Below are 104814 nucleotides of genomic sequence, written 5' to 3'. Positions count from 1 at the left end.
CGGCCGAGGCACGCGCCAGTAGATAAGATCACACAATAAACAGAGGGGTCCTGCGGGGAAGGGTGACACTTTCAAATGCAAACAGGGCCCGCCCTGGCAGGGTCCCCCTAACACCACCCTGTAGCCCACTGCACTCAAGATTCACCCCAGCAGCCCCCCCCCTCCCCCTTTCCACAGCCTACTGCTCACAGGGCCTTCATTGTCCTGTCGGAAAGAACCGGAGCTCTGGGCTCTGCCCCGTACCCCTACGGCCTCTTCTTCTCGCTGCCTCTGTGCTTGATCTCCTTTTGCTCCTCATCCTCACATTTATCCAAAGAGCCTCTGTGTAAAGAAGTTGCTATTTTATGCCCCTAAACAGGGTTTAAATCAATTTTGCTGTAACTATTTTCAACTTCAAATGAAAAGATGTCTGTCCTGCATTTGGGTTGCCTGCCCGGTCTAATCGGGGTAAAAACCAAATTGCTCTAGGGGGAGTAGCTCATTCTTCTCACGCACACACTCAGTGCCCAAATCCACAGCAGCACGTTTGGATCGATAATAGCTGCACGCGGTCCACCGGCTGGATCAATGGTGCCCCGTAATGTCAGGAGCGGGACCCAAAGATTGCCGTACCGTGCTGCGGACACCGATTGCGGAGCGGTGAGAAGGAAATGAGCACTCCACATCAAACGGGCCTCATTAGACGGTATCAAGCCACTGCTAATCCCCAGCGTTCACACGAGGTTATGAGGGGGCAGGTGCTTGTTATGGGGGGGTTGTATAACTCAGCACATCAAGGAGCCTCTTCATCTCCCCGCTCTTCCTGAACTAGGTCAGGAGGTTCAGACCTCCGCAGCAGTTACGTCTCCAGCAATTTGCCTGCGTGTGTGTGTGGCGCTGGGGATGAGTCAATGAGGGAGGATGGTTACGACAACTTCTAAGAGCCTAACGGAAGTCCCAATGATGGCGTCCTTCGTCGAGCGACTCTCGGATGTCGGTGTGGAAGCTACTCCCCATGCAGTGGCCTCTTAGTCCTAGCGGGTGTTTTTTCCTTCACCTGGGGAACAAAAGAGAGCGAGTCGAGAAGAATGTGGCCATGTTTTGCAGCAGACTTAGGTGCACAAACGGGGTGCGGTCCTGCTCATCCCAGACCAGGAGCCAGAATGCACTGACAACAGGCTCTTCCAGCTTAATACGAACCTCGAAACATACTCTTTCCCCAGTACTTGAGAAAAACACGAGCATTTGCAATGCTTACACCGTGCAAATGGAAATGTAGAAGATGAGGGGAGATATGTCGGGAAGCGGAGGAGCCTCTTTCCTTCTGACCATTACGGATCTTCGTCTGGCAACGACGGCGTGTCAGAGGACGGATGGGAGAACAAGCTCTCCATTCTGCGCCCTGCTACTTTCCCAAGTCTTCCCATGTATGAGAGGAAGACAGTTCAGACCCTCAGCACTTTCATCGCTTCTCATCGCTACTCTGCCTCCTTCCCAAATTCCCCACCAATCCGGTTCCAAATCTTCTGGACAAACCGGCCTTTATTCCAGCCCTTTGCAAAACGGGACTCCTCTGGAGCTCGGGGGCCTCCTTTTCTGCCCCTGACAGCAGCGAGGAACAGGCCTTAATTACCAGGAAGTGACAATGTCAGCAGGGCGCGGGCAGGGTTCGGGGCGGGGTTTCTGTCATGCTGATCTCTGTATTTACTTCCTCGCCATGCTGCCATCCGGAGATGAAGATCAGAGCTGCGGCGCTTCCTCCCAGCACAGCGTGCTTCCTCTCGCGGTGGTGCTCGCGGCTGCTGCTCCGCAACCTGGAACGCAGGGCCTGTGGAGGCCTGTGGAGGCCTGTGCCGTGGGGTAGCTTAATTGGCAATTTGAGCCTCCGAACTCTGACGCTACTAGGTTTCACATGGCTTTCGGGTGAAAATAATGTACCCTCCAGGCTTTCATAGTCAAGCCCCCGTTTACCCCCCTTTGTCAGTATGCGCCCCCTCCTTCTTGTCTCTGGTCTCCTAACCCAAATGTGCCGTCACAGGGGGGTCTGGGTGGTCTGTGTCGGGATTGATTTATCTTCTCGGTTGGATTATAAGTGTCGCGATCGTTACCCCCGGTTCCTTTTATACCATGCCATGCAGAACATTTATTTAAGGAAGTTCTGAAAAGGGAGAGGAAGTGGCCCCGCCACTTGGCATGAGCAGGGTCCTTGCGGGCCAGGCGAACCATGGTCCCAAAGCCCTCGCGAAGGAGACTGATGAACCGGATAGTCTCCCCCTACTCCTTCCCTTCACATTGCCTTCAAACCTCATTTGGACTTGGACGCTGTGCAGGACTGTAAGGGGTTGACAGCGCTGGGCTCTGCTGTGGTTTCAGCTCAGCAGATCTTCTCCAAACAGCTTAACCTAACGAATGAATGATCGGGAATCAACCGCAGTGTGGGGAACCTGCTAATTAAACACAGTTATATAAACCAAATAGTGCAGATACTGTATGATGACAACTACGAGGAAAAAAAATCACGGTACACGTTCGTCGTTAGTTTGCTTTTTAGAAGCGTGTGTTTTTTTGCCGGTCACAATGACTTTGGTGAATTTTATGGCAGCAGGGATGCTTGTTGGGAGAAGGAAGAGTTAACAGTAGAGTGCAGCCTCCGTCTACCCCCCCATCGTCGTTCGACACTCCAGCCAGTGCCAAGGGCGGAACCGGCCCCCCTTCCCCGGCCGTGTGCCCTGACTGCCTGTCTGACCTGCCGGCTGCGGGCTGCGGAATGCGCTAGAGCCATGTGTCAAATCCCCAGACTGTGGGAAAGTTCTGCTCTCTGCTGAACTTGCCTCCACCGCCCCCCTCCCTCCCCAAGCCCCTCCGGCAACAGCACCACCCGCTGCGTGCCGTCCGCGCGCGCTCCAGTTCCTGCCGGCAGCCACCCTGCCCCGCCGTTCAGGGGGTTACAGGCACGACTTCCGTGGCTCGTGTTCCGTGCCGGCCCTTCTGGCGAGAGGAGGGAGCGAGCGTTTATCTCTCCAAGGAGGGCAGCCGCGTGCCTCCTTCCCTTTCCCGCTATCCGTCTTTGCGCCCTCCCCCATCCCCCGAGGTGATCCCGTGCTCATATTCATACGTTACAGTCCCACAGATCGTAAGACCACCCCTGAGAACAATTACGGCCCAGAAACGCTGAGCGGCCCCAGAGCAGTTTTTTACTCAGGGTTAAACCAGAAGGGATTGGAATCGACTCCCGCTGATGTTTGGTGTCACCCCATGAGCTGCACGCGCTCTCTCGGAGTTAGCCCTGTGTGCCCGCGTGTGACTGCGTGCCGCTTCCTCCCTTCGCCACAACGCTGGCGGGACCGGCTCCAGAAGCCTGCGATTCGAACCCGAGTCCGGGGCACGCAAGCAGTCAAGGAATGCCTCCCAACAGCCCACCTGCCGCTTCACGTGAGCTAAAAATATCCCTCGCACACCTGCTCAGCACCAACGGCCCCCTCCCACCACATGCCAGGCCGACACTCCCCAGCTCCCAGTGACAACAACAACTTGCGTCTGGATTTGGTGAGGGGCCCGCAGTGGCCGAGGTTGCGGGGCAGGAGGGACATTCCCAGATGATTTCTCCATCTGCACATTTAAGCTTTATATTTAGCAGCTTAGCTGACTTGTTTATCGTGAGCGTCTCGCATACCTTGCAATTTAACACAACCGCCCATCCCAGCGAGTGCGTATTTTTTGCTGCAGTCATTTATGCCGAATGCCCATCTGTCCACTGGTCACTGCTGCGGTTGGACTACTTTGCATTTAAACTGTCCGCCGGGGCGGGTCGGGATATGAGGACTGGCCAGGGGTGCGTATGACATGGAAGACCATCGGGTCATTTGGAACGAACGCTCATCCAGTGCTACGACAAGCCAGCGATCGGAAAGCGCTTCTCTCGAAGGACATGCGTGATGTATAAATGTACCAGTTTTAGCAGTTCTCCCAACGCAGGCAGCCTATGACTTGTAATCAAACTAATACCATTTATTGAATTCCTGGGGCTCGTTCATCTCAGATATAGAGTTCAGCTGCCCATGACCAGACTAATGGAATGGAGGCCGGGAACCGGACGTCCGATTGACCGCTCATCCCAACATATCGAAGGTGTGATTTTTTAAATCAATTGAAATGTTTCCTTTTAACAAAACACAGCGCAATATATGAAAAAAGCAAGCAAGTTTCAGTTTCGTTTTGCCAATTTATCAGCCGCTCAAAAGAAAAATTAATAATGATCATGATGCCGTGTTGGAAGACGGTTCTTAGCAAATCTATTTTTAGAAAAACTGAAATAAAGTGATTATAATAATATTGCGGTGCATTGGAATGTCCTGAGGTCCCCTGAATTACAAGAAAAGTTCTGCACTTTCTTGGATTCAGACTGCCAAGAGCTCCCCACCTTGCTTATTGAGGCACATCATTCTGCCCTGGTGGCTCCTCTGCAGCGCTCGCTGTCACAGCGCAATGGCACACAAATAAGCACTTCTTCATATCACACAGAATCACCGTTCCTGTTTCCGCACCCACTGCCTCCAAGCATCACCTCCGCCAAGCGCCCACCACATACCCACAATCCAGCCACCCACACACCAGTTCCCACGCTCGTGTTCCAAGGACCGCCGGGCAGATTGTGGCACCGATCAACCAATGCCATCCGTGGAAAATGCCGGCAGATGTCAGACCCGATGCTAGAAGAGACTCGCAGAGAGAGATTTATGCAGGAAACCAGAAAAGATAAAAAATGTGGCCAACGGTGGATGGATTTGCTCCTGGGCAGTTTTAAACTAATAGTTTTTCTATTGGCAGATACTTTTCTTAAGTGACATACGGCTCAGAGTAACAGCAGATGAAGAGACAGACACAGGATTATCAACACACAGCTTGTTTGTCTGATACCACCAAGTTGTTGGTTCATATCCCTCCAGTAGCTGCCCATTGAAGTGACAATCAAATAGCCAATACATAGATAATCACATCAGATGGTGTTGAGCTCATTGATGTAGCTGTCAGGAGATCAGGAGAGAAGCGACTCTGAAAAGATAAAGGATGAGAGAGATTCAGCAGCTCTGAGGGATGGAGGGAGTATGTTCCAGCACATTGGAGAAGAACTGAGAACTGGTTGAGTTTTGATTTCGGACCTTCCCTGACTAGGAGTGCCAAGAGGTCAGAGGTGGAGGAGCACAGTGCCCTTGCTGGCGTGCGTTGACCTTCAATAAGCAGCGAAGCTTCGTGTCCAGCAGGAGAATCTGAGCTCAAACACACGATGCTCAGCCCTCATCCGAGGACCATGTGAAATAAATTACTGAAAAGCGCCCTTGTTTGTATCGCTGAACCGCAGAATTTTGAGCCAACCCACCACATGAGGAAAGCCTCTTCTACACGGAAAGAGAAGAACAGAAGCTATTCGGTGTCTCACAGAGTCTACCGGACCGGCGCCCAGCTGAAAACGTCAAACTGTTTTCACAACTGGTGCTTTGTACTTCTAGACATCTTATGACTTCTTGTACAAATAGAGAATGCTCAGATGCACATCTAAATATATATATATAGAGAGAGAGAGAGGGACACGGGTGTAAATACTATGAATATGAATATATGTGACAGTGATTAATGTCATTAATTAGAATTCTTGCAGAACTCGTAAGTAACTGTGGGAAATGGGATTGTCATTACGTTCAAAAAGCCAGAACGAATGTATTTTGGACTTTTGTGCTCGACGGCAGTTTGTAAAGGCTCTGTGTTAATTTGGAACCTCAGGCCATCTAAGGAGAAGTGGCAGAGCAACAGAAACAAGATGCTGCCTGATATGGTTCAGGGACACTGACGACCGTGCCTGACTGGTTTGATCTCGTGGTGGCGGGGTGGAAAGGTTGCACTTTTCCAGCGAAGCGTCAAACCGAGAGTCAGTGTGACAGGGCTGGCTGCCAAAGGAAGGTTGACTTGACCTGAGAAGGAAGTCGGGGGTAACCGTGACCCATGTTTTCAGTGTGACGGACATAAGTGAGGTGCGGAGACATAAAAAACATATACTTAGTTACGCATTCATCTGGAACCTTTGTCCAAGGAAACCTAAAATACTGCGTTTGTACCGAAAGCTACTTAGATTCATTCATGCAATAAGTATTGTGAGAATTTTCAGCCAGCGTCTTGCTTTCCTTTCAACAGGTGTTTAGAGCCATTGCAATACCAGTGTAAGCAAGGTAAGTCCATTTAACTGACCCCTGTCTCCAAGGAGACTTACAGTCTGAGCTACTTACAATGATTTATCCATTTATACAGTAGGGTAACTTTTACTACATTACTCTTAGTTTATTAAAAGGTATTAGAGCAGGAGATGGGTTTCAAACCTGTGTCTTGACACTGCAGAACAGTGACTCCTTCCAACAGGAATTGGACCACCCTTAATGTATAGGGCTCCACTCTCTCGAACTGAGCATCACTCGAGTGAGTAAAATCCATGGTTGGAGACAACCAGGCGAACGCATAAACTGAGATGTACTGCTTCTCCCGGTCAGTGGTGAAACAAGGAATTCTGGGCACACTGAAAGGGTCCGAATATTGCTTGGGTTTGGGAAAAAACCAACGTGCCAGGGGCTCTCCCTTGGAAGACATAGTGATTGTTTAATTTTATATTTGTTATAATATAAAGTAGCACATAGATTATATATACATTTATTCATTCAGATTATATATACCCAGCCCTGCTCCTGGAGTTTAACGTTGGGGGTCCTGCAGATCGAAACCTGCGGTGACGGAAAACCGCCGCATCCCGTCTTTCTTTGTCCAGCAGGCCTCTCATGGGCCACTTCCAAACCGGGATCAGTTATGTGTCGCAGAGTTACGCAACGGTAAAACCCCGATTAAAGGGTTCATTTAGCATGCGCCACGGCGAGAGCAGGATCCAGCTCGTCTCCAGATTGAAATAATTTCAGTGACTGCCTGGTGCCCATTAGCCCCTCCGAGTCGCAGCTCCAGCACTCGCTGTCCGCAGCGCATTCCAAACAAGATTTGAAAGCCTTACACACGCTGCCCGGTGAAGAGCGGTGAAGATGAAGAGCTTCACAGCAGGAGGGATTTGCTCTCCAGAGCCGGGACACGGCTTGACGCGTTAGCGCCCACTTCAAAGGGGCCCCGTGTGACCCGAGCCGAGGCGGGGTGCCTCATGGCTCATTACTCGGTCCTGGTTGGAACTTGCAGGGAAGGAGGAACCGCAAACTCGAGCGCCCCTCCTTTGGTTCATCAAGGTGCTCTGTCCTTCAACCGTCTGACAGAGCAGTGATGTGGGACTGACACTGCGAATGCAGGGGTTCAGGACCTGGTCCCAAAAGTCTTGACCACACCTGACTCTCCCTCTGCTTTATTGCCATTCGGTGGCTTCAGCCACTTCTGCTGTACTCCTTTTAGACAGAAAGGAGCTTACCAGGTGCCTTCTGAACCCTCTCACGTCCAAGGAGCAAGTGCTTCTTGGAGGTGTGTAGAAGGTCTCTGCCGGGGAGGGGGGGCTCCCCGGGGTGACTCACACTGGAGGAGCTGCCCTTGCAAGGCACTTCCTGGCAGCGTTTGGAACCCGGTCGGCTCCCACTGACACCCCCCGTCGATTTCTCGGTACCGCGTCCATTGACTCAGCCCATCCGGGAAGTCGGAATGGCGCTGTTCCGGCCAACGGACAACCCCCGCGTAACGACGAAATGCTTGCACTTTAGCGACTTTCTGGCTTTCATCTACCCCCTTGGGGTGAGCCGTTCCCTGGAGGGATTAGAGAGGGATCCCGGGTCCCTCCACCGGGCGACTAAGAAACTGTGCGGAACACAGCACGGGGGGGTTATGCATTTTGCATATATACACATTCATACAGAAAGTAAAACATAACACAGGTCTGAAACTACACTAAACCTCTGGATTCTGCGCTAAACCAGCAAAGATTAAGTGGATTATGCAAGAATTATAATTCAGCAGGAGAGGGCCTGGAGGAAGCTCACGCAAACACAGGGACGGCATGCCGACTGTGCACGCACAGCTGAAGTCACGTTCGAACCTGCAACGCTAGGGCCAGTAAACATGCCAGTTCATTGATTATACCGTATGCTCCACAGCTTGGCGTTACGGTAGGGTCAAGGATGACTCCAAGACCTTTCATCCAATTTATGATTTTTTTAAAAATGGCACTGTAGTTACAGAGAGTGTCTTTTGATCTTTTCCAGGGTCACGAAGGGGAAACTATTTATGCCTTGAGTGTGTTTTTGTACCGTACAGCAGCAGTAGCTCAAACGGAGGCACATCTTATATGTTCTACCTCGCTGAAACGACCCATTAACTGCTCAGTAGGGCATGACATCATAAATAGGTGAGATTTTAAGTCTTGGGCATAAGGGGGAGAGATGTATTCATGGTGTAGAAAACCGAGGGGAGACGTATTTTTAATGGCGCAACAAGCTGAGCTCACCGATTTCTTGTTTTAATAGAGGCAACACCCATGCAAATGGGGAGGAGGATGAAAAATGTAAAACTAAGAAATTCATGTGTTTCGCGTAACAGACCAAAAGACAGCGAGCGGGATTTTCCCCTGATGGTTTCCACGCAGAAAGGATCCCAAAGTCACGACGCAGCTAGAGCAGGAGGTGAGATTCAAACCCAGGTCCTTCACTTGCAGGGTGTCAGCTCCAACCACTGCGCCACCTGCTGCCCCAACAAAGTGTTTGCAATATGGTGGAAGTTTCTTAAAGGGATCAAAAGCTTGAACAGGTTGCAGCAGGAAACTTACAGGCCACAGCAGCAGGAGGTCAAAAGTCGAAGAAGATGCCCGTCTGTGTGTGCGCACGTGTGTGTGTGTGTGTGTTTGTGTGCAGAAGGGGCGTTGGTGCTGTCTGCAATAATGAGGCGGCGGTCCCATGACCCAGTAGGAGGCTAGGAGTGTTGTGGAAGAGGTGGGTGTGGGGGTGAGAGGAGGGGCGTCTGAGGGATGGCGACGGATGGTGCGGGGTGGGGTGGATTGGGGGGTGTCGGTCCTTATCGGGAAGTCGTGCCGAGCCGAACCCAGCGCCCTGGGAAAAGGCTCCCTTTATGGCACGCGGTGATGTACGGCCACCGCCTTTACGGCACACTCCAGATCCTTATCAGCGTGGGAAAGGCGAGACGTGGGGGGGGTGGGGGCTGCCGTCGCGTGGCCTGCAGGACCCGACAAGCACCATAAACAAGGGAAGGCCCACAACTCCCAGGCAGCCGTCGAACTTTGACCCCCGTGGGCGGTATTCTCCGAGGGGCACGAACACGCACGCACACGCATGCACGCTCATGGAGAATGCTAATTCAAGAATTTTACATTTCTTTTATTGCTTAATTATAAGAGTAAGTTGAAAATAACATGCAATATGAACCCACTATGCAATATATCTATATACAGTATATACTGTATAAAATGTTAAACATATTATGTGAGAATGGAACAGAATGGAGTTTTAGGTTGCTCTTTCCGAAGAATAAAGGGCGTTTGGCGGTGCGAGAAAGGACTCTGCCCCAGCGGCTGAGGAGCGCCTCTGTTATCGCTGCCGGGACGTTTGAGACACTGCCAATATGGAAAATCATTGTTTTTCTCTCGTTCACCTACAGCTCATCGAGGCTGCAGTCAAGGGGGCCGTAAGTTAAAACAACTCAAGAAAAGGGCAATTGGAGAGCATGGGTTCGAGGGCCATGACCTCTGGCGGGTGGTCCGGGAAACACCTGGGGGGGCGGTGTTCTCGGTGACACACATGGTCACACACGGGTGCAGATGGGAACGGTTAAACCCAGCAGGAGCTGAGGGCGGCAGTGCGGCTCATGACAGAACATCCCGACCGCTGCTACGCTGGCCCATAAACTGGAGCCCTTGATGAGATCCAGGTGAAGCCCATCTTGCTGCAGGTTATGCTACGCTTTTACTGAGGGTTTTACTGAGCCACCGTGCACACAAACACACGCCGTAACGGTCCGAGAAGCTCCTCCGCGCTCCACTCCGGTTAATGTGAAACATCTAAATTGCTCCAACGGTGAGGAGAGCTAAATTTCCAGTACGTGTCAGATGACACGCTGAGCCAGACGACACAGCTCGCCGTTGCACTGCGACCCCATTCGCGCGCAGTCGTGAACGCGCCCGTGCGGTCATGTGCACCGACCGTCGGGCCCTTCCCCAAACACCCCTGCGATGGGCACCGGCTGCCCATGATGGATGAGCCATTTTGCTGCGTGGCATTAATAAGAGTTCTGGGCAGCGGTCGGAGGCAGCAAAGGCAAAACGAGACAGTTTTTTTCTCTTTTTTTACGGCGCGGTTTTGCTGTTCATAAAGCAGGGCGCATGATGTCACCGGCTAATCGGTCACAGGTTAGACCATTAGCTGAGTCACTGATGAGTTCATGGAGCTCTCGCTGGCGGCGGCCGCTCTAATTTACCTGGAGTCTGCACTGCCACCTCCCACACACACACACACACACACACACACACACACACACACACACACACACACACACACACACCCTGCACCACTCCACCCTCCCCCAGCTGGGAAATGAGTCTTTCGCCTCGCTCCAGCACCCTCCGCACCCGTACCGATGGCTCTGTGCGCTGACACCCCTCCCCCATCCCTTCCTACTGGCAGAGGTGTAACAAGCAGCAGGCCGAGCTCGAACCCGTCTTCACTCCCACCCATCACAGCTCCTGACTGCACACTGCGGAGAGGAAGAGGAATTTACCGCACCAGTAGGCAGGGCAACAGGGCTACGAGGGGGGAGGTGGGGACGTGCCCTGTTGCTGCTGCGTCCAGGATGGTTTTGACCGCTGGGTCTAGATGGCACCCATTTGGAAGACAGAGCTAGTTGGGACCCCACTGAGGGGACAGTATACTCAGGACCCCCTGACATTGACCCTGCTGGGGGCAGGATATACCCAGGACCGCAGTGGAACAGGATCTGCCCAGGACCCCACTGCCAGGACAATTTGCCTAGTACCCCAGCGGAGGGCAAATGTAACTGGGATCCCACTGACAGGGTGTACGGGAGACTGGGGACCCCAGCGGAGAGGATGTGCAATGGCCCTCAGAGGGCCGAAAGCTGATTTGTGGGTTGTGCACAGTAAATCACTGTGACCACCTGCACCTGCAGAGACCAGAGCATCTGTGACTCCCCCCCCCCAAGGTATAAAAAAATTAACTTTTCACTTACAGTCACCTCACATGCTTGTCACTAAACTGGCAAAAGCAAAGTAAAAAAAAAAAAAATCATCATTCCATGTAAAAGGACCCCTTTTGAGGCCAGGAGCAGGAAAGTGCTCATACAAGGAAACACTTGACAATTTATGCATTGAAATGTCAAGAGCTCCTCCATGGCGGCGGCGGCGGCGGCTGTCACGCCACGCCCATCCAAAGTGTTTCATTATGTCCTTTTACATTAACTTCACGCTGCTCGTAAACAGAGATTTTCTCATTGTTCGTGGGACTGACTCACGGCCAATTTGCAAAATGCTACTCTTACTCCGCTGATTTTTTTTTTCTTTTTTTTTTACAGAAACATTTTTAATAATTACCGGTTAAGTTCAATTAGCCAAAGCGGCACAAACAAACCATTAGAGATGTCGGCGCGGTGTGGGCCGGGCTCGCGGTCGGGGAGCCGTCGAGGACCCCCGGCCGTGTCAAAACGCTCCTTCCCACGAGTGGCGCGTTCGTCAGCGGCCACATTGCGGTAAATCAACGTTAAATTGGACATAATGAGGCAGGAACTGCCACGGGGGTCTCATAAAGCCATTAAGTATAGGCCGGGTGGTGGGGCTGGGGGTGGGAGTCGGGAGGTGGGAGTGGACTGAGGAGGCGATAATGAGTTTCACACCTTGAGGCCCCAACACCATATGAATGCCACACCCCCCACATCCCCCACACCCCAGACCAGCCCTCCTCGGCCCTGTAGAGTCGTGCAGCGGATGCTTTTACGCAAAGCAGCTAGGAAAGTTTGCTGTTCAACGCTCTCATCAATATTGTAAGAGCCGATATAAATTCTGGACGGTTTTCTTGATCTCCTTATATGAATCAGCAATTTGGAATTTTTTTGTGTTCATTTGCTTCCAAACTTGGATGAGAACTTTGGATGTAAGGGAGGAAAAAGTAAATTATTTAAACGCTGTAAATTAGTAAGCTTGTAAATTTTGTGCAGAACTTCCCGCGGGAGGCGCATCGTAGTGTTTTGGAGGAGGAGCTGCTGAAACGAACCCGAGGTCGAGGCCTGGCGGGGGCTGGGAGACGAAACGTCCCACAACAGCGGCTCTGACCTCTGCGCCTAATATTAATAACTGTTAGAGGGAAGCGACGCTCCCACATCCGCAAACCGTGACCGTTTGAGCAGCCACTTGTCTACATATAGCACAGATGATGACCACTGTGAGACCCGCATGGACCGCCTTCCCACCGCCTTCTCAGAAGAGGAAACGGTCTTTATTCCTCTGCACCATCCGATCACTCTGACTGCGATCATAACAAATGTGCATTTCCTGCGCAAGCAAAGTTAATATTTACTTACCCTGTACTCAACCTGAATTCATACAGTACAAGTTACCATTCAGTGTAAATGGGTAAATCACTTAATGTACAAAGCTAATGCTATAAATGGCAGAAAAAGTGTCAGATCGTTAATAATATTGTGCGTACACAATATTAAAAGCTGTCGATACTTGTCGACAAGCAGAAAGGAAGGAAAACGTTGGCAGAATATTTACTGAAGCTATTTAAAGTCTTTAGAAGTCATTTGTAGTTTGTTGTGGACTATAATGTGCATATATTTTCAAGCTTGAGGGGTTTTTTTGTTTTAATTTTCTAACAGTGTGAAATGTGCAGTAAGTTACATATGAGTTTCTGGTCTTATTTAGTCTTATTTATTGCTGCAGTGATTATTTTATTCATTTCACTTTTTAAATCTGAGCAATTTTTGCAGGAGTCCAACCAATTTCACTGAGCAAAACACAGTATTGTGCAGTTCTGTAAAGTGATCTGTTTCAAACTCACTGTATCCTAGTAACAGGTGTTGGGTTCATTATGGAAATTAATGCACTTTAGAATTGCAAATTTGTCGTCCGAACAACAAACAAGTGTTTGAAGTGCTGTCCAGATGAACCCGGAGCGCGCTCGCGGAGTGCGTGGACTTAGCGGCGGCCCATTGTGTCCTGCGGACAGTTGCCGGTTCATTGTGGAATTGATAGAGTAAGAGGGATCCTTCTGTGCAGGGCGGGGGGGACAGCAAACAACAAGCAACCAGCGGGGTCACGCAGCACATCTGTCCTTCATGCTTTTACCACTAGGCCGGCAGATTGCAGGGCAGATTTTGGGAATCGACCACTCTCAAGTGGGATGAAGTCTTGATCTGGCAACGCTGAGACAAAGCGACAAAGGGGAGAACCGTAACGAGAGGAGAGGCAAACAGGAGCCAAGCACTCAAACCCATCTCTGTGGGGATCACAGGCAGTGATTTGGTGCGTCCCTGGCGCCCATCGCATCCCGCTAATCCCAAACGCAAAGCAACGCCCCCACCACAACCCTTTCGCAAACCCAGTCTGTCTCCAGACCCAATGCTGGTCCTTGTGTACAACCACGTCGTTAGCGTGCTAATGCTTGCTCTTCACAGGCCAAACCAGGTTGAGATAGAAGAATTGGAAGAAGAGCTAAATGTCTCCAAACAGTTGCCGAAGCCATGTCCGAGAATACTTCACCATGGGTTCTTCTCGCCCGGGCAGTCGGGTTGCAACCTTCCTGGCCCCTTTCACGACCTCCCGAAGCCCTTCAGAAACAGGCACCACCATCTGATGTAGTAAATGAGTCGTGTTAAACTTTACGGGAGTCCATTGCCCTCACTTCTGCACTCTTCTCGCATTCCATCTTCCAGCGTAGACTTGGCTGTGCCCTGTTTAATTGACAAGGGCATAAATTGCACCCATTGCCGGCATCCCCACGAAGCACAAAAGCCTCTCCTTTTAATCAACATAATTACAGGCATATAAAACTCAAAAAGGGGTTTAAAAATGTGCTTGAAAAGGTACTGGTGAGGCCTTTCACATCAACTGTGGAGATCGGAACAAAGAAGGAGTAGAAACATCTCTTGATTCTAAAAATGGAAATGGATGGAACTGAAATGAAACATTAGATTGACTTCCAGAACTTTTTCGTGGTCAGTATGTATGATCGGTATGCCAGGGCCTCGTCCACTCTCGGCCGTGATCTCGGCATCTGCCTGACATAGAGGTAGAGGTCAAATTGTGCGAGTCATCTAGAAGGGTCTGTATGAAGTCGGTGTGTGACGGGGAGATGTTCAACCTCTTCCAGCGTAGACTAATGCCATCACAAGAAGACGGTGCTAATCAAAAGGGATCTGCCTCTTGTCCTTCCTAACCTATCGACTTGGGAGCCAGATTGCCCATTCGTATGGCTTGGGCCTCAATTTGGGAATGTGACCCCCCTCTTCTCAAACACAAGAGTGTATCAGGCCAAACCTGAGGGATTATCTCCCTTCCTGAAGACCCCTCCTTCCCCTCTCTAGCAAGAGTCTCATTAGCAGAGCACAATCTCCTCTTTTCTCTCAACAGTTCATCTTCTTGTGCTTCGTTGGCTCCATCTCTTTTGAACGCCACCCAACAAGCTCTGTGCGGCATCTCCAGACCCACAGAGTCATTAATGACCTGTAAACCTGAAGCCCTGCATCACCTGAAAACAAAAAGTTGCCCAATGAGCTGCATTTGTGGCATCTCAAACAGACAGGCACAAGAATTTTGTCTGCAGCCACTCTCTGTAAACCTCAACTTTGGTCAAGAATTCCACACCAGATCCCATGTCTATGTAAATCTGCGCTGCGCTACAGGGAGAGCAAAGGCGTCAAAGAATCAAGGGTACATTAATATTACATTGAGGCGAAGAGCCTTTGGGGAGCCTGAAAGACGCTTTGAAGTTTTACGGGATCCATGCGTTCCAGTGGCGTGTCGGACAATGCAGAAGCCCGGTGTCCATTTGATCTAACGTTGTACGAGTGATTGTCTGCCAAAATACCAGGGTGACTGGGGGGGCTCAGGATGCCCTGTAAACTGTTGGAGCTTGAAGAACGGGGTGGAGGGTGTAGGGGGGTTGAATGAATTGTACCAATTAAGGGTGCAGCTGTGTACTTGCATGAAAAAGGACAATGGAAGCAAATCTCCTTTGGCAGCAGACGAAACCAGGGATCCCCAGCGAACAAGACAAAGGGAGAGAAAGAGAAAGAGAAAGAAAGTCAAAGCACATTATGGAACAGCAACAAGTTCTCTTTACATAACAACACTGTCACACAACAAGGTAGAAAGGTGAGCCCCCACAGCGAGGAGCCGGACTGGAGGAGGGGAGGCCCCGTGGAGCCAGGCATGGTGCGGTTAACCTGCAAACAGTTAGCTTGCCTCGGGCCACAGGGAGATGCTTCCCAGAACTTTGATACCGCTTCTTGTCATCTCGAGTCCAGGAATGAATGCCGGAGGTACGAGAACGAGAGATGACCATCGGCCGCCACCGGACAAGGAGCGGAATTGTCCCGGAACAGGGAGAAAGACTTCACGTACTCGGGCGGCTCCTAGCAGAACTCGCACCGGGTTTGTATCCATCCGTCTTGGAGAAAAGGGAGCCTTTCGGCTACGCTTCGTGTCAGTGCAGCTATTTGGGTTTCCGAGTGAGAAAATCTCTGCAACAAAGACTCATCGTTTCCAGCTGGAAAACAATAAAATTAGCAAAACTGCCGGTCCAGCCCACAACGCGCCTCCTGCTGACTTTCACACTGGAGGCAATGTGGCGGCAACTAATGCTCTTACTGACTTAAACGGTAACAAAAGTAGCCCAGCTACACACCAGCAAGGACTTTGTTCCGGGACCATTGGCCCCATGCAGTGCACCTGGCAGATCCCAGTCACCCGGGAAATTGGGCAGCCAGCACGATCCCCGACAAAAGTGTGTATAGTTGCACTCCAACCCACGTACAGGGTTTTCCAGGGTTTGCATACATTGCGCTACGTATCAGGTTCTTAGTAGATCACCGGGCCAAGTAGACCCAAGCCCTAACCCACAGCCGAGGAGCTGCGAGATGCCAGGGTGCTTGCTGCACCGCTGCACTGCCCGTTCTTCCTCCCATTTCCACACATGTTGTCAAATTAATATCTTTGATGGATAAAGATACTATAGCAAAAGTTTTGCAAGGACATCACTTGAACTTGCACTGGATTCACTTTTCAGCAGCATGTAAAGTTCACCCAGGGATGCAATTCATGTCTCACCGTAACCTGTTTGTTAACTTGTCAGTCCATCAGCGTGAATGGATACATGCGTGTAGGTCTCGAGCGCACCGAGCGGGTGTGGGGAGGTGACGAAAACCTGAGGTCAACCACAGGCGACGAGTAACGGTCCCTGGCAAATCGATCGGCCGCTGAGGTTTAGCGATAAGGTGCTGGAGTTTCGTTACAGAAGGACCAGGCGATCCTCCATCTGTCTCACTCATCCTTCTCCTTCTGAAGGTTCACCAGCAGGCTCCTCCATCACAGTCCTCTTCGGACAACATGTATCCGTAGCCGTTTAGCGGGTTGCGGGGAAAATGTCTTCAAACCATCTTTTCTGCCCCTTTCCGTTTGGTTGTACAAACACGCAGGGATTGTGTGTCTCATGAGCACTTCATCAGTTTCCGTACGTTTGCAGAGCGAAAGGGTGATCAAAAGGACAACTCCAACTTGTGGTCGGAATGGCACTCACAAGTGGCGTTGCGGGATCGTCTAAGTCCTGCTCCTTGCCGACACCTCAAGCCGTCTACAGCCCGGCTTTACTCTTATTGACAGACTACAAATGTTTGTTTTTCCAGTTTGTGATTTTCCCACATCACGTGTTTTAAAGACTGTGTGGTCCAGACTCACCTACTCGGTCACCTAATCCCCCTGTGGGTACACCTGCATTTCAGGGTGTGTGAAGAGTGGCCGCCTAACTACGTGTGTGAATCCTGGTGATCTCAGCTGGAGGCCCTTCCCACTGAGAGGACTCGCACCCTGGGGGCTGCTCGTTGTACGATATGTATCCATGGTAACGCGGGTCCCCTGGACGGGGGATCCGTTCGCAGGTGTCAGGTGAGCGTTCCAGATGCTGGGCTTACCTCACTCATCCCTGATCCGGGTAGCAGCCTGAGCCTCGGGGACCGTGTTTACCGCAGAACTGATGAACTCAGATAACAAAGAGGAAGCTGGTGTTTACGACTTCATGGGAACTGCAACCTTTGCCAATACAGAGGATAAAAAGCGTCATTATCAGGCCCAGCAGCGGCGTTTACCAAAAAACTACATTTATCTGACCCCTTCTCCCAAAGTGACCCGCAATGTGAACTTCGAAAACTAAAACACCCATTGATACAGCTGGGAAATTTTTAAATTTTAAAAGCCCAAAGATTGTTGGTTGTGGCTCGAATGTGGTGGTATGATCACCCTCTCTCATTCAGAGCTGCTGAATCCCTTTCAGCATTCAAGAAGCGTCTCAAAACACATCTTTTCCAGACCTGCTTTACTCGTGATCTCCTGTCTGTTCCACGAACTTCATTTCTGCTGCTCCTCTCCATGTGGTGAGGTTGGGACAGTGTGGATGACCAAGGTACTGCTTCTCACTGGTCACCATGACCCAACAGGTCCCCTCCAAAATCCTGAGACCTGCGTCCAGTCGCATTTTCCACAGTGGCAGGTTGTCCAGGGCCGGGGTCACCACGCTGACGGCCCACCCCATTGACCAGTCCGCTCCAGCTCGGTCAGGGGTCAAGGCCCAGTTTGGACACAGGCCAGAGGACTGGTTAATAGAGGTTACAGAAGCTGAGAAGATGATTCATGGTCTGAGAAACCCGGTACAACCCCATAGTTTTCTCCTGAGTGACATGACTGTATCCCAGATGTAAAAGCTCTTGAAAAGTGTGTGTTTCACCAAAGTGTTTGTCACATACACGTGTGGCACGGAGGCATTTCTGACAGCAGTAAATGAAATCTAATGTTCCGATTCTCAAAGCCTCTCATTTCAAGTGGTTGGTTGGAAACAGCCATTTGTTCCCCGGGCCTGTAGAGGAGCAACCCCCTCCCAGGCCTCCTGCTGCCAATTACTTTTCCTTCCCCAATGACTTAAGAGAATCATTCCAATGGCAGAGCCATAGAAGTCAGTTTAGAGCCTAAAAAAAAAAAAAAAAAATTTTAATTGTTCAAGCGTTGACTGTTGAAGCGACATTCTGCTCTCGTTATTACGATCAGTTGGGGCGCATTCCTGAAGTCAGCGATGGCGTCCGGTTTCGTCCTCGGCTCACATTTTAATTCTCTAAGTCAGTTACATATGAAATGAGTTTTGAGTTTTCTCCATGGAACCAATGGACAGAGATGCCATTCAGGCATTCAGGTCAAGATATTAGACAACATCCCTTTAAGGTCTCAACGCGACATTTAATGGACTGCAGCATGCCGGGATAAAGCAGGAGCCCAGATGACAAGGGTGATAAGAAATCCCTTAAATCAAGAGGATGGGATAAAAACTTACACAGAGAGACAGATGTTATTTGTGGAGGCAGCTGCTGTGGTTCTTGTGAAATCAGGGTTACTGCTCTCTATACGTGAGGCTCAGTGAGCTAAGAGGGCCGATGCCCGGTGGGGGTTGGGTTTACCCGGTGACCCGTTGGACACAGCTCAAGACGGATTCGCTAATACCGTGACCCTCTGATCCACCTTTCAGGTGAGGTCTGTTATGTTTGCATTTATTCATTCGGCAGACACTTTTCTCCAGAGATACATGTATCTCGGAGTGGAGTAAAGTGCATCAGCGACAGATTAAGACCTTTAGACACAAGATTATCAATGCACTTGTGCGTCTGACATCACCATGTTGCTGGTTCACATCTTTCCAGTAGCTCCTATAGAAATGACATTCGGATAGGACATACATAGAAAATCATAGCATGGTGTCGGACTCATTTATGCAGCTGTCAGGAGATCAGGAGAGAAATGGCTTTGGAAGAGATGGGTTCAAGATCCTCCGTGACTGCTAGGAGGGATTCAGCAGCTCTGAGGGACACTGAGCTCATTGAACTACATCAAAGCCAGATCTGAGAGTTTTGATTTTGGACCCTTGTGAGTGGAACCACCAAAGAGCCATGGGCTGTGGTTCGCTCTAGGAATCCCACAGACCCCCATTTGGACGAGTCCCCCATCAACACCAAGCTGCACCACCCACTACCTTCTTCTTTAACTACACCCACACCAACAGACAAAGAAATACAGGCACAAAGTACAGTCACTTATGGTGCATAGGTGAGTTTGCAAAATGGGCACATGTCTTTAAAATGGACACACTTCCTCCCCCCCATCTTAAAGAACAAATTACAAGGTTCACAATGCGGCAATTTTTCAAAAAACCGACCTGGAGCAATGGTGGAAGGTAGGGCTGTAGAATATGCAGAACCCCGGGGGGGGGCAATACAGTCGAGCACCATCAAAGCAACAGAGATCGTCTTAAAGGGTAGAACGTGGTGATTTTCATCAGCTTCCAGCAGCTGTGCCGAATGCCTCACGCCGCCTGGCTCATGGGGGGCGCCAGTGTAATTTCCTCCCAGTTCGGGGCTCCTGGCCCTTTGTTGGCGCTCGCCAGGCGAGCTAAAGCCTTTTCACAAAACGGCTATTGATGGAGAACCAACATCCCCCACGGAAAGCTGGCAAAGCCCATCCTGTCCTGTTCTGCACCGGTGCCCTCAGGGGGTGATGGGGGTCCAATGGGACCCTCAGGGCTGCTTACTGTCCACACCCCCCCGTCCAACTAAACGCTGACCTCTAAACCAGCCGTGATCCCCAGAGCGCCGCCCCCCCCCGAACGGGGCCCGATCTGCAGCTTGAATTCCTGCCCAGTGAAATCTCTTTAGATTCACCCCGGGATCACTAATAAACCTTGAAATTAACTTTTCTTCCTCCAAACTGGAGTCAAGTGACTTGCTTTTGAAGTGCATTAAGGCGTCTGCGGTTTCTGTGATTAAATGGCCTCGTCTTCTGGGCAGGTACGAGCGCGGTACGGCACGGTGCGGCGCAGCAAGGTGGTTAAAGCACACGTGCGCATGTGGCTGGGATGGGGAAACAGGTGCACCCAAACGGTGTAACTCACCCTCACATCGCACAGCCCATTCTGTTACGGATGAACGTAAAGGCGCCGTCATTTCGCTTTCCACTAGTATGATCATCCAAAGGTGTCACCAAGAGGTCAAAGGTCAACAAAGGCCACGTTTATAACATAACACACCTTCGTACGACATTTCCCAGAACATCTCAGTGGTGTTTTAAATGCGTCTCCTCTTGTCACTTGCTGGAACGGTGTTCATTTAACTATTCTAAGGATCTTTACAAAAAAGTACAGTTTACTCCACCTCTACATTGCACACAACCCAAACTGTATTTCTGATCGAGGTATGAAACCTCTAATCCATAAGCTTCCTCCAGAGTCATGTGGTCAACTTGTGTCAAAGTTATTCTTTTTTTTTTTTTTTTTTTTTTTTAACTTCCAACAGTTCCAGAAGTTCCAGTTAGACCCACACCATAGCTGTGTTCCGGAATTCTGGAAGATCTGCTCACCTTTTCAGTTCTACTTGTACGGCACGACACGAGCGCTTCTGCTAAATAGTCAATTTTGGCCCTCGTTGCATTTACCTGCGTCTCTCTACGCATTTCCAGCTGTATTTTCTTATTGCCTCTATGTTGCTGTGACCTGGTTCTCATCATTTTTGAACTGAAAACAAAAATCTGGAATCCTTTTAGTTTCCTCCGGTATGATCATCCAGAGATGTCACAGCGAGGTCAAAGGTCAACATGGAACGGTTTTAAGGTAACGTACGGACCTTACAGCAGTAGCGGACACCACCCGAGTGCTGCGGGTCCGGTCACAAAGAGCGTCGTGTGTCGTACGGCCGGTCACGCACTCTCTGACGTGCAATCTGTGCAGAAGTGTTTAGTGTTTAATAATCTTTGCAACGGGGTAAATGGTGCTGACGACAGAGGACCGGGCTTCTGTGGTGAACATGCCAGCGGTCATAGCGCTGAGGGTGGGATGAAAAAGACGGCGGTCCACGGTGAAATGGGATTGGGAAGCTGGGCCGCGACTCACGTTTGATGTCCGAAGCGGAGAACAGGACCCCCCCCCCCCCCCCCGGGGTGGCAGGCGGGCCTTCCTGCAGGCGGATCTGCTCAGCACCAGCCGTTAAACCACTTTCATTTCAAAAGCTATGAAGCAAAACTAATACATCTAATCAAATAAGACTGAAGGCTTTTTCTTTTAGTCCATTTCCAGAGGGGGGGGGGAGGGAAAAAAAAAAAAAAAAAAAAAAGAGTCAAACTGTCTCCGCATGAGCTGTTTATGAGAAGCAGGGAGCTGCTGCCCCTATTTATTTAACGGTTTATTAAATATTTTAAAAAGGTCATCTAAAGATGGTTGTAAATAATGCTTTTGTGAATTCCTTCGAGTATTGCACGGTGAAACCGAGCTGCCAAGAGGGAAAACTGAGGTGGACATTCATTGCGGGACCGGTTCTCCGCAAGCAAATTGTTACACGTAACAGAAAAGTGCTTTGAGTAACTGCTACTTGATCAAATTTTATACTGCTTGTTTTGCTTGGAGGAATTTGTATCACAGGCAACGTTTGCATTTTTCGTTAACCGTTGCAACATCGGATAAAACCATCCGAAACCGGACAAAAGATGAAATATATAATGAAAATTAATTATTAAGGTTACTGAATACGTACAAACGTTTTACAACAAGCAGTAGCAAAAATTCAGCTCGGATTTGATTTAAAAACTATTTTGACAATATAATAACCCTGGTGACACACATCAAAGCAGATTAATATGTTTAAAATGTCACCCGTTACATCTATATATGTACGTCTAGCAGTGCTGCCGTTTCCTGCTTCTATGGCCATACAACGCAGATACACACCTACAACTTTACGGTTTGTACAGTTTTCGTCGCATTTCCTTCAAACTTCGATACGTCGTACTCTATTACTGTAATATCTGTTCTTTTTTTGTGTTCGCTACATGTGAAGGACAAGCAGCCCTGTCAAACTCCTTTATAGGTGCAGACATATTTCATTCATCAATTATCTTATAAATTCCTTATGATAAATGACTTTCTGAGCTGTGGAGTTATACCCGTTTTGTGATCCGCATTCATCAGAGACACGGGCCTGTGACCGAGTGCCGCAGATCACCGCTGCGGCCTCCGACCAGCAGGAGGTGAGACGAGTCAGAACTCGTTCTCCTCAGGCGCATGCCCTCTGTTGTAAGAGCATGCTCCTTCTCGGGGTTCGAGAGAAGCGCCCCCCGTGAGCAAACGCCCACTGGCTGTCAGAGCAAAGAGCGACGGAGGGATGCGTGAAAAGGACGATGCGAGCGAGATGCTCAGATGCTCCGTGGGAAACGGCGTCGCCCCACCGAGATGCTGAAGGACACATGGAAGAGTGGCCGTCCGCGACAGCGCACGGGACCCCCTGCAGATACAGCGCGACTGCCCCAGACCCCATGACCACCTGGCTCAAGAACTGATGGGGGGGACAGATGGGGTGTCTGGTCATTTCCGATGAGGTCTTCTCTTACTTTCAGTGGATTCTAAATGAGTGCAAAAGCAGCGTGGAAATATCAACCGTTCGTCGCATGCAAAGTGTTTTCAGTGGTGGGTTTCGAGAATTCGGGGTGATGCAAAACTACCTTAATCTTCCACCAAAAGCGGTTATTCAAAACAGCAGTAACTGTAGAGGGGCAGAGGAACATACCTGCTCTCATTAGTTCACGACCCACAGCTGAATGGAGCACAGCTATCGCTTCACCTAAGAGCACATGCCAGACATCCATATTGTATATCTGCTGTATACCAGGTTTGTACATCAAGTTGCTTGCTGTGATTTAACCATTTAATACACCAAGTTAATTTTAAGTGCAGTGATTCAAGGTAAATGTCTTGATCAAGGGTACTACAAATACAGCAGAAGGTGGGATTCGAACCCAGAGCCTTCGATCGTAAGGTGGCGGCTCTAACCGCTACAGCCTGAGGTTCGAGCTCGGTGGAGCTCGCAGGACTGAGAGGACAGAAGAGGTTGTGCAGTTGACAAGCAGCCCCCACCCCAGGCCCCCGACGCCCACAGGCCATCACCGTGAGTGACGGGGCAACCCGGGGGCTGAGGCGGGACTGCGGTGGGGAGGTGGGACGTGGGGCCGGCGGCCTCATCTGTGTACATTGAGGCTAGAAGCAGGGGAGGAGCGCCCCTCCCGGGGTGTCAAGTGATTGATGGGAGAGGAGAGAAAGAGGGCAGCTGTCACTCGGTGAAGCCTGGGGTGGGAGTGGGGGTCACCAGAACCCCCCTGGTGGACAGCAGGTCTAACAGGAGCAACACAAAGAGCAGCAGCACAACACAGCTTGTCGCGCCTCCACCTTTCAGGCGGAACCTTTTCCACACATGAAGCTCAAGACAGAACTTTCCCACATAATGGACCTATTTTTCCATCCTGTTCTTCACTCCAAAGTCTGTTTTTCGACAAGGTCACGCATAATGTGACAAATCGCACCCTAGCCCTAAGTTGTTCACGGGTTAGCGTCGGTAAAAGTCTTTGATGTAGCTGTAAGAAATTAAAATGCTTTATGAAATTTCATTTAATATTTCTGTTTGGTTACATTCATCTCTTCAGCTGATACTTGTGTCCTGAGCCACTTATAACAAAGTTACTTGGAATCATTAACCGCTTCATTCGGCTGGGTGATTTTCACTGGATCCATTCGAGGTAAGAACTTTGATCAAGGGATGACAGCAGGAGGGTCCAAACCTGCGTCCAACCGCTGCGGCACCTGCTGCCCCAGTGAGTTCTGCTTCCGCGGCAGTGTCCGACGTCAGAGCCCAGGGGATTATGGGAAGAGCGGCGAGACGCACGAGGGCGCGGCGGGCAGCTGCAGCCCGGCCCGCGGGGGGCATAAGGGCCGGGAGTGGCGCGTGCGGAGCCCGCCAGCCGGAGGACCCCGTGACGCACTCGTGCTGGGCTCCCGTCCGAAACCGTGGGCGACGCCGAAACCTCCCCCGGCCCAGAAATATGCAGTTATCCACATTCCTGACAGCTCATGCAATTCCGCAGAAACCGACCGCCCCCCTCCTCTCGTCCCCGAGCCGGCGGGCCTCGACCCACACGCACAGCAGGGCGGCCGCGGGGCGCTCCCAGCCTCCAGCCCGCGTGATTAATCGTGATTTAGGAGGCGGTTGCCATCGCTGTCAGGGAGCGGGGAGCGGTTTGTCTGGGATGGAGCCTCTCCAGCGGGGGGGCGCGATCTCACCTCCCGGCACAGCTGGCTCGCCCCACACGGGGAGGTGAGGACTGCGGGGCAGGTAGTGACCTGGAATGTGCAGGAGGGGGTGGAGCCTACATCAGGGGAGGGGAGGCGGGATCAGCCTTTGGCGTTCAGCCAATGAGGGAGGAGCCTGGTTTTCCACCCCAGACCATTAGCATAAGACTGCCTTTGTTAAGCGGCACCGGCTCCTCCAGGGGGACCTTTCTATCTTCTCCCTCCACAAATCATCCGTGAGGAAGCAGAACTTCTCGAACGCCGAAATCTGCAAATATCAATCTGCACAAACACAGAAATTAAATGAAGCTTTTGAATAAAAAAAAAACCTGGCGGCTTCGGAGAGACGTGACACAACTCAGTCACCAGTGGGGGCCGGGATTGTGACAGCATTGGACACTCAGTAGCACTGACCGCCCCGTTGGCATGCGCACGCGCACACACACACGTGAGCACCAGACACGGGCGGTCACACTAAGTGGCACGTCTGCCTCAACCGTGTCATCTATGCGCCGTAAAGCAGCTCCCCACAGACCTGACCGTCACGTCGCCCTGACAGGAGCGCCTGTGTCATGTTGTCACAAGAGTGATGCAAACTGTGTGATTCTATGGTACTTTGACATATATATCTGACATTTTTCTCCAATGTATACTGCTTTTCGCCATCTATACAGCGAGATAATTTCCACTGTATCAGTTCGGGGTAAGGACCTTGACCGAAGGTACTTCAGCAGGTGGTGGGATTCGAACCTGGATAATCTGAGACGGCGGTGAGAGCTGTAACCCCGACGCAACCTGCTGTGTGACTGTTAGGTACAGAAGGCAACCGAGTAAGAGCAGTGCATTGTGGGATATTACAAGCCATAAAAGAGGTCTCCCCATCTCAGCTCGGTCTCCCAGCTCTGGTCGCTTCCCAAACCTCTCACCCTAATTGAACCAACCGCGGAAAGCGGACCAGAGCCAAACTTGCGGTTAACTGCCCCGCCTCCCCTCCACCCGCCGGTTCGAGGGCCGTTTCCTGCACCCGGCTCAGCAGCCAACAGCAGTTCCCGCCACGCTGCAGAGCGCGTGCTCCGTGTCAGAGTGCGAACGCGCGAAAGTGTACGTGACGAGAGAGCGCCCACGCGTGCCGAGATCCGTGTGGTACTCACCCCCCCCAACCCCGCCCCCTCCGCAGCGGAGGAGGTGGCGAGACGAGTGAATCTGGGTGTAGCCAACGTCACCGGGTGTCAGGCCCGCAGGCAGCCAACGCACACACGGTGGAAACCGCGTGGCTCAGGTCACTAACATGTTAACATGCGCTAATCACGTTAATGCCCGAGCAATCAGAGCGTGCTGAGCTTTTCTTTCTTTAACCCCTTCTTTCACTGTCTGGTACTCCAGCTGTAAAGGAGAAATATAGTAATGTTCATTTTCATCAACCGTAAACTGGCCTCTGATTCCAGAAGAACCAGACAGAGGGGATTATTCCCTGCTGAGGGACCCCTGATGTCCACATACCCCACTCCCACCCCCCACAGGCCTCGTCCATCATGTCCTGCAAGGACACCATCCACCAATCCCCGCCCCCTAGTGATCCTGCATTCACTTCATCCTCGGACTCCAGGTACACGAGGAAAGGGGGCTGCCTAGTCGCCCCCAGGGAGTGCTGCTGCCCACATCTGGACTGGAGACCCCCTGCAGCCCCCCATCATCCCACCTGCTGTCCCACACAAGGTTTCGTCTCAGTAGGCGGAGCCTGTTCTCCCACTGAAGTGCCTGAGTGACGAATCTCACTCATGCTCACTGTGACCAGACCAGAAGGCTCCTACAACCCCATGAAGCTCCCAGCGACCCCGACGGACAGTCCGTCACGCACAGTCTGCGCCCTTCTTGTTAATAACATGATTATTACTGCCCGACTGCAGGGGGACTGAGTGGCACCGCAACGGTACAAGTGATACTTTTCGATATATTGATTTTATGCACCAAATCAACCAGCGACCAGAAGTAATACACAAACTCGCAGGCCGACATTAACACAGCCAACTGGACCTGCCATTTGTTCATCGAGTCCTCATTTAGCTCACGCGAGTTTTTGATGACTTCATTATACTGATTATTACCAGGTGATGTGATGTAGGTATGCAAAGCAGAACATACTCTGAAACGCTACATTTTCACATAATTCAGAGGAAGCTGCTCTTATCCTTTGACTGTAGAGGTTTTTGTTACTGCGAAAAATGACTTTATACTTTGGTATAATAATTAAGAGCAAATGTCTCCCTCGTGTGGACAAAATGTGCAACTGCTGCTCTCACAGCGCAGTGTGGATACCATTGGACACACAGGGGACACAGAGGACAGATAGGGGGCCAAGAGGGTTTGTGCCACTTGCCTCCTCTGATGTCTCTGCATCTCAAACAGCCGAAACTTCCAGTGAGCTCATTGCTCGTGCTGAGCTGTAACTCCACAAAGAATTTAAAAAAAAAAAAATCTCTTGCAGATGAATCACATGAACTGTTTTCTTAGTTTACAAGCACAACTGGGTCGAGAAGTTCGTTCGCAGCTCAGATTGTTTGCAAATCAAAAGTTGCTTTCACCAATCATTCACACTCACACATCCCTTGAATTTGTTGATGGTTGCATTCTACTAAAACTTAAGCTAAAACTTCAATAAAATCAGTGTAATTTAACTTAGAAAATTGTTTTACATAAAACCACATGAAATTAAAGTACAAAAATGATCTGCAAGGCATTTTATTTAAAACAATAACAACAAAAAAAATCCTTTCACTAGTGAAAATTCAAAAAAAAAAAAAAAAAAATTGTAGTTTCCAGAACTTTCCAGTCAATCTAGATTTCTACCAGATTTATCCCAGGTGTGTGTGCAACATTCATCGGTTCCTGGCCACTTTCCGCAGACAACAAACAAAGCTCAATGTCCCTCAACATATGTATGAGGTTGAGTCTGTAAAGCTATAATATATTAAAAAAATACTTTTGACCTTTTAAAACGTTTATATCAACTTTGAACGACATTGAAATGAAAAGAAAGCGACTGAAAATAGTCATCTCCACAAACTCCCGCTCAGTGTTAACTGCTGACCAGTTTGTCCCAGAAACGTGCAACGCTCATTGTCTTACTTTTGATTACAGAATCCTGCAAACACCAGACACGAGCTGTAAACACCGTGGAAGAGAGTTTGATGGAGATGGACCAACAACGGCTACGGAGCAGAAATGTGTAAAAGTGCAAAGAAAACACTTTGTAAATCTAAAAAAATGTTTTATATCTTTGAAAACCTTACATCTTTCACATTTAACTCAAAGTTCTGAAACGCAACCAAAGAGAGGACCAACTCCTCCTGACCAAAGCAACTCAAAGTCCTGCTTTGGAGAACATCAGCAGGGCACCTCTCCAGCTCCAAGACGTGTACCATTTCCGTTCGTATATAAAAACGAGAATGTTGATGCAAAGAAAAGCATCATTCAACCGTGGAACGAACACTGAACAGGAAGCCGACCGCAGTTTTCGTTAAGAATCGGCGTGTCCCTTAGGAAAAGGCTTCTTTGCGCCTGCTTTGGCGTCTGCAGAGCCACAGATCAATGCCAGTTACACCATATCCATATTTCTGAAGATGATTTCATCGTCCTTGTGATGATTTCATCACTGTATCATGACCTCCCATTATGAAAACACTTATTTTCTGCACTTCACTTTCCAGACAAGTGGTGCTCCTGCCACCAAGGGGGTGACACTTTATAGCGAGATAAAATTCTCAGGTCCCGCATTAAGTCGGCGTCGTCTGGTCGGCCTCGATTACGGCTCAGCCGCCCGTGCGAGCGCCCCCTACAGGCAGCAGTGGACTCCAGGTCTCGATCGGACGGTAGAGCTCACGCGGGATTCGTGCCCTCCCACCCCCTCTGGGGCAAGCGGTGTCACTGATGACAGAGCAGCTCAGGAATGCTGGTCAGGACGTGGACGCGGGACTGGGGATTTCCCCCGTCTCCACTTTCCTTCGCTGCGCCTTCTGGACGCTGCAGAGCACCAGGCCACATCGCAATTTTGCCTAAAATAAATCCCTGTTCCCGTTCAGACGACCGCACGGAGCTGAAGAACCGTCCACATCTCGGGTTTCCTGGAGCAAAGGTCTGTAGGAGGCATCTGGAGTAACGCAGGGTCATGTGGGTCAAGAGAGAACGCTCAGCAGCACTCTTCCGTTGCCTCTGAGAAACACGTCCTGCCGTTGCTCAGTTACTTGTTTACTGGGTTCGTCTTCTTCAGGGAGGGAGTCGGAACTTTCCGTAATCCCACCAACGGCCAGATCTTACAGTTATGGGGATTTCACCAGCTCTGCAAGTGCTCCCTTCAACCTCCATCGCCAAACCCCATTAAAAGGTGCTCAAGCAAAGTGAGGTCAGGGTCAAAAAAAAGAGATGGCAGCTTCAGCCGGGTGGAGGATACGTGGTCTCGGCGCCTGGCCAAAACATCTCACGTGAGCATTGATTTAGTGCTCGAGCTTCGTGGTCCACCCTGCAGAGCTCTCAGTAGGTGCTCACCATGCACCATCTACGCATCCATGGCTTTATGGACTCACGTGAGCAAAGGAGAGCCCGCAAATGCACATGCTGCTCCACTTGAAGAACCCATGAAACCTCCCCGTGGGTGGAAGCGCTTTGATGGCAAAAAGCTCTGTTCCCATAAGATACGACCACGTGTGAAACGTGAAAGTTATTAAAGTAGATTTGGGTTTCCAGTTGGGACCAGAAGGAGGAGGACAGAAGCTGGAGGAATCTTCCATGACAACGCAGCTCTTCTCAGCACAAATGCAGAACGGAGAGCAGCTGGAAGTGGAACCACTGCAGACCTGTTTTGTTCTCAACAAGGTTTCTTTCATGCTTCCATTTACATTTATCTTCTTCAAAACAACTCAGAAGGGAACTTCACAAGAGCTTCAGATATACAGTCAGTCCAACGCAACAGTAGCCACACACACAACTGACTGGAGATACGGGGCTGATGGTGACAGATACTGTGATGGAAGTTTATGCAGTTGTCAGGAGTTCAGGAGAGGAGCGGCTCTGAAAGACATGGGTTTGAGACCCTTCTTGCATGTTGGGAAGGATTCAGCAGCTCTGAGGGACGGAGGGAGGTCATTTCATCACATCGGGGTTGAAAACAAGAACCCGTGGACCTATGATTTTGAAGCCCTTGTGAGAAGGATCACCACACACCTAGAAGCAGAGGGGCACGGAGCTCTTTTTGGCCTTCGAGGAGTGGTCAGGTCCTGCAGATATTAGGGGATACCGTACATTGGTCAGTTCCAGCTCTGGGAACAAAAACTCAGCTTTAACAGACCCAATTCAACCTCCCACTTGTTCATCAAGTCCTCCATTCGTGGACCTGCGTCTATCACACCTGGGCAGCACTTGGATTCCCAGGAATGCGATTGCAAACACTTATCGATTAATAAAATATTTACCATCCTAAAATGGTGCCAGCATCAAAGAATAGGGTGGGGAGGTCAGTGGTGAGCTCGCGACCATCCTCTTCGCCCTTCGCGCTGATCTCTTTTCAGTGACATCACAGTGATGGGGCGGCAAAAAGGCCAGCGGGTCCCATGTGGGGCCAGAAAAGACGTCTCTTCGGGGCGTAACGTGCAGGAGACAGTCTGTGGTGGGTTTGCCTGCCTTCGTCCCGGCGCTCAGAGGGTCCTGTCGAGTGGGGATTCCCACTAGAACAGCGCGCCGGCCCTTTTGTCGACGGTTTCTGCTCCGTCAGCCTGGGACAAGGGTGCCATTAAGCGGGGGCCGGCGCACAGCGCACGTGGGACAATGAGGGCGACACAGAGGCCCGGCCCTCGGACAAGCAGGAAACAAGCAGTACAGGCCTGCGGGAGAATGGAGTCACCCGGCCGGCATCACCGAATACATTTACCTACCTCAGAGCCCATTCACCGCACGTTTTTTGTTTGGTTTTATGCCGGGGGAGGGAAAAGTGCGGGATAGGAGATGGGACGGAACTGGTCTCCGTGGCAACCAGCTCAACAAACAGCATGTCCTCCCGCGACGGGGGTGAGCGAGGAGGCAGCAGAGGCCGTCGAAGCCGTGTTCCTGAGATAAGGGGCTGTGAGAATCGGGGGTGACCCTCCCCCGTCCCCCGTCCTGTCCACATCCAGCCGGGGATCTGAAGACCAGGTCCTCGTTCTCGGGGTTTGCGTAAAGAATGAGAGCTGTCTCAGAAACAGCTTCCTCAACGAGGCGGCAGTTCGGTTTTAATTAGCAGAACAAGTGTCTCGCCGGGAGAGCTTCTCTCGCTGGAGGGTTTGTACACAGTCACGACGGAACTGACAACAACAAGTTCCCAGGACAACAGACTTACCACGTTTACCACGAGAGCCCATTGAACTCCAAGAGGCAAATGGACAAAGTCTCCGGGCTCCGAGCGACCGGCACCGCCTCCATCCATCCTGTCGGTCGCTGCATACTTTTTGTTCACCTCAAAATGGACACACACACACACACACACACACACACACACACACACACACACACACACACACACACACACACACACACAAAACAGCTGAGATTGAAGAGACCGAGAGTTAGCCGTCAACACACGCCTGCAAATGTTCAAGGGTTCGAGCCACAATCTTACACCAGTGGGTGGAGATCGCTCTGCGAAAGGGCGGCAGGGTGCCATCCATGGACGCTTGGGAAATTTAATGGATTTCAGAGCTGGAGCCTTGAGACGCAAAGAGTCTCAGCACTGGGAGATGAAAGGTGGACAATGACTTGTCAGCGTGATTCATACACTCATTCATCAAGTGTCAATAACTGTGTGTCCAGTGCAGGAGCTCAGTGGTCCAGAACCTGCCCTGGAGGCATAAGGCGTGAGGCAGGGTACACCGTGAATGGAAGCTCAGTCATTTACTCGCTATACAAACACACACACACAATTTAGAGACATCAGTGACCTGAAACATCTCTTTGGACTGGGGGAGGAAACCCAAACAAACACGGGGAGGACTTGCAAACTCTACACACTATGACTGATTCACCCCCACAGGCCAGGAGCTGTGAGACACCAGCGCTACCTGCTGTGCCGCCGTGCTGCCCCAGGTCAGTGTGACGCCACATGAAACCTGCACTGACGTTCAATGAGCGTATTTAGTTACGTGTGGACATAAGAGATGTGTGTGGTTACTGCGGTTGGAGGCAAGCCTGTTCAAAGCTCAAAGAGCGCACTGTATCCCAGGATAGATTTGTTCCCCTGCAGAGCTCTTACAGGTGTCCCGGGACCACGATCTACCCTGCGGGGACATCGCATGTCGAACCCTGGACCAGCTGGAGCGAGCGTGTCATCTGTGGTCCAACCCAGCAAGTGCGTGTGCATGGCAGGATGGGACTGGGTCCTGCGGGTCACGGCCAGGTCAGGCTACGCACGGACAGCCCATCAGACGCCGAGTCGCTTCCCGAGGGGCACGAGCTCAGCGGATCTGCTTCCTGACGTCCGCAGGCCCGTGTCCCCAGATGCCCCCCTGCTATGGTGCGTCACGAAGGCCATTGCTGCAGAGGAGCATCTGCTTCCCGTTCCGCAGCCGTCTGCAGAGGAAACGTGGCGGCTGCTCACTCCGGATGCTTCCGGCATTCCCCGTTTGGGCCGGGAGAGCTCCCGGCAATCCCAGCCGAGCGAGAACCGTGAGTCAGAGAAGAACGGTGACGTCTTGGAAACGGTAGTTGTTACCATCCTTGTTGAGAGGTAACCGAACTCCGACGCAGACTTTCCAAAACCCCCCAGCGTTCTTCTAATACGCACTTAAGGGCTTTGGCGGAGGGATGCCGGTTCTCTGCAATTCCTCCCCCAGGACACGTGGGCCGTTATCTCGACAGGCCCATCTGTGGGCAGCCGGAGAACCCGGCATATCCGTCAGGCTTCCGTCCAGGATCCCTCACCGCCTCCCACAAGTCCCGTTCAGGGCCTCCAGAATGGGCATCTGTTGAGTATCTCCACAGCTTTGGATGTGTTCACGAACCAACGCTTCACCCTCTCGGTCTGCAATCCCTTTTTTCCAATTTAAAACATACAGGACAGACCCATCAAGGACATTCTTACACTTCTGTGGAAAAAAAACTCTCATCTGAAGACGTCGTTCATGATTTCTCACGTTCTCGGAACCCATCACAAGTTCAACAAAAAATTGCATGTAATTTTGGGGAGACCTCTGGCATCCTCGGCTGTGACGTGACCTTGCAGAAACATTATGGTGACCTGAAAAGGGACACTTTAGCTCACGAGCGCCTGTCATGGGGTAATTCTGTAGGAGTTCGGCCCGGTGGGGGACCACACGCTCCACGGCTGGGAGGTAGAAGATATAAGCGCTGGGGGAATCGCTCCTCAATGCTGCCGTTCAAATCCGGCCACAGAGTCGCTTGGGTCAATGAGCGAGTGAACGAGTGAACTGGGTATCCTCCAAGTACTCCGCATTCCCCCAGCCAGTCTTCTCCACGATATTAACACTCCCCAATACATGGCTAACGACAGAAGTAACAACAATCCAGTTGAGCTCCACAGAGTAGGAGGACCTGCGCCGAGCGGGAGGGCGCACCTCCCAAAGCCCCGTTGTCGTCAATTAGGGAGGATAACAAACGAGGATGGGGAGGACTCACGTCCCGAGAGGTGCCCTGTCGCTCTCTTTTTAATTATCGGTAACCTGGAGACTCCACCACGGGTCTGCAAATGAGCTCATGTCTCCCCTCTCCTCTTCCTGGGCCTGGAGGCTCATTATCAGCGTGAGTGTGCCCCCGCCCTGACGGGTCCCCAGATTAATGACCGGTCGCCGATTTTACTTCCCTCTCCCACTAATCAGGAAATGGCAGCGGGCAGTTTAACGATTAGATGCGGTGGGGTCGGCCCACGGGGGCCAGAGCCTGCACAAGGCCTGCAAACCAACTTAATTGCTGCTTCTGATCAGGGATCAACAAGGTCCTGCTGGCATCTGCTATTAAGCAAAGCCAAGTTGGCCTGGAGTTGCTTCGGAAGGTATGATGTCAAACACTTCACCACGTAACGTACACGCTAGGCTTGTGCTCCTCGTCATCTCCGTGGGCCCTCAATACAAGGTAACTGTTGGGCTTCCTCACCTTGTTACACAAATGGGCGTGATAGTAGCACAGCAGAGCCCCACATGGGGCTTCAACCCAGGAGCGTTGAGACCCCAACTTGAGCGTGTTGACTATTTACCTCGTCTGCCTCCCTGCGGTAGTATTTACAGCCTGCTAGCAGCATTCGGTAAAACAGCAGGCTAACGTCGTCAGGCATGGGCTTGACAAGCAAACCAAGTAAATTATTAGCTCCTCTAATGGGAATATAGCAAGAAAATGAAGGTCCCCTCGGGCCTAAAACCCAACCACGACGTGGCCTATTCCAGCACATGGCTTCGCATCGTCTTATTGGCCTTTGGCAAGGGTTGGGTATGTAGGGTCAGAGTGTGTGCAGCCTGCAGTGTCGCGGTGACCACAGGGGACTAAGGTGGTCCACAGGGGGTCCTGGAGCATGACTGCTCACCTCAAACCCCTCCCCAGTCTGCTAGCTCTGCTGTAAATAATTGAGCTGAAGTGGGAGTCACCAGTTAAAAATAACAACCTCCTGCGTCACTGGCCGTAAAGCATGACAAACCTGCTTCCTGGAAGTGTCTCACCAACCACGTGCTCCCATGAGACACCCAGTCCCTGGGGTCTGGGAGACCAAGCAGTTAAGCCCAGTCGGTGGGTTTGAGAAGGACCTCCACTGAGGCCACAGAGGATAACATTTCAAACGCTGCTCATTGCTCTTACAAAATTGTCTCAGAACCATTTCTGAATGACAAAACGGTCTCAAATTCAACTTTGTGAAGAACTGTCCCACAAGTGTGGTGTTTCCCATTGACTGAGTCTGAATCGAGGTGGTTTAAGAACAACCTGTGAGGACCCAACCTCAACACAGGAGCTTGGTTGTTGTGGTTCTTCAATGTTCTCCAACATCTAGCTCCCATCACCCCAAACACACGTGGATACATGTGGACACAGAATGGCCAAAACCTTAGTTGATTCCGATTAACATATCAAAAATGAAAAGCATGGCCAGCCGATGTCATCATCACACAGCAGATGGGGCGTCATCACTAGACATTATGATCAAACATTGTGACTCAGAAGTAATGTGTGGTTGATGGGATGGTCGCCAATCCTGAGTTGGTAAGTCGCATATGTTGTAAGTTGAGGACCACCTGAAGCGCATCGGGGCAGCAAACCGCCTTGTACGGTATGACCTTTCTGCCTATTCTACACCCTCAGCTTTTTCTAATAGTCAGTGCTGTCGGCTACATCTGAAGTCACTCACAGTTCGACTTTGCTCTCTCATTAAACTCCGCGTGAGATGAACCGCCTGGCCATGTAAAACACACCACCCGTCGTCGCTAGGAGGATTCCGCCAAAGGGAGTTCCAGGAAGTCCATCAGCTGCTGCTCCTGAAGACATGGCGAGGAGCCCAGCTTGTTAGCGCCGTCTCCCGAACCACAACAGGCCATCTGTGTGGGGCGACACACACTGAGTCACGGGCCCCGCGGGGCACAAACAGGCACTGCCCAGCGAGGACGACCCGGAGGACAGGAGGGACCGACTGTTGAACAGCTCGAACTTTCCTTGATTTCGGGATCATCCGACCTCATATGGTTAGAGTCTAAGAAGTCGCGGTGAGAGCCGTTGACCTTCTTCTTCATGAAGATCTGACCATTATTATGTGAAGTTCTACAAAGACAACAGAAGAACTTGGGGTGCTGTTACATGATTTCTTTCCTCACCATGGTTCGGGGGACAAACTCAAACCTAAACACGGCTTGACAGAGCCTATGGGATGGATCTAAAGCCCTAACGAATCCCCAGCACAAAGATGGGGAAACAGGAGCTTAAACGACATTCCATTACGCATATGCAATGCAAAGTGGAGAGATAAGGCAACCAGTCCGAAGCGTTCGCGTACAATTAGCATCACTTTGTAAGAAGTACAACGAGGGCAGACAACATGCCTATTCTGCTCCAGCTTCTGTGACCGAAGGTCATATCCAATTTTAGGCGGACAAATGGAACGTGGACGTTTAACTGTTGTAAATATTCCAGTGTTTTAAAAATGCACAGTCTCAGCCGGCTACTTAGTATGTAGATGGCAGGTCTTTTGTGTATGTTGTGAACGTCCCAATCTGCATGCAGATGTGGAAATGCACAGTGCTCGGAAAATGGTTGGGGTTCATCTTACTGAAAGGCGTGAAGACATTTCTGGTCTCTCTTCAACAGCATGCCATCATTTCCTGGGGGGAAGAAAAAACGGTCCGCTGACAATGAGCAAATAGATGAGAGCCTGTGAGCTTCTGTGAGGTCTTCTGTATCGGCTTAACAACTGATGAGAGATCTAACACGCATATGTTCTCCTCCATGTGAACATTCATAAAGGTCATATTTCAAATTGCTATATGTTATCTCCTAGAGTCAAAGCCACTTTCATGAGTTTCCCATTTAAACACCAAACCAGATTGATGAAGGACCCCATCTGAACTGGAGGTGTATCACCAGCTAAAAGTCACTGCCTGGATGTGAAGCCTGGTACGTCTGGTTCTTCTCATTTTGAAACAGAGCTGGAAGTGACTTCAAATTGTCGTGAGGCAACAAAATGAGACACAGTGGTCCATCCAGCTCCATACCTCCCGAAGCCAGCCGAGAGGAAGGTCGGCTTTGCCAGCGTCATGTGTGTTTCATTACGGTGAACATTTGAAGAGGGGCTGAAGGTCATTCACAAGTTGGCCAGCTCTGAAACTGAGCTCCCTCTTTGCTGGCAAGCCTGAGATTTTGCGTTGTTTGAGAACTCAGCAGTCGAGTAATGTCACAAGACCGCCTTTGGTCAGGCCACGCAGAGGCACTTAGACGGTGAAAGGAAGTCCTCAGAGAGAGCGATCACAGCCTCTCTCGTGACAGAGCAGCTGCACTACGGATACACTTTCACCCCGGCTACACAGATCCCTTTGGCGAGATGTTTACCTAAAGGATGAGTCTGGAGGGTCACTCAGGGTCGCTGAGTTTACCTGCGGGCCTCATAGCACCCCATGAATATGCGCATAATCCCCTCCAGCTCTCAACCCCCTGCCACATGCTTGTGGCTTGGTTCTCCTCCATCCATAGCAACTTTTGCTGCACAAAAAACGTGTCTGCTGTCACGAGACAGGATGCCTCTTCTTGGCCCTCCCCCCAGAGCATTCATTTAGCAGCCTCCATTGATTGTTCCCTCCATCCATTTTCATGCGAGTGCTGTCTAATACACTGAGGTCTTATCCTTGTGTGGGAAAGAAACATCTGACACAGGGTTTTTATCCTGCATGTGCTTGGGAAGAAATGCAAAACCATGAAGGCCCAAATAAGATCCACCACTAGAAGCTGGACACCCTCATTTGTCCTTCTTCTTTTTCAAAAAGTGACAATTTATATTAACCTCCACCATTATGGCAATGATGTCATTTTGTTTACTTTTCTGCTTTTACACTTGACTGATTTCTAAGGAGACGCAAAGATGGCCACCACTGTCATTCAAATCTCCACACCCAGGATTAGCTGAACCTCTACATTTATTCGAGCGGAGACTACCTATCTGAGAAAAGCATGACTGTTTCATGCATTTTAAATTATCTAAAAAGGGAACTGTTTCGATTAATGAAGGAAAAAAAAACCACCAATGGGCAAACAGTCGTTCCTGAACTGTGTGGCATACATTAATTAGTGTCACAAATCAGGTAATGGGATTTTTTGGGCCACGGGGGGGTGGGAGGTGTGGGAGAAGAATGAGGTCACATTACTTTTGATTTATGCTTGTATAGAACATCGGTGGAAAGGGGACGGGTCAAAGGCTGACCTCTAACCTGGCTGAATCCCCTTAGAAGCAAGTCAGCAAAACATCAAGATGCACCAAAATCACCTCTAAACCATCAAAAGCTCAATATAAACCGTTTTTACCAGTCTCACTGTCCCAGTAGCTCTTCACTTTATTAAATTCTACAAACTTATAGCCATCTTAGCATCCTAGCACTTCATAGTATATGCTCCCTAATGGCCTAAAAAAAAAATGCTGAGATGACTTCCCTGTCAGTGTCTGCTGGGGAAAATAGCTGTCACCCCAAGGATGGCCAATAGAGGACATATGGCCCTGAAGTTGTAAGAAGTACATGTGTTTATGACCTAGGAGACACAACTTCATGCATAAAAGATGGAGGCAAATAGAAGACTGCCAGTTGTGTGCAGCTTTTCACTCAAGGACAGGAGTAATACACACCCTTGGAGTGGAACCTACAACCTTCTGTAGCACAAGCCTACTGCCACTCCTGGGCTGCTCACAGAGGATAGGTAGCATGCAGCCCCTTCTACCCCATGACCGGCACACAAGGTTCCCCACTACTAGCCTGTTCAGGCAACACCGCCAAAGATGTCCAGCCCCTGAATCACCGGAACTGTTCACCAAACTGGAGATCCTTGGGAAAGGAGGGAACAAAAGCCCAAAAAAGAGGGGGCAGCTCCTCGGGGCTGGGGGGCGGGATGGGGCTTTGTGGCCGTCTGCTCCCATTCTGCACGTAACATGTCTCTACTAGTCATCAGCTTCTCTGTGTCGCCTACATAATGGGTCAAACACAAGCCAAACAAGCCCACCATCAGTTAATGTGATGTGCTTGGTCAACGCCCCGCAGCCCACCAAGGTGCTGGCTTCTTCAAATAGCTGAATGAAGTCAAAGCGTAGGGCCTGTAAGAAAATTAAGCCTATTTTCTAGGTCGTCTCAGATCTCTTCCTGTCCAGAAGGACGGATGGGAGCTCAATTTCCCCAGTGCAAAAGAGGGGCAGCTGTAATAGTGAAGGGCCAATGGGTGGGAGCCCTGTCCAAGTGACAGCCTAGAGACAGACACACATGCCAGTGGGACTGCATAGAAAAGAAAAAAATAATAAATCACTTTATTTAACATCCAATCGCGTACCCATTCTGTGGTACAATCAAGTAATAAATAAGACCAATGGACCATGACATGCAAGGCATAAGAAATCGAAGATGGAATACTGTAATATGAAGAATTAAATCTTCCACACTTTGCCAGGGAGGGACTGCCCTTTGACGAGTGGAGGTGTACGGCACCAAGTGACCTGACACCCTAACCTCCTTGGCAAAAAAATGGGCAACAGCCAGAGAAGCAAAGACCACCTCTCGGTATCAGATCAAAATGTCCAAGCGGAAAGAAGAAGAACAATGGTATGGTATTTATGGTATTTCTCCCTCTTGAAATAATCTGGAGAGTGTCACAAGTGCTACAATGGAAAAAGAGAAAGTGCAATTTTTCAAAGCCATCATTCCTTAAACAGGAGAGCATATGTGCAAACCTGGAGATAACATGTTCACACAACACACAACATATGATTCCCAAATATATATTATCTATAAACATATATGTCAGCAGAGAGGGGGTGGCCTGCATCTGGATTAAATGAGTGTTTAAGTCCCCCATTTCCAAAGTGGTCAAGTGTTAAGTGTCAGAAACAGAAGACACTATGCTTTTGGCTAACACCATATTATCAACAGGATGATGAATCAAGTCCCGTGTTCCTGCAGAGAGTAGTTTTTGTAAAGCATGGGATACACCAATATAAGGACCGATGCCAATGGCACAAAAATGGCTAATAGCTAAACAACACTGGACAGGAAGCAGCATCCCCACAAGTCAAGAACATGTTTCTGGTTTAAGGCCAATGGGTATAAGGTTCTATCAGTTGGGAACAGCAGATATATGAGCAAAACTGTATTATAAATACACCAGAGCGTCCCCTTGTACTGCAATAGTTTAGTGTTTCTCTTGACCATCACTAGGTGATGATGAACTTCTCCAAAGGCTCAAAGCCCAGGAGCAACGCCTGTGCAGCCCAACAGGCCCAGTGAGAGGCGTCAAGAGAGAGAAGACCGTGAGCTACCTGGGCACAAACTTGGCCGTCAGTTTACACACACGCCAAGGGTAGCTGAAATTTTGGTTTGTTAAACAAAGCCACCAATCTTGCTAAAATCAAACAGAACAATCATAAACAGGTGGACTGTAATTTGTGAAGGTGTGTCAGGGACCAGCTTGTCCTCCAAGAGCAGTTCTTATTTTGTTGATCCATGGGACTGAAGGTGCTGAAACAGAAAAGGGGAAGAACTACTTTGGAAAGAAGTACATGTTCAAACAGGGCTTGTAGAATGCAAAGAGGTCACCGAGGGCCACTGTCCAACTTTATCAACAGTTTTCCACCCTTTAGATTTCGTGCACCTCCCCCTATTCCCAAGATTAACACAGTAAGAAGAGAAAAATCCTTTTTAAAGAGGGTCGATATACCTGCATTGCTCTACTTCTCCTGGCGAAGGGCTTCAATGAAGGCTTCAAGCTTCTCCTGAATTTCTCGTACTTTCTCTGAAGAGCAGACAAAGGCATTAAATATTACTTATTTTTTTTCCCCAGATATAGTCCTAGCCATATTTTCTTTGCAAATCGGTGCACCTCCAGCCACTTGTAACCATATGGAACCCAGAGGTTACCCAGGGACAAAAAGCCATCTTAACCAACCCCAATATGAGACCTAAACATACAATCATCCATCAGGTGGCCATACATCACTGCTAATGTACACAATCTACAATGGAAGCCCCTAAAGTGTGTGCTAAGGATTTCAGTCACACTTTCTGAACTGAAGACCCAAATGCCTCCAAAGTCCTCACTAGGCCCTGGGGAAAGACGATTAGGAATCAATCTAAAACTACAAGACTCACATCACTGCTCATACACTCATCAAAACAAAAATGTTATCAGCCAACGAAAGGCTGATTCCACAGGAGGGTGAAAAACGGCATGGGCGAGGACCTGCTTTGGAAGAACGTGCTAAAGCAGCTACCGTTCTGGGAATGGAAAGGAGCGACTGTGTTTGAAGTGCTATCCCACTGAAGCACTGTTACACAAGAGAGAACACAAGAGGTGCAGTGTGTAAAAAACAGCCCTTTATGTTGGCTGCCATCTGTGTTATTAAGGCAGGAATGCAGCAAAGCGACAGTGAAAAGGCTGAAACAAACCTTTATTTGTGGCCTGAAGAGATGTGACGCACAGACACAGAGCTCCGCTCTTCTACGTTACCTCCGCGTGGTGGGGAACCAGTAGCCATTGGGATCCCTGTTTACCTAAGAGATGAGCTTTTCGATACATCGATTCATGGGGTTCCCTTTATCTGGCCATGAATATTCCCATAATCCCCTGGCTTCTATCCCAGAAGCCCCTTTCAGGCACACTGTTTGGGATTTCTGCCATTCAGGGAAAGCCCCCTCTCACCCCTCCCCCAATCTCCACATGAAATGATATCTCTTTCATTCATTCACACTTTCTTGGGGCCCTAAGCCTCCCATATGCCCCGTGTGGCAGGAACTGCTAAAGCCTGTAATTGACCTGTAATTAGGCTGTGACACAGTGTGGCCAGGGATAATGGCCCGGCACCAACGCTCAGGGAGGTGGGCACCCAGGGACACCCCAGGGAGCCTGGGACCTCGCGGGCCGAAGACTGGGAGACAGCGGGAATAAAAGACGCCTAATCCATTTATTACAGTGGCCCCTTCCAGTGTAGGAGAAGGGAGCGGTTCGTGAAAATGAGAGCTTTTATTGAAATCTGGTAACAGAGTAACGTTGCAAATTGAAGGCATGGGTCTACAGAGAGAAGGAGCGTGAGATCCAACACACCCAGGGGGGTCACAAATGAGACTTCTATGGACAGGCAATGAGGGTGGCCAGGCCTGAACCTTTACAGATCTACACAGCAACTGTGGCTGCATTGCATCTGCATTAGGAGAGCAGCAGGCAAAGGTGCAGCTAGCAGCTAAATCCCACTACTACCACCATCACTTCGACACACCCCAAGCTGGAGGCAGGACAAAGCAGGCAAGGTGAGGGGTTTGAAAGAGTTACATGGAACAAGTGAACTACGTATATCTAGAAAGTTTATATGCATCTGTTGTACACACGCACATACTACCAGCATCAAGATATGCAGCCAAACGTGCACTTAAGAATTAGATGTGTAAAACATGATGCAGTTTCAAATCAGGTGAACATTTAACCCATTTCTCTGACAGTGTAATCCATTTCTTAATATGACATTAAGAAATGCCTACTCAAAACAAATGAACCTCTGTGTCCATAAAAGAGCTGCACACTATGCTACTACAATGACCAGTTACTGAAACCACTACATCCACTGGTCATTAAATTCAAAGTCAGGGCCTCTTCTGTATTCCACAAATTCCTGTAGAATCTGAAAAACCACAAGCTGCACACACAAGGTGCCGCTGTTATTTTGCGACCATAACGACCTAACGTGGTTCTTCATCCGATCAATAATTCTTCTCTTGCTTCCTGGGATGACTGATCTTAAAGCAAGGGCACAATGGGGGTCTTTATCTGAGCAGCAACGGTTCAGAAAGTCCATCTTAGCGCTTGCTTCGTTTGGCCCTTAATAACCTCTCTCCAGGTGTGCAGAGACCCAAGTAGGAAAGAATGACCCTCCCAAAAAAAAAAAAAAAAAGCCCCACTTATGTGCCTCTGAAATCTGTTTAATTAAAGGACAGCGGCAGAGAGCTGTGGGTGGAGGGAATGTCTCTACTTGGCAACTGCTCCTTACAGTTCAGCTGGAGGACAGCGTGCAAGTGTGTGGGTGGGTGCGTGAGGGAACTTTGCCTGTCGAAAGGAGTGGATGACACGCCACAGCATACAACCAGCAAGGGTCCCTGCTGTGCCAGACCTCCAGATACCACACACAGCATCTCTGACAGGAACACACGCTTGGAGCCTTTACCGCGTCTCAAAGCATCCGTCACCATCTCTGCCAGCACTGAGCAATGTAGTCTCCAAAGCACTGCGACAAGCCAGCGTGTGTGAAGGGTTCACTGTGCTCTTCCTGTAACCATGTCAATGACATCACTGAGACTCTTAATCTATACATGACTATTTGTATTCCTACGTACATAGACCACAAAATTGCTTTGCTCCTTAGCAACTTCCAAAGCACACACTACAATTCGTGCCACACTTAAATGGCACGAAAAACTTTGTTTTGTGTTAAATGTCTCTGAAAGAGAATTTGCCAAGTCAAAATCCTTGAAATTGAAAGTAAATTTTGCCAAGGCAGTGTTATCTATCCATCTAAAACTCCATCAGGCTCCTCCCACGAGTTTGCAGCATCACAAGGGGTGCTGCTACTAGACTCCGCCCCTCAGAGGGTGACATCACTGTAAAATGGTGATCCTCACAGGTGCTCTGCTTCCCATCAGGACGGTCCTCCAAGCTTGACTTCCTGAAAAGACCAAGTCCATTTCCCTTTGACATCCCCACAGGAAAGAACACCACCCAGCATGCTGTCTTTCATGGGGGTGCGGTGGGGGGGGGGGGGCAGCGAATCACTCACACCCAGTGAGGACAGTTTTATGGGATCGGCACCTCCTTGCGGTCTTTCGGAGCCAAGAAACAGATGGGGCGTGAATGGGCAGTGAGGTGGGTCAGGACGAAGCCTTGGGACATATCCGCTGGATGTGGGCGGGGGAGGAGGGGTGTGTTCGGTGAGTGTGGGGGAGGGGGGTCATGACTTCAGCCACATGGTCCGAGGCTGGAGATGGTCTTTCGTACAGCTGTTTCAGGGATGGGAACCATTTCCTGAACTGTCGGCTGTAAATATCACTCCTGAAGAGAACCACTCCGGGACGGCTGACCTGAGGCACCCGGGGGTCGCGAGCCTCACACTGGAGCCGGTCCTGCTGGCACGGCATGGCAGGGTGGGGGCGCAGTAAGAATCTGAAGGAGTGAGGGAGGTCTGAGGGCTGGGCTATTGGAGACATCATTCTGCACTGGGTTGTCGATGTCACTGGAGGAAAGTCCAGAGTATGGACTTCATAACAGGATGGCGGGGGGGGGGGGGCAAAATTCTGTTTTGGGGTAGACTAGGGGGTCATCTGACTTTCACATCCCATTGTATGTACATTTGCTGCATGATTTCTCACATGCCCCCCAAATAACATGGCAGCAACTCAACTCTAACCCAACAGAAGCTCCACCCCCACTGGGACACAACAAGACCAAGTCAGCCCTGGAATCCCTTTGGCCTGGAGGGAAGGGGGCTTCTCATTTTTTTTCCTCTACTCTGCCATTACATTACTTGATCAAGGGAATTACAGTAGCAGTTGGGATTCGAATGTTTGTCCTCCGGCTAGAAGGCGGACCACGGTAAACATTAAGTTAGCAGCTACCAGTAAAATTAATATTAAAAGTGCATAAACATGTAGCTCTGATAGAAAACTAGGCATTCACACGACGCCAGCGACCCCAGTATGTGACGTTCAGGTCGAGGCCACGAAAGGCCAAGGATGTGGTCCTCTCCCCCAAGAAACAACCCCCAGCAAAGAGTTTGATGATTTACAGGTCGGCGCTGTGCCGAGTCATCTCAGCAGGCTGCCCCCAGCGGCCTCCTCAGCGTCGCCAAGACCTCAGCAGCGTTCACCTCGAGCCAAGCACCTTGTGTGAGCGTTTTCCGTGCGCTAGCAACGGCCACGGGTCACAACGCCAAGCCTGGCTTGCCCGGACATGCCTCCGATCGCTAAACGGGGACAAAGAATGAACCGGGAGGTCCGTTATGCCTCTCTGACTCCCCTGCTGAGCTGTTTGTCAGCCAGCGTTGCTCGGCCAAACAGAGGAGCTTTTCCCACCCCCCGCACAGAACCCACAGAAGGCCGCGTCTGCCCGCGTCCCCTGGCCTACTTCTGAGTCACCTCCCCTCGTGTCCGTGACGTGCTTCCAAACGCGGCCCACATCCTGGGCTGTCTGGGACTTCACATGCGAAGACGTGGCCTGCGGTCGCCGCGCTCGCGTGCGGCGGCTCTCGGCCCGACGTGCCATAGCCTGCAGAAGAGCGAACTGCTCTCGCAAATGGAACCCGACACCACAACAAAAACGCCGTGGCTTCCCAGAGAAGCGCTCCCAGCGTCCGAGCCGCTGCTGAATTCCAGCTATAATTAAGTGCAATTTGAAAAGAGTGAAAGAGGGAGATTCGCGACTTTACACAGAGGGAGAGAAATGAAAAGCTTCCCATCTCAGGAAGGAAAAGCAGGGGCTTTTACGGTAGTCTTGCATTAACTAAACACACACTGGGATCCGGGTGGCAAGCAGTGTTTAGTCAAACACGTTATCAGTTGCAGAAAAGAGGAGTCTGCAGATGCAAGCCTGGGCTTGTCCTCTGCGTCCGCCAGTAATCTGCCGTGATCCAAGGCCTGTTTGCAACAATAATCAAAGTGCTGGCAGTTAGACGGGGTCTGTGGGTCATTTTTGAATGGTGCTCACAATGGCAAATGGCAGCTATAGAGACAAGGCGAAGGCAACGGCCTTGATGGCCTCACTCGGGGGGGGGCACACAAGCACCCACTCAAAGCAGGCTATTGTCTAGAAAGAAAACAAACAGCAGGATATACGTACTGGTCTTTGGGTGACTAACACTGCCCTCTACAGGCCGGTTAAAAAATCTGCACAGGCACTTGGAGCTAAACTGCAAACTCTACGCTGAGTTCTGTGGAAAGGAACATCGCGGCACACGGTTCCGGACACTCACTGAGCTCCTCGGCCAGCTGCACTCTGCGGCCCGTGATCAGGTCGTCCTTTTTCTCACTGTCCTCGGCAAAGTCTTCCAATACTTCCTTCACGTTCTTCTCCAGACGCCGCACTGAGGGACAGACACAGTTCACCAGCTGTCTTCACACAGACCGTTTTCCCATCCCTTTACCATCATCTACAATTCCTCACTTTTTAAACGCAAGTCCAGATGTGGACATGGTAGCTATGACACCTCAAGCGTGTGAAGTGCCTAAGGCAGCTCTTTTAAGAGACCTTAACACCGACCGTGTTCCACCCCGGCGCACCTTCTGTATTGGTGAGCTGCTGCCTAAGCGTGTTGGCCGTGATTCCCAGCATCCTCTGGATGCGCCAGAATAGGACCACATCATTGCAGTCCAGCTGTAAGACAAACATCCCATTGTGGTGTTGACCGAGGTTCACCCCATCACCAAGCTATAAATAACCACACGATGAGGAAATACAACACAAATTAGCCTCCTTGTAGATCCATAGATATTAAAAGGAAAAAAAAAGCATCCGTACTTCTACAGAAACACTCAGACCCTGCAGTCAAATCATGATAAATGGGCTACTCCACCTTAGTAAAGACTCCCGTTTGGGTCTATTAGCATAGTGCCTCACAGCTCCTGGGCTGTGGGTTCAAATCTGGCTCAGGCTAGGTGGAGTTTGCATGTTTGCTCCGTGTTGGTGTGGGTTTGGTCCAGGCACTCTGGTTTCCTCCCACCATCCAAAGACATGCATGTCAGGTGAACTGGTGACTCTAAAATGTCTGCAGTGTGTGGGAATAAACGAGTGTGTGACTGCCTTGTCGTGGACTAGCGCCCTATTCAGGGTTTACCTAGCCTCATGCCTTATATTTCTGGGATAGGCTCCATACCACTGTGATCCTGTACTGGATAAGTGGCTATTGATGATCAATAGATGAAAACCTAAATGTTAGTACAGCAAAGGAGATTTTGGCCACATCAGTAGCAGAGCTACACAGAAAGTGAAGAAAACGACCACAAGGATGGACTTCACAACTCCGGTTCCCATCAGTATGCCAGCCAGGTGACTGGGACCCTAACCTCAGTGTCCTCAAAGTTCTGCTGGAAGTAGTAGAAGCCTCGCTTGCACAGGCTGCAGTGCGCCAGCGCCCTCTGTAGGAAGTGGAGTCGGAAAAGCTGGTGCCACGTGTCCTTAATCTGCAGACAAATCACAGGTTTCACAAGATGACTGGAGGGGACAGGCAGAGGAATTATAACTGAGGAGCAGGAGCAAGCAACAAAACTTGGGGCCAGACTCTTCCATGCCCCCCGGTGGCTAACCAGCGAGGGGTCCACATCCACGCCGCGGCTCTCCAGGTTCTTGCGGACGGTGGTGACCTCATCGGTGGCCAGGTATGCTGCGTGGTCTTCGTGCAGCTTTAGCAGGCGCTCCAGCTCGCGCTGCGTTTCGTTGTGGACACACTGCAGAGAAGACCAGTAAACACTGCTTAAACACGGTGTGGGCCCCTGCAGGGTAACTTCTGCGGACAGGGACCTGATAACAGCCCTCAGGCTGTGGGAAAATAACATCCATCCCACTGCTGCTCTGGAGGCAGAGTACAGCTTGTATTTTAGAAAGTTTAACCATGACATCCGCAATTGAGGCTCAGTGTTGCAATTAACGTCCCTTCCAGCCAGTTAGCAATTCTGACATCCTAAACAAACGTTTACCGTGACTCTGGGATGTCTGCGTCGGCTACATGAGGAAAAACACGCCTGACGTGGACACGTTGCTGGACCAGACTCGGCTGCTCCCTTCCCCACCATCAGGGCAGCAGAAGTGCAGATGCACAAGCTGAGCCAAGAGAGGAGATTTAGCAGCATGTCTCACCTGCTCTGAGGATCGGCTCTTCCAGCGCAGCCACCTCTCCTTCCAGTTGGGGCCCACCATGCCTCGAATGATCTCCTCCGCTGTAGGGTTACACCAGATGACAGGAAGTACAGGAGGAGTGATCTTTAAGCACCTAAAGCAGGGGGCTCCAGCAATGAACAGACTCTATCAAGCTCCTTTAGTACAGCACCAGTCAACAATCTGAGTTCACCTGCCGGAAACCAAACTTGCCATAACCGAAACTGGACATCTAAGGAGTGGAAGACAAATTAATGGACAAAGGTGTCAATGTGAAATATCTGGGTCCAACAGTATTTGTAAAGCACAGAGAGACTGAAGAGTTGTGTCTGTGTGGTTCCCACTGTCCAGCATGGAAGTGGCAACATCATGCTCCAGGGCTGGTCATGGAGTTGATCTTCACGAAGTCCATGGCAATATTAACCAGCATTTTTACTACAGCATTGTGTGTGTGTGTGTGTGTGTGTGTGTGTGTGTGTGTGTGTGTGTTTTTATTACAGGGGCATGCAGAGGCATATGTGGGACAAGCAGTTCACAAAACACAGGCTCGTACTATATCTCAGTCGCATCCTCAGGGTCTCCTCCATGAACTGGATGGCAGCATCCCACTCGGCCTTCTGGCTGATGGAGCGGTCTTCCAGGGCATTGTGCTGGATCACCCTCTAGGAGGCACAACCACAGGAAGTCTGGTTACTGTCCAGAAATACCCCACCAGGTTTTCATGCCGCTGAGGCCGCATTTCCAGAATTACCAGGCTGCCCTCCGCTTCCTCGTTCCACTGGTGCCGCTTGATGCTCTCTTCCCTGACAGCCTCTTTTAGCTTATTGAAGATGTCATCTTGGTCCTTGCCCCGGTGCTCAGACATGAACCGGGCAAACTCCTCCTGTAGGCTTTCCCAGGCTACCTGTGCACATAGGGATGAGCAGCTACTTAATAGGTCAGCAGGTGGTACAGTATTAAGGCATGTAAACTAAAAGATGCGCTCCTCTTGCAAAGGACAGCTTTGGGCTCTTACCTCCACGGATTTGTGGGGGAGCTGGTTGTCGGTCCACTGCTTCAGTTTGATGTCTACCATGGTGTTGAAGGTGCCGGAGTTCATGGTCTGCGCAGCAGGCAGGTAGATGTTCTCCAGGAAGTGAGTGCTCACTCGCTTCCACAGTTTCTTCTGCAGAATTTCCTCCCTGTGGGGAATGACACAGTGTCCCAATGTGTCACTCATACGATGAGGGCAGGAGGTGGTACAGCAGTTAGGTGAAAGAAAAGTTGCCAGTTCATGTTTCAGGCAGGGTGCCAGGGTTCCTTGCATTAAGAATGGCTGAGGTACAAGTTTTTCCAGTTTTTTAAAATAATGTTTTCTTCACTTAACTGGTACCCTGAGGGTTTACCCTTCCTGACACACTGAGCTTCTCAGACAGGCTCTGGACAACTGTATTCTGCACGGGACAAGCGGTTACTAATAATTAATGAAACTTCAACAGGTGAATAAATGGAAGGACAGCTGCATCAGCAAACTGGTACTGAATGTGACTTTGGAGTTATGAACAAAATTACTTACAAACAGACTTCCAACCCCAATAGCCTTCTGAAGTTGAACAGCGTGAGTACTTTTAAGCAGATAATGAATGCATTACATAATTGGCATGTAACTGTATCAGTATTAAGATACAGCTACACACAGCTCTAGAGGTATAAAACTATGTCTGAACATGTGAATGTACAACACTAAAGGGCAAAAGTAGGACGCTGAGTTTCTCTTACAGCACTCTGTTCTCCTTTGGTCCAGGATAACATTCTGTTTAGTTACGGAAAATGCATACCATGACCAACGTTAGCAAAACCTGGACTTTTTTCCGCAGAAAAAGGCCATTTATCACAGGAGGTTGCTCATATTTCTTTGCTGTGTGTGCCAGGTCCTCTTATCAATACTTGTCTCTGAAAGGGTCCAGCTGAAATCAGAGCTGGTCCAGTAAAAGCACCAAGCAGCCATTCATCATCCTATTGATCAGGCCACAATAACATCTCTCAAAAGGGGCTCCCGATTCCAGTCCACATTCGTTCCTGGCACCAGTGGGTACTCTAATCGTTCACATTTTCATATCCAGCAGCGTTTCCCCCAGTTACACTGGATTCAAGGAATACAGTTATTAACTAGCCAACAAATATTACATCTGGAAATTAAGAACACTACAAATCACAGTTCTTGTTTTCATTATTAAAGTATAATTACTTTTGCATTAATGCAACAAGAATAAAATTAAAAGCAGTTACTAGTAAATAACTCACTTGTCCAATGGTTAAGCTATGAATGTACTTTTTTTAAATTACATTATTTTTACTTTACCGATTTTCTTAAAGCTCAGTTTGTAGCAGAGTTCTGGATTCAACCTGTAGGTGTGTTCCTGACCCATAGATGGCAGTAAAAAAAAAAAAAAAAAAATAGACAAAATAGACACATGGGACTGATGTAAATTCACCTCACTCCCACATTGTTTACAGCTCAGGTATGATGCTCATAAACATTTATTAATACAAGATTAATTCAACAATTTAAAATTAGGATCAATTTCAGCATAGCTGAAAGTTAATAAGCACTTAAAGTCTTCCGAAGTATTTCCATTTAATATAGTTACAGAGAGAATTTTTACAGAGCTTAGGCAGCAAATAAACTGAAGAACCCGTGTTTGATAAAGCTTTTATTGATGTGACTTAGTGGTTAAAGAGACTTTAGAGTTGTGAACAAGATGAATTATCAACAGCCTTCCAGTCCAATTGTGTTCATAAGCTGAGAATGCAGTGAGTCTACTGTCTCGATTACTAAGGATGGCACACTTGGACTCACAAGCTGAACGTAAAGGTACTTGCCAGTGTTTAGGTGACACCTGACTTAAGTTGAGGACTTCATCCAGGATGTCATTCTTGGCCTTTTCAAACAGTTCATTCTAGAAAATCATGGGGAACAGAGTTAATGTGCACCTGCAAAAGCTTAGCATACTCTTATTCTCCTGTCCACACAACACAGGAAAACAAACAGTTGGAAATGGAAAGCAGCTAACTGACAATGCCCTGCACACTTCATACCCCCCCAAAGGTAATGCTGCCTTGAACTCAATGACTAATGTCATCTTACCCTGTCCAGTTCTCGCAGACGAGGATAGTTGTTTTTCCACTCTGTCTCCAGGTTGAACCGGGATGCTGAAATATATCATTTAAATATACACCTGCATATCAGGCAAGCAAGCGAATCAATACTGTGTCTCCTGTCCTGATCGTAAATAGTTAAAGCAGTGGTGACATCACTTGCATTGGGACTCAGGGCAGGGACTGTTATTCATTACCACCCCCAGTCAAGTTCGGCCACTTGGATGAACCCAACGTTATGTGACAAGGATAAGACCCAAACTGTGGCGTGTATGTGTGTGGGTGTACAGGGAGCCCTGTTTCTCAACCCCCAGGAGTTGAGGTGACAGGAAGCCTGAGTAGGCCTGCACTAGAGACCCATAGCCCCTTAATCAGTCCCATTTTCCCTGGCTCCCCTCCCCTTGTGGCTGCACCTGAGGAAAAGCTCCACTAGCTCACACCAGCTGTGATAATTGCCTCATTATCCACTCCTTTTTGCAGGTTCCCATTCACCATTTCATATGGCAAAAAGAAAATCAATAGGGCATGCTGAGGGGACAGTGGAGCCAGGGTGGTGGATCGTAAATCTATTCTGCTGTGTCTGGTGTTCAGCTGTCCTCTAATTGCCAGCCAGATTGAGACGCCATACCAGACTGCTCAACCAAGTCACGTGAAAAAAGGGACTGGGAAGCATAAATGTCTCCAAAACTCCTCATTAAAGCCTGCATTAAAGTGTAACGTGCAGAGGTATTTGCCAAGGACATGCTGCTGTACTGATGCTGTCCCTTCAAAGTGATGCAGCCTGCACCTGCTCCAAATGAACTCTGCACACGTTCTAGTCAAGTTGTAATTTTGAGCTGTAAATAAACGTCACCCCCAGGGTAATACCTTTGAAGGCATCTGCTTGTTGCTCCACAGACTCGCTAACCATGTCCCAGAAGCAGTCAGACACAGCCAAGCTCAAATTCTTCGTGGTCACCTGATGAGGTTTCAGCATCCCATTCCTGCTGGAAGGAAGGGATGTCAACGTATCTGGAGCAGAATGCAACCTGAAAGGGTTTCAATGTCAACTCTGAAAACCCGGAATGGTTAGACCTACTTGAGTAATTTGGACTTCTGGAAGAATTCCTCTTCGTAATCTTTGATAGTGTCAATGCTTTCATTGCTGTTACCTAAAAAATGGGGAGGTGGGAGTTTCAACAAAAGTGATTAACTGGGTGGAAATTTTGCATAACTACTCAGATGAGCCATTAAGGTGGTGTGAAAAGTTTTATTTCACGCTTTTACCTTTACCAGTCACCACAGCGAAGTAGCCCAAAGCCTTCATGGGAAAAAGCTTGCCTTCAACTATTTGCTGAATCTACAAGAAGAACATTGTAGGACTGTATTAAGTGGAGCTCATTAACTTCAGATGCAGAGAATGACAACTGTTGATGCCTGAAACTGTTTAAAATGATGTGGTTGCTCCCTCTTGTGGCCAAAATGATGTGACAGTGATGTGGTACAAAGATCTGAAAGCACTATGTGTGTGACTATAACACCAGTCAGTTTAGCCTGGATGCTAATAGAAGAGCTGATAATACCCTGCTAGGGCTTGCCATGTTCTTTTCCGCAAGGTCCACTTTGGTCAGGACAAAGATCGTCCTCTTGCCTTGAGGGTCCATTTGACTGACCAGATCTGTGACGATGCTGCGCTCTGCATCAACTGAACCATCTGGACCATGGTGGAGCGGAGAAACAACACTACATTAACCCCCTGCTAATTCAGGGTTGGGCACAGTAATGAGGGGGTTCATCCTTTCCTCACCTTGAATACAGAGGATGATGGCATTAGGATTCTGCATGTAGGCTTTGCTCATAGCAAAGATGGCTTCCTTAGTGTCAGCTGCCATGCCAGAGGTCACAGTCTATGAACACACACAGTGGTCAGCTTCCAAGCATCCCTAACTTTTACTGGTACAGCTAATAAATGCATTTTATAAATAGCTCTAAATTTCTATCTTTCTTCACATTTTTATCACTCTGGATATGAAAATGTAGTTGGACGAAGGGAACAGTTGTTAGTTAGTTGTTTAGAGCATTTTGAGTTTCAATATCCCCAAATTAATTAAACCTAAAATAAGGAAGTTCACCTCAGGAAGAGTGACAAGGTACAGGTGTTCAAGTAATACTCACACTGATGACCCCTGGCAAGTCCACCAGCACCATCCTCTGGATTCCTGGACCCCTCACACTGAGGGCAATGGTCTACAACAGAGAGGAAATCATGGTCTCTTGTGTTCATTCAGAACATGAGAAACAAGAAACCATTGCAATGGGATTATTATGTTTTTCAAGTCTCAAGAGAACCCTGATAAATATCTCTACACTGGGAGTCCTGAAGGATCCATATGTGTGACATGCTGTTTCCTCCTTACCTCTGGACTGACAGTCTGTCCTTCTTTAACACTCTTGCGCATTCTAATCTCAACTTCGTGGCGTAATGCAGCAAGCTGTAGAGGGAGCAGAGCAGCCAAAGTTCAAAGGTCAGCAATTCTCTCAACTCCAGGTGCAGGAGATGCCACACACACACACACACACACACACAGGCTGAAACCGCTTGTCCCGAGCGGGGTCATGGTGAACCGGAGCCTAACCCGGCAACACAGGGTGCAAGACCGAAGGGGGAGGGGACACACCCAGGATGGGACGCCAGTCTGTCACAAGGCACCCCAAGCAGGACTCGAACCCCAGAGCCACCAGAGAGCAGGACCTGGCCAAACCCACTGCACCACTGTGCCCCCCTCAGGAGATACCAGGAAGGAGGTAATATCTTATCTACTTACGTCGGCCTCTTTGCAAAGGTCAAACTCTCGGGTACTGTCTTTGAACATGGCGACATGATGAGGACCTTCGCTTAGAGTTACCTGGTAGAAAGACAGACGAGCAGAGAGAGTTGGCAGGGACAGTTAAACCACATGTGACTGTAGCAGAGGTAAAACAGTGGTCCATCTCCAGCTGAGGAGCTGTGTTTGAACATTGGCTCACCTTCACCGGAGCTCTGGTCATCATCTCGCCAGACCCTCGAGGGAAAATCCTAGCCTGGGCGATCATCTCCAGCACACTGGTCTTTCCCGCACTCTGGTCACCCACCACAACCACCTACAGAGCCACAGATGAGGGGGATAAACACATCCAAACAGATTTAAACCTCCCTACATCCTTCTATAGAAGCCACTAGGTACAACACCCTCCAAAACACACACTATACCATTGCCTTACTCTGGGAAGCTGGTCCTGTGTGTTGTAGTTGGAGTCGTAGTCAGAGAGGATGTCCAGCACCTCTGAGTACATCTCAATGAGAGACTTGTGGGGGGTAAAGAGAGGGACATCTCTGAATCACTGTGCACTTCTTGCACCACTACAGAGGCAGGCTATCTCACAGATCAATTGTCGGAACTCCATACCTTGACCTTCCTTTGGGGAACACCTTTGTCATCCTTCATCAGCACGACCTTCTTCAGGTCTTTATTCTCCTTCTCCAAACGCTCCACCATACGCTGATACTTCATCTGGGTTGAAGGGGAGGAGACCCTGTAACTAGTGGGCTCGATCTCATCCATAGGAGCATCTCATTTAAAACAACCTCCTGCAATACTTTGACTTCTGGTTACATTTTGTCAAAAATTAATTTAATGTAAAACAAAACCAAAGATGTACATATAGCTCTACCAGTACCTGAGTCCGGAGGAGTTCCTCTTGAAGCTGGTCCACCTTTTCCTTGTCTGAGGTCTGCGAAACAATGTCAAGGTCAGCTATGAGTCGCCTGAATCACTGGAGATCCCTGAAAGTCCAACAGAGTGCTCTCCCCCACCACCCGAAAGCTGCTCATAAAGGAAATCTTCTCCAAAGATGAAAACTCCACAGGCCAAAGCACAAAAGCAAAGACATTAGCAGATTAGCATTTATTACAATCACAGCTGAAACTTAATTTAGTTACAGCTGAAAGATGCTTGGAAACAAGAAGGAAAAATGTAACACAGGAGTCTTTTGGGGCTCATACAAAAGCAACATGTACAATCAACTAGGATGAAGGAAAGCTGCAGCGGGTTAGAACCCAAACACCAAGGCTTTATTTACATGAGAAAACAAATATTAAAATTCCTCTCCAGGGGAATAATACCAACTTTTTGATTTGGCAAGGTAAACAAAGGCCACAGAGACTGACGCTCTCAGAGAGCTGGGTTTATACAATGAAGCGGTGATGCACGCGAGTGGCAGAGGGTCTCCTGTAAATCTCATGCTTCTGAGCTGTGTCAAATACTCGACTTGGACTCGTCGTGTTCGACACCTCGTGCGCACTTCCACACTGCACTTGTGTGGTGAGTGGTGCGAGGGGGTCTAAAAGTGACAGAGTGATGATGCGCTACAAAATGTTGGAAGCAAATGACATCATCGGGGACGGCCAATGCAATGGGCATGTGTAATTTCACAACCTATTTTCAGATATACACAATAAAAATATCATCATTAATCACTATCTCATGCTTTACCCCAAAGTCTACAATTTGTACAGTAAAAAAATCATTTACCCATTTAAAAATTCTAAGGATCCTACACATTTGCATCAATGCAATTTCACTGGGATTTGCTACCCCATGGGGGTGGTGGGTAGGAAGGGATGGTGCCTGGCAGGTGAGTAGGCTGTCACCTGGCTTTTGTAGGAGTCAGAACTGGTGAACTTCTCATTCTCCTCTAGAATTCCCTGATGGTGTGCCACAAAAGCAGATAGCAGGGTGGAGAAGCAGGTAAGAGGGGGCAGGGCAAATAAAAGGGTAGGAAAGGACAGGACTAGAGGGGGACCATGAAAGGCAGGACAGACTCACCAAGCACAAAAACTTCTCACACTAAGACTAAACACAGAAAATTAAGAAATAAAGGACGTTATCTAGGTGGTATTGATCACCAACACTCAGGAATACGAGCACTATGTAAGGTCCCATACTTAGCTCTTTAGCGCTTTTTACTGCCACCTACTGGCTGGTCATGTAAACAAAGGTTGACATTTGTCTACTGCAAATGGATATTTTTGAAAGTAACGAAGAAACTACAGTTAAGAATTAATAAATGGAAAAAAAAATCATAACTTGGGAAGCCAGGGTAAAGCAAAAGTGACAACACACAAGTTGATTCCAAATCAGTAACCAATCAATTGCATCCATACTGATAACTTCATCTTGCAGGGAATTACTGAGATCATGAGACAGAAGAACAGAACCTGAAAGTCCAATGACTTGCCTTGTTATACTGCTTGTCGTTGACCTCAGATCCTTTGCTCTCTGGGGGTTTTAAAAAAGTTTCTCTGGATGACTCTGAAGCAGAACAACAAACACAATTACAACAAATATAAATGACGGAGCTCCATGTAAAACTAACTTGTATTCAAGAAACAGGATCAGTGGTAGTAAATAACCCATTAAATTAAAATTGAAAACTGTGGGTAAGGCATACAAAAGAAAATAAAAAGCATTCATTCATCTGATCCATGCAGGGTCATTGACATGTTACCTGAAAAACACATTCAATTTGGTACAATGAGTATAGCATGTTCAGGAAGGGAATGTGGATTTATTCTTACAGACACTGCAGGTGAATTCAACTTTTATTTCATCAACCCACCAACAACCTGCTATCAGTGATGTTAAGCTTTGACTCTGGTGTTTTTCGTGCCTGTTATGTGCTGGGAGTTGGGTTCGTGAGCCGGTGACACTCAGGATCTGCCTGTAAAACACGAACACTTGTGCGTCTCCTGCTGAAGGGGGCTCAAGCTCCATTTCGTGATGCATTCACGGAACAAATAGAAACGTGACAGCGTTTCACACAAACTCACACTAAGAAGGACTCAAACACATTCAAACGGTAATTCCCTAAAAGTACTGCAAGTTAAAGGTGTGCATGAGCCTGTTGAGGCATTATACTGTTGTCAAGGGGGTGTAATTAGAGCCTTTGGCCATGATGAGCACTGACACAAACATCCACCGCACCCAGCAAAACATGTCTAACAATGGTATGGCGTTCCAGTAAAATTGAAAACACTAAATATATTAAAGCCAAAGCCTGGGTCCTGCCATTAAACAAAACATCTGTTCCTGCAGCAAGCTGGGTGCATTGGCACTGTCAAGCTGGTCTTAAAGCACCCGTTTGAATACGCTATAGGCCAAAGGCTGAAAGCCACAAGTTTTGTAAAAATCGGAGTAGCTGGTTTTCAGCAAAGGACCCATCCATCTACAGCAACGAGGTTGTCATGGTGACAGCATTTATCATCCACGTGAAAGCAACACGTCAACACATTAAAAAAAATGTGTCATCATTAGAGGGACTTCCAACTCCTGCCTTTCACAGCAGGTGTGAGTTTGCAGATACACTGGCTCCTCAAAATGCAGCAGATGCACTGCAAGGCGAGTGCAGACTGGATTGAAGGAATGTTGCCCGCCTCAAATCCTGTTTGGACCACAAGGGACAGGGGCTGTCCTGAAGCTCATCACCACCACAGCATCTCATGTATGAGGGTCACTTTCTATGGCACAAACCTGACTAATAGGAGTTGTGCTGAAGAAGCAGTCCAGAGGAGCACTAAACTTTTATCAAACACACGCGTTTTATGTAAACTGATCACTGTGTAAATTTCCCATATTGCACGTGTGTGAGATTGTGCTGTGATGAACTAGTATACTGCCCAGGGTGTACAGACCTACACTGTCTATTTCCAGGACAGGCTCTGAATCATAACCTTGCACCGAAGAAGTGATAAAGAATACTGGATGGATGGACTGAGGCATGTATTTTATATAAACTATTTCAGCCCCGCATTACAGGAGGTGGTAGCTGAAAATAGGAGCAAAAAGGAAATATAAGATGTAAAAAGGGAACCTACTTGGCTTGTTATTTCTGTTTTTAATTTAAAAAAAAAAAAAAAAAAAAAAAAAAAAAAAAAAAAAAAAAAACTTACTTTCGCAACAGAACTGGGACACAGCAACAGCGAAAGAATCAGAACACAAAGAAAATAGAAATAAATACAGATACATAATACAACACAGGGACAGAAGGGTTATAACGTCAAACAGAAGTGCTCACGCAGCACTGTCTAAGCAGCTAACAAGGCAACCAAATCTCTCAAAATTCCCACGAGTACCAATGTGCGAGCAATGGCCCTACATTTGCTTATTTTTCTTGCAATATTTTATTGCAATATTTTCCGCCACAAGGCTACAGCTGCTAGTGTGCCAACACAGAACATGTCACTTCTGAAATCCGCTCCCATAAAAAACTGAATGTGCGTTAACCTGGATGGAAGGGGAATATGGGGGGAATGGGGTTTACACACCTAACAATAGATGCAGACCAGAAGCTCCTTTGACTTCACTACCCAAAAATAAACCTGCAAAGAGTTAGCATAAAGAGAGGAAAGGATAACAACACGGTGAGTGGAAATGCAGAGCAGGTGGTGTCAAGCGCAAATTCAGCGGATAGTTCAAACTTCCATGTGCAATGAGCACAGCTATAAACACGTGCCACATTGGATCGACACTCAAAGCAAGGCTCATGCACTTGTCAAACGTTAAAAACTTTACAGATATTTTTAAGCAAAATAAATAGAAATTGACTGCCCGTGTTTCCATTCCAGTTTCTAAATAGACAAATGTAAATCCACACTCTATGTTATTCAGAGAGGTACATGCTGCTCGATTTGCAAAACAAAAGTGACTAAAACACAGTAGTGAAAGGAAGAAGAACGAGAAGAATAGTCCCGGGGGTGTTCTGCCCACCGTCTGTGTGGAGTCCCTTGAGCACGGAGAAGTTCTCCCCGACCTTCCCCAGGTCAGGCAGCAGTTTAGTCAACTCCTCCAGGTTTGGAAGGACACTGGTGAATTTCTCTGTTGCCCAATCCCCCCCATCCCCCCCACAGAAAAAAAGGGAAAAAAAAAGTGCCATTAACTGGATTGGCTTGCATGTGAGACCAACCAGGGAACTTCTAGGCAACACTGTGGGAGGAAGAACAAATCAGCAGGTTCTACAGGTTGTGTGCTTCAAGTGACCAACCAAACAAACACTTACACAATTTAGTATTACAGCATTCAAAGTTCATTTCAACAATGAATATTTTACTATGAAAAATAATCCCAGTCGACTCAAACCCAATGGATATATACCCACCTAAATCAATACGGTCATTCAGGTCCCGAATAAAATCAGGAACAACCCACTTGTACTGTGATACATCTGGGATCATGTCCTTCCACTCGTCATAAGTCTAAAATGAAAAGATTGGAGACATAAACAGTTTTTCCTAAATTGCTTCTTGTCTGAAATAAACTATAAACATAGAGGGAACCTGGTAACATCCGAGTATCTAGGAGATGAAACAGCATAAAACACTGCAGGCCATTGAAATAAATGTATTGAAAAGGATTATTTAAGATAGGGGAATCATACAATGCATCTGCAGCCACGGGAGCATCGATTAACACCCAGCATCTTTCCAAGAGTTTAGAGGAGGTGGTGAGCGTCACAATCAGCCTCTTCCCTTTTCTCATATTCTATCACCTCCTTGGGTTCTTACAGTTTCATCTGTGACAAACGCCATCCCATGGAGCAAGATGTGCGTCAACCGTTCCTGATAGGGGAGGCAGAACCAGCCTGATTGTTAAAGAGAGGGGGGTGCACCCACGATGGCACGGGAGGCCATCTGTTTGGATACGACGCTCGTGGTGTCTCGCCACAGAGCACGCGAATGGCAGAGGTGCCGCAGCGTCAGGCGTCATGTCGAGGCAGCTGAGCCGAGGAGCTGCCGCACCATCGGGCCTGAGACACGAGTCACTGTGGGTTGTCCGTGACGAAACGAGGTGCTAACTGATCCTAATATGAAACATATCAATCATCAAGTGCCTGGAAAGGGAGAAGTCAGAGAGCGGTGGAAACAAAAGATCACGATGGTACACATCCTATCCTGGAAGGCGAGGATGTGAGGCATGATAAATCAATGGAAAGATGCCGGTCCATCGCAGGGCAGTGACACACATCCATACACTTCCAGAAATTCAGAGTCCCCAATCCACCAGAAACATGTCTTGACTGTGGAAGAAAACCGGAAATATGCAAACTACACGCGGAACGAGCCGGACTCGAACCTGCATCTGACCCCACAGCACGAGTGCTGTGATGCCCCAGCCTTATCCGCTGGGCAACCATGCTGAGCCAGGGGAAAAAGCCTAAAATATACAGACAAACTCACTTTCTAATGACCTATGAAAAACAATATGCGCAATCTCTTTACAAACTCCAGATGGTCTTTTCTAGAAGCAGACTTTTCTATCACGTACAGCCTGCAATCCTTCTTACTTTAAACAGAATAAACTTCAAAGTCTAGTGGCCTAAAGCCGCTCGGTGCAGTAACGCAGTTGCGGTTTGACTGCAATCGGTTCAATTCCAGGACCCTGAATAACGTCACTTATTACCCTACAGGTTAGTGTCCATGTTGAGCAGAACGTCTTAAAGGCCTGGCAGGAAAGTTCAGAAACACCTGCAAACAGCTCCATTCACAGTAACCCTCCCCAGGATGGGGATCGCACCTTCTTGGCGGTGTATCCTCCCCCCACGGCAGAGCCGAGCACGAGGTAGCGCAGCTTCAGCACCCTACTGGCCAGCCGGACCACCCAGAATGACCGGCGCTGCTGCAGGCCAGGGCCCCCGGGGAGGAGCAGGGAGGGCTGCACAGGAGGCCTGGACAGAGAGGTGAAGAAGCGTACGGGCTGGCGGGTGGGGCGGCGGGGGAGGCCATGCAAGCAACGGACTGCCCGGGGGAGGGGGTTCAGCCTCTGTCGGGGCCCTCGGAGCCTGATGGCCCTTTGGGTCCCCACCAGGATCCGACAGAACACACTGCAGGGAAACAGGACAGGTGTGTTGTGTTTCGCATCCAAGGTCAAGAACTCCTCAGCAGTTGCCTTTGCTCCCCTAACCAGGACTCACACATGGTGACTCAGAGTAAAACCCCTGCTGCTGTGCAAACGAGTCAAATTACTTCCTGTTAGTGGTTATTCTTTAACATCCCATAACATATTGAACAAGAAAGCAAACAAACTAAATCACTACTACTACTAGGCTCTCTCTGGCAGCCAAAGAGCAAAATAAAATAATTAAAACTTTTTGGCGACGGTTTACTTAAAGTTTATTCAACTTACTACTGCCTTAGAACCCCTCAGGCTGAGGGGTTCTAAGTTCTGTCCAAAACACAAACAGTCGCATAAATTAAATTAACTGAATTGAATGACTGACAGCTACACTACAGGTAATAATATTTCGTCACCGAGTTTCGAGTACAAATTTAACTAATTTGGAAAGTGAAGGAAGGAGGATTGATAGTCTTTGCTGTCGTTTAGTTTACCCACCTGGCTGGAAAATACAAATATAAACTATAAACTCACCAGGCCGCTGCATTTCCAGCCAGTAATGCCGTCATAGTAAATGTCAGCGATATTATATTTATTTATACTTTGAGCCAACAGTCCATCTGACAGCAGTCAATTGAACGACAGGGAGCCGAGAGCCGCCACTTCCGGATTACCGGTCCCACGTCAAAATGGTCCCGTCTGGAAACCGTGTGTGACATTCCTCCGCTATAAAATAATCCGTCTGGAAACGATGGACTGTATCTAACTTATAGAAAAATAATCTTTGGGGAAACTACTTATTGTGTTTAACATTCCACTAATAAAAATATCCGAATTTACCACTCTTAACGTTACACCATTCACAATAATCAGATAATCAAATAATCAAATCCAATCATCTAATTATAAAAATGAACTGGAACCCCTTATTAAACACTTCAAGAACAACCTGAGAAAAACAGAAAAATATGTGCATTCTTTTATTAGCAGTTCACACAATTATATGATTATAGCCATATCTTCCCCTCAAACAAATTTTATTGCATTTGAAAAATATAAGAGACTAAAGTAGTTACGAAGGCACAAGGACTAAAAAGAGGATTTGTGACAAATGGAAAACAACATAAAATGTCTTTACATGATGGTGGAAGAAAACACCAGACTGCTGCGGTTAAAGTGATAGAAAGTGATGAAAACGCTGCGGTTTGCTTGTTTTCAGTGGCAGTCATCTGTACGAGACAATAGTGTAAAAACAGACAAGTGAGGTGAGCTTGTCACAGAATGGACACTTTTGTTGGGCCTGTGCAGCCTCTCCACGCTTCTCTGCCGGGACTCGACCGCTGCTCGAACACGTGAAAGCGCACGCTGAAACGTAGTACCCTGTTTGTCCTGCCCTTTGGGCTCTTTCTGCACCGTGGTAACATTCCTGCCGTAACAGAACAGCAACGTCCCACTACAGCACTGACACACGCACACAGAGTCAATAACTGCGTGTTGCACACATCTAAAAAAAAAAACCCCAACATTTTGAAATAAAAATGACTTATCTATATCCATTTTGATTCAGCTGACATTGAAACATATGCATGTATTTACACACCCTCACTTTATTATTACTGCTACAGGCTAAATGGATTTCATAATATTGTGAGAGACAACCTACAATTTTGGTATTTGATGGCAAATTTCAGTATTCACATCATATATTTTACTCTAAACAAGCCCTTACTAATGAGGGAAACTATAAGTTTTGACTGAAATGTGGTAATAAAATATTGTTTTTGCTTATTGTAAGATTTGTAACAGTACCACTTTGCCTTTTAGAACAAAAAATGCTGTTATTAATTTGGCACTAATTTGTTGCAAGATTCTTTTTCTTTTAATAGTGTGTTTGGTATGATGTGCACAAGGACTTCTTAGGGTACAGACTATTACAAGTTTTAACATGACTACCCATTCCTACCCACCTAGATTTATTATACACAAAAACAACATTATCTTTAAATAAAGGCTAATTCGAGGCGTGTCTTAATTGCAAATATTTTATCATTTTTTCGTAATGATTTCTGAGAGACTGTATGAACCTCTTCTTTTGGAATGTAAAAGCGCAGTGCACTTCTCATTTCCCAAAATACAAGAATCCCACACTGTGCATGCGCAGTCATTCAAAGCTGTGTCTGATGCCCATGCACAAGGGCAGATCCTCGATGCACAATTAACACACGCTTCTACTTCCTTCGTGTTGGATCCCCTTATCAAACGCAGAGGAAAACAAATTTGCTCTTTGTAACCATGATGACAAACCTCTAAACAAAACCTCATGTTTTCTGGCAAGGTGACAGGCAACATAATGTGTACGCATGGACATTAATAGCAGACTTCCTCATAAAGTGTTAATATTGCAAGCAAACCCCATGATGCCTCATTTTTCACAATTTTTAGGCCTTGATTGTTCTTCCACAGGAAGAATAGGCAGAACAAATAAATGCATAGATAATTCCAAGTGGTACAAATCCTATTGTGCTATTTAAAAAAGTGTGCTTTATGAGAATATGGGCCTTTACAGTACTCTGCAGGTACCGTCCCACCGCGCAATCAGTGAAACAAGAGTGCACCAGAAAAACAACTTCCAGTGGAAGCCTACTGCCTTATTTTTCACTTATAAATATCTACATTAAAATCAGTCACAGCAATAATCAATATGAGCCCCTCCCACATGTGAATTCATAGGGCCCAGTGTGTGCCAAATCACAGCAGCAAAAACAATGACAAGAGACAGATCACACAGGTGCTTTTTACATCTGTATATAGGTTAGAATGTAGAGCTTGATGGCGATGTTATAAGCATGTTTCATCAGTCTCCCTGTGTTGTTCGCTGATACAGTCAAAGTCAGTGTGATTCCAGAAACTGATTTGTCCCATTCCTCCTCATCTGAGTAGCCAAGGGGGCGCTAGTGAGCAGGGACAACTGAGTAGGAACTGTTCTCTGTGGTCTTAGCCACGGTGGTGGTCTTCGGTTGGGGTGGCCAGCTGTGGTCCATCTTCAGCTCTTGGGCCAGCCGCTCGTAGCGAGTGCTAAGGGCTGCGTTGCCACGGCAACACAGCCACGACAGACATTTGGCCCCCCATAGGTCGATGGCTGACTGCAAATATTACAACAAATTAATGTTTATTCTATTGCCTTACAGCCATAGATCCTGGGTTCAGATCCCAGCTCCTGCTGTAATACCCTTGAACAAGGTACTTACCCTGAATTGATACAGTGAAATTTACCTTGCTGCATAAATACGTAAATAAGTACCTTGGTATATAAGCTTAATATTCTATATTATTATTCAATAACATTGTAGGCTTTGGAGAAAGGTGCTGAATAATGGTTGATAATAATAATGAGGACGTTAGGTAAGTGAATCATGTTGCTGCAAGTCATCAAGGCCTCCAGTCCAGCATGCTTAGGAGAAATACTCTGAGTACCTGGTTAGTGCCTCTTCGCTCCATTGCCTCCAGCATTGCAGCAGAGCAGTGAGACATCACAGATGAGTAGTGAGCAATCAGGTGTTAAAGAAGCATATTAAAGCCCTGCTGCCCACCAGATCGTGACATTGCCATGGCACATGCGTGGCTGGGGAATGGCGAGGAGGAGGATGAGGAAGAGCAGTGGGGTGAAAAGGGGCCAAAGTTACAGTGAAGGAAGTGTCTCATTCCCAACCTGAGGTGTTTGGGAAGCAACCGCGACGTCACTGCCGCTGCGCTTTCCCCGGCTGAACACCAGTCGCCATAAGACGACATCAAGGATGAAGGTCTAAGGAACGTTCCGGTGGCAGGGAAGAATTGAGAGACTTATACATTATAACCAATCTGAATCACTTTCTTAAATCAAGATGTGATTTCACTGCACAGTATTAGTAAAGAAAAAAGACAAAGAACAGTCAGTCTGACTGGCAGGAGATACTGATCTGTGAATGAAACCATTTCACATTATTGCATTCCAAATTTCAGAATGTGTGATTCAATGATTCCAATTTTGTGAGATTCTGCACTGATCACATTGATTAGGAGGAGTGTCTAGGTTGGCTGAGGATAGCTGTAAAGGTGCATCACATCACGTGTCTGTGTCCAAAGCTCTTCATCTGTTGTTGATGCTCTTTTTTTTACTCTCAGTTACGCATCGACTTGGAGACAAGTACTCGCATTTACTCAATTTTCAAAGTAAATCAATGATTGAAGAATTTACAAGGGCCAACAACAGATGGCTAAATCAACAATATTTTTCCCTCCAATTTTGTCTAATATATTTGGAAATGCAATGACTTTGTGGAAAAGATCCACGACCTCAAAGAAGGTAATAGGAAATGCCAAAGGGGAGCTGGCCCAGTATGTGTCGCCACGAACCCCTTTGTAGGGGACTACAATAGCCGGTCATTGAGTTACGGACCAGGTGCGTACGCAGCACTGACGAGCAGATCCTGATACTCAACATGCTCACATCCATAAAGCGGAAAAGCAAGAATATAATATAAATTTTAATATTTGTCTATGTCACCAGTTATCTGAGGGAAACACATAGACTGAAAGGCAAGTTTTACCTCCATGAGAACAGACAACCCTGTGTTGACAAGGATGATGATGACCAACATGAGACGCCACTGGACAGGAACGCACACAATCTAAAGGGTACAGAAATAAAGTTTAAGAAAAAAAAGCAGTGCCTTCAATGGACCAATCACAACAGGCCTCCAGAGCCTCTCCTCCAATTAAATAGAGCTCCGCCTCCCACCTCTTTCGTCAAGCCAAACGCTTTGGCATGCTTACCTGCAGGAAGGCGTCGATGGCGGGGATGGGGTACAGCATGATGAAGAAGGTGAAGAAGTACAGCGCAGAAACCAACAGCAGGAACGGCCCTGCAGAAGCAAAGAACGATGATACAGCAGTTATCACAAGTTCTCCATATTTCTCGTCACAACTTTCACATAACATGTTACCAAAAACTACAAAAATCCATTGACAGTGAGACCACCACCTTGTGGCACTTACAGTTTTTGTAACTGGGCTGTCTGAAGGGCTTCCCTTTGGAGAAAACTATGGCCACAACGAGGTACTGGAAGCAGGAGACGTAGAACAGGGAGGTGTTTTCATAGTTCATGATGTTTTTACTGCTGTGGTTGTGGCCTGCTGTTGCATTGTGGGTTGGCAGTATCTTGAGCCCGGTGGTGTTACAGGCACTAGGGAGAAAAGGACACGAAAACACTTCTTTAATTCTCTTGTGGAGCCAACAGTGTGAAGTTTGTACACCAAGTTGCTTACACTGATTTACCCATTTACACAGCTGGGTAATTCGATCAGTTCAAGGTAAGTACCATGGTCAAGGAGTGAACCTGGAAGGTGACAGCTATAACCACTACGCCACCTCCTGGGACGGAGCCGACGTGGACTCACTCGGAGGCAGGCGTCCACTTCTCGTACCAGCTCTGGTGCTGGACGCTGAGGAAGCAGAGCACCTGGAAGCCTAGGCTCACGAGGATCTGCGTCAGGACGGACAAGAGCAGGGGTCCCGAGATGAGGCCTGAGGGGGGATGCTGCGCCACCAGCTGCTTCCAGGCCGGGTTCAGACTCACTGAGGGGAACAAGCCCAAACACACATGGAAACGCATGCACGCACGCATAGGCGCAAACACACGCATGGCCCCGGGTACTCACTGGTGAAGACGATCACCAGAATGATGGCGATATCGATGAAGAGGAACTGGAAGTCTCCCAGGTTGCTCAGGATCTGCAAGGTGACTAACAATGTGGGGTTTGTACACTAAGCTACTTTCACTGATTTACCCAGATAGCAGGGTAAATCAGAGCAGAGTAAGTGCCCTGATCAGCAGAGCTACAGCAGAGGCATGGGTTTAAACCTGGGTCCTTCAGTTGCGAGGCTATAACCACCACACCACCTGGTGCCCCATGAGGGCGGAGACCACAGCACATGTGGCCGCAGTACTTACGGAGTAGAGCAGGGTGACGCTGATGTACTGGATTATGCTGTACAGGGCCATGAACTTGAACACACAGAAGGAGGTGATGAGAGCAGCACGTCCCTCCCTGCGAGTAGAAAGCTTTCACTCCTGGGTCCCGAGTGCGAGTCATACTGCGGTCCACAGTTGTAAAATCCCTCAGATAACACACATTTTTAGCCTGTTTTTTCAGTCTAGATGGCCAGTATAAACATGACAAAAATTAATAAAGAACAAAAACAGGTGTACCTTCTTTACAGATCAGTTACGAAGGGTACTACAGCACAAGGTGGAATTTGCATCTGGGTCCTTGGATTGCTGCTGGTCACCTGGCCTAAGTGAGGGCAGTAACATGGGAAACAAGGAGGTGGGGGCTCTTACCTGATGAGGGTGGGCACACAGGAGATGTCGGGTGTCTTGGAGGTGAAGGGAGAGGCTACAGAGGCCTCGAGCTCCGACAGGGAGATCCCACCGTGGGCTCGTTTCAGGGCCTGGGGAAGGGGGGGGGTATTACACACTCTGTCACACTCAATGAGCATCAATGACTAAAGAAAGAAGAATGAAGAGATGGAGTGACTCACGCCACAGTCGTTGGCGCCATCGCCGCACATCCCCACACAGTAGCTGTAGAGAAAAGCCGTTTCGTATCAGTACATAAAAACCACACACAATGGCGCTCGAACGTACAAACAAAACTGGGACTGGAAGTCTGTTCGTAATTCCCTTTGCTCGCAAGTCCAAAGTCGCCAAAAAATATAAAGTTAACACAGATGTCCCCAAGGGTTATTTACAGTAAAGGCTTAGTAAAAACCTTTGATTTTACTATTACTATCTATTGATTAGCGAGACGGGTGAGTATGGGGTCTGGTGGAGGTAGTACTCACTCGATGCTCTGCAACACCTCCACCAGCTGGGTCTTCTGGTCGGGGGCCATGCGGGCGAACACGGTGCCATGCAATGCCAGCTTTTGTTGGGGGGGGGGTCAGAGAAAGAGGCACACCTTCAGCTCACCATCGCTGGACTGATGTTCTGCTGAGATGCAGTCATCCTGCACGCCTACTTGTGTACCGGGTTCTGACCTTCTGCGCCAGGTCGGGAAAGTGCTCTATCACAACGGCCAAGGACTTGCCGCTTATGGCGAAATGGTAACGCTCCTCATCGACCGCCTCGTCTAATCCCATCTCGACTGCCTAGGAAGTCAAAGGTCAACATGACTGTACGATACCAGGTGACTTGGAAAGGTGCATTCAGCAGACACACTCGAGGTGCTCTGTGTCGAGTTCTGACACACAGTGGGGCACATTGACCACCTCACTGCAGTACGCTGGCTCCTCAGCTTCACAAACAATTAGGAGCAGAAGTCTGTTCATAACTCATTTTGTTCTCAACTCCAGTGTTTTCCATAAAGTTACAACAGATTTACAATATAAACATCCCTTGTTTATTTATGGCTTAGATTCTATAAAAAGTTTCTGATACACCTATTATAAACTTTGTATGATCAATATTTGTATTAACTTTAAGCTACATTAAAACTAAAATTAATTTCAAATGAGTAAAACTATAAATCGTTTCTCCTCAAAACAAAGATTTTTCACTGATTAATCCCATACACACTTAGAGTGCTCCTCCTCTTCTTAACGATTACGAGAATTCACAAACACCGGAGAGGAGCTCTAAACACTGTGGAGGCGAGTTGAGGGAAGGCGGTGCCACATTCCCCACTCTGCTGGGGTGCTCTCTACTGCCACCTACCAGCTGGACAGGTCATCACAGCTCACATTCGTTCCATCATATGCTTTCATTCCAGAAAATAAAAGAAGAAAATGCAATTAAAAATAAACACATTGTGTCCCACACTTCCCACCTCTGGACTGAACCTCTGAGTCTGTCCATTGTCCCTGCTGTTCACTTTCTTCCATTCCTGGTGTTCCCCAGCTCGGAACTGCGTGACACAAATACCCACTCTGATGGCAAAAACAGCACCGAGAGCCTCGGTCAGCTTAGGCACCGGGTTCCACCCACTGACCTCATACTGAGCGCCCTTAGAGGCCGGGAGACCAGGGTCATCTGTGTACTGCCAGTCGATCCTGGCCGTCTGGCCGTCCTTTGGGGGCAGCGCATCTGCAATGATGACTCTGTGCTGCGGGGGTATCATTCTGCAGTCTCGCGCCACTGATATTGCAGTCAACATGTTGTCTCCTGGAGGGGTGCCATTCCAACAAAACCACAGCTTAGACAATGCAGGCACTAACACAAAAACCATAAAGGTCTGACACAAAGGTTTAAAACCACACGTCGGCAAGATTCTTAATTTACCGACTTGATTATAAATCTCAAAGGTCACTTTCATACTGTACCACACCACACCCAGCTGTGTCTAACTACACACATTTGTGCCTCATGTTAAATCCGAGTTTGGATTTTTTTAGGAACTTCACTGTTTTTTATTGCATTATTTTCACAGTTTTTTTAAAATATGAGTGAAAAATAGCCTGAATTTCCACTTGCCGCCATTATGTAACAGCTACGCAAGAGTGTATCATCCAGCATATTATTTTATCTATTATACTAACCAGTGAATAAATAGAGGTGTGTGTCTATTAAAATGCTTTATTCATGGCTAGGGTTAGGTGACCAGAAGCTCACAGACATGTCATCCAATCTGACAAGTCAGTCACTTCAGAGCCATTCGCACGCAGCTGGGATTTTAAGGTGAAACACTTTTTAATACGTTCTCCAACTCCCTCCCCTTTCTCTTATCAATCATTTCATTCTCCTGTGGCACCAGAATCATGGGGAAAAACACAGCACTCGCTTGTGTGTGTAAAGTAGAACACAACACGCTGAATAGGAGATGGTGAACATCGTGCTCTTCTTATTTTCAGTCATTTTAAAGTAAACACATCAAAGACAATAAACTGAGGCTTCAGAATAGACAGACTTAAAATTTATGGCTGACATTTTTAACATAATCTATTAAGGACTGAGGGGCGCGGTGGCGCAGTGGGTTGGACCGCAGTCCTGCTCTCCGGTGGGTCTGGGGTTCAAGTCCCGCTTGGGGTGCCTTGCGACGGACTGGCGTCCCGTCCTGGGTGTGTCCCCTACCTCTCTCCAGCCTTACGCCCTGTGTTGCCGGGTAGGCTCCGGTTCCCCGTGACCCCGTATGGGACAAGCGGTTCTGAAAATGTGTGTGTGTGTATTAAGGACTGAAACGGGACAGTTAGTAGTGTAGGGGTTAGACCTGCTGCCTTCGGACGCAAAGGGTTTGATCTCTGGCTGTAGTACCCCTGAGCAAGGGACTTACCCTAAATTACTCTGGTGGAAAAAAAAAAATTACCCAGCTGTATAAAAGGGTAAATAATAGTAGGTAGACTAACAGTGTAAGTTGCTTTAGAGAAAAGTGTCAGCTAAATGAATAAAAACAAATTAAACTGTATTGAGCTTTTATTGACCATGACAGTGTTTGAACTTAGAAACAATTTCGAGTTATGAACAGACTTTTGGTTCTAATTGTGTTCTTAAGTTGAGGTACATGTGCAGTTATCTGACAGGGACCACAGCGTCGCTCGTCTCACCTGTAACCATCACCGTGCGGATGTTGGCCTGCCGGAGGTCCTCCAGAACCTTGGGGGTCTCTGCTTTCAGCTTGTTCTGCATGATGATCAGGCCCAGGAAATCCATGCTGTTTTCTATGACGTCCCTGGGGGGGGCAGCAGAGGCCACAATAAACTGGAGCGTATTAAAATAATACAGGTTTCCTTGGAAACTAATCTGAAGTGGAATTTCAGCAGTGAACCCCGAGTGCCACGGGACTGTTGAAGAGACACGGAGAAACCAGCAGCAATTTGAGAGAAGTGGGCAGCAGGTGGCGCAATGGTTAAAGCTACTGCCTTCTACACAAAGAACCAAGGTTTAAATCCCACGTCCTGCTGTAGCACCGTTGATCAATGCAAAATGGGTAATTCACTAAGAACCTTAACATTGTTGGTCGCTCTGGAGAAAAGCATTAAATAAAGGAATAAAAGTAAATGTGATGCAAATGAAAAGATGGTTGAGGGAAACAGATCGGGGCCGTCCAAGGCACCTGTTGATGTTCTGCACTTTGTGCCAGGTGAGTTTGGCTTCGAGGCACCGGTGTGCGAGGGCAAGGACCCGGAAGCCCAGCTTGGTGTAGTCCTCCAGCACATGAGCAAAGTCTGCCGGCACTGTGGGGGGGGAAAGGACATAAGCCTGTATAGCTCTGCCACATCGCCCCCTGAACACAGAGACATGTGGGCAAAATTCTGCAGAAAACTGTTTTGTGCGTATACAAAAAAGTACAGAGAACAGCCTGTGTTCAAAAATAGGCTGCTGCACACATTTTTAGATAAAGTGGACACATTCATGAGGACAAGTGACCATTCAGAGGGGGTGCAGAAGGGGACGGTCAGAGTGGGAGGGCGGATTTCACAAAGCGCTCCCCTGGGGTGGGGGGGCGAGGCAGACAAAGGCAGACCTGTTTCTTCTTTGCAGAGCCCAGCCACCACCTCTGGCGCCCCCTTCAGGTAGGCATCCATGTGTTTCTCTCCGAGCCGCCGAACCACCACGCTCATCCTCTGCAGCGAGGACGAGAAAGGGAACTGCCGCACGACACCGATCTCGTACGAGGACTGGGGAGGATGAATGGGGGGCTCTCAGGGTCACACAAACAGATGCAGGAGGCGGAGCCATGACAATCGACAGATGTACTCACGTGCAACTCGTTCAGCTCCTTCGCAATGCCAATGGAGGGAAGGGAGAAGCAAGAGATGCACATCAGTTTAACCATGTTTCAGCATTCATCAGAAAGAGTATCGTGAGGCCACAGTGGAGTAACATGATTCGACATCGGATGGGGCAACCTATTGTTCTCACTTGAAACACCAGTAGGGGGCAGCACTGAACTAACATGAAGAGCACATTCCACTAGATACCAGACATCTCTTGTACAGACTTGCGTCGCCCAACGACGGGGAAATGTTCTGAGAAATGCCTCATTAGGCGATTTCATTGTTGTGCGAACATCGGAGTGTACTTATACAAACCTGGATGGCATAGCCTCGATCATAGTGTACTTATAGAAACCTAGACGGTATAGCCTCGATCACAGACTGTACTTATACAAACCGAGATGGTATAGCCTCGATCACAGACTGTACTTATACAAACCTAGATGGTATAGCCTCGATGCAGTCAAGAGGTAAACACGAGATTTATGACGCTGCTGCTGGCATAACATAGCATACTGTTTTACAGTAAACTTTTATTATAAGTATAAAGAGTACAGTGTAGTAAATACATAAACCAGTAACATAGGTGTGTGTATAATCATTATCAAGTATTTTGTACTATGCATAATTGCATGTGCTATATTTTTATATGATTGGCAGTGCAGTAGGTTTATTTACAGCAACACCACCACGAACACGTGAGGAACACGTTGCGCTACGACGGAAAAATGGCTAGTTGTTAAGAATTTTTCAGCCCCATTATAATCTTATGGGACCACCGTCATATATGCGGTCAGTCGTTAAGCGATGCATGACTGTATGGTGGCCTGCTGTGGTTAGACAGCTGTGTGTTGATAGGGGGTTGGGGTCACTCGCTTGGAGAGGATGCTTGCTGTCAGGAGAGTGACACGCCTACCACGTCCTGCCCCGGGGACGAGACTGGCTCGGGAAACAGCTGCCTGGGCGGCCGCACCACAGTAGGCATGATGTTGTTGTGAAGGGACGTCTCTTCCTCTGAGGCTTCCTCCAGAACCTGCACGCGAGGCGAAGGTGTCAGAACAACAGGGCGGCCGAACTTCCCGGCGCCTTGAGGTTTTCCTGCACAGGTGCTACGTTACCTGTCGGCACGGGGGCGTTTAAGCATCTTTTCAACACCAGCACTTCCTACACAAATAAACCATCTGTTTTCACTGCAGGTGCAGAGTCTCATCTGTGTCATAAGGAAGGGAATCAATCTAGCACAGTTCAAAATCTGAAACGGTCATTGTACTGTGCATGTAGGGTTGTGTATATGTACACACACACAGTAAAATCCACATATGCTGCTGCCGCCATCGAGTCAAACCTGACCCATAGCAACCACCCACATGGCTTTCAAGGCAAAGGAGGAACAGAAGTGGGTTGCCAGTGCCTCCTTTTGTAGAAATACACATGTACCACTGTACAAATGTTTTACACATAGAATGTTTTCCTCTATTCCATTTCCTTGTACACTGGCTCCTCATGTTAAGAATGGTCTACGTTATGCATTTTTGAAGGTGTAAGCATTATCCATTACATTTTTACCCACATTTTCTCAGATTTCCTAATTTTTTATGTTGGCAGTGGAGCAAAAATAACATGCATTTACCTGCCCAACATATAGAGGGCAGTAAAGAGCACCCAGACAGAACAAGGGTGTGAGATCTTTTACTGATTATAAACTGGGAAATGACAAACTTCCAGTCTTAGTTTTGTTTGCGCGTGACTCTCTGCGGATCTATATCTCTGGATGTGTTAATGTTGGGGTTGTGCCATAGATTCACCCAGCCTGTGGCCTCAAACATCTTGAGGTCCAGAGGGTCCCCCGAGAGCTTCCCATCGATCCGGGTCAGCGAGTGGCATGTAGCCATGCAGGCTACAAATGCCGAAGTCACCAGGTACTCCTGACATGCCTTCTCCTCCGAACAGCAAAAGCTGCAGAAGGCAAAGACAGCAGCAGGATGGGTTGCGGTGAACACTTTGTGAGCAGATGTTTTCTTGTTCAAAACACGTGAGGTCAGTCCCGTGGTAAAACACCCTTGTGGTCTCACCAGCCAGCTTCCACGCGCTGAATCCCCCACAAATCCAGTCCATCCTCCGTGAGCGTTCCTGTCTGCAGAGGAACGGCAGAGAGAGGCCCATCTCAGTCCATCCGACCAAGGTCGGCAGCACATTTTCCAGCTCTGACCTCAAGCACATCCACTGCAGACTGCTGTTCACTCCGCTGTCTCACAGCTCTGCACCAAGATCTCTACCCCAGATGGGATACGACTGGGTTTTTTGGAACGCAGCATCATCATCATCATCATTATCATCATATTCCTAGTAGGGATGTACGAAAACTAGAAATGGTCCACGTTGTGTTCCGACATATTTCACAACCTAATGTTAAAACAGTGTGGATTTGGTGCACAGGTGGGACAAGAGACTTGCCTTGTCGAAGCAGACCAGGTTCAGCTGACCACAGATGTTGATCCTCTGAGGACTGATGCAGAAGATGCCGGCACGTTTGAGCCGTCGCTGAGCATACACTATTCCTGCTGTCATGGCAGCTGGTAGCGCCGGGGGAACTGTGATGGTTATGATGTCAAGACACTTAACAATGATGGTCTGGGCTGGCACCTGCATACGAAGCATAAATGTGTGGGTGTGTGATCAGGTCATCGTGGTGACAGATTATACCTGGCCATGTCTGCTGAGGGTACCTGGTGCATGATGCTTATCACGATGGTGTAGGTCATCGTGGTGACAGATTATACCTGGCCATGTCTGCTGAGGGTACCTGGTGCATGATGCTTATCACGATGGTGTAGATAAAGCCAATAGCAGCTACAGCCACCAGACACATCAGGAAGAGGTAGGCATCGCGGTAAAGCTTGAAGTCAGTAGGCTTGGGATACAGGATGGAACGAACCAGCTGGCCCTTTGCAGTGCTGAAGCCTGAGGGAGTGACAGATGTGGTGAAAATCACACTTCTGCCACCACTGTCGTAACAATAAAAGTGCAGGCCAACAGCAGACACAGACCAGTCCTGACCACCACGGCTTTCACCAGCTCCCCGGAGTAGAAGCGTGTCTGGATGACCTGGGTGCCACAGAACAGCGTGTGACGCTTATGCCCGTCTGTGCTGTACACGGGGTCGGAGGTCGACTCCCTCTTGTCCTGCCCAGGGTCGGGTAGGTTGGTCTTCGTGACAGGTACACTCTCACCTGGATGGCAGGCCACAAAAGACATCAACATGACCATACCATGCAGACTTGAACTCCTGAAGTTGGCTCCATGAGCATCCAAGCTATCAGTTAGTGAGCGTACCTGTGAGCATGCTTTCGTTAACGATACACATCCCGCTAATCAGCACGGCGTCACACGGCATGATGGTTCCATTAGTTGGGATAACCATCACGTCCCCAGGGACCAGGTCCGTGGACATAGCATCCTCGATCTCTGCAAATGGAAATGCCGCCATTAGCGTGCTAGCTCATTAGCATGCTGGGAAGATCAAAGCCAGCAGAAGATTTTGATATATAGAGGACTCCTGATTTTTCTGACGGGGGGGTTACTGGTTCCCAAATAAGTAAAGAAAACTGGGTCGACCCTTTAATTCACAATTCACTCTACTGTGTTTCCTGCTACCAGCATTCCTCGATGATACATATTTCAGCTTCCAATCTTGACAGCTCCCTTTATCGGCTACGGCAGGGCTGTCTCCGACTCACCGTTATCGGCCTTGTATATGGAAACTCGCATCACGCTGTGAGCGGCGACCATGTCGTGCAGCATAACGTATTGCTGAAACAAAACAACGCACCATTTCAGAAAGCGAAGCGCAATCCTGAAGGACACAAACCCATGTCTCCCATGGGATGTGCTCCATGGTTTAATTGCTCCCAGATTCTAACATGGCAGTCAATTCGGCAGTGAAGTTGCTCCACCTCAAACCAACCTTTTTAATGGTATACAGAGAGGTAGCGATTGATACGATTGACATGAAGACAATGGTTCCAGCGTAGTAGTAATAGGAGTTAGTGCTCCAGAGGATCACACTGAAGAGCTGGAAGATGTAGAAAGGGTTGAGGACCTAGAAAAGACAAGAAAACCCAGTAAGCAAAACGTAACCTGGTGCATGGAACCTATTTAACTGGATCTGGTTGAATGTCATCCCATCAGTATCCCAGAAGTTCCCATTTTTGACCGGATCATCAAACACTTTGCATAAAATCTAACTATGAAATTGTGACATGACATGTCAGCACTGCTGTACCTCTCAGTCTCATTTCTCCGTTTTAGTCTGGAAGAAGGGAGCTGCTTTCTGAGACAAGATGACATGCGCAAGAGTCGCGAGGTGACGTACCTCCTTCAGGAGCAGTTTGAAGAGTGAGGGAACTTTCACATCGATTTCATTCTCTCCAAAAAACAACCGTCTGTCAAAACCCCAAATAAATGAAAGTTACTACCAGTGGGTGTGGTTCCAGAAGATGAGCTACCCAAGGAAACTGACCCGAGGGTAAAGGTGCCAAAAAAGGGCTCTGCTATTGCACCCTTGAGTGGATCCCTAACTCAAACTCCTTCAGAAACAGCTGAACGTTAAGCGATTAAAAGTCACTCCGGATAAAGCTAATCAACTCGGTGATGCAGGAGGGCTATTGAAAGCACGGCAGGGATGGAGCGGGATGTGAAATAGATAAGGATGCAGGCTGTTCTTACCTGAAGTCCTGCAAGTCTTTGGTCAGCCCAGCGCTGTGGTCTGAATGGATGGATGAGCATGTCAGGATGAGGTCCTCCAAGCCCCTGCAACGCGCAAAGAATACGGAGGTCAGTCAATGAAGGTCAATCGCACAATCACACATTCATCAAGAGCCAGACAATATCCCTCATTTTGTACAAAACGTACCACGGCAACCATTTGTAAGGAACGTGGTCAGTCAGTTGGCCCTTGACTTACGAACTTGACTGAGACCAAGAGTTGGTTCATAACTGAAAACCTAGTAAGTCGAACGGGACGGAAAGTGGCCAGCGGCTCCTCGTCAGTTCTATATGCAGCCACTTGTGTCGAGTTCCCAGCAAAAACTGCCGTATTGAACTAAATGACTGTGCGTTGAGAATTCAAAGCCCACATCTATATCTCTCCATCTGTTGGTGAAATGCATTTTTTAAACTCTGACTTGTATGACGGTTTGGAGAGAAGCGTCTAAATGAAAATGCACCGTCAGCAACCCCCGAGAGCTCTGTGGGGAAGGCGGCAACAGTGGGGATGTTTGGACTCTCTCCAATTGAGCAGATTGCCGACATCGAGGGGACAGACAGCCCTTCCCTCTTGTGGGCCGGGATGCCTCGTGCACACTCCTGCGTTTTCTCAGTCCCCCCACAGCAATATTTACGATACATTGTAAAATAGTAGAGAAGATTGATGGTGTTCGTAGCTCGTGTTGCTGATCCAGATGTCCAGGTGTTCGCCGAGCTTGGCATTCAGACTGCAAACGGTTCATCACCACTCGAGGTGACATCATGAGTGGTGATGAAACATTTGCCGTCTGAATGCCAAGCTCGGCGAAGACCTGGACATTGTAAAATAAGGAAGCCCAATAAACAGTGGTCAAAGCTAGAGCAGGGGGTGCGGAAGTGGACGTCATGTGATTTACAGTGAAAATTAACAACAGAAATCTTACTTTAACACTTCGAAATTCTGCGCTGTACCATTCCAGAAGTACGTTGTGCTGTGGAGTGTGAAATAGCGAATCTGAGAGGAAAAGAAACACAAATTTAAAACTAAACATAAAAAGCAAGCAATGACTCAATGACCTTTCATGGCATCTCATGCTGAACACTGGGCAGAACTAACATGTGTGAGGAGTAGTTATGACTGCAGTGGAGGGAGGGGGTGGGGTGATCGCCCTGGGGGTCCTACCTCCACCATCTGCTTCTTGGTGGTCTTTCCTGGGACGTCCAGGCGGTCAAAGGGGTCCCTTCCTGGGGCCAACATCACCCGCACCCTGGTCCAGAACCACCGCTTGAACTCATCCTGGGACAGAGCAGAACAGGGTAAACCTTAATTGCCTAAAATCTAATTTATTAGCAGATGCTCTCATCCAAAGTGAGGAAAGTGTTCATAGTTTACCATCTGTACACATTCAATTTACACATCTGAGTTTCTCAGTACCAAGTCGAGTTCATTAACTGGTGTGCCACCTACTGGCCTGTTTAGTCCCCCCATCTCAGACGCTACAGAACAACTGTTGCAAAGCGACACGAAACGCACTGTGGATCGGAGCAGCAGCATCTCAGCCTCTCCGACGGTGGTCCTAGTGCAGGTGGTCCAGACTAGCCAGTTGGGTATCCAGTAGAGCACCAGCAGCAGGAATCCCCCAGTGCAGAGCGCCCCCAAGCCCACCAGTACCAGCTTCCAGCGGCACAGTCGGTACCCGGAGATCTCCTGCAAGGATCAGTAGGACAACTCAGCTTGTACAGCGTCACCACCTTACACTGCACAGTAGTAAAATTACCATACATGAGTCACTCTTCTGGGTCATCCAACTCACCATCTCATCCTCCAGCCCCTTGTTGACGATCTTCAGATCTCCCTTTCCCATCATGGTGCCCCTTTGACGGCGGAGAGACGTGCAGGGCAGCGCTGCTAAAACGAGTGACAGATACGCGTAAGAGAAGCATTAATAAAGGCCATCACCTTGTTTTGAGTTTTTTTATTTGGGCTGAAAGTACAAGTTTTTCTGCAAAGTCAGTCATCCCTGATCCGAATGCAAAGTGGGTCTTTCTGCAACCGTCCAAGGCCAGAGGGGCCTTGTACACACACACACACACACAGAGGAGCCGCTGACAGGTTCCGACCTGAATGAAGATGAAGTTCAAACGTAGTAATTTGACTGTTGGACACAGAGAAGAGACACACACACAATGCATACGCATAAAACAGGGTGTGTGCCATGGGCAGTAAGTGCACTTCAGACATTTCTAGAAAGAAACACACCACTTGTTTGCAGAAACTGGAAAAAAAACGGCCAATGATTTATTAAACATAGCCGGAGGTCTTTGATCCGTTTTGCCTCCCAATGACCAAGCGCAAACCGCAGCACATTAGAGCTGCGTATCCATGGAAACGGGGACCGCGGCACGTCGGCCTGTAAATTCTCAACCCCCACAACATGTCGGGTATGAGATGGAAGCAAACTGGCCCGCGCTTTTTTGCAAATGCTGTTCTCCTATCAGCAACTGAAGGTACATGGAGTCCTGCATAGTAGCCCCGCCAACATACTCTACAACCCTCTGTGAGGTGGGGGACCAGGGGATGGGGGGGTTGTCGAGGCGATGACGGATTGACACTCTTTCCAGAACAGGGCGCTCCAATACCCCACCTTTCTCACACACCAGAATGCCCCCCCAAAGAGAAGGCATTTGTCCGGCTCTGCTTGTGCAGGACTGTGGGAGGGAAAGTCAACCGAGTTCATTGTGCTCCCTCGTACCCGGAGCCATCATCTCAGTGCAAAGACTGGTCTGTAGGAGCACCACCCAAAGTAGTGCTTCTCCCACCTTTTAACTGCATTCTGTCCGTTCCTGGGGAACCAACTGTGAAAGTACCCTAACTCCCACCAAACGTGAGATACACACCCATACACACACACACACATTTTCAGGGACAATCCGAAAATAAGGCAGCGATCGAGGAGGTCTGCGATGCACGGCAGAGTAGGAGTGTACAGCAGGGAGTTTGCCACCTCCCGGGTTCAATGCGGTGGGGGGCGCCGGGGGGTTAATTAAAAGCACGGCTGGAGCGTTAAACAGACTGATGTGAATGGGACACAGTGCGGCAGCCAAGCACCGCGGGACAAAGAACACGGCGCTGGCCGAGGGCCACGGACCTAGGTCTGAATCAGCGCTCCCGCTACGGTACCCTCGACCGAGGAAGGTACTGGCGCTGAACAGACAGCGAAAATGACCAGCAGTGTAAAAACTTGCATTTAGACATATTCATTTAGCACATACTTTCCCCGAGGCGATGGACAACTTGGAGTAAATGACGGCTAAAAATGGGTAAAGAACACCGTGTAGCTAAGTGTACAAAACTGACATCGAAAGTCACCCTGGAGAAAAGCATCAGCCGAGAGAATAAAAGTAACAAAAATATGAAAATCGGAGAAGGGCTTTCGGAAACTCCCATGCAGGCTGTAAAAGTGAAATGGATGCGGAAACCCCACTGCCTGTAAACCCCACCTTTAGTCTCAGTCCAGAGATTAGGTTTGGACCCAACTCTCCCTGGTACAGAGGTGCCCCATGGGCCCGCATGTGCACCCTGCACCCGTTTCCATGGAAACAGCACCCCCTAGCAGGGGGCTGATGCTGCATGCCAACATCCATGATCACACCCATAGCAGTAAAAATGTGCTTCCTGCTGTTTCACAGCGCTGCCCCCTTTTTCCAGTGCAAATAAAATACACAATTTAATTAAGATAAAAAGGGCAGCTAATTTATCCCAAGGGAGGAGCCTCGGCATTGTGAACTGGAGATAAAAACGAATGTGGAGGGAGGCAGTTCCGCGAGCGACGCCCTTTGGCCTCCCCACAGATTTATGGCTATTACCCGTGGAGATGGACCGGCCGCGCGCAACTGCGCTCGGAGCACAACATGCCGCCGGGCCGAAACCTCACATGAGCCTGGCGTCGAAGCCGCAGGGGCATCCGCACCTTTATCGGATCGTTCCCGGCACTTCCTAAGATGAGCGCTCACCTTCGCACTTTCGTGTGTTTTCCGCAGGTCGTTACATAACCCAGCTCACAATACCTCCCTTTTTTAGTTAAAGATCTACTTTTTTATTATTACTTTTATGACTTTGAAAATTGTGGCCATTCAGGTTTGATTTCTGTAGGTTTGCGGTTCACGGCCCGAGCCGGGACTAATCGCCACAGCTGACGGAAAACTTTATAGGACACTTGGCCGGACTTAACCTTACCTATCTGAGGATCTGCCTGAGCAAACACACAAACACACACACCAATTAAGAGTCACTAACCTACCTGAAAGACATGTCTTTGGACTGTGGGAGGAAACCAGAGCAGCAAGAGGTGACACACACAAACGGGGAGAACGCGCCAGCTCCACTCACACGGAGCCTGTTTGAATCCATAGCCCAGGACCCGCGAGACATTTCTGGCAGCCGCTGCACCATCGTGCCGCCCGAAGACGAGGCTTTTCCCCAGCTAACGTAAGAACCGGTTCACCTCCAGGTCCAGCTAAGGAGACTTTCAACCCAGATATTTGCTTAAACGAAGCAAAACCGATGCGAGGTGGGGTCGAAACGGCAGCGCCGCACTCCTCCACAACCAGGGTTCGCTATGGCGCTGTAGAGAGCGCCGGTGTCCTTACCTTCCGACCCAAAAGACACTCAGAGGCAGGACTCTCCTCCTGTAGTGGCGCAGTCTCTCTCAGCCCTCCACCGCAGAGAATCCTGGGAAACGGAGTAGAAGACCCGTGAAGCAGAACACACATTCTCTGCGTGGTGTTCGCAGCCCAGAACGGAGAACAGGGTCTGTGTGGCACACCGTGGGCCTGTACCAGAAAGGCCTAGAACTTCTTCAGGTACAGAACACGTACAGCTCCCTGCAAGCCGCACTGAAAACGACGACGGACAGTTGAATAAATAAATCAATAACAAACACACTTCAAAGAGAAGTTGTCGTCGTTCCCAGGATAAGAATATTCTGGAAAGCAGCAGCGAATGTACTGTACTATTTAAGAAGCCCTCTTCTCACACTCATTCAGACAGACATGCAATCCAGTGCCGTGGAGAAGCTCGAAGAAACACGTGACACATGGAATCATCTGGCCTCTGGCATTTATGGCGTCATCAATTCTACACACCACTGTCATTAAATATGACAAACAGCCACAGCTGGACACAGATGGTCCCCACACTGGTCTTCATGTCTCACCAACACACACGAGTGGCCTGAAATAAAGAAGGTGAAACCCAGGTCCCTGGAAACAAGGTGCTCGCCCACGGTATCTCGTGCTCTTGCTGCGCTCGTACTGCACGTGGTTCCACATTATCCAGCCTCCTCCGTTCCCACTGACAGCGCAGAATCGAGACTCCGCTGTACGAAGCGTCATCTGAGGCCGAGCAGCATCCCAGGGCATTCTGAGTAATCTCATTCTGAAGACGCATCTGGACCTGCTGGCTCCACCACCGTCACACCGAGAAACTTTAACCCACACACACACTGTCTGAACCGCTTGTTCCATTCGGGGTTGCGGGGAGCCGGAGCCTAACCCGGCAACAGAGGCCGTAAGGCCGGAGGGGGAGGGGACACACCCAGGACAGGACGCCAGTCTGTCGCAAGGCACCCCAAGCGGGACTCAAACCCCAGACCCACCGGAAAGCAGGACCCAGGCCAACCCACCGCGCCACCACGCACCCCAGCTTTTACCCTCTGGCAGCAAAACATCACGATGGATCAACTTTTCCATCCTCTAGGAACCGTAGTCCACCTTCACACTCGTGACCTGTTCACCACCCCAGCTCTCATCTAGTCTTCACTACTACATCTAGTTCTGTCCACCGACTGATGGGTGGCCAAGGCACGCCTGGAGGAAGGTTTCCAGATGTGGCAAACTGGTGGCCCCAGGCAGGTCTGGAGCTCAAGGAGGAGAAACCTTCACTTCATCTGGACATCCTGGAGGTTCTACAACCTCTCCGCAAGGCGATTTGTACCATCGTTATAGTAAAAGCATGTTAAAGCACACAGACATTGCTTGACACACCTCCTGCTGGAGGCCCTTGACCGCAAGCTCTGAATTTGCCTGGAAGCCGACCAGAAGCTCACGTGGTCTCCATAAGCGCATGGACTTGAAACTTCCATGCCACGCCCACGTTTGGAACGTTGCGCTCGACCTTCAATGGATGGGGATGGTAACCGCTGGAGACCGCGCAGAAGCTACATCCTGGCTGTGGCCAAAACGTGCACCATTATTGCTTTTCCTTTTTTCGGAGAAGTACTTCGACCTGCCTGCATTTTGCGTGACCACAGGTGAGCGGTGACCGATTGTTCCTCTGCATGAGAGCACACAAAACATAGAACAAAGAGGCCAGAAAACCTTTAATGAGTGGCAGCACTTTGGTGACCAATTTAACTGACCGATGGTGAGAACCAGAAAGCAGTCGTGGCACCTCCTTTAAAGCCATCCAAGGGTGAAGGTCTCTCGTGGCCTACAAACTACCTGCAATGTTCCTTCCTACGGATCAGATCCGGAAACTTCTTCCAAATGTGATCGCCAACGAAAGCACCGAAAGACACCGAATTCAGAAGAGTTTCCTTACTCTATGTGTGGTGCGGTAGCATTTAAACATGCTTTTCACAGATTTCAGATCTGATTCAGTTACTGTCTGACTGTGCAGAGCATTGGCTCTGCGGGGGGGGGGGCTAAAAATGACCTCAGTGAAAACATGGGGGGAAAAAAATCATACAGTGCAATAATTTCCTACAGTTATCTTCAGAGCAGCACATGGGCATTTTTAAAGTTTATTTTCACTTCTTTTAATAAACAATAATTAATTTACTCACCACAAGCAGAAGCATCAAGACTGCGGCGACGTGTCAGCTGGTATACCACTGGGTTAATTCAAAAGTACATTATCTGCTGGCTGTGATTTATTTGAGTTAAGCAATAACTCTGTTTAACCACGACTGTTTCATCTGTCTTGACTCGGTGCTGGAAGAAAACTGACAAACAAAGAAGAAAAAAGCCTTGCTGGTGTCAGGACTTACGGAGGTACGATGAGGATTATTATTTCACGCCACGGCAGACCGATAATAGGCCTCCAGTGGGTGTGGAAGACCCCGTACAGTAGCGTGCTGTGTATCCGGCGCTTCTTCTCCAGCTCCGGCAGGGCGACGAGCCTCACACACGGCTTTCTACACAACGTTGAATAGCAGGACTCTGTGCCAGGAATGCAGATGACTGGAATGAAGCGGACTCGCAACAAGTCAAGTCACATCTTACTTGCACCCTCCGTGCGCTCATAAAAAGTGAAGGGCAACGGCATGGTTTCCTATTCAATACGACGAACGTGAAATCATTTGGACCGAGCACAGAATGGGTCCATATCTGAGATTATGGCGAGGCCATTGGTACAAATCGGTTATGACCATTATCTATTAATCAAAAGCATTCATGTTCGGGATGGAGATGAAACTGAGTTATGCAGCAGGCATGTCTGAGGCATCGATAGCAGAGGGAAATGCACCGTTATTATGTTTCATTGTTTCAGAAGAGTCCCACTTCAATGAGCAGCCCGAATGAACCACGTCCCCGAGGACCGTCACCCGTTCAGTTCATTTTTAAAACCCGAAACCACTGGCATCATCACGAAGTGACACACAGACAGAACTGACAAGATCATCTTGAAGATGTAAACTTCTCCGCTGTCACTGTGTGTGAATGGAGCAGACAAACGGTATTTTCAGCATGTTCACTAAGAGAGACCTGGGCATCTCCAGTGACTCGGTCCCTCATGCGGCTCATCATCATCCCCGTTATAATTTCGCCTCGAACAAACGACCCGCTGCACATGAAATCCTCCCAGAAACTCACCCAACACCATCCGTTTCCAGTCACCTGCGGATCATCCCGAGGAAAGGAGCTTTCAGTTACTCTATCTATTTCACTCTTTTGCAGTTTTCTTCCCCCCTGGAGTTACGGCTCCGCGCGTAACGCCGCGCTGTCAGTCGGCGCTCGGATGCGCGCAGCTCCACCGCTCAATGTCAAACGGAGGAACGATCCTCCTTCGGGGGGTGGAGGAGTGGGGAGGAGCAGGTGTCCCACGCAGGATGTGAGCTCACCTGAGAGCCCGTACACAGCGCAGCTGAGCAGGAGGCTGTCATGAGTGCGCTTTGCGCGCAAATGAACTTTCTTGCGCGTAATGACACTTTTTTTCCCTTTCGCTGTAGATACAGTCAGTGTTTGTACCGCTATACGTGTCGTGTGTGTGGGGGTCTGGGTGCAGATACCACCAGTGTATGCAGACCAACCGTCAACACTTATTTCAGTATGCGGGTCCTGCTCGGGTGTCATAGTTGCGTCTCGTGTGCGAACGATGCTACATTTTCATGTATCATTAACTTCTTTTAATAGACAACGAACGTTTTCGGAACTTTTAACAGTTAATGTGGAATACCGGCACGAGCCCGACGCGAGGCAGGTCTTTTCAACAAAATCACTGCGGCTCCTGGAGGCCGCTGCACCTTCTTCTCAGTCTCAGAGGTCGGTCTGCGTTTTGCGGTTAATTCGACGCACAATTTACTCGACGGCTTCACAGCGGGTCATGACTTGAGGAGCCTCGGTTAAGGCGAGAGCGCTGGATCCCTGTGATTTGTGCTGCGCTTCCACCTGCTGGTGCGCTGCGGATCCGCAGAGGGTCTGTGGCCAAATGGCTCGTTTCCGTTACGGATGAACTGGTTTCAGTTGAAAGACCCGCGCGCGGCCGATGGTCAATCAAAGGCCTTCCTTAAAAAAATCTGAGCTCTGAAGGTTTTTTTTTTTAAATACCAAAAAAACTTAAAGCTACGTTTTCTATTAAAGTTGCTTTGAGCCGAACTGCTCTTTAGAGGTCCAAATTAAAACAAGTTCAGTAGTTTGGTGGATTGATGTAAATGCGGCAGTAAACGGTGTGATTTGGTGTTTTTTCACCAATCACAGTTTTTGGTCTCTCTGTTGCAGGTGAGGGTCTAGGGTTCGAGTCCTGCTTGGGGTGCCTTGCGATGGACTGGCGTCCCATCATGGGTGTGTCCCCTTCCAGTCTTGCCCCCTGTGTTGCCGGGTTAGGCTCCAGGTCACCGCGACCCTGCTCGGGACAAGCAGTTTCAGACAGCGTGTGTGTGTGTGTGTGTTACAAGTGATTGCTTTGGTTTTGTCCAGAAAATATTGACAAAGTACATCTAATACAACACAGGACATGACTGATACATATGTCTGCCCGTTATCATTAGTCACTTGTCCCACTTCAGGGTCATGGTGGTCCAGAGCCTATCCTGGAGACATGGAGTGTGAGGCAGGTACATCCTGGATGGGGCACCAGTCTATCGCAGAGCAATCGCACAGGCACACACAAACACACACACGCTACAGGTCATTTAGAGTCGCCAGTTCACCTGAAGCACATGTTTTTGGTCTATGGGAGGAAACCAGAGCACCTGGAGGAAACCACACAGACTGCCAAACCTACAGCCCAGGAGCTTTGGCCCTGTGCCTCCTCTGACCAAACCTTGAAAGTGAAAGTGTCCAGAACTGCACTAGTTTACCTCCTCCAGCTCCCGTCTCAGAGCTCTTTCCCCGTAAACAAGTGAGGGAAACACACCGGCGGATGTCTTCCTATTAAGGGAGCGATGAAACGTTCATGAGTGACTCAGAGCGTTGTCCCACATTCGGTGTCCACAGCTTTTGTCCACTAACACCACCTCAGTATTTTCAAACTAGGTCAGCATAACATTTTTATGCGAGGAAAGTAATAATGAGGGGAGAAACAGGGACACGTCTGGGGTCAAACTAATGAAACCGACACTGATGTCAGATTTAAGTTGAATTTATATAAATGGCTCTTCCTCCATTGAGAAGAGAGCACAGAATTCCCAGTGATCTGTTTCACTCTTCACAGAAGAACTGTCGAAAAGTAAACAAGGCCATTTTTCCCCCACATGAAATGTGTGAGTTTTACATTTATTTATTTAGCAGACACTTTCTCTAAAGTGACTTCCAATGAACTCTGTGTAGTATTAGTAGCCCACACACCTTATTCACCGCAGTGACTTACACTGCTAGATACACCACTTACAATGGGTCACTCACCCATACATCAGTGGAACACACACACACACACACACACACACACACACAATGGATGAACCTGAACAGCATGTCTTTGAACCGTGGGAGGAAACCAGAGCACCCAGATGAGATCCACACAGACAGGGGAAGAACATGCAAACTCCATAGAGACTGAGCAGGGATCAAACCCATATCCTCTTGCACCACACGGGCGCTATGAGACAGCAGCGCTACTCGCTGTGCCACCATGCTGCTGCTTTTCCCTCTCTGATCACCATCTTCCGGCATAAAGACTAATGGGTGTGCTCACCGCAGGCTGACGGACACAGTGCCGCTATGTAGGTCCATTCACCCGTCTCCATACATTGTCACTGTCTCCCCCAGTAAAGTGCTTGGTTTGTCTGTCTCCAAATTATCAAATCCTATGGCATTCTGGGGAAGATATTCTGTGATAGGTGCTGATGAGTTTCTCTTCAGGCTGCTTCTCAAGGAGAACCTGTGTTAAAGAAAAAAAAACCTGTACATATTGGAAAACTCCATGAGTTTCAATAGGTCAGAAATTGATAGCTGTATGTACACTGTGTGGTAATTTCATAGAGGAACAAAGTCCTTCCAGCAGCGAAGACGACCATAAAGAGACTTGACCAACAGCTCAAAAGTCAGGACACGGGACAGGAAAGGTGAACTTTAAAGGAGAACATCAGAGGTCAAAGATCAGTGGAAACATCTGGATTCTGCTAATACCTGTAACCTCTGTACCTTCATTATTATTACTGTTATTATTATTATTCAACTTTTTTGTTTAATTAAGATGGTCCAACAATAATGATGAGTTCACAAAGTTTTATATATTTTGCCCAGCAGATGGCGGTAACAGCCTTCCTAAAGAGAGTGAATATGAACATTAATTTAAATTCAACTTTAATTCCAAAAAAAAGCGAGTGAAACAAATGCCATATATTTCCTTTCATGTCCTTCAATATGCAGTGGGCGTGGCGCAATACAAGCGCTGGAACCTGTACAAATAAATCATCATCATCATCACATTGTTCTTAAAAGCACAACTTATGGTAACATTTTACATGAATTAACATTTTCTCTCCGGACTCCGACTGCACTGTGGCTCGCTGGATACCTGACAATTACTTGACAACTGCAGAAGCACTTTGTCTCCCAGCGCCTCGCGACACTCCCCCCCCCCCCCACGACTCGTCTATGTAAACAGTAGAGTGGTAAAGGCCAGAAAGGGGGTGGGCACCCTGCTGATGGTGAAGCTCCTGTGGGTATGAATTGTCTTATTTCTGGACGGCCGCCAAAAGTGTGGGGGGGGGAGGGCGGTAGCCGCAATAAAGAAATCAAATCAAAGCTGTTACCTCGGTAAAAGAAAAATAATAATAATTATTATTATTATAATAAATCGATGAGGGTGTCCCAAGTGTGCGCGTCCCTCCCCCCCGCAACTCCAGCGAGGTGGTTCCGTCCACAGCAAATGAGCTTCACGGAGGAGCATCCAGCAGCAGCAGAGCGGAGGAGGTCCTTCACGGGAGACGAGCAGGTCCTGCGGAGCTCGGCCACGGGCTGCAGCCCGACACACACACACACACGCGCGCGCACGCACGCAAGCACGCAGATGAGGAGCTGCGCCGTCCTGGAGCTGCAGAGACACGGACACGAGGGACGGCGTCCCGGCCAGTGAGCGGAGTCTCGCCGCCAGGCGCCGGACGGACGAGGATTTACGCGCGGCAAGGTTTACGCGCGGCGTTACGCGCACGGCGCGCGGCTGAGATGCTGCCCTGGAAGAAGAACAAGTTCGACCTGATCGAGGAGGACAAGCAGAGCAAGCAGAAGGGCTATGCGGTGAGCCTCAACTACTCGGCGCTCACGTCCTTCGCGCGCTCGTGCCCGGAGAGCGCGCTCAACCGCGTGGGCAGCATGTTCAGGTCCAAGCGGAAGAAGGTGAAGATCACGAACGAGGACCCCACGTACACGGTGCTGTACCTGGGCAACGCCACCACGATCCAGTCCAAGGGCGAGGGCTGCACGGACGTGGCCGTGGGCAAGATCTGGAAGAAGAGCGAGATGGGCCGCAACGGCACGCGGATGCGCCTCACGGTGAGCGCGCAGGGCATCCGCATGGTGCACGCGGACGAGCGGGCGCGCCGGCCGGGCCACCTGTACCTGCTGCACCGCGTCACGTACTGCGTGGCGGACGCGCGCCTGCCCAAGGTGTTCGCGTGGATCTACCGGCACGAGATGAAGCACAAGGCGGTGATGCTGCGCTGTCACGCCGTGCTCGTGTCCAAGCCGGAGAAGGCGAAGGCCATGGCGCTGCTGCTGTACCAGACCTCCACGACGGCGCTCGCCGAGTTCAAGAGGCTCAAGCGGAGGGACGACGCGCGGCACCAGCAGCAGCAGCTCGTGGGCGAGCAGACGATGATCCCGCTGGTGCCCATCAGGAAGCTGCTCAACGGACAGTGCTGCTACAAGCCGCCCGTGGAGCGCAGCAGGAGCGCGCCCAAGCTGGGCTCCATCACCGAGGACCTGCTGGGCGAGGAGGAGGAGGAGCGCGCCATGCGCTTCGAGTGCGAGGAGCTGCTGGACGGCGGCGCGCACGGGCTCTCGCGCATCATCAGCGACCTGGGCGAGATGTGCATCGGCAACGACGTGCAGACGCTCAAGGCGGACCTCAGGGTGACCAGGCTGCTGTCGGGGGACAGCACGAGCAGCGAGTCCTCCATCGAGAGCAACCAGGAGTCGAACGCGCCGGCGAGCGGCTGCGGGGAGGGGAAGATGCAGGAGATCGGCTGAGTGCGCGCGCCAGCACGAAGCACGAGCCCACGGACGGACGCTCGGAACACCGAAACGCGCAGACCCACGACAAACCCACGGGGAGCCGGCGCCCCTCTCTCCCGTCCGTCGTGCTTCTGCGTCCGAAACAACTTGACCGCCGACTCGACTCTTAAAAGGAATGTTTCCGATATCGCACGCGCGCAGCAAGTGGCCCGAGAGGAGCGCGTGAGCGGTGGATACATTGTGTCTCCCGAACGCACGGGACCCCGCGGCGGCTGTGTGCGTAAAGCGGAGCTGCGCGCGTGTGCGCCACTGGAGACGGAGGGACCCCCGTTTGGCTTGAACTGCCAAAGCAAGGAGCCGCGCGACTTCCGCACTGAGGACAGTTGTCCACGTGACGAAAAAGACCTCCTTAGTTTCCCAGGCCAGATTTTCCGCGCGCTCGGCGCGTCTCCCCTCGTTTTTCCTGCGCTCTTGACTGTGGAAAATTGATTGTCTTCTGGGTGTCGCGCTGTTGTAAAGGCTGATCAGTCAATCATGTTCTTACAAACATAACGTGTCTTATCTTTGCTGTGCAAAAGGAAACACTTGAAAGTATTACAGTGTACATAGTGATGAATTATATGTATAAAATGTTTGTTTTTTCGTATGAAAACGAGGAATGTGATAAAAAAAAAGAAATAAAGTTTTTCAACTGCAGCGCTTCAGGTTACTATGTTAAATTCCCCTCCTCCGAAGTACACAGTTCTGTGCATAATGTTAGCTGGTGACTGTGATGTTCAGACAAATCCATGGTGACTGACAGTGTCGTCTTGTAACTTGTAACTCTGACCTTTAGCTGTATCACTAATAGTGAAATAGAAAAAATCTTTAAAAAATTCGGTTTAGTTATGATGGGGGTAGAATATTATGCCCCCATTGAATGACAGAAAGAAAAGGAAAAAAAATGTCCTGCGTAAGCCGGGAAACTGTTTCAGGGTTTCAGTCGAGGTAAATTATTTTTGACGCCGTCGCCCAGTATTGAAAGCGGTGCGATTTGTCAGTTCAAAGGTGGCCCAGTGAGGTTGTGGGGATGATTTCGTGCAGCTGAGACCCATTTGAGACGCAGCGGACATACAGAAAATGTTCCATAAAATCAAAAATAATTGGGGCTCAGGGTTCTGTTCTCGGGCCTCGGATGATTCCTGCTGAGCTTTCCCAGCGGGGCACCGAGAGGCTGATTTTGCGCGTCTGTGGGTGCGCTGATAAGGCGGTAGAACATGAGAGCTTCCCTTTATCTGCCTGCTTCTGTTTGGCCCCTGCTACGGTACCAGAGCTCCGCCGGGGTTCGACTCTCCTTTTCCGTGGAACACGAACAAGGAGCACTCGCTTTGGCTCGTCTCTCAGGTCCGGAACAACGCAATGCACAAGGTCTCTTGTCAAAGAAATGTGTGTGTGGACCTCATGGGGGTGCTGACTAATGCGTTTGGCCTCCAAGGAAAACAGCCTGACCAAACACAGACCTTTACTCTCACTGTTTTTATTATCACTCAGTTGTGTGATACTTTTCTCCATCTCACTTACCCTGTGAGGTTTGTACAGCAGCGTAACTTTAACTGTATCAGTTCAGGGTAAGTACCTTGATCAAGGGCACTGCAGCAGGAGGTGGGGTAATGTAGGGTGGGGCAAATTACATTTATTCTTATTATACTGTATATCATTGTAAATAATCCCACAGCAAACACCTTTTTAGTCCGAAGCTGGTGACACGGCTCGATGATGGTAATTCTAGAGCAGTCCGGGTTGATTAGCTCCTCTCAATGGTTCAACAGCAGAACCCCGCCTGGGTCACGCATGTGCAACCGTTCTGTTACCGGTCGTTTTGAATTACAGTGAAATATAGAATATTTAGTAAAATATAGACTTACTAGACGTGCAGATTTCATTGAACCTGAAGGGCTTTGGCTGGAGGTGCGCGCGCACGCACACACACACACACACACACACACACACACACACACACACACACACACACGGTTGTGTCTCACCTGGATGCTGCTCAGTGCAGTCAGAGGTCGACGCCCACGTTTGAGTTGCCGGGGTCGAGGAAGTGACCCTAACCCTCAAGGTTTCTGAGCGATTTGGAAATTCTGCAGCTGTCCAGAAGCCCCCATGTCCAGAAGTGCTAAATGTTTCTAGACACAGATAGTAAAGTCCATTCATGGGAAACATAAAACACTTCTCCGGATTGTTGCTGCCCTCCACTTTTTTGTTCTTCAGCACAGTGTGTGTGTGACATAGCACTTTGAATGGACCTTTTATTTACTGTGTTTGTGAAACCTGTCCTGGGCATCACTTCACCTCCAAGAATTCTGTATTTTACTTTCCTGTAACAAATACAAACCAGAGTGTTTTTTTCCTGTTTGGAAATACTTTGAGGAAACTGTTGTGTGTGTGTGAGAGGGAGAGAGAGAGAGTGTGTTTACATATGTGTATTATTGAGAGAAAGGGTTTGCTGCAAGCAGATCTCAGACCCGTATGTGACAGAGAGAGCGGCTCCGGGTTCGAACGGAGCCGGGTCAGCGCATGGTGTGGAGAGTGGACCTGCGCCGGGTGCCAGATCCACCATCGCTTCCTTCCCTTCCGCTCTTTTGTCTCGAACCCCCTGGGGGCTCTTGCAGCTCGCCCGACTTCACATGGTGCACAGTGGCCATTGTGGGAGCACACGTGCGAACACACACGCACACACACACACACACACGAAAACACACTATCCAGCCTGTTTTTCCAAAGTGGATGATGACCTTGTTCTGTGTAGCACATGCAGGACGAGCCCCCCCTCCCCATTGTAACACAAATATCCACCCGGTGACTCGAACCCTGCACGCCTCATGGACGAACAACTCGCATCGCACATCTGGATTAGAGCAGCGTGAGCCTCGCGTGCCGCTCGTGCAGCATCCGCGCACAGAAGAGCCAGCGGGTCCCTGCGCCGCTCCTGTTCCTCGAAAAGAAAACGGTGCGTGTCGGCCGGGCTCGTCCAGCACCAGCCGTGTAATGGGTCACACGTGGTAAAGCAGATACGGTAAAGCGACACTTCACTAGAGTAACTGGGCTCAGCTTCCTCAGCTAAAGAAAACAAAGGCACAAAACGATCAATAAATTAGTTAAATATATATCTCACCATAACACCATGTTCCCAGAAGGTGGGTTTTAACACCCATGTCCTGAGCGCTCAGGTCGCTTCCCTGTATCTCAGACGCACCGTGTCACTTCAATCCTGTGTACAAATGTTTAGATATAGAAAAAAGTTTCAGCAGTAATATTTTTTAAATGTATAACTGAAGAGGCCGGCGTCTGTCACTCGGCGGAGGACACACTGTGCTTTGGCGCGAGCAAAGATAAACATCATAAACTGCAGGGGCCAAACGCTTGGGCGACGGAACTGCAGGAATTTATTGGCAGACAGACAGCCTGTGGCAAATTGTGTTTTATGGACACTGTAACATCAGTGGTGCAATCGCACACACACACACACACACACACACACACACAGAGAGGCTGAGATCGCTTGTCCCAAGGTGAACCGGAGCCTAACCCGACAGCACAGGGCACAAGGCAGAAGAGGGAGGGGACACACCCAGGACGGGACGCCAGTCCATCGCAAGACACCCCAAGTGGGACTCGAACCCCAGACCCACCAGAGAGCAGGACCCGGCCAAACCCGCCACACCCCCCTGCCCCCACACCTCCTTGTAATGCTGTCATTTATGAGGTACAGTAAGTGTGGCCAATGGAAAATTTAGTTTGGCTCTTTGTAGAAAACGCAATTTTTAAGAAGTAGCAGCCAGAACTGATGAGAAGTGGGTCACGAGGACACAGGGACAGTCGGAACAGCGAGAAGAGAGGAAAGGCGAACAGGTAGATGGAAACGCAGCCGAACACCGCAAAGTTACCGTGTTTAGCAGAAGCAGCCACACGGCACCAAGCAAATCCCGAGTTCAGCGCCGATACGATAGGGGTCGGATGTTACGTCCCCGTCGGAAGCGAGTTTGACACAAGCCATCGATCCGCATATTTGTGGGCGGAGCTTCAGCTGTGGCCCATTGCAGTAAGAGAGGTACATCCGCTATGTAAGAATAATCAACATACAGTCTGTATCCTCATGCAACACAACATCCACACTGGGACTTAACACATATACAGAAGACTGACGGGACCGCATGGGGATGGTACCTGCCGGACAGCGTACCCGCACGGCAGCTGAGCACGTGACACGTAATAGCAAGGTCCACAATTACAGCCTATAAAATGAACAATGAATAATGAATAAAAGACTATTTGTTACACTAGTACTATACAGTACAGTACTCAAGTAATTTAATACAACTCTAAGGTCACGAGAAGACAAATCATTTTTTATTCTAAGGCACATTTTAAGGGGAACTATAGTTTCGCTATTGAATCCCCAGTAAATATTACATATTATTGTCCGAATATTACATGTATTTTATTATTGCCTCCTTCTCACATGTAAATTATATTATTGTATCATATGATGTGCAACATTTTATGTTACTAGTTTTTGTCTCCGTCACTGTTGTGCTGATAAGTGATGCGGATGGACCCCCGACTCCTGGAAAGCCTCGGTCGAAAGCGATGATGCAACTCCTGGAAGGTCCAGCATGAGCCTGAACCGGACAGCTCTCCCCCACACACACACACACACACACACACACACACACACCTCTTAACCACAACAGCCTCGCATTCACACTGTGTACAGAGAGACCAAATGAGGAGGCCGGCGGGGGGAACCCCCCCACTCCCACCCGCCAGTAGCTCTGGACAACACACACAAATCGATCCGGTGTCCTTCAGCCACTGACAACAGGCAAATTTAATTTAGGCTGAGCAGATACGTCGCGGGACGGAACGTCGCACTATTTGTTTCCTTCGTTTGGCCCTTTCCAGTGTGCCACCGCGTTGTCGTGGCCCTCTTTTCTTTCCAAGTACACAAAGAACTCAGCATCCCATATAAACAGTGGTAACTGACCATGGGGCTACGGGGCCGAACATATAAAGCTAACGTGGAACGATAAAGTGAGGTTTATAGCAGAATGAATTAGAGCCTGGATATTTTTCCCATGAGAAATAATGGGAAATGCCATTAAAGAGGACCGAGTGCTGCTCATTTTCCCACTCCGGTGACAAATGAAAATCACGGAAAAATCATTTTGAAAAACAGGTGCTGATTGTACATTGCGGTAGCACCGTGGCTCAAACAGAGCAGAAACAAAACACACAGTGCTGTAAAACATATATACCTGTAACCTCCCGCAGTCTAAATTTCTCAGTTTTTCAGAAAGTGAGGATTCTATATTTTGAAGAGCTCTTATGCTTTTTCTTCATGGCTCATATTAAGGGTGTACTGTCACTTTAAAGAAATCACATCTGCTCATTTGTGCAATGGCGTAAAGTTTTCTTCATCAAGAACAGCTTTTAAAAATCATAAAAATCAACAATTTCTAAATACTGTATATAAAACGCCCTCATTTTTGTGTTTGCAACCTTTGATTTTGAGGTAACATATATATCTCTCTGCGGGTGTCTTATAGTGACGGGAACAACATACTAATGCACAGCAATAACATGTGACATCTACTGCACATTAAATGTCTATTTAAGTGTTTTATAAACCAAAACATGGAGCAGAAATACAGTGGTGCTAAAAAGGGCCCAACTGAATGATCAGTTCTACCCACTGGGGCCCAATAAGCTTTTTAATCCACTGTGTGAGAAAGTGGAATTGAAGGCTTACTAATTAAATAACGAATACTGGCGATGACACGAGATAAGGGTTTGCTGTGATCCAATAAAAAGTTCCCTTGATTCCCAGAAAAAGAGATAGTGAATAAATTTCTGGTTCATTCCTGTGAAGCAGCGCTGGGGCAATAAAACCACAATAAATACAGGAAAGACATGCAGGAGCAACTTAAGGATCTCTTTGAAAATAAGCCACGGAACATTCCAGGAATACACTGGAACATCTCTGCAATATTCACAGATTTATTGCTATATTGCATCTATTGTTATCGTTGCTGCTCTTGGCTGACACTCTGAGGCAACGCTACTGGTAATGTCACCCACATACCCACATACACACACACACACATTTTCAGAACCGCTTGTCCCATACGGGGTCACGGGGAACCGGAGCCTACCCGGCAACAGAGGCCGTAAGGCCGGAGGGGGAGGGGACACACCCAGGACAGAACGCCAGCCCGTCGCAAGGCACCCCAAGTGGGACTCGAACCCCAAACCCACTGGAGAGCAGGACCCAGTCCAACCCACTGCGCCACCGCACCACCCTTAAAGTACCATTAAACTGATTTTAAAAAAAATACACCCAAGACATCATTACTACAGACTCTGATGGACTTATCCGGGTCTCGCGCTTCTTTTTCTGTCCGGGTATGATCCAGTTTGCCCACTTCCTCAAGACAGTAGTGGACACCTTGGCACGCAATCTTCAGTTTCTTTTCAGTCCAACAAATGGAATAACTTTTATTTAGCCAAGTAAGAATGGATTAATATGTTTCTTGAGAAAGCTGTTTCATTCTGGCCACTTTGGAGCCCAGAAATGAACTTCAGCAATGCCAGTACCCTGCAACCCACGGAAAGACTGACTTTTCTTCAATAGAACAATGGGTTCCAGCTGTGCAAACTCAATTATCAAGGTTTCTCTGCCATGAGGACCATTGCGACCAGAGTTTACCATGAGCACACGAATAATTGCTGCTGGAAATGGGGCTTTGCAGTCGGATGCGATTAATAAATTATAGAAAAGCGATTCGTTCAGAAACATCATTTTATCATTTTAAGTTTCTTTGGAGGATAGCGTCAGATAAATGCAGCGCAGATGTTGCAGTTGCAGTTGCAGCAATGCAGATATTAGCTTTAATTTATCTGATCTGTGGCCTTTACTACACTGCCTGGTGTGGAGCTAAAAATGAACAAAAATTCATACGTATTATTAACCTTTCATCAGGCAGTCATTTTTGACTGTGGGAGGCAGGAAAAGGGGGGTTTCGTGCCTGTGGAGACTCCTCAGCGCTGTCTACCTGCGCTATCTCTCTCCCGCTGATGGACGCGCTCTTCCTTCAAGGAAACAGATGTCTTCGGGCAAAAATAAACAGAGAAGCGGCTGAGCAGCAGCGGTCCGGGGTCGTCGGCCTGCGCTGGCGGGAAACTGGAGATTAGCGAGGACCTTCTCACGTATCGAATGGCAAACCAGATCTGGGATCCACATTTTAAACCCCCCAGGAATTGGTTTTCTTTGAGGATCTCACCCCGATATCCTTTCTTCAAACCATAAAAGTGATGAAGGCTTCGGCAACACAGACGATTGCGATCCCAAGGACCCGGGGTCAGCAGTGCTGTTGGATCAAAGCTTCAAGGGCAGCGTGAGTCTTCAGAGCATCTTTCGAGAGTGTGAAGAAGTGCACAGGTTAGTGAAGGTGAAGTGTTGAGGGGAACGCTGCCAGGGTCACATCGACCTTGAGCTCCACCAGTCTGGTGGCCCCAGTGTGTCACTTTCTTCCACTTGTTCCAGGAAACTCGCAGCACTTCTTGTTACTCAACCTCACACTTTCTTCACCGCAGCTGGGTGGTTTTGCACAGGAGAGCGACGTGTGAGAGACATATTTCACAAGCTCCTGCTGTTATATCAGGCCCCCCTGGCTGTGACCTGTGGGCTGGGTTCAACACGGTGCGGCTGGAGCAATTGGCCACCATCACTCGTGCACCTGGTCTGATGGTGTGGGGACCTCGAAACTTAACCCTAACCCTATGACTAACCCTAACCCTAACCCTAACCCTCATCTTTACCTTATCACTAACCCTAACCCTTCGACTAACCCTAACCCTTCGACTAACCCTAACCCTAACCTTCATCCTTACGTTATCACTAACCTTAATCCTATGATTAACCCTAACCCTAACCCTATGACTAACCCTCATCCTTACCTTATCACTAATCCTAACCCTCACCCTCACCCTAACCTTAACCCTAACCCTATGACTAACCCTAACCCTAACCTTCATCCTTACCTTATCACTAACCCTAACCTTAACCCTAACCCTACGACTAACCCTAATCTTAACCCTAACCCTTCGACTAACCCTAACCTTCATCCTTACCTTATCACTAACCTTAACCCTATGATTAACCCTAACCCTAACCCTATGACTAACCCTAACCCTAACCCTAACCCTCATCTTTACCTTATCACTAACCCTAACCCTTCGACTAACCCTAACCCTAACCTTCATCCTTACGTTATCACTAACCTTAATCCTATGATTAACCCTAACCCTAACCCTATGACTAACCCTCATCCTTACCTTATCACTAACCCTAACCCTCACCCTAACCTTAACCCTAACCCTATGACTAACCCTAACCCTAACCTTCATCCTTACCTTATCACTAACCCTAACCTTAACCCTAACCCTACGACTAACCCTAATCTTAACCCTAACCCTTCGACTAACCCTAACCTTCATCCTTACCTTATCACTAACCTTAACCCTATGATTAACCCTAACCCTAACCCTGTGACTAACCCTCATCCTTACCTTATCACTAACCCTAACCCTAATGCTACGACTAACCCTAACCTTCATCCTTATCTTATCACTAACCTTAACCCTATGATTAACCCTAACCCTACGACTAACCTTAACCCTAAGCCTAACACAGCTGCAGCCAATGAGAATGCAGCCACCGGGACGTTTCTTGTTCTGCTTCAGTTAACACTATATCCATCCACTCCTGTTCACCCAAAAAAGTCTCAGAAAAGCTAAACTCAGATAAAAACATTTCCCTGGTGTCGCCTGCTCACCCTTTTGAGCACATTTTTACTTGTTATATAACCCAGCGCTTCCTTTATGGGAAAATCAAAGTGAAAACCTCCCTCATCACTCTAAAACACTTTAGCACAAAGCTCCAGATCCATGTCGTTCTTTGATCACGAGTAATTTGAGCCTGAAAAGACTTAGTATCTGTCACTCTCCTGAAAGGCTAAAGTGCTTCTGATTTCACAGGAACGTGTTTTTTCACAGCCATTGGAAATAAAAGAAAACTGGACGCGTGCGCTCGGGCTGCATGTCTTCGCAGGCTTGTTTTGGACGAGACCCACACGCGGATGGAAATACCGCGGCGCTGAAACACGGTGTACCCTGGTGTCGGAACGAGAATGCTGTAATTAGAAGGGAGCAGAGTCCCCGGCGGAGCAGCGTTTCACGGCTTTGTCCTCTTTAAAGACACAACTGAGGAGCCTTCAGGCAGGAATCAGCGCTGGGGTTTTTTTTTGTTCAGTTTTAGCTTTTTTCGTGCGCAACATCCGGACGACCTTCAAAGACATCAAACGGACCATCAAATTTGCCGCAATCTGTTAATCGAGAAACGCTTCCGCACTCAGAACCCTGGCAAGAATGGGAGGTTTTGGGTGGCCTGTACATGACGCACAGCCTCAAGTCAGTGGCCTTATATCTTTCCATAAAATTATCACAGATTATACAATGTGAATCTCTAGACAGCCATTACACACCCGCCCCACCCCTGTGGTTTTCCCATCTCAGGTCGCCGCCTGCAGTGCTGAGTGCAGGGAGGCCCCATCACACCATCAGCACCGTGGCCCTCCAGGGACCGCAGGTCACATTAAGGGCACCCGCATCCTCCCGCTATTTTTACTCCCAGGCTCGAGGCGACTCGGGTCCCTGAGGAGCAACCTTTCCTCATTAAGCAGGATTAGGAACGCGGGTTCGAAGCGCCGCAATTGTTGCCACGGGGCCTGCTTTCACAACTGACTGTTGACGGGCATTTTTGCGTTTCCACGGCAACAGCAGCTGATCAGGGTGTGGAAAATGGGAATTAATAGGAGGCCGGGAGCAAGCGGTGTGTACGGCACGGCGGCGCGACCCAAAGAGGACAAACTGATAAACAACTCTTGACGCCTGTCCCAGTTTCACCCGGCGTCCCGTACACCCGTCCTTTGTTTTCCCAGCATGCTTTACTCCAGTCCAACGGACTGACAGCAGTCCTCCATTTCCCAGTTTGCACAAAATTTGCGTCTTGGTTTTTCACACAAAACATTACCTGCTGTGGAACCCAGCGGATGTCTGAGTTTCCATAGAGTGCATCTGTACGTGACCAGACCTCGGATGGCCGGATATTTGAATGACCGGATGATCCAGTGCATCACGACATTATTTTTCTTTACAATTTTCAGCCAGTAAAAATGAATAACTCCCACTGGATAACACTAACGTTATGTTTTTTTGGAGAGACAAACTCACTGAAAGGAATCGTGGTCTTTTCTTTGGCTTCCTCCCTCGCTTTAAGATCGTCGGGAACTTTTCTCCCCTGTTGTTGAATACTGGGCAAAATTAAACACAATTTCTTAAAAAATTGCTTTATTTTGACATTTTCAGCGATTTGCAACATACAACTATAAAAGCACAGCAAAAAAATGAAATTGTAAAATAAAAAAATTATTTACAGACAATAAGAATAATGTCACGTTGAAATAATATTTAAAAAATCACACATAGGATGCTTTGGAATGACAGGTCACCTGGATGACTTTAGTTGGGTCATGCAGGGATGCACCTTAAACATTACATGTTGATCCCAGCTTAAAAAATTAAGAACAAAGTGAAACTATTAAAAAAAACACATTTATTTATTTGTTTATTTAATTCCTTATTTATTTAAATAAACACTCTTGCTGTCCTGGCCCAAGTCCGCTGGTGACATAACAGGTATAAGAATAAAGCACCTCGGAGAGGCTCCTTATGTTGGCAGCTGATGTGACAAATGGCACAGGCTGGACCTGGCAGGCCGGCGCGACTCTGCCCACCCACACACACACACACACACACACACACACACACACACACACACACTTTGGTACAGATCAGCTCTGCCAAACTGGCTGCCATGTCTCTGGCTGCCCACCTGTGTGTGGTGGCTGAGCTAAAACCGTGAGGAGAGCAGATGGACCTCAGGAAACAATCTGGTTTAGTAACCAGGGCACAGGGTGCGGCAGGAGTAGCACCAATAGCGAAAAAGAAGAAAAACAAAAACAAGGACCTGCAGCTTTTGCAGAAAATCCTCTTTTGTCTTCAGTATGTTGAGGGGCCTCTGAAAGCCAGCTGAATGCAGCTGTTACTGTTTAATATTATTATTTCTGGATGATATTCCTCCTCTGTCCATCTACAGCCGCAGCAGTCAAGAACCGAGTGTCCACCGTGTGGGAGCGCTGATGGACACCAATACTGGGGCTCCTAATGAGTGTGAGCTCCGTTTCTCCTGCTTTCCCATGGAGCCTCACGAGAACCGCAGTCGAACGCGCTCGGCGACACGGTGAGGGCAACGCAGATTACCAGATGGACCCCCTCCCCCGGCGTGGCGTTCGTCCTCATTAACTGAGTGCACGCAGCGCTGGAGAGCAGAGCCACTGGGGGGGCCTACCGACTCGGACCGGTCTGCCGAGGCGCGCGTCCACGCAGGCCGCCGCTCACGTGTGAGGAGCCGCAAGGACACGGAGGAACCTTCACCGCAGCAGCTGTTTTCCCGAACGCGGCGAGAAAGAAAAGCTCCATTGTGTTCGTTGGCTTCGCTGAACCTCATCTGATACTTTTTTTTTTTTGAAAAACAATAATTCCAGATTTCAGGGTTAAAGCAAACATTGGAATGCTTAGAACTTTTTGTCCTCTTTTTTCCAGTACGATTCGAGAGCATTTCTAAAGAAGGAACGTGCGGAGGATTCATGAATTAATACTGCAGGGAACACATGTGCCAGGAGCCTTATAGCGCGGAGCAGCAGGGGGCGTTGTGGTTAGAGACGCGACCTTTCAGCTCAGGGACGAATCCCACCTCCTGCTATAATACCACTGATCAAGGTGGTATCGGTACAGGTATAGGTATAGTATTACCCTGACTTAATACTATAAAAATTGCCCACCTCTACAAATGGGTAAATCGGTGTAACTCTGCACTGTAAAAGTACGAGACAGAAGACAGACTGTGGAATACATTCGGAGCCAGTGAAGACCGTTCACGACCCAGTTCAGCGCAGCTCTGTCTGGTTTAAATACCTCTTAAGTGAATTCTCCTTTAATTACGAAGAGTTGCTGCCCGAAACGATCTCAGCTGTATCGGTGGAATATCCGTTCTGGGGCTTCCGGGACCCTGCAGTGCAGCTGTAATTTTGAGCACGTTAGGCAGCCGAACAGGGAGCCCTAATGGACGGACGAAGGACGCCGGTAAAGTTCAGCAAAGTGTTTCAGTCAGGAAACTCATGAGCGCCGGGATCTCGGGGTCCCGTACGGTCGAGCTGCGCACGGAGCAGCTGGGACAGGACCGCGTGTTTACAGACGCGTCCAGGGTGGAGACAGAAATCCCATTATTGTGAGAAGCGATGAACACGGGGCTATTTTTACCACGGCCCGCAGCACACTGGAAGAACAGGGGTTCTGTGAAAAACAGCACATTTCCTCGCTGGGCCGTCAGAAGTCGGTTGCGGTCCCGGCCGCCTGTTTTTCTGCTGCACCTTCTTCCTGTTTGTGCCTGTGTGGTCTGCCGTGTGAAGGTCAGCGCTGTTAGACTCATCCACAATAAGGATGTGTTTCCATGTTTTCTCACACACACTTCCCCTCCTCGCTGCCTGTCCGCTCCACTGGATTTGCTGAACAACTCTCCATGACGATAAAGTCTCACATATGTATATATATATATATGTGTGGCATATGGTTATGGGTAGCAAGGTAAAAATTGGGACAGCTGGTAGCGTAGTGGTTAGAGCCGCTGCCTTTGGCACTTCACTTCCATCGGACAAATAGTTATGAAGAACAGAAAATAGACTGAAGGATATTTCTATTTGTCTGACACCCAAAGTGACCCGCAGTGTGAGGTTTCTACACTAACTGCTTGCAGTGATTTATCCATTGATACAGCAGGGTAATTTTTACTTTAGCAGCTCCCAAAGCCTTGATCAGAGATATGAGAGCAGGGGCTGGGATTTGAATGCAGGACCTTCACATTGCAAGATGGTAACAGCTTCACTGCCTTCTACCCTCTTCAAGACCTGGTCACAGCATTCACGCATTTGCTTAGTTACCTAATTACCAGGCCGGCCTCTCTATCAGAAGAAGTTTTTCACAGCAACTTGCTGAGATGCAAACGCCACCAAGCTTCCGCCCAAAGCAGAGCAAACGGTTTCAGCCGTACCTGAGTCAGCCGCCCTGCTCCTCGCCCCCACCCCTCGAGACAAGGCAAATGGCCAATGTGGCGCTCACCTGCTCACATTCAATGGATATAATGAGCGAATGCGAACTCCCCATCCTGCGAGGTGCTTGGGTAGAACCCCGTGCCGGTGACCGTGTCACCTTGGGCCACCCGAGAGCCTCGGGCTCCAAGAGATCATTATTCCACGCCGAGCGCTCAGATAATGATAATGGACTGTTTGTGGGAAACCCGGCCCTGCAGCCCGCTGTCAAGGTGCCGTGTCATTTGATGGACGTGTTCATTTTAGTGTGATTAGCAGCACCTGAGTTAGCTGTCTGCCTCTCGAAAACAAAAAACAGCAGTTGTGTATACATGTATATTTGCTTGGTTATATTAATTCTGGAGGGTGCGGAGGTGCAGCGGGTTTGGCTGGGTCCCGCTTTCTGACGGGTCTGGGGTTCGAGTCCTGCTTGGGGTGCCTTCTGACGGACTGAGATCCTGTCCTGGGTGCGAAGACGGACAGGCCAGGTCCACATCAGGTGGTTAGTCCTGCACCAGCGAGTCGTGCTGTTTTAACAAAGCACATCGTTGTCCTTTATGAAGCTCAGTAATCCCACTAAAGCACGAAGCAGACAAAACACATCTCTAGCAGGCTGGACGACGACTGCGCAGCTTGTAATTGGGGCTCGGCTTGCGATTAAACCCCTGGGTTTGTCATTGTTCCTCAAAGGGAAGTCCGGGCGTGCGGCAAACAAAACACAGATGCATACACAGAAGGAGCAGCCTTGAACATCGGCACTGTGCATGTCGGGGCGTGCCACTTCATCATGCCGTTCGTTGTCACAGAACCAATTTTGAAGAATAAAAAGACACTTAGCTGAGCCAAATCCAAGCCTGATGTCACCTTCCTTAGGCAGCAAACAATTCAGTTCAGTCCAATTCATCTTATTTTTATAGAGCGTATTACACTCACGGGCGGAACACCGGATGTAGGACCCAAATGCAGGATCGTTTCTTAGAATAACAAACGGATAAAGCAATGCTCGTGGTCGGAGACAGGCGTGGGTCTAGTATCGAGGCACGAAAGCTGTTCTGAAGGGTGATCTGAGGTCGTGGTCGAAGAGGCGAGGCTATGATTGAAGCCAAGGGAAAGAGGACTTGGGGACGAGGAGTTGGCCGGGGGAACAAGAAAGGGAGACTCAAGGTGCAGGTCGGACAAGATGAAGTAGGAGTGTGAGAACGCAGGGGGACGGTTGTCTCTAAGAGATTTTATGGCTTAGGTGCAGTAGTGTGGCAACCTTCATACACAATCCTGGTGATTATGGCTAGGTATTTGCGACTGAGGTGGGGTTGAGGTGTGACAGAGTGGCAGAATGATGCAGAGCTCAGAGCAATAGATTAAGCGGGACAGTTCGAGAAATTGTGATAATGTATGGTTGGGTTGGTCAAGTGAGCCATCTGGCAGCTGAGGAGAGGAAAACAGAAAACTGCCAACGACAAGGAAGGGGACATGAATAAACCTCTGGGAGTCCAAGTACCATTGGCAGCCCGTCCCTCCTGGGCATTGTAGTGCGGTTACAGTGGACCTGTGTAGATATGTCTGTGGTTAAAGGACCAGTTTAACAAGCAACACAGAGACAGAGTCCATGGTCAAGTCCCAGTGGGGGTAATGAGAGGTTGTTCCTACTTCCCTTCAAGTGGCATCCAGACGGCATTGGTATGCTAGTTCAATGGCCAGCTTCCCAGGTGACTCAGGTGTTTCCTTGGGTGTCGTGATGCTCCAGGGGCGATATCAAACACAGAATGAAAGTGAAAGCAAAGTTTCACCACATGAACTCTGTGCAGAAAAATCCTTATTTGACAGAAATTATGGCTACATGTTAAGAATTATGACATTCGACAGGTGTCCAGGGACGTACGCCCTTCTTAACTGGAGCGCCGTTCCAGCACAAGTCCGAGAAACACATCTGCCTCGTGCACAATCCTATGGTGCTGAATCCCAAAGGCCTGTTGCCATGGTAACACAACTGCAGCTCCTCTTCGCCAACAGTCAGCACTTGTGGGCACAAAGACGAATGAGGTGTGCAGGTCGTGTTATCCAGGTTTTCCTTGGCCTTGTGAACGGGAGGGAAAACAGTCACCAGTGATGCGTGAAGTCTCGTGGCCCCTGGAGGGGGGTCATGACCTGGTTAACCAGATGGGGTCAGAGCAGTATTGCATTGACAAGGTGAGACAGTCAATAAAGAACAGGGATGTGTCGTCTGAATGAAGATGGCTTGAGCGTTAATGGCTAAACAATATAACAGTAAACAAGCAGGCTGTGGACTGGTGCAGGCGTCCGAGGGGACAGTAAGACAACACGATCACCCCGACGTTTAATGGGGCTTTTGAGCACAAACAGCAGGGTCTACACAGGGGTCTCGCTACTCTATAGTCATTTCACCATGAGGAGCTCCACTGGGATGCCAGAACACTCAGGCATGTGCTCCATCAGCGATGTGTAAATGCAGGCTAGCTCGTCTGGCAGGGGCGCGCGGAGGGGCATGGTACGAGTCCGATCGGGGTCACTTAGCACTTTACACATGTCACTTCAAAAGCTCCTGATGGAAGTTACAGAAGAACTAGAAGAGCTGTGTTCAGTTTAAGAAGAACGAGTACCGACTAAGTGCAAGTTTCTCACAAAAGTCTCAATTATGTTAATTGAAATCAATCCTGAGGATCAACTGTCTGCAAGAACATGCTTTTTAAAAAGGTACGTGTTCATTTAAAAAACATCCAACCACCACAAGTTCGATATTAGCAGGTCTGAATTTTCATTGTCCGAGTCACATGAGAATCATTCCCCCTTGCTGTTGTCGGTCTCTTCTGACTGCAGGCGCTCTGGGTGTGTGTGTGTGTGTGTGTGTGTGTGTGTGTGTGTGTGTGTGTGTGTGTGTGTGTGTGTGTGTGTTCGTGTGAGAGAGATGCTGTTTAGCTAGGGATTAAGCAGGGAGGACATTGCTCAGTTCCAACATCTGCAAGTAAACAGGGAACTCCTGGTGTCCGTTAACGTGGCTTTCAAGTCTACCGAGCGTGTGTGTGTGTGTGCACCTACGCATGGCGTCATGTTCAAGGGCAGGTGACATCCCATAACTCCTAATACTG

General features: G+C 48.8%; 3 protein-coding genes across 5 annotated transcripts; 1 reads left to right on the top strand and 2 right to left on the bottom strand.

Moving 5' to 3' along the window:
* Positions 1 to 35515: 35515 nt before the first annotated feature.
* Positions 35516 to 60666, bottom strand: LOC108921761 (dynamin-like 120 kDa protein, mitochondrial). 3 transcript variants are annotated; one of them, XM_018731448.1, is made up of 30 exons: positions 60545 to 60666; positions 59693 to 59999; positions 58278 to 58374; positions 57890 to 57997; positions 57448 to 57501; positions 55362 to 55435; positions 53802 to 53855; positions 53531 to 53635; positions 53346 to 53429; positions 53112 to 53225; positions 52910 to 52990; positions 52502 to 52576; positions 52260 to 52331; positions 51892 to 51991; positions 51668 to 51798; positions 51372 to 51444; positions 51184 to 51256; positions 50973 to 51088; positions 50095 to 50159; positions 49830 to 49906; positions 47983 to 48148; positions 47719 to 47871; positions 47521 to 47629; positions 46950 to 47029; positions 46400 to 46540; positions 46160 to 46276; positions 45377 to 45470; positions 45070 to 45180; positions 39780 to 39854; positions 35516 to 35701 (listed from the first exon to the last, which is right to left on the bottom strand). In XM_018731448.1, exons 1-29 carry the CDS (start codon positions 60577 to 60579, stop codon positions 39790 to 39792), a joined length of 2931 nt encoding a protein of 976 aa, XP_018586964.1. In that variant the 5' UTR covers positions 60580 to 60666; the 3' UTR covers positions 35516 to 35701; positions 39780 to 39789. The 3 variants fall into 3 exon arrangements, with proteins under 3 accessions (XP_018586964.1, XP_018586963.1, XP_018586965.1); XM_018731447.1 differs by lacking the exon at positions 35516 to 35701 and adding an exon at positions 38265 to 39580; XM_018731449.1 differs by lacking the exons at positions 35516 to 35701; positions 57448 to 57501 and adding an exon at positions 38266 to 39580.
* Positions 60667 to 61041: 375 nt separating this feature from the next.
* LOC108921320 (probable cation-transporting ATPase 13A3) lies at positions 61042 to 83531 on the bottom strand. The gene is made up of 33 exons (XM_029249443.1): positions 83379 to 83531; positions 77318 to 77412; positions 77038 to 77211; positions 76687 to 76800; positions 76448 to 76518; positions 75486 to 75569; positions 75133 to 75202; positions 74725 to 74859; positions 74498 to 74570; positions 74094 to 74225; positions 73808 to 73990; positions 73564 to 73721; positions 73215 to 73403; positions 72833 to 72894; positions 72566 to 72716; positions 71677 to 71793; positions 70745 to 70762; positions 70508 to 70661; positions 70097 to 70217; positions 69588 to 69712; positions 68039 to 68211; positions 67089 to 67199; positions 66894 to 66973; positions 66591 to 66633; positions 66391 to 66500; positions 66001 to 66097; positions 65708 to 65780; positions 65447 to 65624; positions 65045 to 65232; positions 64823 to 64911; positions 64597 to 64677; positions 63720 to 63812; positions 61042 to 63153 (listed from the first exon to the last, which is right to left on the bottom strand). The coding sequence occupies exons 1-33, from the start codon at positions 83386 to 83388 to the stop codon at positions 62962 to 62964; spliced, it is 3744 nt and encodes a 1247-aa protein (XP_029105276.1). The 5' UTR covers positions 83389 to 83531; the 3' UTR covers positions 61042 to 62961.
* Positions 83532 to 86867: 3336 nt separating this feature from the next.
* On the top strand, positions 86868 to 89081 carry LOC108921434 (protein FAM43A-like). Its single transcript, XM_029249322.1, has one exon. It carries the CDS (start codon positions 87393 to 87395, stop codon positions 88413 to 88415), a length of 1023 nt encoding a protein of 340 aa, XP_029105155.1. The 5' UTR covers positions 86868 to 87392; the 3' UTR covers positions 88416 to 89081.
* The last annotated feature ends 15733 nt before the right edge of the window (positions 89082 to 104814 follow it).

This window comes from Scleropages formosus, chromosome 25 (assembly GCF_900964775.1).
Source record: "Scleropages formosus chromosome 25, fSclFor1.1, whole genome shotgun sequence".
Classification (NCBI taxonomy): Eukaryota; Metazoa; Chordata; class Actinopteri; order Osteoglossiformes; family Osteoglossidae; genus Scleropages; species Scleropages formosus.
Note: the sequence above shows the minus strand (reverse complement) of the source record. Positions and strands in the feature narration are given on the sequence as shown.

Coding starts and splice junctions, on each gene's coding strand:
- LOC108921761 (XM_018731448.1), bottom strand. CDS start 60,579: ATGACGGCATTACTGGCTGGAAATGCAGCGGCCTG. Junction 57,502..57,889: donor CAAGGGACTCCACACAGACG/GTGGGCAGAACA, acceptor AACTCTTTGCAG/GTTTATTTTTGGGTAGTGAA. Junction 46,277..46,399: donor TGGATGTGGACCCCTCGCTG/GTTAGCCACCGG, acceptor ATTTGTCTGCAG/ATTAAGGACACGTGGCACCA.
- LOC108921320 (XM_029249443.1), bottom strand. Junction 77,212..77,317: donor AGGGGCTGGAGGATGAGATG/GTGAGTTGGATG, acceptor TGATCCTTGCAG/GAGATCTCCGGGTACCGACT. Junction 69,713..70,096: donor AAAGTGCAGAACATCAACAG/GTGCCTTGGACG, acceptor TGCCCCCCCCAG/GGACGTCATAGAAAACAGCA.
- LOC108921434 (XM_029249322.1), top strand. CDS start 87,393: ATGCTGCCCTGGAAGAAGAACAAGTTCGACCTGATCGAGGAGGACAAG.